This window comes from Cupressus sempervirens, chromosome 5, assembly GCF_028749045.1.
Source record: "Cupressus sempervirens isolate cs-2001-9-10 chromosome 5, ASM2874904v1, whole genome shotgun sequence".
In the NCBI taxonomy this organism is placed as follows: Eukaryota; Viridiplantae; Streptophyta; class Pinopsida; order Cupressales; family Cupressaceae; genus Cupressus; species Cupressus sempervirens.
In genome coordinates this window covers 986,918,283-987,046,849 of record NC_143122.1, presented here as the reverse complement: position 1 = coordinate 987,046,849, position 128,567 = coordinate 986,918,283, and the positions used below count along the sequence as shown (strand labels likewise).

At 35.2% G+C, this 128,567-nt stretch overlaps 1 protein-coding gene across 1 annotated transcript; it reads right to left on the bottom strand.

Moving 5' to 3' along the window:
• Positions 1-13,280: 13,280 nt before the first annotated feature.
• On the bottom strand, positions 13,281-70,656 carry LOC149559236 (UPF0481 protein At3g47200-like). Its single transcript, XM_089831308.1, has 3 exons — positions 70,603-70,656; positions 13,956-14,613; positions 13,281-13,888 (listed from the first exon to the last, which is right to left on the bottom strand). Exons 1-3 carry the CDS (start codon positions 70,654-70,656, stop codon positions 13,281-13,283), a joined length of 1,320 nt encoding a protein of 439 aa, XP_089687434.1.
• Between the last annotated feature and the right edge of the window lie 57,911 nt (positions 70,657-128,567).

The following is a 128,567-nucleotide window of genomic DNA, read 5'->3' as shown; positions in this document are numbered from 1 at the left end:
AAGAATCAGAGCTGGAGTCATGCTTTGGAGGGGAGGGGGGACTTAAATTTTTCTAACTGGAGACACTTACTAGTTCTCCTGGCACTCTACATACCCTTCCTAGTATCCAAATCTGACTCTATGAGGCTAATTTTAACCTCAGAGTCAATTTTGACCTCCGGGCCAAGGGTTTTCTTGAAATATTATGGCTAGGGCCAGGGCTAGGGTTAGAGTCTAAGGAGGCTTGGGGGGTGACAAAGGCTAGAGGGTTAATGAAAAGTAGCAGGTTTGGGCTAGATTCAAGATATACAACTTGTTCATGAGCCCTTGATGGATAAGGTAGAAGGTTTTTCCCTCCTTATGTTACCTCCTAGCCTTATAAATAGAATCTTCCAGTGAATGCAACAATAGAAACATGAAGGAAATCTGGTTCAAATTCCTAAAGTGATTTAAAATAGGGAAATGATAATAATAGAGCACTTAAAACCAGTCCTCCTATGGGATATACTACATAATGGAATAGCAGATGATGTCCCAAGGCTTAGAAAGGGCCTCTTATGAAAACCCACCACACATTTGCATTGGTGCCTCCTTAAATTTGAAAAAAATTTGCAAACTGGATTCGTCATTAACCTTGGCATGCCTCCACCAGTTCTTTCCTTCCATAGTAAATTCTCCAACCCTCACAATGGTTTCCTCCAAGATTTTCAATCCCAATCCATTGACAATCACCTTTCTGTCCTTCCAACTCTAGAAGAACTGCATCGATACTTTCTCATCATGCTCCACCATACCCTCCATGAATGGTAAGAGGATGCCCTTTTTCAAGTAAACCATCATCACCTCGCTACTACAGATACATTCCTCCACACCCACCAGTTCAATGCAATCACTAATGCTCATGCTGTCACCCAGTTCAACAACCAACTCTTTAGATGGCATAGCCTTGTTGCAGGTTTGATAGTTACCAAATATAAAATGAAAAGCCTCAATGATTAAAATGAAAAGGTAGTGCATAACCATCATAATTCTACAAGGTTTCCCTAAAAAAACCACACTCCACGGAATGTGTTGAAAATATTCAATATAAGTAAAGTTACTAAGAGGGGAGGGGTCAATTAGTAACTTTAAATTCTTCCTTTAAAATTTTTTGCAACTAAATCTATGCTACTACATGTATTAATACTGAAAGTTAAAACATTCATCACAAAAAAGAACACAATATTTTGGTGACCCAAAAACCTTCTAAATAGAAAGTAAAATTGGAGTGGGGATGACACCTACAAAACTTCAATACTATAGCATAAAGTTGGCCTGTTAAGGCTTACATTGACCACTTCTGGTGATCTTTCCATTTAGGAGCAGAAAGGACTACTAGGTCCACCTTGTTAGAGGATTTACAAACATACAATGAAGTATGCACTCAGTTAAGAGATTTGTGCAAAGACTGTTAAGTCTACCTTGTTAGAGGATTTAGAAACTGATTCACCTATTAAGATGAAGTAGTGGATCTACTTACAACTAATTCCTGATAAGATCTTTTATGCATTGATCACCTTATGTGATGGATATAACTTATCTGCCTATGTATTGACCTTGCTATATTCCTTGAACTACTGTTGATAATCCTTTGCATGCACTTCACATTACTTTTTTATTTTCTTTATTCATGTATGATATCTTACAATAAACCTTACATATATACCTTTCAAATTTACAAGATTGCAAGGTCAACCAAAACACAAGTGAACTAATACATTACAAAGTCGGCCCAATAGTAAAAAACTTAGGTTCACTGAACTGATTTGGTGACCTTTTGATACACGATACTCACTACATTACTTAGCATCATCATGCACTCGGTAGAAGTGAAGGCTCGATCCATACTAATCACTCAATGTAGTTCTGAACTCGATGACCATTGGTGACTCAGTAGATGTAGTGTCACTCAGTAGATACTACACATTGAGTTTACCTTGCTTCACTTGGTAAACACTACTGCTTCCAATGCTCGGTTTACACTGAATCTTCATGACACAAACTTACTACTTAGTAGACACTATAAATCTCAGTAGATGCTATTGATCTTCACATTGCTTGTATTTTCTCGGTAGCCACTGTCTGCTCGGGGTAAACTGCTGAACTCTTCAAAGCTTTGTTAACACTGGAATGCTGAGTGAGAGTAGAGAATTAAGTGCTGAGCTCGATAGCTATATTGATATGGATAAGTGTTGTCACTAATGGAAATACTAACTTAATGCCAACAATCTCCCCCTTTGACATTAGTGACAAAACACTTATAAGCCAAAACATATGTACATAAATTGACTCACTGATTTTTTTGAATTTTGGTTTTTCAAAATTGATCTTTGTAAAGTTGATGCATATACATTTCTACATATATCTCCTTGATGACACATAATGTATATACAAAGATACTTATGTACATAGCTATACACATATTCATGCTCACTCTATTGAGTGCTATCTCCCCCTTTCACTTATACTGATATTTCTCTTTATATATAGAATTCCCCTTTTTGCTTATACTGATACCTCTCCCCCTTTTTGACAATAATGCCAAAGGACTACATATACTATCTATATAGTTACACCAAAATGAGAGAGAAATTATTGATGTACCTTCAGATTGAGGGTGAATGAGGTATCCCAATTTTCTTGCAAAATTTTGCAGGTCGAGAGAGCAATCTGAACTTCTGCTGATAATTTGATCATGTGATCAACCACTAAGAAGTTCTGATCCTAGACCAATGTCTTGCAATGAGCAATATATTTTTGCATTGTATCCATTATTGGCAAGATCAGGTTCTAAATATCAATCAAGGTTGCTCTTATTCTTTCTTCTTCTCTTGAAAGTTTTGCCTGCACTTTTGCTAGATATTTCACCTTGGTGTGATGAGAGGAGCTGGAAGAGGGATCAGCTTGCAACTTTGATGCACTAGATTTTATGTCAGCATCAATCTCATTTAGCTTCTGCTTTATTTCATTGGTAAAACCAGACACATCACAAAGTTTGGCAAAAAGTGATGCTATATTATTAAAAGAATTTTTCAAAATTTCCCAAAAATGTGGACAACTCCACTTGCTTGATTGCAATCTATTGAGCAATATGCTCTAGCAACTTGGTATCAAACTTCCTTTCAGCTTTTTCAATTAGCTTCTCTTGTCCAGAGGATTCCTCATTAAATTTCTACACAACCTCTTCTAACTGAATCAAAATATGTTGAGTGGAATACACTTCAATACCTATAGCATTTGTAATTATATTCTTGGCATTTTCAATTATTCTATACTCCTTATCCCTTTCAGACCTTAGCTGCTTCTGTGTAGCTTTCTTCTCTATGAGTTAACTGGCTAACCTCATTTCTTCAATAGTGGCAATCTCATAGTCAATCTTAGGTATTATTATTTCTGTGTCTAAGTCAATGTCTTCTTCAATTTCCTTTCTAGTGATCATAAGTTTCAATGGTTGCCTTGGTTTTACTTCAGTGATGACTGGTTTGACCTTTGGAACTAGCACAATAGTAGAGATAGAAGGGCTAGCAGTGAAAAATGGAATTGCACTTAAGGATTGAATTCCAATAGAAGTACTAACCAAACCAAAAACTGAAACACTTCGCAAAAATGGTGCCACACTTGATAGAATACCCATAGAAGTGCCTGAACTTATTGGAATCAAAGTAGATGCAGACAATGCTAATGAAAACAAAACTATAGAGCTTACTGAAATCGATGAAGACAAAATTGTAGAACTTATTGATACACTAACTTAAGATGTAGAAGTATAGGGAGCTAACTCGGTAGCTAAGGAAGTAATAGTCAACTCAGTAGATGAAGAGCTTGACACTTCCATTGCAAACATTTGGAGTTGGGAGGTGGCTAGTGAAGATTGAGAAATTGATGTTGTTGTTGTGCTCACAATTTCACTAGTAGAAGCTATCTCCACAAATGTGACAATATGTGGTGGAGTGTGGGGAAGAGATGCAATTGCTTCTGTTGCAATTCTGACTAGATCATCTTCATCTTTTTCTTCCTCTTTTGCTTTTTCCTCCTTTCCTGCTTCATCCATTTCTTCTACTTCCTCCTCCTCTTCTTCCTTCTCTTCTTCTTCCTTCTCCTCCATTAGCGCATGCAGTTCACCTTTAGTAACTATGATGGAGGGAGTGTTGTCATCATCATCATCATCACTATCATCATCTTTAATTATAACAGTTTCATCTGATGGCTTGTTGAGATGGTATACATCTCTCCAGACATCTAAGGCATGCTTAACCACTAATTCTATGATATTCATTAATATAAAACATGAGTTAAGCTTTAGAATCATTTTGTCTTCATGCTCTTTTATTGCCTTCTTTACTTCTGCATTAGTCAGATTAGGTTCTAACTATCTCAACTATTGTTCAAAGACGTCTTTTACAGTTTGCACTGTGCTCTTCCATCTGACTTGGATTTTGGCAAAAAATTTGCATGGATTTGAGGTTGCATTTGAGTAGGGGAGTATTTCCAAATACCTATCTTCTCCATGACTAAGTCCTCAATTTATTTTTTCTCAGCCGGAGTTTGAGTCTCATATTTGAGAACTTTGAAGTTACATATTCCTGCTCCAACTCTTAGTTATTTCATCCTTTCCTCAAATGTAGGTGGAGAGAAAATGAATACATGTTTAGTTTTACCTTTCCTACCTCTCCTGGAGAATATTGTAGTTCATTTCTTCTGAGGTTTAGTGATAATCACTCTTTCTTCTTTGTTGGTTACTCTTTCTTTGATTCTTCTTCTTCATCATAATCCTCCTCTTCATCCTCACCCTTGCCCTCAGTAAGCATTAGAGGACTTTTAGCTATCTTCAATTTGGCAATTCTCTTCTTGCCTCTACTGAGAGCTTGAGAAATCTTAATGCTAAGCTTTGTACTCTTCTTGGCTTCCTCATAAGTGCCAAATGTAGGAAGATTTAGATTGGATGGCTCATTTACTAAAGCCTCAATAATGTCTCTAGCTTCATCAATGTTAATTTCATAAGGCAATGGTTTTACCCATGCCACTCTCGATATGATTTCTTGAATGTACACTCTGTGATAGTCCACCATGAAGCATATGTCATCCTTGTAGTCTTCCACAAGCTTGGGTGGGATTCACAACCTGTTGTTCATTTTCTTCTTGAATGCCTCAAAGTAATTACCCAACACCCTTTCAAAGTTTTCACCCATTTCTTCAATGAATTCATTTATCCAATAAAGAATAGGGGTGTCTTTCCTCCACACTGCTGTGCCCTTAGATGGAAAGAATTTTTGAATAGAAAAGAATAAACAAGTAAGCAATGAACCGAACTTGAAGGAATTGTTCTTGGGAGTCTTCACACTTTCAATATTTTTGTTCAATTGCTTTAGTAATACATTTGATAGATCAAATTCAACGTTCTTCTTTATAACCTTGTATGCTAGGTCAACTGCCTCACAAGGAATGATGTTCAACCAACTCAAGCTGTAGATCTTATGCACAATGATATGGATGCCAAACCTAAGCTCTATGTTAGTGACATTGTTTAGTTTCAAACCTCTATCATCCCACTTGGCTAGGGTTTTCTTCTGCAGTTCCTTCTGACCTAGAGTTTTGGTTGACTTGTTTTTCCTTAGTATTGTTAGACCCATAACCTTATGTGTCATCTTCTTTGTAATCAGAATGGGTTGCTCCAACCATAATTGACCATTGTGAAACTGACTCAATATATACCTTATCCATTTTACTTGGAAATTTTAAGGCATGTAAGGGATATGAGTTAATCCTTTAACTTCCAAATGTTTATGCTTAGGTTTCAAAACTCTGTCAACACACATTGTAGCTAGGGCAGTATCCATTTCTAATGTCCCTAATTCTTGAATAGAACATTTAAAATTAGTTTGAATGTCGTTAATTATGAGTACCTTAGGAAAGATTTGCAACTAAGCTCCATAAGGATCAAGTGATTCAACAACGGCCGAAATAATTTTAAAATTTGGTGCTTTCCATTGGACACCCTTAATTAGCATTTTGGAACCCTTCTTTGGTTTAGTGCTGCTTCCACTAGTAGACACCATCACTACTCGATAGATGATAAAATTTGTGAAGATCTTACTGCTAAATCACTCGAAAACACTACAATGCTCTTTCAAATTGCTCTACTCTTCGAATGTTGTGGATGCGATGAACAATGAAGTCAAAATTGCCCTTTTGTTGAGAAATTTTCATAAATGCTTGGCACCATTATGACAAAGTGCGTGATAGACTATCATCCATTGATCTAACTCGGAAAGAGTATCAACTCAAAAAATAAACCAAATTTCCTTTACTCCTAACCTTGCTTGGTAGGATCTACAACCAACTTTCCTTGGTGGATTTTGATGCAACTCAGTGAAAGATGACCTTTCTATGACCCTAGTGTATCTGGAATACTTATTGGATCATTTACATTCCTCATATTTCGTGGAGCTACTTATGATTTTCTTGCTGAGTACAGCTTCAATACATTCTTGAGAATTTAGTTTGAAGGGATGGAGTCACCCACTTCTTGAGTGACTTCACTACCATGAATCGAGCTTGTATCCTCAGTAGATTTGGGAATCCATTGCTACCTCATTTGTTTCCTTATATTGTCAGCCCTTGCTTTCTTTTCATCTTCAACTTTGCCTATATTCATGTAATTTTTAGCTATATGACTGAGTTTAGTGCATGTGTAACACCTTATATTAGTATCTTTCTTCCTTAGGCGATGCCTTACACAATTTATGCCAGTGTGTCCATATTCTCCACAATAATGACATCTACACCAGGTATTGTAGTCCCATCCAAATATTGCTTTTACAAATTGTTCAGTTGGATTGAATGATTTGGATCTGCATTGAGATGCCTTGTGACCATGTTTTTTGCATTTGTGACATTTACCTTTAAATTTTGGTTTCTCCTTACATTCATTGGCTTTGTGACCATGTTGATTGAAGTTGTAGCACTTCCCATTGAATTTTGCTTTTCCATTGCTCCAGCATTTGCTTGATGTATGACCAATTTTCCCACAATGATTACATAAGGGGTTTTTATTCCTTTTTGCACCTTGCTTGGAAGATTCACCTTGTTCTTCATTGTATCCTAGTTCTGCTTTACCTTTTTGCCTATGAAGATTCTGCTCATTTTGCTAATTCAATTGATTCATGTCTTCTTGTGATTTCAATATTCTTTCATTGATTTTTTTTTTCAGAATTTAGGTCATTCTTCAATTTTCAACAATTTTCTTTTTGCATCTTAGTTCTCTCATTATTCTTTCATTGATTTCCCTTTCATAATTTAGATCACTTCTTATTTTTTCATTCTGTGCTTTGAGAATTCTAATTTCTTCATTTGCTCCAGTGATTTGATCAATGAGGTCTTCATGCTAATTAGATCGATTATGTTCTTCATTGTTTCTTGCCTCCAAGTCTTCATTTTCCTTATTCCTTTGTTCCAAAATTTCACATAGCCTGATTGATTAGATTTCTTGTTCTCTTTAGAGTTTCCTTACTTCTTCTTGCAGAGAGCCATTCTTTGCTAGGAGTTCCTTGATTGCCTCATTAGCTCCATCTAAGTTGTTTGATGAGAAAAAGTCTTCAATCTTTTATTCAACATACTGATCGTCATCCATTTGTCTTGCAAGTTCCTTCCTTCTTTTTAGGGATTGAGAAAGATGCTCTGTTTCTTCTTTGATTTGAGCCATGGCCATCTCCAAAACTAGCTTTTCATTTTCAATTGCCTTGTCAAGTCTGAATATCTCCATTTGTTCTTAGATCTTTGCTCAAGCTGTCAAAATTTTATCATGAGAACCACAAAGCTCTATTACCAAGTTTTGGAAATATTCAATATATGATAAGTTACTGAGAGGGGAGGGGTGAATCAATAACTTTAAATTCTTCCTTTTAAATTGCCACAAATCAATCTATGCTACTGCATGTATTAATATTGAAAGTTAAAACATTCATCACACAAAAGAACACAATATTTTGGTGACCTAGAAACCTTCCAAATAGAAAGTAAAACTAGAGTGGGGATGATACCCACAAAACATAAATACTGCAACATAAAGTTCGCCTGTTAAGGCTTACATTGACCACTTCTAGTGATCTGCTCTCTTAGGAGCACAAAGGACTGCTAGGTCCACCTTGTTAGAAGATTTACAAACATACAATGAAGTATACACTCAGTTAAGAGATTTGTATAAAGACTATTTAGTCTACCTTGTTAGAGGATTTAGAAACTAATTCACCTATTAAGATGAAGTAGTGGATCTACTTACAATTGATTGCTGATAAGATCCTTTATGCACAGATCACCTTATGTGATGGATATAACTTTTCTGCCTATGTATTGACCTTGTTGTATTCCTTGAACTACTGCTGATAATCCTTTGCATGCACTTCACATTGCTTTTTTATTTTATTTATTCATGTATGATATCTTACAATATACCTTACATATATACCTTTCAAATTTACAAGACTGCAAGGTCAACCAAAACACAAGTGAACTAATAAATTAAAAAGTCAGCCCAATAGAAAACAACTCAGGCTCACTGAACTAACGCGGTGACCTTCTGATACACAGCACTCACTACATTACTCAGCATCATCATGCACTTAGTAGAAGTGAAGGCTCAGTCCATACTAATCACTCGATGTAGTTCTGAACTCGGTGACCACTGGTGACTCAGTAGATGTAGTGTCACTTGGTAGATACTACACACTGAGTTTACCTTGCTTCACTTGGTAAACACTACTGCTTCCAATGCTCAGTTTATACTAAATCTTCATGACCAAGGGGCAGTGGATAAGGATGTGTGGAATAGATTCAAATCTTCTCACTTCTTTTAAAACATCTATGGCCAAGGGGCAGTGGATAAGGATGTGTGGAATAGATTCAACATCTTGGAGACATAAAATGTATTAGTTAGCAAGTTGGAACCCTGTACACTAGAGGTTATCAATAGTGAGGATCAACCCATGAAAATTCATACAGTGAAAGAAGTTTATTCTTGGTAGGATCCAAGGGTGTCAGGCTATTCTTCAATCATCCTAGGCTGCCTCCCCCTAGAAAATACAGATAAGTAGACTTAACTGTGAACTCCTTTGAGGGTGTGAGTTTCCACACTAAGGAGTCCTCAACCAGGGTGAGGGGAATCCTATAGTTCTGGAGAACATCCTATAACTCTCAAGCAAGTGCCAATTCCATCAGCTCCAGGTTATGGAAAGTAATCCATTATCTATTAGGGGTGATAAAGTTTCAATTCTGAGGGCCATACAATCTTTTATGGACAACATATTTTTCAAGTTGATAATTGCCTAATTTAACCCTACATGTCCTTTCCTTTGAAGTAAAGGCCAGGTGATTGGTTTGGAGGGCAGACAATTTTATGAAGTTGGATCTCATTGTCCTTTGTTGATGTGTTCTTAACAGATATTTTGGGGGTAAACTTTGATGTTCTTATTGATGATAAAATGTTAAATAAAACTTTTTCACTATGAGGGATAATGTACATAATAGGTATAAGATCATTTTTTATTAAATTTTCATTTTTCTAATTTGATATTGCTAGTGGTAATGATGTTAGGAATTTTATTTTCAATCTATAATACATGCAAAAAAAAACTCATATGGTTGCTTATTTTCAACTATATATATATATATATATATATATATATATATATATATATATATATGATGATACATATTTCAATAAAATATTTGAACTTTTATATTAAATGATGATATATTTACTTTACTCTTCTTAAAGTTATAAATTTGAAATTAATTAATCTAATTGTATTGATTATTAGAATGGTGGAGAACCTTTAATAATGATTTTTACATTCATCTTTCATTCACTATTTTTGATAAAAACTCTTCAATCATATGTCATAATCTATAAAAATAAATAAAAATGTATTAGTCATTTCTATTTAACTTTAATTTCTTTCATTCACTTTTATTGATGAAAACCATTTGATTATATTTCATAATCTATGCAAAAAAAATTAAAATATCTATTGCTCATTGCTATAGAACTTTAATTACTTATGTAATTTTAAACATCTATTACCATGAATGTTTCCTCTTCAACAATAACCATAAATAGAAGGATAAAAGGAGTATAACATGCAAGGCCCTTTACTAGAAAGAGACTCCTCAAGATAAAAGGTGGGTGTGAAAGAAAGTAAAGAGACACTAGATAAAATAATAAGCCTCACTTTAATGTAGTAATCAACAATAGTAGGAGTCTATGAACCACCAAAAACATCTATAACATCAATCCTACTAAGGTTAAGATATTAATAATAAAAGTAATTGTTATTTAAGAATAATTTTTATACAAATTTATTGAATAATAGTAATAATTAACATTTTTTATAAAAATCTAATGAATAATAATAGCAAAAAAATTTAACTTAGAATGACAGTTAAATTTAAAATAATTTTATAAATATCATATAAAACATTTACTACATATTACATAATATTTATTCAATAATTTTTAATCATATTAAATTTGTATAAATTAATCATACTCTTAAATTTAATTAAAAAAATTTGAAAAAATTTGAAAATAAACTTCAATAGGATTTCAATTTTACTAAAGTAGTGTTATACTTTTATAACTAACGCATTTGACCACTTCAGTACTAGTGTGAGCTTCTTCAGTCCATCTCATTCACTATGTTAAAGTTTGGTAGCTACCAATGAGTCTTCATTTATGAAATGATATTTCATATGAAAAGACACACCTTTTGAAGACCATGAGGAGTCTTCAAGGTTGGCTAATGAAGAGAGTGCATGAATATTGAAGAGTGAAGACGATGAAAGGTAAACACAATGAAGGAGTCTTCACTTTTTAGTTGCAAAATAATGAAAAGTCAAGGCAATTATATATACTCTTCAAGATGAATTTATTTGTGATAAAGATTGATATCTTGCTTTTTCTAAATATAACTTTAGTTTCAACCTCATATTCAAGTATATTGTATTTCAAACTTCATCTTATTCATCAATAAAATAATTTTATTGTGTTGTTCAGTTTTTCTCCATCAAATTGTATGTTTTTCCTTGGATAAATTGGTGCATCTTAGTGTTCATTATTTGTTTCTATTATTTATTCTTCATTCCTAGGATGCAATATTAAGACATTATTTTCACTCACCATGCCATCCATTGACAACACCATTCCAACTTTAGATATTTTTATACAATTTTCTCTCACTTGTACATTTATTGTATCTAGATCACACACCAAACATGTTATCAAAACTAGTTTAACGTGTGAGAATATTTTTGTATGATGACTACTAAACCAATGAAAAATAAACAAATGACCATATACTTCTCCTTTTATATCTCTACTCCCTCCCTCTCACTCATCCCCTCTCCATCTTTCTCTCCCTTTCTCATATCTCCCCATCTTTCCCCTCTCTCTCATCATATCCTTATTCCAAACACAATAGAAGCCAATTGATAGTGGCACATGATTATGTCCTTCATTTAGAGGTTATGTTTCACACGTGTGGATCTATGTAAATTCCATCAAGACCTTTATTGCATAGATAATTAGATTTGATAAATATTTACTATCTCACCATACTACACAAATGTATACAAAGAATAGAAAAAAAATCACCTCTTGAATCTTAACCTTGCATATCTCTTTGGCATACCCTGTTGCACACTAAGGTGAGATTGCTAGTAGTAAATGGCTCCCTATACTTAGCTTTATATGAAGATGGGTTCCGTGTGGGTAGATAAAGTTGTTATATAGTTGACTATGTTACTACCAAATATATCATGCCTAAGTCAAAACTTTATACTGAACTGTGCTTTAGCTTCAGAACTTATGTCATTCCATTAGGTTTTCATTTAATTTCCCCCTTCGTATTAAAACATGAAACTCAAAATTTTGTTATTACAAATTCCAAACATTTTAATGAAAAAAAATCTTAAACCATTTTTGGATTGCAAAATCTCATGAATATAATAGTTAATGTTAATTAACTGTAAATACAATCATAAATGTTATATATAAAGTTGGTATAGAGGGAAGAGACTCAGTAGTTGTCTAGGCTAACTTCATGCACCTATATTTTCTAGACTGTCAAATTATGCCAAAGTTTTCGTACCTTGTATGTCACTCAAGAACTTAAAGCTAAGTCTTCAGCTTTTGGGCATTTACAAATATCTTTGTAGAGGCTTTGAAGTGCCAAGATGTCGAAAAGTTTCATTTTAAAATATTGGCCCAATAAATGTTATGTTCACTCCCAATAGGTTGCTCACCAAAAAATACAAATACCTATGATAAAATATCCCACTAGTTGTTATGAAATGTCCCAATAGTGATATACAAATTATGATATTGCTATCAGCATTTAACTGTGTGATTTTTGAGTCAAACTCATTGACCCATATTTCATGAGTAGTGATCCAACATGAATCCATCTCTCATGAGAATAAATGAAACACTTAGCACTCATTGGATCTAGGTGATGCTCATAGGGGTGAAGCACCAGGACTTCCCAGGAGGTCACCCATCCCAGTACTACTCCACCCTGAGCGCGCTTAACTACGGAGTTTCCTCCATGGTTAAACCCAAAGCTTGCAACCCCATTTGCAAAACTTTCACCAAGTGTTGTGCCTTATGGACCATTCATTGGAAAGCCCCTTAAGCTCATCAATTGATAAGTAAGAGATAATTTCCACAGCAAGTCAAATTGTGATATTGCTATCAGGATTTAACTGTGTGATTTTTGAGTCAAACTTATTGACCCATATTTCATGAGTAGTGATCCAATATGAATCCATCTCTCATGAGAATAAATGGAACACTTAGCACTCATTGGATCTAGGTGATGCTCACAGGGGTGAAGCACTAGGACTTCCTGGGAGGTCACCCATTTGAGTACTACTCCAGCCTGAGCGCACTTAACTACAATATACAAATTATCTCCTACTTATCGATATACAAATTAATCAATCACCAATCCAAAAATTGAAAAATAATCTACTATTAATCCATCTCAGAACTGATTATTAAAAGTATCTATGACATGTACTCTATGACATGTACTCTATACCCCTAACTTCTGTTGGGTCTCTTCCCCCAAATACAATAATATATTACATAAGATAGAAATCTCTAATATAAGATCCCTACAATTTATTATAGATCGGACCAGAGAAAACCACATATTAACAAGGTAAAAGAAAGCACGGAAGCCACTCACTCTTTATCCTCCAATGATTCATGGTGGTCCGCAGTGATGATACAAGCAATGGACCTGGATGGCAGTAAGTGAGAGGACAGTGCCTGTCGCCATGCCTCCAACCACCAGCCATGGCTTCGAACCGCAACTGTTCCAGAATTCATTCCACTTTCCTACCACAATGATCCTACTCTTTTTACTGTAGTAGTCCATCAGTGTATTCCTTGTTACCTCGATAGGATGGCCCCTTGGCAGTATTAAACCTGATTGCTTGCACGAGCTGAAGAATCGGGCGACTTCAGAATGCTGCGAAAGACTGCCACCGATGACGCCGTTGCCTCTCATCACAGCTGCTCCCTTCTCTGTTTGGCACAACTCATTCATGAATTGAACAAATGCAGTCATCCTTCTCAAAGTGCAGTCAGTGCAAGAAATTTCGAAAGCAATTAAATTTCCTAGGAATATTTCAGAGTCCACAATTAAGTTTACTCGCGGGATAGACAGCGTTTCGCCCTTCAAGTCAACATTCTCGACTCTGTTACCGTTTGCCTGGATTTTCACTCCTCCGTTCTTCAAATCAACTGCAGATGGAAACTTCTTAGATCTCTGGATCTCTCCTTCTGCTCCGCCAGAAATTTCGAGCTTATCTAGGACAGAGATCTCATGTCCAACAGAATGATAGTAGTACATGTCCAGAATATGGTTGCCTCTTACATGTCCAGTACATTTCCAGAATATGGTTGCCCCTTTGCCTGGATGGTTCATCATCATTGAAAGGCTTATAATAGAATCTATGGAACACATCCTTGAGCAATCGCTTAAGGCGAGACCTAGCATCTTCAAGAGCACCTCCCGTCTCCATGCTCAGCACTTCTTCTAAGACAAAGAGTGGGATCTGATTCTCTAACTTAATCAAATCCTTCAAGATGTCAGCCCTCAAAACAGGATTGGATTCCGATCCGAAAATAGGATGGAACCTTTGCCGAGAGCAGAAATTCTCAGTATCCGGACAGCAGCATCTGAAGAACTCAAGGATGAAACACGCATCCCGCGCCATCATCAAGCAAAGTTCCTCACTCTCGTAGAGTATTTCCTTGTCGCAACTGCTCCTAATCATATATTCCATACTTCTAATTTTTGCTACCAGTTGGTTAAATGTGTCTTCCATACAAAATTTAGGAGCCCCGAGCTCCAATTTCAAAATTCTGAGAAGCTCTCTGCATAGGGCGTCGTTTTTGTATCTTTCCATTCGTTTCAGCTGCACTTTTATGTAATGGTAGGAACCGATTGAAACAAGTTGGGGAGCATAAGCATCTGCACATTCCTTCATTAAAGCCTTCGATGCGCTGAAACTGCAAGACGGCGTCTGGTACTGTTAGAAATTAATCACAACTTTAAAAAGCTTCGCTTGGCACAAGAAGGTGTCGAGTGATAGTTTTGCTTGGCATCTTTAGGAGCCGAGTGGCAGTTTGCTAGGCACGTGAAGGTGTCAAGTGACAGGCAGTAGGTGTCGAGTTAGCTCGGCACAAGAAGAAGCTGAGTAAGCTCGGCACACAAAGGGCAATGCTCGACAACAATGGATGCCGAGTGAGCTCGACTCAAACTAGAAAAAATATAACTTTAGAGAAATTTCAACGTGAATGTTTCCACCATTAAAACTAGAAAGCCAAAGCTTGAATCTTCTAAACAAACTTCACAAATGCAATGAATAGAAGAAGGACAATTGATTCAAGTATGTCTGCTTGCTTTCTATTCAACTTTGATTATAAATATTACAAAATCTGTGAGCATTCGGCTTCAACCAGAAAACCCTAAAATAACCCTAAAACTTGGACAACTTCAATATGTCAAAAAACTTTAAACTTGCAACTCTAATGGCTGCATACAATGGTGCCTGGAGCAATCACTACTTCAATAGGACAAATCCAACAATAACGAACTTACAGAATGAATAGAGAAAACATGTGCAACTGGAAACATGACACAAACTTCCTTCTATCTCTGCAATGACTGATCTGTTGATCAACTTCTTTCTTCTTTCTCTGCTATGCAACTCTCTGCTAAACTTCGGATCTGTTGAATCACTTGAATGAATCTAAAACATTCCTTTCTATCATATTTTTCTCCCTCTTTCCTGATTTCAAAAACTCACCTATCACAGTTATTGTTTCTATCTATTTTGCAATCCGTCAGGTGGTAGGTTGGCATTTGGCTCCAGGGACAAATGGCCATTGCATTTAATATTTCAACACTCCCCCTTTGTCCCAAGCCAAACAAACAAGGATCACTGCTGATCCAAATCAACTACACCAATACTCTCTCTCAGGTGAACAAAAGTTCCAATGCCTAATGGCTTAGTAAAAATGTCTGCTAGCTGCTACTCAGACCTGTAAAATTCTATCTTGATATCCCCATTCTCTACCATCTCTTTGATGAAGTGATATCTGATCTCAATAGGCTTGCTTCTACCATGGAAGACTTGATTCTTGGGCAATGCAATTGATGAGATGTTATCACAATAAATTGTGGTTCCATCCTCTTACCTTTCATTCAAATCTATCAAGATCCTTCTTAACTAAATAGCTTGACATGCTACTGTATTTGCTGCTATGTATTCAACCTCTGCTATAGATTGAGCAACAATAGGTTGCTTCTTGGATGCCCATGAAATTGCACCCAATCCCATATGAAACATGTATCTGAAAGTGCTCTTCCTATCATCTAAACTTTCAGCCCAATCACTATCAGTATAACCCACCAACTTGAAATTATTTGATGTAGTATACAAAATTTTAAATCCCTTGGTACCATTCACATACCTTAGGATCCTCTTTCTCGCTTGCAAATGGGAATCCTTTGGTGTTTTCATAAATCTGAAAATCAAACTTACTGCATGCATCAAGTCTAGCTGAGTTGCAGCTAGATACATTAGACTTCCAACCATACTCTTGTATAGTGTTGGATCCACTCTCTTGCTAGAGTCTTCCTTGCTCAACTTTAGACCTACTACTATTGGTGTGGGGGCCGCTTTACTGTTCTACATTTTGAATCTCTCCAAGATCTGCCGAATATATTTTTCTTGAGAGATGAAGATGTCATTTTGTATTTGTTTTACTTCTATGCCTAGAAAGTACTTCAAGAGACCTAGGTCTATCATTTCAAACTCATTTTTCATGGCCTCTTTGAACTCACCAATTAGAACCTTGTCATTACCAGTAAAAATTAAATCATCTACATACAAGACAACAATCAACACATTTTCATTTGTTGCCTTGATGTAGAGAGTAGGCTCACCATTGTTTTTGTTAAAGTCATTGCTCATCAAATATGAGTCAATCTTGTTGTACTATGCCCATGGAGCTTGCTTGAGCCCATAAAGAGCTCTCTTCAATCTATATACTTTGTGTTCTTTACTTGTAATTTCATAACCAGGTGGCTACTCCACATAGACTTCTTTCAATATACCATTTAGGGAGGCAAACTTCACATCCATTTGAAATACCTTCCATTCGTACTGAGCTGCAATTGCTATGACAGAATGCACAGTTTTCATTCTTGCAACTGGGGCATATGTCTCATCATAATCTTTGCCATATTGTTGTTTGTAGTGCTTGACTACTAGCCTTGCCTTATGCCTATCAATCTTTCCTTCAGCATTGCATGTGGTCTTGTAGACCCATTTTACTCCAATCACTTACTTGTTGGGAGACAATTCAGTTAGCTCCCATGTCTCATTTCTTTCTATAGCATCTATCTCCTCATCCATGGCCTTACACCATTTCTTCTTCTTAATAGCTTCTTCAAAATATTTTGGATCACTATGAGAAAATAATGCAAAATTAACACTCTCATGATAATCTTCATACCTTTCATCTTGGTATATCTCCCTAAGACTCTTGGTCTTTCTTGGTAATAGGGAGGAGAGTGTGAGATTAGAATCTTCACTACTACTGCTTTGCCGACTAGCTTAGTCTTCACTATTACTCGGCACTAATACTCGGTCATGCCTAAAGGAGCTTGACAATGACTGAGGTTGCTTGCCTCTTCTTCTATCTACTCTTTCTTGCTATTCATTAGCATCCTCTTCACTCATAATTGACACTTTACTTAAGGTGCTCGGTGATTCATCAATCAGTCCATTCCATGACTAATTTTCAAAAAAAATTATATCTCTTGATAGAATCATCTTGTTGTTCAATGGGTCATACAATTTGTATGCCTTTGATTCTGAGTTGTACCCTGTGAAGATGCACTTCACACTTTTGTCATCCAATTTTTGCATTTTCTCTTTGGGCACATGTGCATATGCAACACATCCAAACACCCTTAGGTGTTCAACCGTCCATCTTCCTCGTGACTATGCTTCCATTGGAATTCTATCACAGATTTCCTTTGTAGGACACCTATTAATTAGGTAAACTGTTGTTGCCACAACCTCTCTCCAAAAGTCAGTTCGGAGACATTTCTCTTTCATCACACTTTTTGCCATTTCAACAATGGTCATGTTCTTTCTTTAAGCCACTCTATTCTACTATGGTATATAGTTGGTTGTGAGCTCTTTCTTTATACCATGTTTCTTGCAAAAGTTTACAAAAAAATTGGAGGTATACTCCCCTCCTCTATATGATCTTAGGACCTTGATATAGTGTCCACATTCTCTTTCAGCCTAGGCTTTGAACTCAAAAAACTTATCAAATGCTTCATATTTAGATTTCAAAAAATAAACCCATGTTCTACAACTGAAATCATCAATAAATGTCATGAAATAAGTACTCCCCCCAATGGAAGTAACTTGAATAGGACCGACTAGGTCAGTATGCACTAAGTCTAATAGATATCTAGCCCTCCTAGAATTTCCAAAGTTAAAGGGATGCCTATGTTGCTTACCTAAAATACAAGCCTCACACTTGTCACATAAATTTCCTATACATGACAAACCTTCTACCATTCTTTTATTTGACAACAAATTTAAACTAGCATAGCCAAGATGACCATACCTGAGGTGCCATAGCCATGAGGGGTCTTCAATCACACTCCTTAGAGCTGATTGTGTGGGAGGTGCAGCACCAACTTGAGATGAGAAACATGTCTCTATCTTCAAGGGAAACATTTTGTTCTTTGTCATTTGAATTACTACAAGTAAGTTCTTGCTCCCATCCTTTTCATGAATGACACACTTGTCATTCTCCATTAGCACTTTATATCCATTTTGAATGAGCTGACCAATGCTCATCAAATTGTGCTTCATACCAAGGGCAAAATATACATTTTGTATTTTCTTCTTCTCACCTTGCTTGGTGCAGACCATAATAGATCCTTTGCTCACTATTGATAGGGTTCCATTGTTACGCATTTTAATTTTAGATTTGAAACTCTTGTCAATGAATGAAAACAAGGTTTCATTATCACTCATTTGGTGACTACATCCACTATCCAAGTACCAAACTTCAGGGCTTCCTTCTTCACCAACATTACACATGATGAAGGCAATGGCATTGTTTCCACTTCCCATGTTCACATCAGCCACATTTGCTTGTCCTGAGTAATTATTTTACTTCTTCCAGCATTCACTTGCATAATGCCCATACTTATGACAATAGTAGCATTCTACATTATGCTTATTTGAGTTGTAGTTTTTCTTACCTCCTCTTGAAGTATTTTGTGAGCTACTTGCTCTATCTGCTCTACCTGAGCTTTCTACTACAACATATTTTTGTCCTCCATTACCTCGGCGTCTACCTCTGGAGTTTCTGCCTGAGCCATTTCTTCCTCTCCCCCTTCCTCTTGGATTTGACTAAGCTTTGAATGCTTGCTCTTGAGAAGAAGAAGATGCATATCTGTTGATCCTATGTTCGTGGGTTTGAAGAGTACCCATCAACTGATCCATTGTAAAAACAGTGAGGTCTTTTGCCTCTTCTATGGTCATGACCAAATTGTCATATTTATGAAGTAAACTCCTCAATATCTTTTCCACTATCCTCTACTCTTGATAGTCTTTTCCATTTGATTTCAATTGATTAATCACATTGGAGGTCTTTGAACTAAAATCTACAACTGATTCATTTTCCTTCATCTGAAGGTTCTCAAACTCCCTTCTTATATTCGATAGCTTTACTGTATAGACTTTATCAATCCCCTTGAAGTTTGTTTCAAAGATATCCCATGCTTCCTTTGCATAATTTGATGCTGCAATCTTTGGAAATATTGTCTCTGTCATTGCTGCTTCAATCAAATTTAATGCCTTTGCATCTTTCCTCCTTAACTCTTTCAAATGAGTCTTTTGTGCATTTGTGAGGGTAGCATACGTAGTTGGGTTTGTCACATCATTAAACCCAATAATAAAAAACTCCCATAAATCATTTGCAACCATTATGGTCTTCATCTTCTTTGCCCATGTATCATAATTTTGTCCATTAAATGGTGGTGGCTGCTGCCATATCTTTCTTGCATCTCCTACCATGTCAAATATCCCAGAAAAATTGACCTAACTCACTTTGGATGTGGGGCCTCAAAGCTCTGATAACATGTTAGAAATTAATCACAACTTTAAAAAGCTTCGCTCGGCACAAGAAAGTGTCAAGTGACAGTTTTGCTCGACACCTTAAGGAGTCGAGTGGCAGTTTGTTCAGCACGTGAAGGTGTCGAGTGACAGGTAGTAGGTGCCAAGTTAGCTCGGCACAAGAAGAAGCTGAGTAAGCTCAGCACACAAAGGGCAATGCTTGGCAACAATGGATGCCAAGTGAGCTCAGCTCAAACTGGAAAAAATATAACTTAGATAAATTTCAATGTGAATGTTTCCATCATTAAAACTAGAGAGCCAAAGCTTGAAGCTTCTAAACAAACTTCACAAATGCAATGAATAGAAGAAGGACAATGGATTCAAGATGCCTACTTTCTTTCTATTCAAGTTTGATTATAAATATTACAAAATCTGAGAGCATTCGGCTTCAACCAGAAAACTCTAAAATAACCCTAAAACTTGAACAACTTCAATACATCAAAAAACTTTAAACTTGCAGCTCTAATGGCTACATACAATGGTGCCTAGAGCAATCACTGCTTCAACAGGACAAATCCAACAATAACGAACTTATAGATTGAATAGAGAAAACACATGCGACTGGAAACACGACACAAACTTCCTTCTATCTCTGCAATGACTAATATGTTGATCAACTTCTTTCTTTTGTCTCTGCTCTACAACTCTCTGCTAAACTTTTGATCTACTAAATCATTTGAATGAATCTAAAACATTCCTTTTTGTCATATTTTTCCCCCTCTTTCCTAATTTCAAAAACTCATCCACCACAGTTATCGTTTCTATCTGTTCTAGAGTCCATCAGGTGGTAGGTAGACGTTTGGCTCCAAGGACAAAGGGCCATTGCATTTAATATTCTAATAGGTACAGCTTAATGTCAAGGATGAGATTGTGTACCACTCTACGCACCCATAGCTTCTCATGCTTCTCATTAAGATTAATCTACATATTACACTATTCTTTCTTATAACACCTACTTACTGTTGCCCTTGTTTTATTGATTGTGGGGCATGTTGCTTGCAAAGGTGTGAGCTTGGAGGAGTTCAAGGAATTCCATAATTGAAAGACACAGTCGTGGTGCTAGAGATTACAAATAGTGATGTTCTTTTCTTTCATGACATCAACTCCCTTGGGTGTTTGGAAGAGCTCTTCCATGAACTGAGCGTATGCAGTCATTGCCCTATGACTATAGAGAGGTGAACAATTCTCCAAAGTGATCAAATTTTTGATGAATATCTCTAAGACCACATACAACTGTATTGGCGTGATGGTCAACGCTCCACCCTCAAACTTGATGCTCTTGATATTTCCATCGGCAGTGGCCTCGAAAGTTATTCCTTTATTCTTCTACTAAAGTGCATCAGGAACATTCACTCTTAAATCTGTGTTGAGTTTTGTCTCTTTCAGCTTTGCCACTATGTTCTCCTCCTCCTCCTGCTCCTCCTTGGCTACAACATCTCCTAAACAAAAGTAGTAATAAGTCTCCAAAATATGGTTGGACGGCCTCGGTGCCTTACTCCTATCAGCCAAAAACTCAAAAGGCCGATAATAGATTTTTTTGAAAACAACCTTGAGCAATACTTGAAGTTTAGACTTTTCCTTTTCGAGATCATGATCTCCCATCTCCATGCTATCGTATTTTAAGACAATGATTTTAGAAAAAATTAATATATCATCTGAAATATTTAATTTTTAATTTTTAATATTTTAAAATGAAATTAGAACTTTCTTTAATTGTATCAAACAAAATGTATAGACAAATGAGGAAACTTGCATTTTGGCAAGGACTGATCAAGCTAGTGGGAAGAAAAAAATTTTGCATGCATTTTCGCCAGGATTGAAGTGAGAAGGTAGGTTTTTTCCCTCTCTAGTTTGTAAACTATTAATCTCCCATTTTGTTTGCTTGTTTTGCAGGAGTGTCAACAAAGTTGCGACCTGTGAGCTCTATAGCACGTTTGATCTCTGTATTGACATTGAGGTACAATCTTAAACCCTAAGCATGAGCAATTAAAATTACTAATACCACCTATTTTACCTATTTTGATGTTTCAATGAGTGATCTGAATCCTTCAGTGCGGTGAAGAAATTTTAGGATAGATATAAAAATCTCATTTCTTAGGGGAAAATTTGTAACAGGTCATGTATCATGGCTACTACTGAACCATCCTCTATTGCCTCCTTTTGGTAAGTAAACCCATTTGCTGTTACATAGGGGTCTTGCATAAGCTCTATCAAATAAAACAAGCCCCGAAATAAATGAAAAGCTAGGGTCTTTTTTATTTATTTGTGGGGAGATTTATTCAATTTCTTCCCCTGCATCAAAGCTTGACTAAAAAAAAAAAGTAATTGGGCATTCTCTCTAGTAGGATGAGAAGGAATATTTGTATCTTATGGAAAAACAAAATTTCTTAGTTTATTCTAATGAACACATAGACAAGGTTTGGATTATCCATTTGAAAAAAATTCTCTACAGTGGGTCGACCGATTATCAAACATCATTCTGTTGATTTTGGGATCCACCTTTTGCTCTTGCTGAGGGCCCTTATATCTAGGGCAAGAATGATAACTGGATAAATAGCCAACCTTTACGCCTTGGCCTCGAACGCAGAAGCCAGGTTGGTTCCCATGATTCGTAGCCACTTCCCAAAGGATCTCCAGCCCAATGCATATCACTAGGACCTTGGTGAGGCTGGGAATTAATCAGAACCCATGTCAAAACCCTCAAATTGAAATGACTTAGTCAACAGATGGCTCTAATTGTACAACAACCCATTCTCTTCGACCAATCCATCCAAGAGAACAGATAGCCCTAGTAGGGAAATATAACCAAACATTCTAAGAAGTGTGAAGGCAGTAGCTGTAATATCGATATCAAAAACCAGCGCTTAAGAGTCCTACAAGTGATACATGCAAACCATCATATGCCATCTATTAGGAGTAAATAAACCTTCAGATATCATAGCTTTAACCACATTACACAGACCATAGAATCTTTCTAGTCCTGTTAGGTTTATGATATGCCCATCTAAGATTTAGGGGGAAAAAGGAAGCAACTTAGAGTACTTGTTGTTAACTACACTTTAGATACTATAGATTATTTTAGTGCCTGTTTGGTTTATAATATGCCCATGTAAGATTAAGGTAGAGCAAAACGAAGCATTTATTCTTCTTAATCCTCTATCAATCATGATTAAGTGGAAAGATCATGCTCCCACACAACAAGATACCAGGGCCTGGGTTTTGACCATACTGGAATTAAACTACCATTAGCAAAGATCAAAGCCATGAGGTGTACTTCCTCACTTGACCCCGCATTGCCCCGAAACCCCCATCAAACTCATTTGAATCTTGATATAGAGCAAAAAATTACTTAACATTAATCTACAAAAATTACAACTATAAGTCTGGCCAAGTAATAGACCGATGATTAATCATGATTGCATATAAAATGCATATCCCCTTTTTTATGAATAAAAAAGTTTATCATAGTCAAGGATTACCTTTTTCGTAGTTATGCTTAGTAGATATGGAAGCAAAAGGGCAATAGTTTAATCCATTATACATAAGTGTTCTATATAATAGAATTAGTACAATAGTTTAGGCGTTAGTTGTTTAATATGGGAGGAAGAGTTAACTATTCTTGTACTTCTTGCAGAAGTTTTCCCTAAATCATGGTTTGTAATATAGCAACTAACTATTGTTTTACTATTACAAAAACACCAATGCATTATTTGGAAAAACAACTATAATGTTATTACTAAAATATTGAATTCAGTGCAACACTTTTCACGCCCTACCTTGCTGCCATGGCAATGATAAGTTCTACAATATTTTATCCACAAAATCACTTATACAGTAGCAATAAAGGATTCATACAGGCTATGAATTGAAATGAACATGTAGAGTTGTAGAAAAGAAAATAGTACCAGTGCCTCCAGTGACTTTCCTTTTGTCTCTTCTGTAGATAAATGCCCAACACCATCATTAATGTATGTCATTAATCAGTGAAGTACTCTTTACTCTTTCTACAAACTTAAAAAATAAAGATTGTCAATACTCGAAAATCTTGCTCAGCCTTCCAATATCCAAATTAGCATCCAAGTGTGAAACTCAGTGTTGGAAAATGACAACTCATCATGGTAGCACTTGATGAAACACTTGGTGAATTAAAGAGCCACAAAGTAGCTAAGTCTTTGCCAGAGGTGGTGTAGGTTTCTTACATGGAGGGAAAGATTTGTATCATAAGGAATCGGGTGCACACTTTTGTTGTTGGAGATAAATCAAACTCAAGAGGAGGAAAAAATCTATGTGTTGATTGCAAGTTTTCATAGGAAAATGAAGGTAGTAGGGCATGTGCCTAATATATTTGGCTTGGCCCATGATGTAGAATATAAGTTCTAAAACATATTCCTCTATCACAATCTAGCTCATTTCACACTAGGAGATGTATATTAAAAGGTTTTCTCTATGTAACAATTGACCTATCCTAACCTTGTCCATATTGTGTAAGGCCTATAAAATGTAGGCCTAATTTTCTATAACTTATTCAAATTAATAGACCTGCATTAGAAAGGTAGTAATCAAGAGAAAATAGTCATATTTCTCAATTTGTTGAGCTGGGCCTACATGTGATCTTCCAAATTGAAACCTAGATGGTTGAAATTCAACCTGAACTAAGCGGCAATCTCTTGCCAAGACCAACCCCTCTGAATTGAATTCACAACGAAGAGCTTAACAACCCTTGTGGACTATTTAAGTCTAATAGGCTTTCCCTTAGGGTACCCAGACACACATATATATCTATGATTTTGGGATTTTACTATAATCTATTTTTTTACCAATGTTTAAGACCAAAGCTCCATAATCTATGATCTTTTCTAGGACAACATTGAGCATGATACAAAACTTAGATAAAAAAATTAATCACAATGAACCCAGAAATAGTGAACTTTATATATTTTTGTATTAATATAAACATATAATCTGATACAAATGATTTAAAATTTTATTTTATCTGATTTAGATAAACATATAATCTGGTTAAAATATGATATAACAACATAACCAGCAACATGAGGAAAGGATAATGATGATTATAAGTATGAATAAATGAGGTGGGTTAATAGAACAAGCCTATACAAGAGCATAAGTGGGAGAAGCAGAGGTCATGACAAGCCAGTATTATAAACATTGCCAACCCCTACTAAATTATCATCCTAAATTAGAGAAACAAGTTAATGTAGTCTATTCTTTTGGAGGCTTCATCCTCTCAAATTGTATTGATCCCACTCCACCTTCACTTGCTTAATATTTCAATTGCAAAACTGATGTTTGTAACCACTATGGTGGATATCTGAAAAAAACATGAGGTACTATGATACACTAGATCTTGGCCCAAAATCTGTAAAAAATTGAAATATAAGCCCAAAAATGTTCTAGGTAATAATTCATGAACAGTAATTTGGGATGATTCTTCGCACAAACAATGCACCATATCATTGAATCTTGAGTTTTTGAAAGACTTCATTGGTTTGGACTTGAAGATGACTCTAATTAAATTGTATAAACAATATTTAATATTTGAATTTTAAGTACAAATAGTTTTTAAGACCCAAATGTTTTTGTTAAGGTTCCCATCACAAGAATTTGGAAATTGTTGCTCTTAAGAAAGTGCTTGTCAAATACAGTTTAAAATTTTGTTTTTTCCACTAAGAGTCCAATTTCTATTTGTACAAATTCAACATATTAATAGGTATTGTGATTAGTGGATTTTTAAGAAACATTTGACTCAAAATTATTATAAAAAATTGGAAGTTTACTAAATAATTGCATAATTTCACCCTTACCTAGATTAATTAGTCTAAATTTTTGATAAGGAAGAGTGAATATATGGCAATAGAAGGCTGAATTTTAGGTGTTATTTAGAATTTGTTGTGTTCATTCATGGTAAAATGTGTATAACCAAAGTTCATTTTTCCATGGTGAAGTGTTACAGGTCTTTTTCAAAGAACAAAAAGAACAACAATGGCTACCGGCTAAGGTATCACTAATATTCTTCCACAAGAACAATTTTGTGAGGTAAATACTAATAACATATTTGTCATTCATTTGCGCTAACTATCTTCTAATTCACTTGTGAATTTGTACATTTCACTCTGTATACTATCTATTTTTTTGTTTCAATGAGTGTTTTCTTATTCATATCTTATTATTGTTTTATATTCTAGTAGCTACTTAACAATGGAATATTATATCCAAATGTGTGGAAATTCCTGTCTGTGAAGTTTGAATCTATTTCTTCAGGTAAGTTGACTGAAATTTGCTACTAGTAAAGTACACTGTAGAATTTTGATTTTTTCTTTTTTCTTTTTTTTAACAGAATTCTATCCCTATTATTTTTGGCCAGCATATTAAAAACCATTGAGCATCTTTTATTTTATTTGCAATTCCTTCTATTCTTGTTTCCATGGTGAAGGGTTAGAGTTGTTTCTCAAAACAAAAATAAAACAATAGTGGCTACTAGTGCTAACATTCTGTGGCTACTAGCTAAGATATTGCTAATATTCTTGCATGAATTTTTTTTAATTCATCTATGAATTTATGTAGTTCACAATGCATACTATTTATTTTTTGTTTTAGTGAGTGTTTTCTTATTTATCTCTGAATGTTGTTTTATATTTTAGCAGCTGCTTAACAGTAAAATACTACATCCAACTATGGGGAAATTCTTGTCTATGAAGTTTGAATTAGTTTCTCTAAGTAAGTTAACTAAATTTTTCTACCTACTAAAGTACTTTGTAAAATATTGATTTTGTTCATTTTATTTTCCTATTTTTTCCTATTTCATTTCATCACTGCATGACAGACCATTGGGTATTTTTTATTCTATTTGCAATGACTTCTTGCACATTGTGATTATGTGGATATGACCTATGAAATATTCAATTCTATAGACAATTTGCTAACATTCTCAATTTACTGAGCTTTTAAATTTAGTTGAATTTATCATCTATAAATATAAGCTAGTTCTTTGATGCATGATGCAGAGTGAGTTTTTGATCTGGAAATCAGCTTCTCATTTCTAGCTTCTTAAGCTAATAGGTCCATCTAATAGTACCTAAGTTAGTTGGCATTCTCCAAGTGCACAAGCCTCCTAGGATCTCTTTCTAATCTTTCCTCCAAGGTATAGATATGTTCCTCTTGAGTGAGTTACTTTGGATTATCTTTTTCAAATATTACAAGACTCCTAGTTTAGCCCCTGAATTGCCGTACAACTCTACACATCATATTGTGCTAGAGATGTCTATCCTCCAAATGAACCAAAGTGAATTAGACTTTGTCTACAGTTTAGTTGTTATTGATTGGTAAACTCTCCAAATATTCTTGAAAAAACTTTTCCTACTTTGAATTATCTTTTTCAAACATTAGAAGACTCCTAGTTTAGCCCCTGAATTGCCATACATACAACTCCATAGATCATATTGTGCTAGAGATTACTGGTAAACTCTCCAAATATTCTTGAAAAAACTATTCCTACTTTGGATTATCTTTTTCAAACATTAGATGACTCCTAGTTTAGCCCATGAATTGCCATACAACTCCACATATCATATTGTGCTAGAGATTCGTATCCTACCTTTATAAATGTGCTCTAAATCTGCATTAGTCAAGATTTAGATTCCAACTTGCACCTAAATCATAGTAGGTATACCCATGGGATTCCAAAAAAGTCCATCTGATATCTATTCTAATGCAGAGGTAAGCAGGTGGACTTCAAAATGCAGAAGAAGTTTTATAAACTTGAGAGGTTTAGGCACTACTCAAATGCTTCAAAGGTCCAACTTGCCAAAAGCCTTTTGCAGAGCTTGTCAACAACCCACTGCTTATCACTGTCTCGGTCCAACCCCTTTCTTTCACTCCTGTTCCTATTCAATTTACCAAATCAACCAATTTTAAAGGAAAAAATATCAATCCAAAATCAGAAACCATTGTTCAGTAATTCCAACCCTTTTTTTTACTGCTTGACAAAGATTATATTCCTCTAAGTATTAAGAGTGACACAATCTTCAAACAATGATTATAAAGCTATCAATATGATTGTTGAATCAATAATGAACATTCCTTCAAACTCGACATCGTGCATTACATTATTAACACTCAAACACTATCATCGTTTTCAATTTCTAATATTGTGTATTAGCAACAACACATAAAAGAAACCTAAAATCCTGAATAAAAATTGATCACAACAAACTTTTGAAAACCCGATAATCAACAAATGAACTTAGATCATTTAAGAACATCAAATATTCATCCAAACTCGATAACCCGGTAAACTTTTTTCAAGTAAATCCATTGACTTTGTTCTGTGATCACATAAACCGACTTATCTTCGAATTTACATATGCTTGGTCAGAAACATATATTACAAGTTAATAATGACCTTCCATGAACATTAGGTCTATATCTTCATGGAAGGTTCTTCATTGATCAAAAAGAACCCTTCTGTACAAATCAAATAGTTAAAACAAACTTGCCATCTACAAATTGGTGAATCAGAACAAGTTACCGATATCCTTTAAACTTCATACAAATAGCAAATTGAACCATTTTGGGCTCAGTCAACACATGAGGATTTGAATTCGATCCACAAGGAAATTGCAAAACTGAATTGATATTACTTCTTGTTGAAACAAAAAAAAACTACAAAGACCAGTTCAACATTCATTCAAACTGAATGGAAACTCATCAAGTAACAGTCAAATGATTGTAAGAAGACTTATTGATGCATATAGAAATAATGCTGATCAACCCGAGCATTGATAGAATATGAAATTGACAATACTTTTATTATTTGTTGTTTTGGAAACCATGTACGCGAGTTTGTCTGCTACCCCCATAACAGAGACTTCATCTAAATATAAAAGACTCCCTATAGAATCATATACCTTCTAAAACTAATCTAACCATCTTTCATCGGTTGAGTTGATTATTTAAACCCCCCAAAAAAACTAAAACTCTAAGTTCCCTGTAACTTCTAAGTAGCCGTTTGTCTTTAAATATTTGAATTTTAAATAACAAAATGGCTTTATTTTGACACTTAACCCTTAGTACTTATAATATCTAGACCTATCCCATGCCCCCTCTATACTTCTTGAAAACATTATTGAAGCTTGGACACTTTAGTCCATTACAATCAAGTCTTTAGTCCATAAGAGGACATTACACAATAAAAGTAGTCCTTTGAGGACATTACAAAATAGGCCAATGTATGACATTACTTGAAGGTCATGATAGGTGTCAGTTGATCTTCGAAATCCATTCCATTCATCTAATTTTCTTTGGATGTCTTTGTGTTCTTCATAGTCTGCATCTTTGTCTTGGTTGCGTGAGGTGCTCCTGCACCATATTCTAATCCTAATTTTTCTATTCTTACACTTCTTTCACAACACCCTGACTCATTTATTTTCATGATTGTATAAGTTGCACTCCCTGGACAACAACAGAAAGAAGTTTTTATAACATAGCAAAAAAAATTGTGAATTCATATACAAGAAACTAGTTTTTGTATGCAAAAATGTGATTTCTATATCAAGCTTCCCCTTGGGTGTACTTTTAGGATCAGCTTCATCATTTAGTATGTAGCATTCAAAAATAAATAAAATATCTATGTGATTAGAGACATTAGGCTACTGAAATCAATAATGTTGTTAATAAAATAACTCAAGCAAAAATTGCATAAATAGAAGAATATTCATTAATAATCAATAATGAGTATCAACCATTAATGCAAATTTTCATAAAGTTTATGTGTTAAAAATTATATTGCTCCTAAGACAAAAAATGATAGGCCCTTGTGGCCAAATAACTAAGATTATAAAAATTGGAAGGAATAGATCATGTGAAAATGTGGAGAAATTTAGATTTTAGATAAACACAAGATCATGCAATAATATACTAGCTTCCTACATAAAGAGGATATCAACTTAAAGCATGAAAAAGCTTACACACTATTCAAGGTCTGGCAAAGCATCCAAGATAGGTTCATCTAAAAATGCCTCTCTTCTTGTTCAATAAAAATCCCAAAGAATAATTCTTTAGAGGAATGTGTTCGTCAATATAATATAATCTACTTAAGGTAGTCAACAAAAAAAACTATCAAGACACAAGTATATGCTGACCCATACAATGTAAACCTTCCCATAACAACAATAATAGGCTGCCCAACACAAGTATATTTCTTCCTAAGAACTAGGTTTCTTAATTCCCTAATAGAGGGTGCCATTTTAACTTAATCCTCCTTAGTTGCCTAAACTGTGGTATGATTTGAATTCTCCATTTCCACTGTGTTTATTTTGTAGTATACTTTAACGTAAGTGTTTTCTTTTTAGACCTTTCACTAATTGTTTTTGTACCAATTTTTTTCAAAATATATCTCCTGCTTGTTGGTTAGGAGTTTGACTAATAACTCTCTTTCCTTTTGCATGTCCTCTTCTTTTGAGAATTTGTCAAAGTATAATACAAATTGTTGACTAGTGTTTGGTTTTTACAGAATTCTTCTAAAGAGAAACTTGAATAATTTATGTAATGGAAGACCAGGTATTTATGTTTCTTTTTTTACTTGTGTTTACTTGTGATATAATTTCTAATGAAATGAAACACTAGACTGCAGTTTAATATTAGCACATAGAGAATTAGTTCATATCTTTATTATTATGATTAAAATATTAAACTAATTAGTGATTAAAATAACCTATTTTAGAGTAATGTACACATGAATTATGAAACTTCATTATGATATTAATAAAACTCTTCAAATTAGAAAACATCTTCAAGGCTTTCAAATTAAATGCATGCCACCTTAAACGCACATTTTCAAAGTTTTGGATTTCTTAATTTGTAATTGTATGTTCTTCAAGAATGTGATATGCACGTTAAAACTAGTACACTTAGTGTTGATAGTACATGACACATTTAGGAAAATAGAACATCATCATCATCTAAATATTTAGATGAACAAGCACCAAGACCTACCCCATGTACAAATGCATACTTCAATGAAATGATATATTACACTTGCAAAAGGTGCCAAAATAGGAAACTAAAGAAGCGACGACTTGTTGGTATCCATAGAATGAAATATGGACTTTATATTGAAGAGGCAAATTATAATTAACATATTTTATAATAAAAAATTTATATGCATAATATTTAATACATTATTATTGATCCTTTTTGTTGATTTTTTGATGAAAAGCCACTGTCAGTTCCCAATATCGTTGAAGAGCCAATAAACGTTATTGATGACAGTCAATCCCAAGATGAAGAACAAGGCATGTTTGTGGATGAAACTACTTCACATATAAATGAGTCTGGGGTTAATGAATTTATCCAAGACTTCTACACATCTTTCGAAGAAGCTATTGATTCACCTCTAGCTCAGTTGGCTAGGATGCCTATTTTGCCAAATGTGGATACTTCTATATTGGCGACACTTATGCTATTGTTGAACTTGAAGGTTACACATGGATTAACAAACAAATGCTTTACAGATATATTAAGGTAGGATTTGATATTCCTATAAATTAATATTCTTTAATGTCTTAAAATATTCAAGTATTTTGTATACTTATTAAAATGATTTATTTCATCATATAGGCTTTTGGCAAACAAAATAATCCCAAAGGATAATAAGCTACCTCATTCTCATAGAGAAATATCTTCAATAATGGAAGACATTGGGATGGATTACAATACATATGATGCATGTCCAAATGACCACATGATTTACTATGGAAAGAATGCAAACTTGAAGCAATGCCCAGTGTGTCACACAAGTAGGTATTGTCAAGATCAAGTATCCCAGAAGGTTCCTTATAAAGTACTACAACATATTCCATTAAAACCAAGATTTGAGAGGATGTTCAGATGCAAGGATTTGGAAAAATATATGAATTATCATGCACAAGGGAGAAGCCAAGATGGTGTTATGCGTATGGCTAGAGATAGCAAATATTGGAAGGAAATTGAGGGAAAATGGCCACATTTAAGAAATGAGCCAACGAATGCAAGAATTTCTCTAGCAATGGATGGAGTTAATCCATTTGGAGATCTTAGGACAACATATTCTGTTTGGCCAGTTTTAGTTATTAACAACAATTTGCCCCCTTAGATGGCAATGAAAAAGGAGCATGAAATGTTGATTCTTATTATACTAGGTATAAAAATACATGAATACAATGCAATGTCTTCTTGAAGATTATATACAAATATTTCAATTCTTTTGAACCTTAATAATTTTTTTGTTTATTTAGGGAAATATCAGGTAAAAAATATGGATGTGTACATGGAGCCCCTCATTGATGAGCTTCGCAAATTGTGGAATGGTGTACATATGCATGATGTATAAAGACCTATCATCGATAGAAACTTCCTCTTTCATGCAATACTTGTCTGGACAATTCATGATGCACCTGGACTCTCTATTTGTTGTGGTAATATATGATAAATTAAATTTTGTAATTTTTATATTTACTATACCATTTACTAACTGTGGTTCCCACTCTTATTTTAGGGCTACAAACAAAGGGGAAACATTGTTGTCCATCATGTGGGCCAAAAACTCTGTATAGGCAATCAAAATATCTTAATAAAACTATGTATGATGAATATAGACATTTCCTACCACAAAATCATCACTATCAACTACATGAAAAAAATAAGTTTAATGGAAAAGAAGTGGAAATGCGAAAGCCAAAAAGGATGAACCCTGCCAGGTGGAAAGAGATGTATGACAAAAAACAAGGGACAGGCTTTCCACTAGGAATGAAAAAACTCTCAATTTTTTACAAATTAGAATATTATGTTGATCTACCAATAGCCCACCTGTTTAATACTATGCACATTGGAAAAAATGTGGCAGAGTGCTTGTGGAAACACCTAAATGGAACTAACCTTGAAGCACAAATAAAGTTATAGAAAGATTTGCAAATTGCCAATGTCATGCCAAATATGTGGTTGCATGGAGACAACAGTTATGTTCATGCTCCATGGACTCTTACATCAAAGGAAAAAGATAATATCATAGATACAATGAAAATAACAAAATTTCCTTTAGGATTTGGTGCAACATTGAAAAACTTATTCATAAGAGATGGATTAGAGTTGTCAGGACTAAAAACCCATGATTGACACAATTGGATAAAGGTAATTTTGTAGTATGTTATAATTGTTGGTAACATAATTAAAGATTTGTGTATGTGAATGATAATATAAGTTCTTACATATGTTTACATATTTATTTGTCAATTTCATGTAGTACGTGTTGCCTACAACATTACCAAGCACTTTTGATCCTGATACCAGATTAGCTATTTACAAATTATCCAAATATTTGAGCTATTATGAATTGTTGATGCATTTAATTGTAAAGATATCATAAAGGTTTATTTAATACATGTTAATACTTGTAGGTGGGTCTCATCTAAAGAGATACATCAGGATGACCTGAAGTATTGGAAGAAGAATATTTCGCTTTTGATTTGTGACCTCCAAATGTGCTTCCCTCCAATTTTTTTTAATTCTCAAGAGCACTACCTTGTACACCTAGTAGAAAAGATTAATTTTTGTGGCCCTATTCATATTCAAACAATGTGGTTCATTGAAAGATATATGAAGGTGTTCAAACAATTTGTGAGACAAAAGGCTTGACCAGAAGGGTCTATGGTTGAGGGATACATGGTTTTCCAAGCAATGGTTCATTTCAGTGAGTACTTACCTCAATTGCATCTTGAAGCTCCACAATTATGGAATAGTAGCCCACTTCAATCATTTGAAGGAGAAAAATTGGAGGGCCAAGGAACTTCTAAGAGGATAAAAAGTATGCATGAATTTTGGATATAATAATTTTTTTATCTTAATTTTGAAAACACACAACTTCAAATAATTTTTGATTCATTAAAAATTCTAATTTTTTATTGTAGATGCTAAGGAGTGGGAGGCATTACATTTGTACATTGCATACAACTCTGACTTTATGCTAGAATGGATGGAGAAATATGCTGAACAAAAGAAATTAGAGGATGAAAAGGCATGGGCCAACATATATAATAAACAAGGTCAAAACACTTCTCGAGGACTACTAGCCAGCCATAAAAGAAAATGGCCAGACAGATGCTCATGGAATTGGCTAAAGACTAATATTGAACATGAGGCAACAAAACAAAAGAATAGAGTGACACCACAAAAATTGAATTTTGTTGAAGGATCTATAAATGGGGAGGTAATAATTTATTAATGTATTGTATATTTTTAATAAATTATCTTTTAACTTATTTACCATTGAATCTAATTAGATATTTATATGAATTTAGGTAACATATTACAAAGCAATGTGGAATCTTGGTTGTCATTTTCAAATAAGAAAATTTGATGAAAAGAGACAAACTTATGATTGTGGAGTTTCAGCATCATTTGAGGTGGAATGTCCTTCACATGCAAATGATAAACAACCAATCATGGGCACACTTTGATATTATGGAGTGTTGGAGGATATTATAGAGCTTGATTTTACATATTTCAAGAAAGTTCTTTCTTGTGTAGAATGGTATAAGCTTATCAAAGTGGGTGAAGATAAAACTATCTTGTTGGACAACAATGGATTCCATATGATCAATACATCTAGGTTTGAAGCCACTTTTGAACCTTATGTGTTTCCAAATCAATGTGAACAAATATTTCTTATTCCAAATTTAGAACAACCTAGATGGTCATTTGTGATTGATTATGATCCAAGAGGACAAAGAGTAACATTTGTTCAAGATGTGGAGGATCACAATTTGCTAGAAGATCCAAAAGCCTCCCTTGAAGACATAGATGACCAAGATGGAGATGAAGATTCTAGTGTCAATGAGCCATCTAACCAAGATGAGGAGCATGATGATCCTACTAAAGTGTTTGAAGGACATGAACAACCATATGGGCATCAATTCCATGAAGATGATGAATTGCTTGATTTTCATTTACCTATATTTGAAGGTGATGAAGATCATGGAACTAATAGTATTAATCTATTTGTAGATTTGGGTTCTACTAATTATGGGGAGTATATTCCCTCAAACAATGAGATTTCATGTGAAGATGACATTGATTGATCACCATGTTCAATTTAAGAAAGCTATGAGGAGTCAACACAACTTTAATAAACATTTACAGGTGAACTATTATGTTTTTCTTTTGTACACAACATGTGATGCAAATAAAGTAATTTGAATGTTATGATTTTGTTTGTGGATGTCTTTAATCTTAATTAATTGCAATGATTATATCAATACTCTTAATTTCCAATCATCATATCAAGTTTGTGATCATAGTTTTGATGTTCTTATTCAATAAATTTAATAGTGATCAATTCTTCAAATTATATTTAAGTTAAATCTATTAGATCAGAGTAGTGGAAGGTGGAAAGAGAGCCATTAAAATCTTTATTTAACCAATAGTAATTGTAACTTCCATATTGGACACCAAAAAATAAAATTATCCTCCTATTCCACCTCATAGAGAGAAGAGAGGCTACTAATGTTTAACTCTAAAAGGCATGGCAATCCATCTCAACTTACAGGAACATGCCACTAACTATCCCAGGGAATTCCATAACAAGACCAATGATGTTCAAGATAGGTGAGATGAATATAGCAGGCCAAAAAATGCTATATCTAGTTCTTGTTGGAAAATTGAACATAATGCTGATTTTGTTCCCGCATAATAGCTTCTAGTGTGAGTTACAGACACACAAAAATGCTATAGAAAAGTTTATATGGTAAGACGGAAAATGGTGCTAATTTTATTCCTGCAAAATTGATTGCTACCAACAGTTGCAACACTCACCACTACATATACAAAATATGCTACCTTAATATACTGAAACTGAATTGTAAGTGACTTTAACACTGCAAACATGTTACGACACCTATAGATCATCTACCCTACTTTTCTCTGTGGAAAATTAACCTCCCAAAATAATTTGAGAAGCTAATACAAAGATTTGGCTTTCAGCATTTTGGCTGATCAACTCATTGCCTTCTATGCTAACCTTTCATATAACATTGACTTCGTCTTCTTACACTTGTATAGTTGTAACTACAATAAAGTTCTCTGCTCAAGCAATGATGAGCAGACTGCAAATTCCCTTGTTTTGTAATTTTTATCTTCTAAGTTATTATATCACATCCATGACATCTTTATGATGCTCTTTGTGCATAAAAAAGTGTTTCCTCCACATGGACTCTTTATGTTCCCATTCTACTAATTAATTTCATCAGCTGAAGTGTTTCATTTTGGCACAAAATTGAATGTTTTATTGGCATGAAGTGTTCCCCACTCAGAAGATTTCAAGGCCTGCACAATCTATCTTGAGGAAACTATTAGAATAATTTTATTTTTCTTTGAATAGTTTATCAAAGAGGCTCCCATGCAATTAACATGACTAACTTTCTACAACAAATGTGTCATTGTTGCTAACAACATCCCACAGAAGACATTTAATTGCTACAAATGGCTTTTCCACAATAGCTATCTAATTACTGCAAACAACTTATATAGCAATTGGATAAGTGTTATAGATGACTTTACACTTCAATTGCAATGCTTCTACATAAAGACTTTTTTGTGGTGACAATGATTGCTATCAAACAATTTCACTCATTCTTGTTTTTATCAAGCCTGAACATGATTGTGCTTGTAATTTTCTATTTTTTGGTGACTTTACATTTCAATTGCAATGTTGCTACATAAAGAATTTTTGTGGTGACAATGATTGCTATTGAACAATTTCACTCATTGCTATTTTTATCAAGCCTGAACGTGGTTGTGCTTGTAATTTGCTATTTTTTGGTGGGATGTTGAGTTTCTATTTTACCCAAGGACACTTCTATTCGAGATTCCTATCCCTACTATGAATTCCTTTTTGTGAGACAACCAACTATAATGTTTTCATAGCTTCAGCACACTTGCAACATAAAATCACATTAAAAAAGGCTTATTTTTGATGAGTTGATTGTTTAGATTATGATAGTTTTGTTTGCTAATTACTAAATATTGTTGAGAGGATTGCACTTGTATATATTGTTTAATTAGTATTCTGCCATTTTATGTCATTATCTGTTTCTTTAAGAATGTGCATGTGGGTGCTCCTAATTCTACTATGGGGGATTCAACAATCATAAATGGTCTAATTGAAATGATAAGAAATGGTCAAGGTCAAAACATCACTATGATGGTGCAAGAGGTAAGTTTTAGAATGATCTTTTATAGTTTTATAGGTTCAAATACCCTATGTTTTATATTATATCATGTTAAGTTAAGTTTGTGCAATGCAAGCAATTTCTAAAGTTGTTCAAACCCCTATTACGACTTTTGCTACTACTAATACTATGCAAGTAGTAAGATTTTTATCTAAGTTTTTATGCACTGAATTAACTTGTTTCACCTTTACTATTTTATTAATATTTTTGGTTTTAATAAAGGGAATTTCTAAAGTAGCTTCACCAAACACACATCTTATGGGCATGCAAAACCCAATTATGTTATCTGATACATCAAATGATGTGCAAAGGGTAATATTCAGTGACATGTTTGTGTGGGTTTGATTATGTTATTTACCTTTTTACACCACTTTGAGATTTATATTTGTGCATTGCAGAATACTTCAAGATGTGTCATGCCCTCTAAATTTAGAGCGGATAAGCCCATCACAAAAGTGACATCAAGTACAATACCTCAAAGCATGCCATCTACATCAAACATGGATACTCCTAGTATCCATATGGAAATGGATAGTCATGCCCCTACTAGAAGTACACCAAGATTAATAAATAATCCATCATGTGTTGGTTCAACCAGAATTCTTCCACCAACACCTAAACAAGTTTCCTTGAGGAGTGTTATGGAATCACAATCAAGAATGCTGAGGCTCCTACCCGACACTCTTGAAAATTCTGAAATGAGGAAAGAGATACAAAAAAAAATTAAGTTATGTGAGAGCACATTACTAGGGACTGAAGGGATTGCTTCAGTTGGATAGGTACAATTATCTAAGTATTATCTTATTACTCTTTTGTAGATCATCTTTTTCTTCAACATTATCTTATTACTCATTTGTGGAACATCTTGTGATATTGTAGTAAATTTTTTTGTCTTAGGCATTCAAAGAATTCAAATTAAATTCTAAAAACTATATTTGATACAATAATCTAAAGATTTGTGTCTCTTCATAGTCATCTTCACAAATTCCATTTAATGCATTCCATTTAGCCCATACTCTATCTACACTCTCATGAAAACTCTTGCACCTTTGAATGCCCAAAAAATCATACTATATCACCTTCATTATGATTCAACCAAAAGTCTCCTTATCTTGGGTAGTGTCTTGAACATCTCAATTCATAATTATTTTTTGCAATAACAATTTTTCTCATGATAAACCTTAAACTTTAAATGTCCAAAGAATGTCTGGCAATAACCCTTACAGTTATGGATGAATTAGAGTTACATCATCTTAGATCCTACCTTAAATGCCCCATCATCAAATCATGCAATCCCTGGCAACAAAATTAAAGTAGTCTACTCTTTAGACCTTCAAATAACCACTCATGAAAAATATTATGTGTTGGATAAATCCAGTCCATCAAAAACCATGGAATAGGTAGGGAATAATAAATTTTTTAACTCATGTTGCACCTCAATACCCAGATTATTGTACTTTTCTAATTTTAAGATTAGGTAGTTTACTACTGACCTACAAAAGCCTTATACTAATATAACCATTTGAATAGAAATTTTAGGATTAGTACCTAACCTATGTTCCAAATTGCTCAATGAATGACTATCTAAGATAACATAAACGAGATCTAGCAATTATTGACCTGCAATTAATCAATTTAGTTCTTTTTAAATCTAACTCTTGTCTATCTCAATTGTAGTTTTTAAATATGGAAAATCATTAACATTAATATCTAGACTTGACAAGGTATAACTAATTACATGATTGACAAGGTAATAGTGCAACCTTTGTCACTTGATTGACACTTTTCTCTTATTCTTTTACTACTAGTTCTCCATTGCAGTTGCCATTACATACCACTTGTCGTTCCAAGTATGGTTGCAATAGTAATTGTTTTGACATGTTTAACTTGGATCAATATAATTTAGTGTTTTCATCTTATCTTTACATGGTCCATGCATTGTAAAATGTATTTCTTTCTCCATATTTATTTTTCATTGCCATAACCTTCCATTTGTTGCCCACTAATGATGTTCACTATTTGTTCCTCATTAAATTTTTATTTTCATAAAATACTTTATACATGATTATTGATAATATATTACCTTTTTATTGCTTCCATAACCTTACTTGGATCTATCTTGTCTTGGATCAATCTAATTCAATATTCTTGTCGTAGATTTACTTGGTCCATGCATTCTAAATTGCATTTCTTTCTCCAAACTTGATTTTCATTTCCATAACCCACCTTTCTTTGTACATTAATAGTGCTCATTCTGTCTTCCTCATAAAATATCCTATCATTCTTTTGAACTTATTGTCCTCTTAATGGTTGTACTATTTGAAAGTAATAATGTTGTTTTCTTTATTTGCATAAATTGTCTTGTCCTTCATAATTTTTGGTTCATTAAGAGAAATTTTCCTTATTTTTCAAGAATTCCTTTATCTCTTTATGCACTTAACTAAATTTTCAAGTTTGAAAAATAGTTGCATATTATGGTTTTCTTTCTAATAGTTTTACAATCTTATTATAAATACAAGAAACAAATGAAGAAGTGACAAATTTACCTATGGCGGCATCTACCTCAACACCTAAGACATCAACAATATCATCAGTCACCACAAAAGGGACTCAAGAAGTTACAATTTTGCTCTCCTCTAATGGAAATGTTTTGAAAGATGAAATTGGTATGAAATTTTATCACTTTATTTATCATCGAGAAGAGCATTTATTTGGAAATACAATTAAAATTGATTGGAGAAAATAGGTGAGTGCTAACAAAGATCAACTTTTTAAAGATGTAATATTAGCATTTGAAAATCTTGGTTTCAATCAGCAATTTATTTTAGATATTGCAAGAAAATACATTCATTCCAAAAGAGATAATCTAAGATCCAAGTTGACAAAGGATTTGAAATATCCTCGCCCATGTTGGATCATAGACCAAGTGACATGGGATGAACTTATCAAAGATGCCAAATTCAAGAGGAAAGTACGTAATAATCCAAACTATTGGCCATTTGCACGAGAAGGATCTAAAAGACGTCTTCAAGATACATCAAAAGTAGCCCAAGCTAGGGTATCAAGTATTAGATCCCATAAATTAGGATCTAGTGGATATAATAGTATGCATGGTTGCTTAGTACATGAATATTTTTATCTTGAGTATTTTTTATTCTATGAAAAAATCATGATAAAATTGTGTGTTAATTATATCTTTTGAGATAATGTACCTTAAAAATCTGATTATATTTATTTATGTAGATTCACCAATTTCAAAAGGAGGCTTCGGAGGAGGACTTAAAATATGCCTTATTGCATGGTTCCCAAGGCCTTCGAAAACACTTGCTAGACCAAGGGGAGAAATTAGTCACTGGTCTTGAATCTGAGGTAAATTATTGTAAAAATTTGATTAGGATTAATATGTTATTTTATTAAGTTAAATTGTGTTTTGTATATAGGAACCTCAAAAATCATACTCATCAAGCAGTGAGCACGGAGATGAGCTAGAGGAACATGTTGAAATTTTTGCTGAACATAATGATTCAACTAGTATTCCTGAACTTTAGGAGGAAACCATCCTTGAATTTCAACAAGTTGGTAGCAACAATAATAATGAGGGTGCTCAATGTTATGAAAAATCCACACCACAATTACAATAGTACCTCAAAGAAAGAGGACATAAAGTAAGAGGATGGAGTAAAGATAGTGCTGAAATTGAAAACTAGGTATGTAGTAAGTAGTTACTGAAATATATAACTTTTGGATTCTTCAAGATTCCTTGAACTTGAAGACAAACTTTATTTTTGTTTTACAATGTTTTTTTCATGATTTTTTCTTTGAAACTCTATTGAGGCATGCTTTATTATAAGCCCTCTTTTATACTTTTATTTTTTATTGTTCATAAATTGATTGGTTCTCAGTTCAAATAAATTATTGTTCATTAGTAGATGAAAACTACTATATTTGCATTCTTCTTGTCTCTCTCTCTTAAAAAAATATTATTATTCTTGACTAAAAATTATTGTCTCATCTTTATTTTAGGCTACTAGGGAAACATGGAGAATATGAAATATTGTTGGGCTATTGCATCTTCAAGTGGCCACTGATAAGTCGAGCATGAACAAAATGTTCTCTTCTGGCTATTCTCACAAAAAATTATGCTTAAATTAGAATTTTCAATTAACAAGAGACATTGGTTTTTTCTACTTACAATTGGTACCACAAGCTAGTACAAAAGATACACTATGGGCTGAAAATAAAGAGTTTACTGTACAATTTTGAGTTCCAATGTTTTAATCTGAGATTTAATCAAATAATTGACTTTTATTCTAATGTTCCTTTTATATATATATCCAAACTTTGAGGTTAATGACATGTGTGTCTTTTTATTGTTGCACTTGATCACTTTTTAAAAATTCATAGTCTATGTTCCTTCTTTGAAGACGGATTCTTATCATCAGGGTGATTTGTATGGAGGATCACTCATCTACACCAGTTGATACTTGAAGTATCATATATTTATTCTAATTTAGAGAGTTAAATGTTTTATGTTGTTAAAAGTTAATCTCATATGTATTAAGAAAGCAATAGGAAATGTGATATTGAAGTTTTGACATTTAAAAGTTATCCCAGCCAACATGAGATTGACCATGAAAATTTGATCAACTCCATGCATTTTTCAGCAGACATTGTGGAGACTAGTTTTGGGTAGTAATAGAGTTTTCATTGTATGAATATCAATTTTTGTATATTCTTAAGCATGGTGGAAAAAACTTGAGATGGTGGTAAACAAGTTTATTGCTGGAGTTGTTATGTGTCCAACATGAGAATTTGTTATTGGAGGATATGCACGCATCAACACATGCTACAGATTTAAAAAAATGTTTCCCATGCACTGCTGACCATATTTCTATGTAGGTGGATGAGCTGGAATGTTTCTCAAGAAACACAATAGATATAGAAAAAATGTACAAAGCATTAAATTTTTAACGTGATACCAAAGTTTGTTTCTTTAAATGTTTGAGGCTGCACAACAACAAATTTTTGTCAATTATTTTTATTTTTTATATGATTTCACACATTCAGTAAAATATTAAAACTCCATAGAAAGGAATAAAGTGTTGAAAGTATCATTAGATGAGCTTCCAAGTGTTGGGCTTTGATTTGATTTGATTTTGTAAATCAAATTATAGATTGTAGAAATTTAATACTTTTAGTGATATCAATTTGTATTTTATGTCTTATATTTAGATTTTAGTTTCTAATTTTTATCACATTAGTCTTATTTCAACACTTAGTGTTTTCCATGAACTTTAATAAAAATATTCTCGCGGGATATGGTCTACCCTCGATTATCTCATCCCAATAATTTTCTTATGATATTTCAATATTCACAAATGGAGGAAATGATACATATGTTTTTGTTATTGTAGTGTTTTTAAGCCTATACCAGGTTGTTGTAATTGTTTCCTGAGATGCTCATTATCTGAAAGAAAGGAGAGTTTTTGGTATGAACAACACGATAACATGGTATGTACGGATTCACTATAGCTACACATAACTTAGAAGTGCCTTTTTAGGAGTTCTCATAGTTTGGAGTCAACTCATAATTGCATTCTAGCAAAGGCTATAAATTTATCTAATCTTTATACTGGAAATGTTTCTGTAGGATTTTTTTGGCTGTTCTAAACTCAACTAAAACCAGCAATATATTTTCATGGAGCTTTAACAACACATGATGACAACAAAAAAAATGAAGAATATTCACAAAAGCAGAGAATAGTGTTTGTAAGTATTAACTTCCAGCATATTTAGCATTTAAATTAGGGCCCGCTTCTACATAATTGGTAGAATGAGATTTATGTTTATATTATTTTCTCTTTTGAAAAGAATAGTTTCTATATTGGCTTGAGTGACTTTTTGAACTTGTAAATTCAGTTGAAATTTCAGATTTGATGTTCTTGTATTCAAAGGAATGGACATATTCTTTATTGTGATAAAATGTTTTATACATTGATAAGGATTCATCCATATTATTTACATACTTTTGCTACAAATTTTCTCTTTAGCTACCTAGCTTAATAAGAATTATGAAATTGCATTTGTTTACTTTATAATATAGTTGTCCGCAATATGCAGATAGAACATTAGATGCCCCAAATCCTGTTGGTGATTATTGGTGATAATCATTTGAATCTACTGGATTGGAATGAAAGTAATGTTAAATGTTGATAACTCTTTGCAATGTAGTTTATGTATGGGATGTAAACATGAGCATTAACTTTCAGCTATGAAGTATAGATAACAATGTTTCTTTAATAAGCAGTCTTAATTGAGCACTCGATGGGGAAAATATTTCCATTGTATTGACTTCTATATCTAATCAATAGGTAAATATTATGAAGTTTTTGATGTACTTATTTTCTTTTCTTTTCTTCAAGTGCTTCCTTGTTGAAATAGTAGATTTATCACATTTCAATGTAATTGACATCTTTGAAAGGTCATTGCGGCTGTGTAGGCTCTCTTTCCTGGAATGACATTGTTCTTGCAATTGGTGGTGAGGTAAGTAAAGTAATACTCCAGAGTGTTCGTATTGGTAATTTTAATGTTAAGACATATATAGGCCATAAGCGGGAAGTCTGTGAATTAAAGAGTATGTTAGCCTCTAACATTAGAAATTAGTATCTTTATTGGATGGAAAAACATTATGATGTAGTCATAGCCTTAGCATGGTTCCCCTTGCAACATAATCTTTTGGTATTTCATGCAGGTCTTGTAGACCAATCAATTCAGTTTTGGACTTTAGATCTTTCACGAGTTCTCTAAACATAGAAGTGAAGGGAATTTCAAGTGAGGAGTAAAGCAACATTCTTCTTGTCAAACAACTAGTTGGACATTCAACTAGTGCATATGTTTTTGTAAAGTGAGAATTTATCTTCTATTACTAAGTTTGGATTTCATATACTCTGGACATGCTCAATGCAAGTTTTAACTATTTGGTTATATTTATGTATCTTTTTTTTCTTAAAATTTTGTACATTATAGAACCAATGGGAGTGCATATGTAGTTTTAATGTTGGGTGTTTATAAACACCACCTATGTTGAGGAAGTGCATTACTCTCGATGCTTTTTGTTCTTAAACTATTTATATTTTGATTTTCCCTTCTCCAATATTAAGTTAAAGTTCTCACTGCATTCATATTGATTGCTAGACTATTTTCAAAAATTCAGTACTACAAGGAGGGTTGTTTGAGAGACAATTTTTTAGATGAGTTTATAATGAATTGCCTTCATTTGAGATGAAATCAAATTTTGCGAATCATCTCCAATACGTCTATAAATGAGTGTCTTAATATATTGTCTTACATAATTGTCTCTGTAAGACAAAAATATTTCTCTTCCATATTGTCTTATAGAGACAATATGTAAAGACAAGATATTAAGACACTCACTTAAAGACATGTTTGAGGCGATATGCAACTTTTTTTTCGTCTTGGATAAAGACAATTTATTAAAAATTTGTCTCTAAATTTGTCTTTAATGCCCCCCCTTTGTAGTAGTGTGATTCTCCAACTTAATCAAATCCTTCATGATGTCGGCCCTCACAACAGGATTGGATTTGGATCTAAAAATGGGATGAAACCTTTGAAGAATTTGAGAGGCTCCATCTTCATTGAATTGCTCATAATCACCCACGGATTCCCATAATAAGCATCTCAGAAATTTGAGGATGAAAGAAGCATCCCGAGCCATCATCCAACTGAGAACCTCGCTGTTGTAAGGTAATTCCTTATCATAGCAACATCTTATCTCACCTTCCATACTTATAATTCTTTCCACCACTTGGTTGAAGCTGCACGCCTTGACTATTGAGAACATGTGTCTCAACTTTGCAATCTTCTTTTGGAAAATTCCAGAATTTGTTTGTGGAAGTTTTCCACTTGTTTATACATTGGAAATTGGTTAATGAGCTGTCAAAAATGAGTCTTGTCCATAATAGAATATAGCTAGGTCATTTTTAGAGCCTTGATGACTCATTTTGTGACTTTTATGGGGATCTAGACTAAGAGACAAAATTGTGGACGGGATTACTATTTTAACTTGGTTGTTTTTCCATATTTGAAATGTAAAGGTCAAAAATGGGTAACATGTGTCACGATAGTTTTGCCCATGGTTTTTTAAAACCATAAGTCGTTTCCAAGTAAAATCACTATAAAAGGAGGGCTTGGGAAGGTGTTTGTGTAATTGAGTTCAGTTTGCAAGAGTAGTGCTAGAAGGAGTCTCTCCAAGTTCGAGTTGTGGTGATGCACTCTTGTAAGAACTTGCATTGCAAGTGTATTGCAATCATCTTGGTTTGATAATACATTGTGCGAGTTTTGGAGGGTGGGGTTTTTCTCTTGGAAGGGTTTCCCCATGGTAATCGTTGTGTTACATGTTCTTTGTTATTTTGATTGTGTTATTATGCATTTCTTGAGATCTCTGCAATAGATAGTCGAATTTGCATAATCGTCCTCTCAAAGATTAATGTAGGAAGTGATTCCATGCACCTTTTCTTCCTTACAAGTGGTATCAGAGCCTAGCCAATTTTGGTTCTATTTGTTGGGTATAGGGTTTTTTGAGCTAATCAAGGTTTGAGTGGGAGCTTGTGCAAAGTATTTCATTTCTATGTTGTAGAATTGAAAAGATTTCAAACATGTCAAGGAGAATTGATGTTGAAAATTTTTCTGGCACAAACTTTGAGATGTGGAAGCTAAAGATGGAAGATCTATTGATTGATCAGGATCTATGGGATGCGATTGATGAGAATAAGTTGAGGCCCACAGATCTGACATTAGCCGAACAATATGATGTGATCGACAAAAAAGCTAAAGGTCTCATCAGATTGTGTCTTGTAGACTCAATTCTGATTAATGTGACCCATGAAGAACCTACTACGAAGAAGCTTTGGAAAACACTAAGTGAGATCTATCAAGCGAAATCACTTGTGAATAAGATTTTCTTGAGGAAGAAGTTGTATTCCTTGAGAATCGAAGAAGGTGGACAAATTTATGAGCATCTAGAAAGGTTTAATATGTTGGTGACCCAGTTGACCTCAGTAGGGGTGTCAATAGATGAAGAAGAAAGGTGTCAAATCTTGCTATGTTCATTGCAAGAGTCATGGGATAGTCTTGTAATGGCTATAGGGAGCACTTCAGTTGTCTTGGAGATGGAGGACATTATTGGTTCTCTACTTTTTGAAGAGATGAAAAGGAAGGTTTCTCGAAATGACAAAGAGGCTTTGAGTATTCACAGAAGACCAAAAGAAAGAGGCAATTAGAAAAAGAAACATTGCCATTCTAAGTCCAAAAATAAAGGGAGATCAAAATCTTCTAGTAAGTCCAAGGAAATCTATTGGAATTGTGGCAAACCTGGACACTTTTGAAAGGATTGCAAAGAGGAGAAGAAAAAGAAGAAGAAGAAGAAGCAAGATTCTGATTCTGAGTCTAAGAAGGAAGATGGAGATGCTTTCATCATAGCCTTGGCCACTCATGCAGGTGAAAATGCATAGTTAATAGACTCAGGTGTATCTTTCCACATGACTCCTAATAGAAACTGGTTTAGTAAGTATGAAAATTTTGATGGTGGTAAGGTGTATTTGGGTGATAATTTAGTACTTGATATTGTTGGTCATGGAAATATTCGTGTAAGATTTTCTGATGGTAAAATTAGAAGATTTGATGGTGTCTTGCATATCCCTAGACTAGCAAGGAATTTGTTATCTGTTAGTAAGCTAATAGATGTGAGTGTGCATGTACAATTTTCTGAAGCAGGTGTAAAAATGGCGAGAGGTCCTATGGTAATAGCAAGAGGAAGTAGATTGGGTACATTGTACCAGCTTGATGCATGCACAATTGAGTGCAATAGTACTTCTGATAAGATTGTAAGAAGGACTACTTAGTTGGAGAAGATGAAGATTTCTCTTCCAATAGATGGTCATGGTTTTTGGGTACCCAAGGGTGCTCTGTCTATCGAATCAAAGTTTCCTGTAGAGAGGACCATGTTATGGCACTAGAGACTTGGCCACATAGGTGAGAAGGGCCTACGGATCTTGAAAAATAAGAACCTTGTTGATGGGTTAAATGACTGCAATCTTGAATTTGATTTTTGTGAGCATTGTATATATGATAAACAAAACCACATTCAGTTTTACTCGAGTTCTCATAAGTCTTCATTTATTTTGGATCTAATCCATTCAAATGTATTTGGTCCAGTTGATGTTCCTTCTATTGGTAGATTAGTTTATTATGTTTCTTTCATTGATGATTTCAGTAAAGAACGTGGATTTATTTCCTTAGGAGTAAAGCTGAAGTTCTCAGTTGTTTCAAAGAATTTAAAGCAACGATTGAATTGTAGACTGGAAAGAAAATAAATTTTTTTAGAACTGATAATGGTGGTGAATTATGCTCCAATTATTTTGACACATTTTGTAAAGATTGTGGTATTAAAAGAGAGAAGACAACTTCGTATTCTCCACAATAGAATGGAGTTGCAGAAAGAATGAATGGGACCTTGATGGAGAAGGCTAGGAGTATGCTAAGTGGTGCTGGACTAGAACAAAATTTTTGGGCTAAAGCTGTAGCCACTGCCTACTACCTAATAAACAGGTCTCCTACATAAGCTCTTGTTGATAAGATGCCAATGGAAGCGTGGTCAGACCATAGGCCTTCACTTAGACATCTAAGAGTATTTGGTTGTGAGGCATATGCTCATGTGCGAAAGGAGAAGCGAGCAAAATTGAACAACAAAGTTGTCAAATGTATCTTTATCAGATATAGTTATGGTGTGAAAGGATACAAACTTTGGGATCCTATTGCACAAAAGGTATTTTATTCCAAAAGTGTTATTTTTAGAGAAACGAAGCCTTCTTTTGTTACAGTGCAACCAAAATAGATTGAAGAAAAGAAAGATGTGATTCAACTTCTTGCTACACTTGAGAAATTTGAATCAAGGCCCTTAGAAAGATGAGGTGTTGAAGAGAGCTCTACAAGTTCTGAATCATCAGAGGAAGAGGGAGAAACTAATCATGAACTTGAACCAGATCTTGTTCGAAGATCTACTAGACAAAGGAAACCACTTTAAAGGTATGGGTATTCTCTTGATGATTAGAGGTGCATATTTGCATTGAATGCTAACATTGATGAACCAAGATTTTTACAAGAGGCTCTTGGTATGAATGATTCAGAGCTCTGTAAAATAGCCATGGATGAAGAAATGGCAGCTCTTAAGAGGAATCAAACATGGGACCTTGTACCATTACCTGAAGGATGAAAGCCTATTGGTTGTAAATGGGTGTTCAAAAGGAAGGTGGGTTCAGATGGAACCATTGAGAAGTATAAAGCGTGTTTGGTTGCAAAAGGTTACTCTCAAGTTGAGGGGGTAGGTTATGCTGAGATTTTTTTTCTAGTAGCCAAAATGACATCCATTAGATTTTTTCTTTTAGTTGTAGTAGCTTATGATCTAAAGATCGAGCAAATGAATGTGAAAATTGCTTTCCTTCATGGAGATTTGGAGGAAGAAATTTACATGTCATAGCCAGAGCACTATGTGGTGAAAGCTAAAAGTCATTTGGTCTGTAAATTGAAGAAATCCTTGTATGGTTTAAAATAGAGTCCTAGGATGTGGTACCAGAAGTTTGATACATATGTGTTGAGTTTGGGATTTGTGTGATCTAAATCCGATCATTGTATATATTTCAAATATGATGGTGATGGTTTCCTAGTTATTGCCTTGTATGTTAATGACATGTTGTTTATTGGCAAAGGAAAAAGTTTGATTGCAGAGTTAAAATCTCAACTCTCGATAAAGTTTGAAATGAAAGATCTTGGTGCAACTAGGCACATTCTGGGAATGGAGATTATAAGAGATAGACAGAACAAAAAGCTTTGGCTAGGCTAGAGTAAGTATGTTGGTACTATTTTGAAAAGGTTTAATATGTAGGATTCATGACCATTGAGTGTTCCTGTTACTATTGGAACAAAGCTTTCTAGCTCACAGTGTCCTACATCCCCATTGGAGATGGAAGAGATGAGTCATGTACCATATTAGAGTGCTATTGGAAGTTTGATGTATCCTATGGTGTGTGTAATACCCCAAAATTGGCTCATTTCCATGATACTAATTCTAGTCTATTTCTAATCAATCTTAAGTCCTATGTCACTAGGCAAATTCTTATTCTACTACTCGCTATTTGACTTAATTATCAGATGCAGAAAACCCTAATCTGCATTCATCATGCTTCTTATTTAATTCCTATAGTATTTACTCATATTAGTCGCATTAAACCTATTGATTAATATTTAATTTAATTATTAAGTATTTATACTTTAATTAAATTAAATTATATCCTAAGACTAATGTACTATGGAATTAAATTTATTTAATTTAATAATATGCCTATTTTAATTAATTAAAATAAATTATTTAATTAAATAGAGAACTTACTTCTAATTAATTAAACAAAGTTATTTAATTAAATGGGAAATCATTCCTAATTAATTAAATGAAGTTATTTAATTAAATCAGAAAAGTGCCTCTAATTATTTAAATAGAATTATTTAATTAAATGAAAAAGTTAATTATGAGAGCATATCTCATTTTATTAAATTAAATATCTCTCCAAAAGCTCTCTTCAGTTCAAAAAGAAAATTCTTAGTTCACTGCTGATCAAATTAGAAGTGACCTAGATCACTTACTCTCGCACTAAAGTTTATCTGAGTTGACTAACTCTTACACTCAGATTTGAGCCAGTTAACTCCCTTTGATTTGGGAATCTTCCTTTATGACTGAACTTCATCTTCAATCCTGACCATTGATCTGAATTGATCTCAACCGTTGATGGATTCCAGGAGAGTCTATTTAAGAGACCCTCATTTCGTCATTACAGAGGTTGAATTTTTAGGCTATCGAATCGTTGCTGCATTTTATACTTATTTTAGCTCACATATTCTCATTTTATTTACATTCTTAGCTTAATTTCATTTAGCTCTTAATATGCATACATTTAATATAGTTTCTTTCACAAGTTCTTAAATTAGTTGCATAATAATTATAGCTTACTTTGCACATTCATTTAGATTAACTGCATTCAAATCCTTTGTTCTTAGAGGGTCTAGTTGCCTATGCCTTGAATCTGAGGACACTCAATAGGAAAAATCCCTTTAGATAGAAGGCAACAAGTTGCCTTGCTAGCTGATTTTCAAATGAACAATCCAATGTTCATTCCGAGATGAATCTACAAACAAAGATCATGTTGAAGTGTGTGTGGTAGCATAGCTCGCATTTTCACGTATACATTTATGGCGCGCCCACCGTGGGGCCCGAGAAAGTCAATTTCTCAGGGCTTCTCTGCATCTTTTTAGTCAAATTTTAACTTTAAGTTCTTTATCTGTATGATTCTATACAGAATCGAGAATCTTTGCGCAAGACTGTACATTTTTGTGCAAGGATTCTGAATCTTCGAGCGAAGATTCTCTGCACTCAGGCGAGAAAGTGCCTGAGTGCGTAAAATTTTGCGCTGCACTTGTTTCTTCATGCGGGCCATAGACAATTTTGCACGAGACAAAAATAACTTCATGCGGACTATCATGAATTTCACACGAGACTCTGTTAACAGAGGCTATTTTTTGCATTGATTTTCATTTTTTCTAGTTTTTCTGCTAACTGCTCACTATTTCTGGTTTTTTTGTGTTTTCTAATTTTTTGGAACAACATAATAGTAGTTTGTAGGACAATTGGAAAAGCATGATAAAGTTGCTAAAAATAGGTAAAACATCTACTAAGCCCGTTGCGAGGATTACCAGGTAATTCTCTTTGACTGATAACACTTCATTTGGACCTAAAATGAACATCTCTCATGTCAAGCTTGTGTGTGTTTCCTTTCATGTTCTCATTTTACAACACATGCATAATTTGATATTAGGCTATGATCTCCATTAGTTGTCATCTAGCAAGCTTAGTTACTAGTGATAGATCTAATTAGCTATCTTAGGTTATTGGACTCGCTAATTCGCCGGCCCCTCGTTCCACCATGTGGTTGCAAGATCAGCACCATGTTACAGGGGAGGGGTCTATAGGAAAGAAGTGTTAAATGCTCCACTAGGCAACCCTTTTGTGCTTTCTATAACTCACTAGTTTCTGAGTTGTGGAATCGTGTTGGCTTGTGTGAGGGGTTAAATGTTCCACATCTTTAGATTCACCTTGCATTAGTTAAAGCGTTAAGTGTACCACCTTGTTCTCTTTGATTTCTTTTGGATAGATTTGCTTTCAAGAATTAACATCTATACACACATAGTAATTAGGCCCCATGAAAACTATTCATGGATCTTAAGAGTGTGGATTCCTAGTGAAACTCCTCTCTACAATAGATTCCTTTTAGGTGGGGAGGATACTTTGACCATCTTGTAGATAGATGAATCTTCAACTTGTTGATTGAGGCATCCTTTCTCTGGAGAGGTTGATAGATCACTGGGAGTTGATATCATAGATCTTTAAGAGATACTCTTAGTTTAATGTGTCGGATTAATCTATCTACTTTGATTGGGCTAAAAGTGAAAAAGTGTCAAAACCTTGAATCTAGAAGCTAAGTCCCCTTGTGGTACACTATTGTGAGTCGGTCACCTTTAGAGAGGGTTAACCGTAGTAGACAATCCCTCTACAAGGAAAATTGCATTGATGGAACCTTGAGCAGTAATAGAGATTTTTGACGTGGTAGTGACAACCGTTATATAAATGTCCTTGTGGAAGAAATCTCCATGGGTGTGGTTCATTGTGGGTTGTTAGATCTCCCCAGCAGCTCTTGAAGATTAAGTTCTCGAACTGTGTTGAAACCTCGGTGCGCTAGGATTAGAGGTCACCCCTATGAGTCATAAAAGTTGCAGAGTCAAACCATTACTAAAAACCTTAGAGAGGCCAACTTTTATTTTCTAGGGATGTATGCATGATTGCAAAACTCTTTGAAAACATACACAAATAGCTCTCCTAGGGATTAGCACAAACTAAGTCACTTGATTGTTCATGTACAAGATTGTTTTTGTCCTTGCTCATTATTTTCAGACATGCCTAATATCACCTTCTTACTGTTCTACGTGCCTATTTATCTGCTTGCTTACTAAAATGATCAAATTTAAAGTCCAAAAACTTTGTCAAAATTAGTTGTTGTGAAACTATTTTTCCTTCTCACGCGAAATCATTTGGGTCTCGTGCGAAATCATCTGATACTCGCATGAAGTCATTTTATCCTCGCGCGAAATTAAACTATTGTTGTGCATCTTCATGCGAAGTCATTTTTTCCTTGTGCAAAATTAAAAATTGTCATTGACCTTCGCGCGAGCCACAAACTTCTTCGTGCAGCCTATAAAATTTCTTCGCATGGCCTATAAACTTTCTCACGTGAGACTTTGTGTCAACATTACCAATTCGGGTCTGTTTTACCTATCTGCAGCCTACACACCATCTTTTTTTGCATCCTTTTATCGTTCTCTATCTACAAATAGTCCTGAAATAGTGACACTTTGCTTAGCTGAAGACTTGTGTCTTGTACTTTGACTGGTCTCATCTCTTAAGTTACCTTTTGTCTTTGTTTCTTAATGCTTGTCACACTTTGTGTCACATTCGTCATAATATTTGGCTATTCTAGCCTTTAAATCAGATTGCTTATGCCTTAGTGTACAGTATTCTTTCTATTATCTTGTCCTTTTTGAGACTCAGTCTTAGTGTAGTCCTTGTCCAGGTTCTAGGTTCTTGTCCTTGTCTATGACTTTCGCAACTAGAAGCAGCAACGTGTTTTATCCTCTTAGACTTAGACGTAGTCGTGCCAGGGGTTGTAATCATGGTAGGGGTTTCTTACCTTTTGTTACATAGTCTGTATCTAGTTCGGCTAGTGAGGCATCTTCAGGATCTCCCTCACCTGCTAGGTCATCTCGAGTTCAGCGAACATTTTCCATAAACTTGCAACAAGTTAGGAATCCTTTGTACCAAGAGGATAATGAGATAGGTAGAGGTCCTACATTACCAAACATGGTGTCTAATTCCTTTTCCAGAGGACCTTTTGACACACAACACACTAAAACTAAACACATTCCTATAATGACTAATCGTGAACATGAACATGGTAGTCATAGTCAACATCAAGAACCACCTAGGAATGACGAAGAGAAAGAAAAAGACCATGACACCGATGAGGAATAGGAAGAGGTGGAAATACTCCCTGAACACATAGAAAAATGTCCAAGAGACAAAAAATTTCAAAAGGTCATGGAAATCCTACTCAACGAAGAGAAACAAAGGTACTTTCTCAAACTTGCCCAACAAGGAGCTAAACTGCCTTCTCATTTCAATGTGGAAACCATTATCATGCCTGAAGAAGAAACTGAGACTTCCAAACTCCAAAAACAACTGAAAATTATGCAAGTCCAATCGGCTTAGATGATGCATGAGAAAGAGAAACCCACAAAGACATACACATTGGATGCCCTTTGTCCATTTCCATTTGAAAAAAGCATAAACATGTCATCTTTTCGATGAGGTGTAGAATTACCCAAATATGACAAGTACTTTGGTACTACTGATCCCCAAGATCTCTTGTGGGAATTTGGTGCTTTATCTATGGAGTTCATGCATGATCAAACCTACCTCTCACATTTACCTCCTGGTATCAAGACATTTGATGAAATTGCCAATCTCTTTGTTCAACAATATTCTCATAACATACAACACCTTGTCAATATTCGTGATCTATGCAACCTTAAGCAGAAAACTAGAGAGGCTTTTCTTACATTCCTCCAATAGTGGAGACAACTGTACTCTAAGTATTCTCGCAAAATTCAGAAACGGAGGAGCTTGACATTTTCACTGATAACCTCCTACCTGATTTCGGGTATAGAGTCCAACTACAAGGTCCACGTACCTTTGAAGACATGATTACACAGGCTATCTGTATCGAAGAATTTATGGTCAAGAAAGGTGAACTCACTCTTCAGAGAGACATAAAACAAGGTTTCACTTCCAACAGGGATAAAACCAAACATGTCAACAAGAACCAAGAAATTGTACATGATGGAGTTGTTGGCATATCTTATTGGAAAGAATGCTTCTAAGATGGGGCGTTGAATCAAAAGTATTAGCTTTTGACCTATTTTTATTTCCTTAGTAACATATCCTTGAAATGAACATGCATACATATAAACATTAAGCAATCATGAGAAACAAATATGCATCACCACATAACACTTGAGATTTTGGTAACCCAGAAACCCTTCAAGAATAAGAAGGTAAAATTGGGGTGGGGATGATACCCACAAAATCACTGCAGTAATATTGTTCAACCACTTCTGATGGTCTGCCCTGTTATAGGTTTTACACTATTTCAATAGTGACCTGGTTAAAGGATTTCAAACACTTTACATGAAGCGTTACCCTGTTAAAGGATTTAATCACCTATTTAAAGGATCTACAAAATAGTTGCTAAGCTAACCTATCACCATAGGGTTTTCATTCTAATACAATTGCTAGAGAGTATTGGGTACAATAAACTTGATAGCTTACAATCCTTTGATTGCTGAATACAGGCACTTGATTTGCTTTCTCTGATCTTGATCCGCTAAAATCTGATACTCTTCACTCTGAAATAGTTTTTCTTACACACCCTCATCCATCCACCTCATAAATTCAATGTGATTTCGTCTTCCTTATAAAGTCATTCAAAGACTTAGGGTTAGGTATGGATCTACGATCTATATTGAATCTCTGTTTTCTACTCATTACTTGCACTTTTTCTATTGGTTTCATGTAGATTTCATAGGAAACACAAAAGATTTGATCTTATCAATTAATCCTTTAAGATTCATCATATGTCGGCCATAAAAATGGTTTACATCTGAGTTTGTGAAGTTACAAACTCATATGTTGATTCTGAATTACTCAGCACTTGCTGATTTCTGATGCTTGACACTTATAACAATCTGGCTTACTCGGCTCCTATATATGCTCAACATCATTTATGACTCGACACCTAAATATTGCTCGATACCTGTAGTCACTCAACACTTGATCTTCACTTGGCACCTGAAGGCTACTTGGCACCTAAAGATCACATGGCACCTAATGGATTTCCTGACTTGGCACACACAGTGGCTCGGCATACACAGTGTACTCTGCTCCAATGTAGAAAGTAATTAAGTGTGTTGGCACTCAAGTATCAAAAACCATTCTAAGACTAACAATCTCCCCCTTTGACATGAGTGACAAAAACACTTAACTGACCTTATGAGTACATTCATTAATCTGCTTAGAATATACAAAGTGTAACTTACAATATATATACCTCAAAAAATTTGTAACTCCCCCTGAGTTGATTGTGCCATTTTCTGCGCTATCTTGGTAACCAAAATTTTGTGCTCTGTCTATCATGCTCTCCCTTATTCTCTTATCTCCCCCATACATCTTATAATATCTCCCCCTTTTTGAAACTGATGTCAAAGGGTCCTAAATAGTAATGCCATGCTTGGCCAAAAATGTCTTGTTTACCTCAAGAAGTATTTGGAGAGCTGCATCCCAGTTATTTAAGGCAATATCTAATGACCTTTTTTGGATTGCAAGCTCTGCTACTAGATCAACAAGTCCTTCATGTGTAGAAATATGGGGATCCTTCTTCAGGACTATTTCTGCATACACTTGCTCATTGTGCAATACTTCTAAGTGATGAGTGATGGAGGCTTGAATTTACATCAACTTTTCTTTGATAGTGGCCTCTTCTACTAATAATGCAACTAATTCCCTCTGAGTGTGTAGTGTTTGAGAAAATTGCTTTTCACTATGTGTAGGATCTGAGGGTAGTTGGATGCTGGAGAGTTTTAATTTACTCTCAAAGTTCAAAATTTTCTGATTTGTTTCTTGTGTGAACTTGGAAAAATCACACAATTTGCTATAAAGGGAAAATATGTTCCCTAGTACACTCTTTACATTTTCCAATTTCTTAGCTAGGCCAACTTATCCCAAAATTATTTTATTAGCTATTTTCTAGTTGACTTTGCATTGAAACTTCTTTTCTAACCATTTTATTAGTTTTACATTAGTATCATGGTCTTCATTATTCACTTGGTCAACTATATCAGATAGTTGCTCAAGTATTGGCTTGTTTGCATCTGGAGGTTGAAGATTGAAAGCATCTATGAATATATCTTTTATCTCATTCATTGCCTGCATGTATTTGTAGTCTTTTCTCATTGCCTCTTGCCTCCTTCTCTTATCCAATGTACTCTTTATTTCATTCATCTTCTCCTCATTTAGAGTGCTTGAATCATAATAGGTTATTTTGATTTCTTCATCAAGCTCAGGAATACGATAATGAATGGTCCTAGCTACCCTAGTAGAACTTGAACTTGGTGTACTAACATGTGAGGTCATTGTTTCAGTACTCAACTTATGTTTGGGTTTGGTGGGAGTTCCTATTTTTAGTAATTCAACCAAAGTTTGTATTCTAGACTCCTCTTTATCTTGAGTTTCTTCTTTATCCTTTTCTTCTTGCTTGGCTTCTTCTTCTTGTATCACTACTACTGCAGGTATACTCGCTATCTGAACTATTATCCCTGTGACTACGTCTGTTGTGGCACTTGGCTCCTGATGAGCTTCTATGCCTATTCTTGGTGGAGATGGAGGTGAAAGAAATGTAAGCCCAGTAGTTTGAATGATTTGAGATGGTTCTTGTGGTGACACCTTGGTTTCTTTGAGTTTATCTACTAACTTTTGGAGATCATCCACACTAACCAATATGGGACTTCTACACAATTGTGCTTCTAGAGTTGTTTGGTCAACGATCTTAGTGAGATCCTCTACAGTTAATGGATTGATGTTTTGACATGAGGTGTCAACAACATCCTTAATCTTTATGATTTCTACAGGTGTGGTAGGTGAGTGAGGAGGGCTAGGAGGTGAAAGTTGTGTGTCTTGCACACCTTCCTGTTCATCAGTACCTTTGTCTTCATCTTTTCCTTCCTCCTCTCTTTCTTTCTTATTTTCCTCATCTTCAACCTTTTTCTCTTCTTCTGTCTTCTCTTCTCTCCTCTTCCTTCTTTCCTCAAGTTTAGTAGCAGTTTCTTCTTTATATTGCTCTTTAAGGACATCTTCAGTTGTTTTGTACAAGTTTTTCCAAATTCTTGTAGTCCTTTGTACAACTTCTTCAATTTTGTTTTGTAAGATGGAGAATGCCCTATATTTAGGTGTAAACCTTTTACTATGCCTTTTGACTGCTTAAGTTACTTGTTCCTTTATTAGATCAGGCAGTAGATTTGCTAGGGTTGATTCCCTCATCTCTTTCTCCATCATTAAACAGAAATGCCATCTGTCTTCTATAGTTTTAGACAATTCTTTTGGTAATTGTCCATCTAGTTCAAGAGGTGTATACTTGAACTATTCCATTAATGCATAGACTATTTCTTCTATTCTATTTTGTTCCTCTTTACTGAATTTATTGAAATTAATCTTTTCCATTTCACTTAAATCTCCATTTCTAATTTTCTCACATAATATATCAACTGAAGATTTAGGAGGATGACTTACCCTTTCAGTCTAATATTCTTCATCAGTATCAAGTTGGGCCACATATCTTTTCCTTTTCTTTGGCTCTTCTTGTGCCTTTATGTTCTTCTTCTTTGTGGCTTCCTCTTTAGCCTTTTGGGTAGAGGCCCTTGTTGTAGCTCTGGTTGTTGGCTTCTTATGTGTTTGCACGACAACTTTCTTTGGTGAGGGCTGAGAAGCAGGAGGTGTCTTTGTTTTCCTTTTGATGACTCTGCCTCTGATGGGTGCTTCCTTGGTTTCTACTTCCTCGACACTCTCATCTTTGTCTTCAAGTGGCTCTTGTTCTGGCTCACCTTCTTCTTCTCCTACAATAATCTCTTCTGCTTTTCCTGCTACACTTGATTCTTCAACACCAAATTTCTTCTTTATTTTCTTTACCAGCTTGTCCTTCTTTTTTACTGCTATTTCTATCTTGAGTTCTGTAACAACTCTTGATTTGACAGTTTCATATGTTCCAAATGCCTTGGCAGATTTGTCCATTTCTTCTGCAAGTAATGATGTGATGGCTGTAGAAGCTTGGTCAACATCAAGCTCATATCCCAATGGTCTAATCCATCTTGTTCTTGGAAGGACTACTTGAATGTAAGTATAATCAATATCAACAAGAAAACATATGTCATTTATATGCTTTTCTACCAATGAGACTGGTATTCTCATTCTTTTCTTCATTGCATTTTTGAAATCCTCAAAATAGATAGACATTTGATCATCAATGCTATCTCCCATTTGTGCGATAAAATAATTAATTTGATCAACAATGGTTTTATTCTGACTCCAGTTGACTTTTCCAAATGAAGGGAATTCTTTCATTACATAGAAGAACATACAAACTAGTACTGAACCAAATTTACACTGTGCTCCCTTGAATTTTCTAATTGCTCCAAGATTTTCATTGATCTGTTGCAACAGGAGCTCTAGAAGATCATAGGTGTGATCTCTCTTTACAAGCTTAAATGCCACATTCACTGCTATGCAGGGTACATTGTTTAACCTGCTAGATTGATAAAACTTATGTGATATGATCCTCACAGCAAAGTTTAGAAGTGGATCAGTTATGGTGTCTATAGTCATGCCTCTATTGTTCCATTTTGCACCTATGTTCTTCTCAATTGTTTCCTTCTTTTCACTTCTCAATTTCTTTGGCTGATCTAGGGTTGGAAAACTTCTAACCCTATGAACCATCTTCTTGGTAAACTTGACCGGTCCTTGTTCTAACCATAATACTCCATCATGGATTCTGCTAAATATTATGCGTATCCACTTGATTTTGAATACGACTAGAAAAGCTAGAGCTTTGGTTAAACCCTTCTTCTTTATGACAAAAAACTCATTTTTTAGAATACCATTTTCACAGAGTTTGTCATAGGCCTTAAAGATTTCCAAATCTCCTATGGCTCCTATTTTACAATTATAGAACTTTCGTACATCCTGAACCATAACAACTTTTTCAGGGATGGAAAATAGGGCACCAGCAAAACATTTTTGTATGCAACCTCTGGTATAGGTCTAAACTCAAGTTGCTTAACTTCGTTGCTGACAAGTTGAATCTCATGGCTTATTTTCCCTTGGGTCATTTTTGAACTAGACGCCATTTATATCCAAACTAGGGTTTTAATGATTAAAGTAAACTTCTCAAGCTGTAAAACTTGGCACCTGAAGGAAATACTTGGATAAGTGCTTAGATCGCTTGGGTAGATGTTGAATCGTTGCAAAAAACTAGTTGAAAGCTTGAAAATCGCTCAGTCGTGCTCTTGGTAATCGCTCTGCGTTTGAATGGTTCAAGAATGAATCAATTTTCACCTTTATTTGACTCAAAAACCTTTTTCATTTAATTCATTTTTGTACTTACACCTATCACTCAGCTTCTAAATGTTTTACAACTCGACATCCACTCAGCAGCTACACTTACTCAACATCTACTTACTTTGTTAATAACTCAGCATCCAAAGACAACTCGGCATTAGTGTTCAAGTTTAGTCTTAATATCTTATCTTATGCTTATTTCTTCTTTTCAGTACTTCTTTGTCTTGGGACTGATGTATGATATAACTTTGTATATCAGTCCCATATATCTCTCTTATTCTTAGTTTGTTGAAGTGTGATCACTTGACCCATTAGGTGAAGTGATCCCTTTGCTTGATGTACTACACTCATCTTTCTTCTTCCAAGTCTTATTCATTTGTCCTCTTATTTTCTCGATGTCAATCTTTTCTTTTCCTTTGTTGACTTTAGTATTTGGTGCTTTGGACCTTGTAGGACAGTTTTTGCTGGTATGACCAATTTTCAAGCAACTAAAACATGTGGTTTGGCTCAACCATCTTTTATAGTTCCCCTTGAAATGTGTTCTTATGCAATTCTGGGGTATATGTCCATATTCCTGACAATAGTGACAATTGTACTTGGTATTATAATCCCAATGGTAGTGATTTTCATTCCCTTTTGCTGGTTGATTTGTTGTCCACACAGGCTTTGATCTGCATTCAAATGCCCTATGTCCTTATTTCTTGCAATTATGACAATGTCCATCAAATCTTTGTGTTCTTGGGATTTTGGATCTGCAATCTTGTGTCATATGTCCTTGCATGTTGCACTTGTGACACTAACTCTTGTTTTTCTATATGTTTGGCTAATTGATTCTTCTACTCCTGCAAATATTAGCAGTATGTCCCTTTTTATTACAGTAATGACAAGTGGGTTTAGAATCCTTACCTTTGTCACTTCTTTTCTCAACACTCTTTGATGATTCACCAACTTCAGTGCTATTGTATCCAAGTCCATATGTATCATGGGTTGATCTTGGGGATTTTAGCAATAGTTCAAAGTATTTTATGGCTTCGCCTAACTTGTTGAGATTTTTTGCTATCTCTTTTTCTCTGTTCAATTCATTTTGCAATTGTTCATTCTGCATCCTTAGAGTAGAGATCTCAATATCTTTTATATTAAGTTCATAATGAAGGTTCATCATTTGAGCAAGTGTATCCATCTGCATATTTGAGATCCTTGTAAATTCAGTACATTTTTCTTCCAGTCTGTTTGCAAGATTTCTTTTGTCATCTTCCATCATGATTCTATCCTCAACTACTCTTTTCTTTTGTTCAGTGATTTCACATAACATTATGGCCTGTGATTCATGTTCTATCTTGAGAGATATTATCTCATTTGCTTGAGCTTTGTTTTTCTCCATCAGTTCTGCTATTGTTGCATCAAATTCTTTAGTTTCTCCATTGGCAAATACTTGTGTGGTATCAATCTCCTTCTAGTGTATATCATTTTTAGCTATTGCTATCTCCTTTCTTCGTTTCAAAGATTTTCTTAATTCCACTCTAGCTTCCTTTACTTTTTGTAGAGTGAGATTCACATCTATCACCTGGTTCTCAATGATTTTTCCAAATTTGAAAACTTTCATCTTTAGATCTTTTCCTCTGAGCTGTTAGGCTCCTTCTTGAGAGAACTAAGCTCTGATACCAATTGTTGGAATATCTTATTGGAAAGAATGCTTCTGAGAGGGGGGGGGGGGGGGGGGGGGGGGTGAATCAGAAGTATTAGTTTTTGACCTATTTTTATTTCCTTAGTAACATATCCTTGAAATGAACATGCATACATATAAACATTAAGCAATCATGAGAAACAAATATGCATCACCACATAACACTTGAGATTTTGGTAACCCAGAAACCCTCCAAGAATAAGAAGGTAAAACTGGGGTGGGGATGATTCCCACAAAATCACTGCAATAATATTGTTCAACCACTTCTGATGGTCTACCCTGTTAAAGGCTTTACACTGTTTCAATAGTGACCTGGTTAAAGGATTTCAAACACTTTACATGAAGTGTTACCCTGTTAAAAGATTTAATCACCTATTTAAAGGATCTACAAAATAGCTGCTAAGCTAACCTATCACCATAGGGTTTTCATTCTAATACAATTGCTAGAGAGTATTAGGTACAATAAACCTGATAGCTTACAATCCTTTGATTGCTGAATACAGGCACTTGATTTGCTTTCTCTGATCTTGATCCTCTGAAATCTGATACTCTTCACTTTGAAATAGTTTTTCTTACACACCCTTGTCCATCCACCTCATAAATTCAATGTGATTTTGTCTTCCTTATAAAGACATTCAAAGACTTAGGGTTAGGTATGGATCTATGATCTATATTGAATCTATGTTTCCCGCTCATTGCTTGCACTTTTTCTATTGGTTGCATGTAGATTTCATAGGAAATACAAAAGATTTGATCTTATCAATTAATCCTTTGAGATTGATCATATGTCGGCCATAAAAACGGTTTACATCTAAGTTTGTGAAGTTACAAACTCATATGTTGATTCTGAGTTACTCGACACTTGTTGATTCTTGATGCTCAGCACTAGCTTACTCAGCTTCTGTATATGCTCGGCATAGTTTATGACTCGGCACCTGAATATTGCTCGGTACTTGGATCATGCTCGATTCTTGTAGTCACTCAGCACTTGATCTTCACTTGGCACCTCAAGGCTACTCGGCACCTGAAGATCACTTAGCACTAAATGGATTTCCTAACTCAGCACACACTATGGCTTGGCATACACAGTGTACTCTACTCTAGTGTACCATTCTAAGACTAACAGGAGTTATTGACAATGTCACACCCAAACCAGCTAAGGTTGCATTTAATATCACAGATGGCCTCAAAGTAGCCAAAAATGCTAAGAAACCTCCCCTTGACAATAAGACATCTGGGAACAAATTGAGAAACTCCTGGACAACATGCCCAAAACGAGAATACATGCCTTTGGGAGAACCCCTGGATGTGGTTTACAAAAAATTGCTACAACACAAGCTTATTTCACCAATGGATAACCCTTGTCCCTATGATCCACAACCATGTCCACCATGGTGGAATGAGACCTCATTCTGTGAGTATCACCAAAACAAGGGACACAAAACAAGCAACTGTATAAACTTGTGACATAAAATCCAAGACATGATTGATGCTAGTGATCTTGTGGTAGATGGACATAACAAAAACTCTGATCACAAAGTGTTCAAAGAACCCTTCCTAGCTTATGAAAAAGGAGAGACTTCAAAACCAGAACCCTACAACAAGGTCAACGATACATATTCAAATGATGACAATGTCATTCACATGGTTGAACCTATGGGTTTTGAATACTGCAATGTTATTACCATTAAGCGCAAACAAGATAATGACAAACCCAAGACACCATTCGTCTTGAGGTGCCCTACTTCCAATGCAATGAATAATACGCCCTCGCAACACTATGCTAATGTTGTCACTTGTTCTCACGCCAAGTTGGTGCTCAAAGGCCCTGCACCTCCTATTTCAAATCCTGAACAAGACAAAGACAAAGCCCTTACTGGTTCATCCAGTAAAGGTGCAAAACCCACAACGAACTTGACCACAACTAGTTATAGTGTTCTCGATCAGTTGAAACAAACTAACACTCAGATTTCTATCTTTGAGCTGCCTAAAATCTCGCCTGCTCACAGGCAGATTCTGGACAAAGCCCTCACTGAGGCAAATGTTCCTCAAGATCTTGACCTTGAGCGATTTCAATCCATGGTAGGTCACCTAACCTCACCTTATCTTATGACCTTCTCTGAGGAGGACAATAACTCGTTGAGTCACCCACACAATCAACCTCTACACATCGAGGTTATGATTCATCAGACACGTGTTCGTTAGGTACTTATTGATAATGACGCTGGCCTAAATATTATCTCTGCTGCTCTTCTTAGACAATTGAATTATTTTGAGGACTCTATCGATCCTCAACATAATATCACTATCAAAGCATATGATGAAGTGGAACGAAAGTCTCTAGGTCTTGTGGTTTTACCAATTCGCGTCAGTCCTGTCGAAGGGATGTCACCTGTCAAGTGCTTGACATTCCCTTGGCTTACAACATTTTGTTAGGATAGTCATGGATACATGAGATGCACATTGTACCATCCACATACCACCAATGCATCAAGTTCCCATTTCATGGCTCTGAAGTTACTATTCTTGCTACTACTAGCTATACCTGCAATATGCTCAAAGCTGCTGAAAATTTTGTCCCTGTTAACTGTGAGTCCACTAATTATCATGACAATAAGCTGAAACAAATTGAATGATGATTCAAACTAAAAGAAACTAGCATGGGAGAGTATCACATTGAACCAGTGTTTTCATTGACATCTCTCCCAGAGTCTCCTTGACATTACAGGAGACCCTCAGAGGCAAAGAAGTCATTCATGTTGACACCTCAAACAAAGTATAATGGCACTTTTGTCAAGGCTATGGTTCCCTTAGAAGATGAAAGTGAAAACAGAGCCATTGCTGCATGGCTTTATAGAGAAGAGGCTCCAGTGGACCTATCAGAACAAGCTCGAGAAATTACTACTAAGAAATATGGGCCTGGTCTTAGGCTTATGAAGCATTTTCGCTACAAGGGAACTGGCCCTATTGGGTGCAATAATAATGGCTTAATCGATCCTATCAAAGAAAGAACTCAAAGCAACAGTGATACAACTGGCCTAGGGTTTAAGAAGGTCCATTTCCATTTGGGATCAAATAAATTCGTATCTAAACTTGAGAATTCATCTGAAAATGAGTCACAATCTGAGTCAGATACTCGAGAGGAATAATTTGATGATGAGGATTCCTATCCTCATCCTATCCCTCCTGATCTCACTAAATTCTTTGCTGAGCCCGATGACTTTGTGCCATGTGTTAGCACTATGGATGATACTAGTGATTCTTCTAAGGACAATACTGAGAAACCCAAATGCCATTCAGAAAAGGGAGAATCTAGTCAGTCATGCCGTATTGAGTATTTGTGTAAGAATCCAGAGGATAAAAGCAAGTATGTCCCTATCACTGTTGGGGAGTTCTATAATCTCTCACCATGTAGCATTGATTCTCATGAATATGAATTTGATTCTCTTTCAGAAGAAACTACTGATAAAGACATTGACCAAGTGCATGTCTATGCAAATCAACTCGAAGTGGGTAAAACATCTAGTGTTAGGTCACATGGGTCTGATCCAACTATTGTCCTAGAGTCGTCAATTACTAACGTTCATACTTCGAGGCATTTGAACACACCTATGGATGAAGTCGTCGTAGGTCTCAAATTACTGGTCCACGCATTTAATGACTATACTACGAACATAATTGAACCAGCCACTACTCTCTCTCTCACACATCTTGAGCTTATAGACTAGAACCCTAATGCATCTAACAAAGTCCCCACGTTCCAGAATGACTATGCTCTCGCCTATTACCTTAATACTATCGAACCTATAATGTCTTCCACCAATGAGCAGAGCATCAACATGATTGAGGCTGACCTCAAATATCTCAGTCACACAATTAAAAAGAAAAAATGCAAGAGGTCTGATGGTCAACACCACATTGTGGTAGTGTCAGATCCCAAAAAAGTGAAAACAAAAGACGTATCCAAGGGTGAAAACCTCTCTGAGGCACCCACGGATGAGATATTTGATGTCCTTCCCAATCACTTCCAGGAGAGATCATCAGTGTTAATAGAGCTGATGTAGCCAATTAATCTGGGCACAGAAGAACATCCTCATATGATACATCTGGCATAATCACTGTCACCTGAAGAGAAGGAACAATTCATTACCTTTTTCAAAGAAAAGAAAATAAATCTTGCGTGGACATATTTCAACATGCTAGGATTGGATCTTAATCTTATAATGCATCATTTGTCCATAGCACCAAGCATCAAACCAGTTAAATAGAAGCTTCGAAAAATGCACCCTCATGTTGCATTGCTCGTCAAAGCAGAATTGGAGAAACTTTTAAAAGTTGGTTTCATCCGTGCAATTGATTATGCTGAATGGATATCCAATATTGTTCCTATTTCCAAGCACAATAAATCTATCAGGGTTTGTATAGACTTTCGTGATCTTAACTTGGCATGTCCTAAAGATGACTTTCCATTCCCTAACATTGATATGATCGTGGACACAACAGCTGGCTATGAGATGTACTCACTTATGGATGGTTTTTCTAGATACAATCAGATAAAAATTGCACCAGAAGATCAGGATAAAATAGCTTTCACATGTGCATGGGGAACCTTTTGTTGGAATGTGATACCATTTGGCTTAAAGAATGCTGGTGCTACATATCAGCGGGCTGTTACTATAATTTTCCATGACATGATGCATAGAACCATGGAGGACTACATTGATGATACCTTGGTAAAAAGTGCCAAATGCAATACTCATCTGCAAGATTTAGGTCCCATCCTAGATCATATGGAAAAGTTTAGTCTTCGGCTCAATCCTAAGAAATGTGCATTTGGTGTCACATCAGGAAAGTTGCTAGGATACATCGTCTTTGAAAAAGGAATTGAAGTAGACCCAATGAAAGTACAAGCAATAATGAACATGCCACCACCTTGGAACATCAGTCAGATGAGAGGACTACAGGGAAACCTTCAATCTATTCGTAGGTTTATTTCACAATTGGCGGATAGATCACAAACCTTCACAAAGACCTTACATAAGGGTGTGAAATTCAATTGGAGCCAGGATTGTGAGCAAAGCTTAAAACAAATCAAACAATATCTTGTCAATCCTCCAATCCTTATGCTTCCTATTCATGGGAAACCTTTGCTTTTATATATTTCAGCCATTGAAACATCTTTGGGGATCTTGTTGGCTCAAGAAGATAAAGACAACAAGGAAAGAGGTATTTACTACTTGAGCTGAACACTGGTCTCTTATGAGAAGAACTATAGCATTATTGAGAAAGCTTGCTTGGCAGTTGTCTTTGCTTCCTAGAAGTTGAGACACTACATGCTTGCCCACACTACATGGCTCGTGGCTAAAATAGATCCACTAAAGTACTTAGTCAGTAAGGCAACTCTCACAAGAAGATTGGCTAAATGGGTTATGATACTTTGTGAGTTTGACATTCAATACGTTGAATGCAAGGCTATAAAGAGATAGGCAATTTCAGATCAGCTAGTTGATGCACCCATACAAAGTCTTCTCCCAATAAACATTGATTTCCCAAATGAGTCAATTCTGACACTCACGCACCATACATGGGTTATGTTCTTCGATGGGTCCTTCACACAACAAGGATCAGGTGCTAGATTACTTTTTATTACACCACAGAGATACTCATTGCCCAAAGCATACAAGATTTTGTTTCCTTGTATGAATAACATTGCTGAATATGAGGCTTTGATCAATGGCATGAAAATTGTAGCTAAATGAAGAGTGGATCAGTTAGACATCTTTGGTGATTCTCAACTTGTTATCAACCAAGTTAATGATGTGTATCAAACAAAGGATGAGAAACTAATTCCTTATAAGTGCATGGTTGATGACTTAAAGAAGTATTTTGCACACATCACCTTCCAGCAAGTTCCACGAGTAGATAATAAAGCGGTTGATGCCATGGCCACTCTGGCCTCCCTGCTACAAATGCCTAAAAATGATCTCTGACATGAGTTCTTGGTGGAAGCGTTACACTACCCAGCCTATGACACCCCTAATTCTAGGATGATCTGTTCTATTTTAGGATAAGAATCATCTCGCTACCATCACATTTATTCCTACCTTCGTAATCAAACCATTTCAGAAGGTTTGACCCAGAATGAGAAATGTTACCTAATCTGTAATGCTTCACATTATGTCATTATTGTTGACGATCTGTATAGGAGAGGTCTCGACGGAACACTCCTTAGGTGTTTAGAATCTGAAGAGTCCAAACGCACACTAATTGACGTTCACAAGGGCATTTGCGGATCTCATTCTAATGGCTTGAGGCTAGCTCACAAACTCCTTCATGTTGGTTACTATTGGCCGAAAATGGAGCAAGAAGCTATCAAGTATGCTAGGTCCTGTAAGTAGTGTCAGCTACACGGGAATCTCATCCACTCTCCATCCAGAGAGCTAAGTCCCTCTACTACAACATGGCCATTTCAACAATGGGCCTTTGACTTGGTGAGGTAGATCCACCCAACTTCCTCTAATGGACATAAGTTCATCATCACAGCTACAGATTATTTCATGAAGTGGGTAGAGGTAGTACCTCTCATAGTTGCTGATGGAAAAATTGTAACACTTTTCATCACAAACTATATCATCTGCAGATATGGTGTACTGTCCTCAATCATTACTAACAATGGAGGACAATTCAAGAATAAAGACCTCAAGGAACTATGCAAGAAATTCAAAATCACACAACATTGGTCTTCCATTTATTACCCCTAGGGTAATGGCCAGGCTGAGGCATCCAATAAGGCGATCCTCAAAATTCTTCATCGCATAGTTTGCAAATCAAGGAGAGACTGGCATCTCTAGATCAATCCTGCCCTGTGGGCATATAGGAAAAGCATTAGAACTCCAATAGCCACAACTCCCTTTGCATTGGTGTATGGGTCAGATGTTGTGCTTCCAATCAAGGTTGAGATTCCTACTTTGAGAATCTCTATGAAAGGCCTTATCACTGATGATGACTACAGGATAGCTCGGCTTCAAGAGCTTGTGTTATTCGATGAACGATGACAAGTGGCATGTGATCATCTATGAGCATATCAACAAAGAATGGCACGAAGCTACAATCGGAGGGTCAGGCCACATGACTTCCAGTTGGGTGATCTCGTCCTGAGACAAAACTCCAAGAATCAACAATAGCGAATACAAAAGGAAAGTTTGAACCAAACTAGCTCAGTCCATACATCATTATTGTAGTATATGGATCTAGCACCTATTAGCTTTCCACAACCGAAGGAGAAGTGCTTAAAGAGCCTGTCAAAACTCTCCACCTAAAGCAGTTTTATAGTTGATTTAATCTTAGCAAGCTCTCTGTACATATCTATATGTCCTGGAAAAAAAATCATAAAAATCAGAAAATTTCCTAAAAAAAATTGTTACCCTAGTGAAAACCTAGCAATAGGCGCCTTGGTAACACCAAAAAAATTGAAAAATCTCAAAAATACAAAAAAAATCAAAAAGAGAAAAATACAAAAAAATTGAAAACCAAAAAAAAGGTGCCATTGGTGAAAACCTGGAAACAGGCATCATGGTAGCAAAAAAAGAAAAATCCTATCAAGAAGGTGAAAATCTGGTAAACGGGCACCTCTTGTTCCCAATGCTCCATCTTGCAGCGCATCTTCTGGCTATTTTGTACAGTTTCTTTCATGCTTTCACTATCCTGCTTTCCTGCTTTCTGCTCATGTATCCATGGATTGAGTCTTCTCATAACTCGGGGGCATCCCCCCTTAGTGTAACTCTTTTGAGATTCTCCTCATAGAATCTCCTTTGCGACAATCACCAGTGGTCCTCACTATATTTGCCCATTGTCGCCAGTGTCACTCTTTTCGAGATTCTCCTCATAGAATCTCTATGCAACAGTCACCAGTGGTCCTCACTGTGTCTGCCTACTATCGCCAGTGTCACTCTTTTCGAGATTCTCCTCATAGAATCTCTTCCACAACAGTCACCAGTTGCTTTAGCTCTGTCTGCCTATTGTTGCTTAGGTCATGTCTCTAGATTCCTTTATGGAAGATCTCTCTTGTGTCAGTCACCAGTCATCCTGGCTGTGTCTATCTACTATCGCTCAGTCCTTCTTAGGTTCTTCATCGTGGAGATTCCTCTTTGACCTCAGTCACTAGTCATTTTGACTGTGTCTGCCTACTATTGTCACCCTACTAAAGAGATTTCTTTCAAACATGTTCTTGACACTGACACTTGACATCAATCCTAAAACTTTGAACTCAAAATGATATACTTGTTTGGATATCTTGAGTATTTTCTTTGTTTTCTTTGTTTTGCTTTATCATATCTCCTCGAGCAACTCAATGATGTCATCTTCAACTAGTGAAGCAATGACTGGCAGCATGATCTTTTCTTTTTTTTCTGTCTGCGGTTTAGTTCCAATACGTTGATACATTCTTATAAAAGGGGTGTCCACTATAAGAGCCTCCATCTCGTATTGGATGGTTGTGTGTACCTCGATTCCTTTAATACGAATATGTCAATACCATTGGTTCTTCTCTTTGCTTGTTTGAATGAACTCTTCATGCTATAGTAAATACTAATACTCATCCTACTAAGTGAATGTACGGATCACTGCGAGTATATCTAGCACACTTCTATCTCAGGTTACAAACGCAAGGGTCATTGTAGATAGAATAAATACTAAATACTTAGCATAAGAGGGATCTCCTATGCATTTGGTGTGTCTATCATGCAAGCAACATTCAGGTCATCCTAGCGTTTATGCTCTGATGCTTATATTAACTTGCTACATTAGAAGGGACAAATGTTTTGGTCATTCTGGCTTCTTGTGCCTCGAACGCTTACATTTAATCCTGACAAACCAATAACGTATGTTATATTCATATTTCCATGATTGCAATGTCAGTGGGAATTGTATGAGCTACGCGCTTTGTTCTATATCCAGTGATGATAAATTGTCAAGGCTCGGTAACCAGACCTAGGGTTGCATTTAACATAGTCTTGCATTACACCCTTGACTTGCATAACCACACAATTCGATGGTCATTCTGTTCCTACCCTTTGTGATAAAGGATTGGGGGTATCTCCATATGTCAGGTTTCTTCATAGCTGCACAAGCGTTTGGTTGGTCAATTTGCGGTCCTCAATGGGATACCTGTCACTGTCAAGCAAAAACATGCAACACTATGCAAGATGTTAGTATATACATATGCATTCTATCCAAGTACAACATACATCTCATGTACATCAAAGTAAAACCAAAATAGACAATGACATGTACATAGGAATACTAGGCTCAAGATCTCTAGACAATGATACGGGTGCTACTTGAGCACAATCAATCAAAACTGATACATGTGGTGCTAGCACACCAATCAATACATAGCTAGAGATCAAAATTAGAGATCACACATAGAGCATCTAACTCTATACCGCACCCTCGCCTTTAGGAGGAGTAGGAGCAGCAGGTGGCGGCAGTGGTGGCATATCTGGTCTGACAAGAGGTCATGCACCTCCAAACTCTCATACATACTAAGAAAAGTGTTGCACCTGGAGTGTCTCATCTGGCACTACACTGGTATATGCAGCATAGTAGTAGGCGGCCTAAGCGGACTTGAAGCGGATCTCATACTATGCCAACTCCAATCTCTGCTCTGCAGTCTCGACGCGCTCCCTCTGTCAATCTGTCTCCTGCTGTCTCTCCACCAGTTGAGAGTCACGGACGGCTACCTATATCTGTAACTCTCCCAACTATTGGGAGGCCTACCAAATCTGCTCCTGGTACCGTCGTACTATGTTCTACACCCCACCTACTAGCTGATCCAGCATGTCCTCATCTAGCATCTCCGGTGCCTGTCGTTGTGGAGGTGTCTGCAGCTATGGTGGCACCTCTTGCTGTGAAACCTCCTACTGAGGGGCTTGCTCCTCTGTCTTCTGCCTCCTTCACCAACTATGTCCTGTCCCACTACCCCCGGCACTTGGGTTTGATCCCATCTGACATGGGAGAATCGACATCTACTATACTCGGTGTCAGACCTATGGCAGAATTTGTGGTTGCACCTGCAGCTGTGGCTATGCCTGCTATTGTTGGGGCACCTATCTCTCTATCTGCCCTCCCATCCCCTCTAGATCTATAAAACATGAGAATGGATGGCTGATCAAAAATGCCTGATATGCAGGTGTCATCCCTGCATCTACTAGCTCTGGTAGGTAGTCCCACTGAATTGCAGCTAGGCTGCGAATATCTATCATGGACTGCCTTGGGTCCATCCATGCTAGCCATCCCTGATCCACATCCTTCTACACCCTGGCATAGGTGCAGTACTTAGCAGAAATGTCCTATGGTCAGCCATACTGTCCCCACACTCATGAGATAGAAAACTGCTCGATAACTGATGTAGTCCTGCCTGCTAGATGCCGAGAACAAAACATCCATGGCAACTCTCTGGGAGCATCATCCCAGTCCTCTGTCTCTCTCCAAGGTCGCCATACAACAGACACCAGGTCATCAAGATGTGTCTTCCAGTGCTCAGTCTTACCTAGGTGAACCTAGGTAATATGCCCTCGATATCTGCATATGTATGGCTCCATGGGTTTTGTGGCATCCTCAAAAATTGGCCTGCATACAGGAAGATGCTCCCAGGCCCAAATCTGCAAAACATATACTCCGGCTGCCATGGTCTTCTTCTCATGGAGGACGACCTCGTGCATCTCATGGAAAAGGTGAGCCAACATACACTGACCCCACCCAAAGATCTCAGGTGCCTCTAGCATCCTGCGGAGCATGGCACCCCATCCACTCTCCAACCCATGCTATCCTCTATCAAGACATAAGAGACAGCTCAAGAATATGGCTAGCACTGATGCTAGCCTATGTGTGGGTCCGTAAGTGTGCATAAGCTCATCCCAGCTGATGGCCCTAACCCTCGATAGCTCTCGCCCAAACACAATAGATAGTGCCTCTGTCCTTGCTCGGGGCACTATATCATAGATGAATCGGGCGCCATGGAAGGGAATCTGTAAAATCCTCCATATATCCTCTGGTGTGATGGTCATCTCACCCATCGGCAAGTGGAATGTGTTCGTCTCCGAATGGAAACACTCAACCAATGCAGTGAGAAGGCTGTGATTCACCATCATGGCTTGAATCTGGCACAAAGAAGACAAACCCAAACGCTCAATATGTGCCAGGTCGGCAGCATCGAGGCTCCGCAATAACTCTCTATAGGGCAGATAAGGAGACCTGAATGAAATGTCACCAAAAACCTCCTGCACGCACAACAACAAACAACAAACGAAACGATCAGTATCAAATCAAAACGATGCAACAAAACCAATTAAAATGTAATTTTTGAGTATGAAAATCAAACTTTTTAACACTATTATCATGAGATTTTGCACAAAGTTCGTGAAATCTAGTGCAAAGTTCTCATAATTTCGCGCGAAATCATTCTTTCTTCGCGCAAAGAATCACATCATCGCGAGAGAAAAGATCTGTTCGTGTGACAAAAGAGCCTCTCGCATGAGAAACAAATTGTCTCAGGTGAAGAATCTCAATCTTTGTGCGAAACCTAATGCTTCTCGCGTGAAGATCCTCCCGTCGTGCGCGAAGAAACAACGCAACATGTTTCTTCGCGCGAGAAGGGATAGGTCTCACACGAAGATCGATTAAACAATCCTAAAAAAAGCTAAAATGTGCAATAAATGACCTTGAAATGCGTGAAAACAAAAGTATGAAATTGAGGAATCGATGACTCACCGGTGGTCCTAGTCTGGTAGGTGGCCGTGACGTCTAGAGTGCTCAAATCGATGATGTCTCATGCTGACTACCATATCTCTCTCAGAGATCAAATCAATAGAAGACAAAAAGCACAAATGAATTAAAAATGACCCCTTAGGCCCTTATATAGTCATTGACCAAATTTTTCAAAGTGCTTGGATTTACGCAAAAATCACCCCCTGGCTAATTGGACTGTTCTGAATCTATTTTTAGGATCAAATTCAAAATCTGACACACCTAAGAGCCTCAAAAATGCATTATAAAATTTTGGGGACCAATGCGATCGAACGCTTGTGCAGTCCAAATCTCAACTCTACATTCTTCATATTTTCAAAATCTATTTTTGAAATAGTCAACTCAAGTCAACTGTGGCTAAATTTGGTCAACTTTTGGTCAAACTTAGTCTTTCAGACCTCACAATCAACACATAACAACTCTGAATCTTCTTCAGATCATTCTGATCTCTTCTATTTTCTTCAGATTATTTTGATCTCTTCTATATTTTGTTAATTCTCAGATTTCTTCTATATCTCATGAAATACTGATTTACATTATATTTCTGGTGTGTCATCTTTTGATTTCACTCCCAAGGGGGCAGGATGATTACATCATTGAACTTGAATTTTGAATCAATCTGAATCTTCATCGCTTGGGGCATCTTGTGCCTATCTTATGTCCTCGTCACTTGGGGCATCTCCTCACTCAGTGCATCTTTGCCACCGATCCTATCTTTTCATCAATTGATCAACCTTATAATAGCTCTTCTCAGAGTTTGATGGACAGGTATTGGGACAGTCTAAACCTCGACTCCTGAGGATCAAGCCTCGTTCTGGGGATGATTCTATGACTCATGATTGGACCTTGTTATCTTTCTTTCAATTCAGGTATCTAGGTGTTCAATCTAGATCCTTGAAGGTTAGGCTCCATTTTGGAGATAATTTTCTAAATGCTTTCAATTTCAGGTATCTAGGTGTTCTATCTGGATCCTTGAAGGTTATGCTCCATTCTAGAGATAATCTTCTAAATGCTTTCAATCTCAGGTATCTAGGTGTTCTATCTGGATCCTTGAAGGTTAAGCTCCATTCAGGAGATAATCTTCTAAATGCTTTCAATGTCGGGTATCTAGGTGTTCTATTTGGATCCTTGAAGGTTAAGCTTCGTTCTGAAGATAATCTTCTAAATGCTTTCACTCTCAAGTATCTAGATGTTCTGTCTGGATCTTTAAAGATTACGCTCCATTCTAGAGATAGTCTTTTAAATGCTATCAATTTTAGGTATCTAGGTATTCTGCTTGGATCCCTTAGGATTAAGCTCTGTTTTAGAGATAGTCCTTAAAAGCTTACCGATTGGTCTCCGTGTCATCGACTTCGGAACCAATCTCATCTTCGCATCATGCTTTATGATTTTTCTTTGAATTGAACGTGCTGCTCAAACATTCATTCAAAGAGGGGCAAAATGTAATACCCCAAAATTGGCTCATTGCCATGATACTAATTCTGGTCTATTTTTTATCAATCTTAAGTCCTATGTCACTAGGCAAATTCTTATTCTGCTACTCGCTATTTGACTTAATTGTCAGATGCAAAAAACCCTAATCTGCATTCATCATGCTTATTATTTAATTCCTATAGTATTTACTCATATTAGTCGTATTAAACCTATTGATTAATATTTAATTTAATTATTAAGTATTTATACTTTAATTAAATTAAATTATATCCTAAGGCTAATGTACTATGGAATTAAATTTATTTAATTTAATAATATGCCTATTTTAATTAATTAAACTAAATTATTTAATTAAATAGAGAACTTACTTCTAATTAATTAAACAAAGTTATTTAATTAAATGGGAAATCATTCCTAATTAATTAAATGAAGTTATTTAATTAAATAAGAAAAGTGCCTCTAATTAATTAAATAGAATTATTTAATTAAATGAAAAAGGTAATTATGAGAGCATATCTCATTTTATTAAATTAAATCTCTTTTCAGTTCAAAAAAGAAATTCTCAATTCACTGCTGATCAAATTAGAAGTGACCCAGATCACTTACTCTACCACTGAAGTCTATCTGAGTTGACTAACTCTTACACTCAGATCTGAGTCAATTAACTCCCTTTGATTTGAGAATCTTCCTTTATGACTAAACTTCATCTTCAATCCTGACCGTTGGTCTGAATCGATCTCAACCGTTAATGGATTCCAGGAGAGTCTATTTAAGAGACCCTCATTTCCTCATTATAGACGTTGAATTTTTAGGCTATTGAATCACTGCTACATTTTATACTTATTTTAGCTCACATATTCTCATTTTATTTACATTCTTAGCTTAATTTCATTTAGCTCTTAATATGCATACATTTAATATAGTTTCTTTCACAAGTTCTTAAATTAGTTGCATAATCATTATAGCTTACTTTGCACATTCATTTAGATTAACTGCATTCAAATCCTTCGTTCTTAGAGGGTCTGGTTGCCTATGCCTTGAATCTGGGACACTCAATAGGCAAAATCCCTTTAGATAGAAGGCAACAGGTCGCCTTGTTGGCTGATTTTCAAATGAACAATCCAATGTTCATTTTGGGATGAATCCACAAACAAAGACCATGTTGAAGTGTGTGTGTGTGTTAGCATAGCTCGCATTTTCACGCATACAGTGTGTACAAGACCAGACATTGCCCAAGCAGTGGGAGCACTTTCCCGTTATATGTCTAATCCAAGAAGAGCACATTGGGATGCAGTAAAAAGAGTTTTTAGATACTTGCAAGGTACCTCAGAGTACTCAATATGTTTTCATGGAACATGAAATGAGAATTCTTTGGATATTTGAGGCTATGTGGATTCAGACTGGGCAGGTGATGTTGATAGAAGAAGATCCACCAGTGCATATGTGTTTATATTATTTGGTTGGATGAGTAAGCAACAAGTTGTGGCTGCTTTGTCCACTACTGAGGCAGAGTATATGGAAGCTACTCATGCCTGCAAAGAAGCCATCTGACTAAAAAGACTGTGTTCAAATATAGAGTTCAAATAGGGTGCATTGACAATTTATAGTGACAGCCAAAGTGCAATCTACCTAGCGAAGAATTTGACTTTTCATGCGAGGACCAAGCACATTGATGTACAATATCATTTTGTGAGAGATATGATCGAGGACAACAAGGTGAAGCTAAAAAAAGTATAGACTTTGGTGAATGTTTTTGATGCAATAACTAAGCTCATGAGCATAGAGAAATTTAGATGGTGTTTAGAGTCTATGGGCCTCTCGGCCCCTAGCAATTAAGTCCATGATATTTTTGGACTTTGGTGAATGTTGCTAATGCATTAACTAAACCCATGAGCACAGAGAAATTCAGATGGTGTTCAGAGTCTATGGGCCTCTCGGTCCATAGCAATTAATTCCATGATATTTTTGGATCCCCTAACTCTTGCAAGGTGTTTGACAAGTGGGAGAAAGTTGAGAACATGTGTTTCAACCTCGCAATCTTCTTTTGGAAAATTCTAGAATTTGTTTGTGAAAGTTTTCCACTTGTTTATACATTGGAAATTGGTTAATGAGTTGTCAAAAATGATTCTTGTCCATAGTAGAATATAGGTAGGTCATTTTTAGAGCCTTGATGACTCATTTTGTGACTTTTATGTGAGTCTAGACTAAGAGACAAAATTGTGGACGGGATTACTATTTTAACTTGGTTATTTTTTCATATTGAAAATGTAAATGTCAAAAATGGGTAACATGTGTCATGATAGTTTTGCCCATGGTTTCATAAAACCACAAGTGGTTTCCAAGTTGTAAAATCACTATAAAAGGAGGGCTTGGGGAGGTGTTTGTGTAATTGAGTTTAGTTTGCAAGACTAGTGCTAGAAGGAGTCTCTCAAAGTTCGAGTTGTGGTGATGAGCTCCTGTAAGAACTTGCATTGCAAGTGTATTGTAATCATCTTGGTTTGATAATACATTGTGCAAGTTTTGGAGGGTGGGGTTTTTTTCGTAGAAGGGTTTCCCTATGGTAATCACCGTGTTATGTGTTCTTTTTTATTTTGATTATTTTATTATGCATTTCTTGAAATCTCTGCAATAGTTAGTTGAATTTGCATAATCGTCTTCTCAAAAAATAATGTAGCAAGAAATTTCGTGCACCTTTGCTTCCTTAGATTGACACTGTCACGAGCTTTGATCTGGCTTCTGAGAAGCTTCCTACCCATGGCATCGTCTTTGAATGTTTCCATTCCTCTAAGGTGCTCTTTTCCAAAATGGTAAGGCCTGATTGAAACCATTTGAGGCACATACGCATGTTCATATTCACTTAACAAGGTCGTTGATGCACTGAAAATACAAGGTGACTTCCCATAGGACTTCATGTTAACAACAATTTCGCATTTCACTTCTTTCATCCATTTCTCCACATCAAAATTTGACATACTTAACAAGCCCAACTTATCTCCTTCGACACAGGTAAAATCACGCTGCAACTATTTTCAATTTCAGGAAAAAGAATAACTTTATTACATGACCAAATTTGTTTTCTCTTCATTTGTTCAAGAGTCGACCAACATCTCTAAAAGTTGTACCATTTCTCTCAGTCAAGTTCACATCTGAGCATATGTCGTAAGGACTAGATTCAATAGAAACATGAGAGAGAAGGTTAAGCAATTTTAATACAGCTCGTACGTCAGCATTAATTAACATCTCTAAAAGCTGTAACATTTGTCTAAGTACACATCTGGGCATATGTCGTAAGGACTGTAATTTTAATACAACTCGTATGACAGCTTTTATTAAAAATAGTTGCAATGACTTACCTCTCTTACTTCTCTGTGTACGAATGACCCTCCCCTGGTCTTCGCATGCACCGCTAGTAATGTCTAGAAATTCATTTTGAGTGACATGACTGACGGTTATGTTAGGGGAAGCTAATTTAGTTAAACTAATGTAGAAGACAATTTCTAATTTCTAATTTCTAATTTTGCCTTCTAGTGTTTAGGAATATTTGTCTCTTAACAAAATTTAACAATTACTTGCATAATTATTATCACCATCATTAATGTTTGTCCCATTCAAATCAATTATAATTTTTTAAGTTAACATGTTTTACATGTAAGCTCATTATCACTAACTAGTCGTTGGGGTAATCATTAATGTTTGTCCCATTCAAACCAATTATAATTTTTTAAGTTAACATGTTTTACATGTAAGACAATATCTCATTATCACTACTAGTCGTTGGGGTATTTTAATCTTAATTTTTAATGAAATGCAAGCTTTTTTTTTTTTCAATTCTTATTATTGTGTATGTAAATGCTAGTGAAATAAAAAGTCAAATTAATTTAGTCGATAGGCTATTTGTGAGAACTTTGTTCTTAGAAATTAAATTTTTTGACAGAAAATTTGCAAGAGGTTGGCCAGAAAATTGAAAATCCTTTGCGTTAATTATTTATGATAGTTTTTATATCCCTCCACTATTAACTCTTGTTTTAATATTTATTAGTTGTTATCTCAACTTTTGACTATTGTTTTTCTTGTGATATTGCTATTAGAATTTAATTGTGTGATTTTGAGTCAAACTCAATGACCCATGTTTCATGAGTAGTGATTCAACATGAATCCATCTCTCATGAGAATAAATGGAACACTTAGCACTCATTGGATCTATGTGATGCTCACAGGGGTGAAGCACTGAGACTTTTGGGGAGGTCACCCATCCTAGTACTACTCTAGTACTACTACAGAATATTGTTTTTCTTTTTCTATTTATTAGTTGTGATCTCCACATTAGTTCATGTTGTAATCTATTCATTTAATTTAATTTTTTTAAAATTGATTTAAATTTTAGTTTTTAAATTATTTTAATTTTTTCTTTAAATATTATTTTTTAGTTTCTATAATTTATTTAGTTAATAAAATATTTGTTAGACTTTTTTTCTTTTTCTTTTTGTATTTCTCTTATTAATTTTTCATAATAGAATTTTTGATGGGTTTTTAAATGATTATTTTTTCATATTTGATAAATTTAATTTAAATAAATAATATTTATTAATCTATTTAAAAGATTTTAGAAAATATTATTTTATTTAAATTAAAAATTATTAATAATCCAATTTGTTCACATAAGATTATATTTTAAATATCCACTTTTAACTATTATTTTTCTTTTCCTATTTATTTAAAAAATAATTACTTGTGATTTTCACATTAGATTATGTTATAATCTCTATCTATTAACCTTTTAATTTTTTAAATTGATTTAGGTTTTAGTTTTTAAATTACTTTAAATATTTATTTTCTATTAGTCTAGTTTTTCTTTAAATATATTTTTTTAATTTCTATAATTAATTTAGTCAATAGAATATTTGTTAGAGATGTCACTATTTTTTTTTTTTTTTTTTTTGGTATTTCTCTTATTAAATTTTTGTAAATTGAATTTAATTGTAAAAATCTTGAAATTATTGAACAAGTTTCTTAAGTAATATTCAAATTTCCTAAATATTGTAAATTTTATATCTATGTTTTAATCTTCAACTTTTTTATTTTTGTATTTTCATTTTTAAAAATTTACATTTACATTATTTCATGTTCATTGTACATTTTTCTTGTTGGAGTAAATATGTACTTTACTATTTACACTTACTTAAGTTTACTTACGTTAATGCATTATTTTATTATTTTATTTTGTGAGACACTTAGGAGTTTGTACACCTTTTTGAGTTTTCATGTTGACAACACGAGTATGCAACTCTATTTTAGCACATGGTGTCTACAACACTGATTTGCATGTCACATCCTTGTAGGCTTATCCTCTCATCACTGCACTTACTTCCGTACTTAATGGAGGATAACCTATATCTGGTGGACATGTGTTTCATTGTATTACTTATCATGTAGCTAATTATGAGGCATTCTAGATGTATCTTAGAGGCCTTTATATGTAGACACTCCTAGTGTACTCTGAATAAGGCATATTGAATAAATATATCGTCATTCTAAGCATACTCTTTGTTTCTGGTCTATAGTTGTCCTTGTGTTTGAGTTCTTAGTTCTTGGGTGAATTTTTTCCTTAGAAAAATTCTTACATGGTATCAGAGCTTGGAGATTTTGTTATCACATAGCCGTTCGAGACCACTATTGCTTCAGCACCTCAGCTCGAATCTAAAGTACTACAAACATTGGGAGCATCTAGAGCTAGAGTTGACCTCGCTATTACATTTGAAATGCTGATTCAGTGAAAATTGACTATAAACTTGGCTACCTTGGCCCCAAGTCGACCGTGAGGCAAATTTTTTTAGCAAACTGTACCCTAGAGGCCCCGATTTGCAGTTCGAAGATGGTCATTATTTTCAGATCTGCGATTTAATTTTAAGATCTGTATTTATTTCTCTACTTTTTTTTCATGAAAATATTTGCAAAAATTTAGATAAATCTTTTTTAGCAGAACTGGGCAATGACACATCAGCTTTGCCATTTGGAGGAATTTATTTTATTTGTCGTAGGGAATTTCATACCATGGTCATATCAGTTAATTTTTTCATATCACAATGAGCATATTGCACATATATCCAACATCGACACCACACAACATAATCCGACCAACTCACACTTCTCACCGACAGCCCCCTCAACTCCCACACTAGTGGCCTTTTATTTTGAGACCCATGTGGTTGTGTTCAAAAATAGTGCATACGCTATTCACCCACTACATGTGGGATAAAGATTACAAAATCTGGCCATTGCTGTTGGAAAATTTGGCCATCATGAATCTCCTTCCTGGTGTCATTTAAAATCTTGGTGCTACATCAAAAACTTGGCCTGTCCACATGATTCTCTGGCCCACGAAGTGGGTTTTTGGTATCTCTCAATATACCAGTTGCTGTAATGATTTTCCAACAACTCCAACATTTTCCTGACCCATGGTTAATCCTTCCACAACCACTATGGTTTTTAATTTCTCTGGTGCTACTCTTCAAAAATCTAGTAGGTGTTGTAAATTATTTTCGGGCACACTTGGCATTGACTTTATATTTTCAACATGGTTTGGAAGTTCACGGAAGTTTTTAACTCTTCTGCCCATGGTTTTAACTTTCCTGGCCCTAGCAGTGATCATCAACTAAGAATTCCAGCCACCCCACCACTATTGCAATTTTTGGTAACCATTTTTGATTCGACGACAATTTAAAAAAAAATTTGCCCGCAAATAGTCTACAGACATGGAATGCGCCTAGCCTCCCACGCAGTGCTATCCATGTGACATGCGTCACTCCCTAATAAAGACATGTGTGTGTCACCCTTTGATGCCACATAGAATGTTGTACCTATTGTCACGTCACCACCTGTGATTTTAGCAGCATACTTAGCAGCCGTAGGACACATCATCAAGACATGTGTGCATCCATACCATACCATGCCACCTCAGTCACCACGTCATCTATACAGATGCCAAATCAACCTGACATGTCAGCAAGGAGGCTATTTTTTTGCTGATGTCAGCCAGTCACTAGGTTAAATTTGACGGTTGTTTGACTGTCAAACCTAGTCATTTTATAACTGCAATTACAATTGTTTGATTGTCAAATTTAGACTTGCAATTTTTTCTCTAGACCCCTCTGCATATTGATTTTCAGTTTGGCAGCCTGACTTTGTGAGCCCATATCTCAAACATCCAGACTTTGATTGAGGTGCAAATTTTTTTTTGAAATTGGGTAGAATTTCTGAAATTTTCTAGTGGTGGTGTTGTTTTCTAGTTTTGGTGCATAGATTTTGTAGAAATTGCATTTTTTGGCAACTATACCAAGATAATCCTACGTTTTGCAACTTCAAACGCTCCATACATGCGCATCTGGTCACTTTTTAAGGTTCTATTTTTTATGAAAGTGCGTATTTTTTTATCTACTTTCCATTTCTAAAGTCAAATTCTAGGGTTGTGTAGACCAAAATCTTACTTTTAGAATTAGGCCTTTTTCAGCATTGTAAAGCTTTGATTCTTTTTCAAAATTGTTGTAAATCTGAGCTACAGTGCTTAGTGATAGATTTGGGCCTCATAAGGTAGTTGTAAAAGAAAAATAAAAAATTCCACTTTGTTCATTTTGACAAGTGGCCTATTGTACATGCACTACTTATAAAGTGCCAAAAGCATCTTTTTGTGGGGGTCTTTTGATTAAGTGAAAAAGGGGGGTGTGTACTATGTTTTTGTATCTCTCTATTTTGCTCTATTTTTGCATCATGGGTTTTAAAAGTCCTCCTCTAACTTCACGTAACTATTCTATATGGAAAGATATTGGATGGAGTAGATTAATGGAAAAAGGATATAGTCTTTATGTTGATGGTAAAATTCCTAAACCTATTGATGCTAAAGAACTCATTGAATGGCAAAGACAAGACCAACAAGCTTTAGGAGCTATTAGGAGTTGTGTACATAACGATCTCCTCTTTCACATTACCAAATTTTCAGAATCCAAAGAAGCTTGGGACAAACTTAAACAATTGTATGGTAAGGTGGATGAAGAAAAGGGATTTTAGATTGAGGACGATCTACTTCTCTTGGATCCAACGAATTTTGACATAATTTAGGATTACATCAAGAAAGCCAATAAGTATAGGGCACTTCTAAAAGATTGTGGAAATCCCATGAAGGATGATAAGTTGATTCATCATATCCTTAAGAGGCTATAGACTGAGGATGATCTACTTCTCTTAGATCAAAAGAATTTTGACACAATTCAGAAATACATCAACGAAGCCAATGAGTATAGGGCACTTCTAAAAGATTGTGGAAATCCCATGAAGGATGATAAGTTGATTCATCACATCATTAAGAGGCTACCTTTAGAGTACACTTCCTTTGTTTTGAAATTTAATACTCATAGGTTTACCATGGGATCTGCTTACTAGAAGCCTTCATTTGATGCATTCATAGAAATGTTGATTGTTGAACAATCTCACTTGATGGATTTAGGACTTCTCAAGTCATCAAAGACCAAAGCCTTGGTGGCTAGTGATGAGCACCAATCAAGTCAAGGAGGGAAAAACAACAACAAGAAGTAGTGGAAGCAGAAATCACAATCTGAGACACAACAATCCTCCTCTCAACAAGGCGGTTCTTCTTCCAGCAAGAAGGGAAATAATGACAAGAAGGACAAACTATTTTGTGCATACTACAAAAAGCCAAATCATGACGAGCATCATTGCAAGACAAAAAGAATCGATGAGTTAGAAAATCTACTTAGGAAGAACAAGATTCAAGTGCCAGGTACTTCGAAGGATTCAACTCCCACCTCTTTAAAAGGTAAAGTGCAAGCACTTATGACACAAAAGTTCTTCTTTAGAATGGATACTTGACTCAAGTGCCTCTTACCACATGGGTTCTTCAAAGGGAGACTTTTCTTCATTGAAGTAGTCAAAGGTACCAAACATCTTCATGGGAGGTGATACAAAAATTAAAGTTGAAGGGAAAGGACATGTAGAAATGGAAAATGGGGAATTTAAAGATGTTCTCTACATTCCAAACCTCAGCTCCAATCTCCTATCAGTTTACCAAATCACTCACCTTAGAGATGGTCATAAAGCTGAGTTCCTTCCAAATTCAGTGATGGTGTGAAGTCTCAAAGATGATTCATTGGTTGCAGTGGGGAAAGTCAATGATGACCAAAGGCTTTATTCCTTCTCCCACTTTGTGCCTAAGTCTCCTTCTCAAGCCTTCTTGACTTACTCTACTTCACAGATCAACTTATGGCATGAGTAGTTTGGTCATCTTGACTTCTGCTCTCTTCAACAACTTTTCTTAAAACATATGGTCAAAGGTCTACCTAATATCAACTTTTCTAAGGGAGAATGTTCATCATGTTCAATGGATATGAATCTCAAGGAGAAGTATGATAAAGGGAAGTCTTCTATAGCTCCACTTGATCTTCAGCTAGTTCACATGGTTTTAGCAGGACCCTTTGTAGTGACTTTAGTTAGCCAAGGCCACTACATCCTCACATTTGTTGATGACTTTTCAAGATTCAGTTGGGTCTACTTCCTTCATCACAAGAGTGAAGTGGTTCATAAGCTTCAAGACTTCGAGACTCATGTTGAAGACAAGTCAAGGAAAGCCATCAAGGTACTATGGGTGGATAATGAGAATAGATATGTAAACAAAAGACTTAAGGACTTTTGCGGACTTGAGGGGATTGATCTTCCAAATTCACTAGCATTTAGTCCGCACAAGACATATGTTGTAGCTGTGAGGATTAGGACTCTCAAGACCATGGCATGTTGCATGATAAAAGCCAAGTGTCTCGATCCTACACTTGAAGTTGAAGCCACTAGCAGTGCTACTCACATAATACATTTCCTCATAATGCCTTAGATAGGAAGACTCCTTTTGAGGCATGGTGCGACAGAAAACCAGTTGTGAGTCACCTTAGAGTCTTTGGTTGTCCAGCATGGGAAAACCTATGTTCCAGGGATCACAATGCATCGACACCTAGGCCTTGTACTTTCATTGGTTATGAAGACAATGCAAAAACTTACAGACTTATGGATCCAAAGACTCATGAGATTTTTATGAAGAAGGATGTTCACTTTGAGGAAATTTCACCTAGCTTATCCTCTAATCCTCTCTACACATCATACACAGTGGAAAATGATAGTGACACTAGTGATAGTGCTTCAATAGGTTCAAACACGTGGGGTTCTATCGACAGTTGCAATGAGTGGTCACATCATCAATTTAGTCCACATGCTTACATTACCACAGTGAAAGGTCCAACACAACATGGTACATCTTTTCTTCCAAGTCCAGCTTCAGTTGACTTGGGAGATAGACTTGAGGACTTACATCTTCTCATTGATAACGATGATCCTTCTATAGTTGTTGCGAGGGCTCACTCTAACCCTCATGTCCATTCTCTACATGATCAATCTTCATAGGTTGGCATGATTGTGGATCCTTATGAATAGAAATTGGAGGTCTCTTTGTCAATTGAGGAGACAAATGGTTCATTGGAATAGGTTCAATAGACATCCTTATCAGATTTGCATTCATTCTTTTCAGCACAATTGGAAGAGGTGAGCATTAACATCACCACAGGGGTACTTGAGCAGGTTTCAGGGCCACCATACATCTTCAGAATTGTACCTTTGCCTTTGTCTCTTCCAAAAGGAAGGAACACCATTCTACATTCTTGGACGAGCTTCTTCATCGGAGCATCTTTCATTGATAAGCATTCTTCATTTGAGGGGGGAGCCTATTTTGTCTCTCTTCCTCCTCTCATCATTCTCTATTGTATATAATGGATGTATGTCGTAATGGGGGGGTCTTGATTACTCTGTCCATCCATGCATCTTTATTTATCTCTCTTTTTGGGGGATGGTTTTTCCCATGAGATTTTTCCTCTTTCTCTACTTTATGAGGGACTGAATTTCATTATGTACATGGGTACCTAATATGGCCTAGTAGCCGGGACCCATCATACATCTTCATCATAGTTTTCATAAGCTTAAGGGCATTCCCCTAAGTTGCACTTAAGGGGGGGTGTTGGTTTAAATATGTACTTTACTATTTACACCTACTTAAGTTTACTTAGGTTAATGCATTATTTTATTTTGTGAGACACTTAGGAGTTTGTGCACCTTTTTGAGTTGTCATGTTGACAACACAGAAGTACGCAACTCTATTTTAGCACATGGTGTCTACAACACTAATTTGTGTGTCACACCCTTGTAGGCTTATCCTCGCATCACAACACTTACTTTTCTGCGTAATGGAGGATAACCCATATCTATTGGACATGTGCTTGGTTGTATGACTTATCATGTCGTTGATTACAAGACATTCTAGATGTATCTTAGAGGCCTTTATATACAAGCAGTCCTAGTGTACTCTGAATAAGGCATATTGAATGAATATATCATCATTCTAATCATACTCTCTCTTTTTGGTCCACAATTGTGCTTGTGTTTTAGTTCTTAGTTCTTGGGTGAATTTTACCCTTAGACATGTTCTTACATTTCTCTTAAATGTCATCTCCTATCGGTGCACTCGTTGCATGTACAAAAGCATGCGACTGATAGTTAGAATTTTTTTGTAGTTAGCTCATGCTACCTACATACAATTTTTTTCTAAATATCACAAGAATATTTGCAACTAATATTTAAATAATATATAGTTTAATATTTTATTATTTTATATGTGAATTCCATTGAAATGAAAAGTCAAACTAATTATAAATTCTTTGTAGTTAATTATGTTACCTATAGGATGCAAAAGACAATTTATAAATGTGACTTCTAATTCTTAGGATTGTTTATTTAATAAAATACATATATTAGATTCCTAAGTATTATTGTTATTAGTACATATGAAATACAAGTTATATAGAAATTGTTAAATAATTATAAATTATTTGTAACTAACTTGTTTTAGATAGTCTAAAATATAATTTTTAAATATCACTAGCAATTCCAAGCTTTTGTGCTTGCAACGACAGCCCAATAAGTGTTTACTAATATCTTCTAAAACTATAATTTAATGTGAATAAATAAAATTAAAATTAATTTTTAATTTAACTAAAAAAATTAATTCTTTTAATAAACTAAATAAATATTATTTATTTAATTTAATTTACCATATATTAGTAAATTATCATCTAAGAAATAGCACGTATAAAGTGAATAGTAAAAAAAAAACTAAAATAATTATAAAAACTAAAAAAAAAACTAATTTAACATATGTTGGATTAAATATTAAATTAATAATCATTTAAAATAAATCGCCATTAAAAATTTTATTATGAAAAATTAATATGAGAAATATAAAAAGATATTAAAAAAATATCAATTCCTCCCACAAATATGCTATTAGTTAAATGAGTTTAAAAAATAAATTAAATTAATTTTAAAACTAAAACTTCAATCAATTTTAAAAATCATAAGTTAAATAAAAGGAAGAAAAATGTGAGTTAAAAGTGAAGATAATAAGTAAATAAGTTTCTAAGTAAATAGGAAAACAAGAGAGTTAAAATTAGAGATAAATTAAAAATCAAAAATTAAATAAAATCTCATCTTGATAAATTAAGTTATAAATAAGTTCTAATTAACATAAAATAAAATTTATTTTTAAAAAATAAACAACCAATAATAACTAATTAAGTTAACTAATAAATTAAAAAAAAAGTTAATAATAGAGATAATAGCTAATTAAGCTAAATAAATAATAATACTTAAATAATGCATGAAATATCTTAATTTTTTATAGTTATAATTTTTAATTTAAATAAATAATTTAAAAAAATAGTTAATAGTGTAGATGATATATAATTAAATTAAATAATTAGAAAAAAAAATGAGTTAAAAGTGGAGTGAAACATGAAAATCAGTCTAAAAATTATTAACAGCACGGGCTAACAATTTACCGATGAAATTTTTTTATATGGGAACAAATTTCCCACATATAGCCTATCGGCTAAAATATTACTAGCAGTTGCACATTTTTGTGAATGCAACAATAAGCTGATAGGAGTGATATATTTTGTACTTTGACAAAAAATGTTTTAGATGGGGAAGACAAGTGCACATAATAATAATGAGGTTTTGATCAAAGGAATATATTTTCATTTTTTTGTAATGGAGGTCCTCCACAACATCTTTTTAGCTACCTAATACGGGAGCATAAGCCAACATCTAAAAATATTTGACTAAGAGCCAATGAGTAAGGGGTATTCATTAGCCCATGGCTAAATAGCCAAAAAATTGCACCAGATGTGACCATTTTGGAAATTAATTAATTAATTTAGAAATCACAGAACCACTGTTATGTGAATTTAAAATTAATTAATAAATTTCTAAATTGGTCACATTTGGTGTAGATGTCACCCCCGACTTGCATGTCCTATAGTGTCCTTTCCTATCTCTTGTCTGAATTATCTATCTTGCATTCTGACGGTAGTCCTTCCTCACAGTGTTAAGTTTGAACTTTTGAAAACAATAAATTGATCTTTTATAAAATAATTCCATCTAAGTGGAAATTAAGGGTTACTATTTTTTTATTTTAATATTTATAGTAGAAATATATTTTGTGGAAGTTTAATAATTTATTTGTAAATATTAAAAAAATTATAATATATTTTAATAAGAAATTAGTTTTTTTTACAAATGCTTGAATTCATATAGTGAAATTTTTAATTTATTTTTTATTTTTGACAAAGTAAAATTTAGATAAAAAATAAATTATTACAAAATATAAAAATGATCTCATAATTTTTAACTATACTAAAGTAATAAAATACAAATATAGATATAAAAATATATTATTAAAAATGATTTACATTCATAATTGTTATTAAGTTTAAAGTCATTTTAAATAGAGAAATAAGATGATGCAATTTTTTGTTTGAAATAAAAACTATAAATGAATTACATTGTTCAAACAAAAAAATGAATAAATATATTTTATTTAAATAAGAAAAAGTAAAAATATTTTGATTGAATTATAAAAGGATATAATATAAATATAAATATTATAAAATATTAAAAGGACTATATATATAAATGTAAAAAGACAATGTCTTTATATTGATTCTTTTTTTCTTTTCGATAAAGTGTTTAGCCCTAATCTCTTATGATGTTGAGCCTTGCACTCAACGTGGACTCTTTGTTAGCCATTCAACTTCACTGTAGACCAAGGACCCATTGACTTCTTTTTAAAAAACAATATTTTCCTTTATAAAAAAAGTTGTGCAGAAAAGGACACTGTACAATCAAGATGGATAAGTCTAACAGAGCAGAGGTTGGCACAGTTTTCTACAAAGTTGCACTGCAGCTGGTGCTCTTAAGAGTGGTTTCATCAATCTGTTTCATCTGTGAAGTGAGTCCGCTCTTCTTTTCTTGGACTTTTAAATGCCTACACCAAAAATTAAATGCCCATGGAATCCTCACGCAACAAAAAAATTAAATAGGGAGGTGATTATTGACAGCTATATTTCATTAATGAATTTTGGAATACAATGAGCACTTCCTCAGGTCAGCTTTCTGCTTTGTTTTTCTTAATGTTACAGTGACAGCAACCCTCCCATGTGAGATTATATAGAAGATAAAGGGAGCGAAGACTGCTAGCGTCAAACGTCCACATTAGTCATCAGAGCCAAATTTTCTTACTCAATTAGCTGCATATAATTGTATTATGTGCTGCATATAGATGCAGTTGCTGCTTGGTTCTTTGTTACTCAAGCAATTTAAATTGTAAAAATTTTGTTGTTAGAATTGTTGCACCTTTATTTAAATCTGTATTTTAGCTTCTTTCCGTCAAAAAAAGGAATGCCTTAACAATCAGGTTGAAACGTCGACATTAATTATTAGAGTTGATTTTAGTTGCCACCGAGAAATACAAATTCTGTTCATAAGTGCATGTGGATTCCGTGTGGATTGACTGTTCTACACACGTCACAAGTTATTAATGTTTTACTGAAACCTAGTCAATGATTGAACTTTTAATCAATTGTAAATTTGAAAACCAAGGTTTGTCGGTTTTTATTTGGCTGTGAATTTCAGTTTTTTTTGCGTATGGCCTTTCCCTTGCACTCCCCTTCCGTTGGCACTTTTCATACCGCATTTACTGCGGGAGCTTTAGGTTAGGATATAATGGCTCCAACCAGCGATGAACCAGTTATTTCTGGTGTTCACGCTGCTGCTTTGGACTGCCATGGCGTCGCCACCAAACAAACGCCCACACAAGTTTGTCCCGAAGGTTTTCCATGAGGTAATCCTGATATTGTCCTTCATTTGCAAGAATTTGATGCTGCATGTGACTGGTTAGAACAACATACCTTGATAGGGTATTTTGTTGGTAGGACTCCCCCTAAAGCTATGCTCAGAGAATGGGTCAACAAAAGTTGGACTCCTCATGGCATCCACCTTGATGCTATATAAAACTTTACCAATTTTTTTTTTAAATTTCGCTTTGCTAACCCATCGCAAGCTGACGCGATTTTTACCAACGGCCCTTAGTATGTGCGTTCCTCTCTGCTTGTTTTTCAGAAATGGTCCCGAGACTTCTCTGTCTCGGATGATAAAAGGCTTAGGGTTCTTGTTTGGGTCGAATTCCCAGGTCTACCCTTGCCCTGCTGGCCTTTTATTGAGTCTATTGCCCAAGCCCTTGGCAAAGTTGTTACCAAGGAGCCAAAGAAATTTTTTAATGCTCATCCTCAATGGCGTGTTTGCATTGAAGTTGATCTTTCTAAAGATCTCAAGGATTCTGTGGAAATCCAGATTGGCGCTCAAACCTTCGCACAGAAGGTGCTTTACTTGAACCTACCTAACACCTGTTATAGGTGCCAGTCTGTGGAACACAAGATCAGAGATTGCCCTTTGGCCACGCCTAGGGTCAAACCCTTGCCTAAAGCGACGCCTGTCAAGCAGGTCGAAGGAGAAAAAGAAGAATGGGTTACTGTTGGGCGCAAAGGCAAGCCTGCCTTGAATCCTTTGGCTCCCAAGCCATCCTATTCGGCAGTTACTACGATTCCTCCTACTTTCACTGAAGTGTCAGCGCCTGCTAGTGTGAAGATGCCAACGGCTTCTATTGCACTTGTTTCAGTTTCGCAAATTTCAAACCCTGCTGGCTCCCAGGGGATTAAGGCAGCCGCCAGGACCTCGTCCTTGGTTGGGGCTTGTTCTCCTCTTGCAGTATCTTCCATAGTACCACCAGCAACAAGGTGTTCTCACAGTCCTCCTGGACGTGCAGAGATATCAGGGGACAAACGGCAGGCTGTAAGTCTAGAAGATTTCCCATCTGACTTTCACCCAGTTTCTACCTTTTTGCAGAATAGTTACTCCTCTCTCAAGGATGAGGATGATATGGAAGAGTTTTCATGAACTTCCTCTCTTGGAATGTTCGAGGTCTTACAAACCTCCCCAAAAAATTCTATGTCTGGGATACCTGTCATAGACTTGGGAATTTATATTTTCTTTTCCTGTAAGAAGTTAAGATTTCTGGTTTCATGCTTTCTGCTGTATGCTGTGTCATTTGGCAGGATAGCATCATGTTTTCTTCTCAGCATGAAGTTGGCCGAGGTGGTGTAGTTACTCTCTTGTCACCTCGCCTTCATTCTGCTATTATTTCGCACGGTTTTGACCCCACACACCATATTATTTGACTTTTTCTTTCCATTAACAATCATTCTTTTGGAGTCATTAATGTTTATGCCTCCAATGATGCTGTGGAAAGGGTGCAAATGTGGGTTTGGCTTGTTGACAACCTGCCGCCAGCTACTTGGGTCCTGTGTGGGGACTTCAATATGGTTGAAGTGGCCTTTGACAAAGATGGCATTCTTCCTTTCCGTTGGAGAGCTGGGGAAAGAGAAGCTTGGTTTTACATGTGTCATAAATTGGGCCTCTTTGATCCCAATACTAGCCGCCGTCATGATAATGGGGCTTGGCACACTTGGTCCAATTTTCGAGCCGGTCCTGACCACATATTGAAACGTCTTGATCGTGCTATGATCTCAGTGCAATCTTTTTTTTAATTTTTCTGAAGATCGTGATCTACCTGTCATTCCCCTGACAGATGTGACGTTGTTAGACCACTATCCCATTTATTTTGGCATTTCTTGGCAAACAGCTGTCCCCAAAGTGGTTAAGTCTCAATTCTTCCTCAACACGTCTGTGCTATTGCATGCCTCCACCATCTCCCACATACAACATGTCTGGAATTCGAAACCACGTCCACATTCCCATCGAGGTTGGATTCAATGGTGGAATGATGCCATTACCAGAATGGCTCATTTTTTGCGCATCTACGGGCGTCAGCTAGCAATTTTCAGAAAATGATCTTATGAAGCCAACACCCTTGCCCAAAGAAAAGCCTCTCAAGCGCTCACCTTCAACCCCTTTGATGTGGATCTTCAACTTCAGCTTGCCAAGCTTCACCATGAAAAGTAAATTGATGATAACTATGCTGCCCGAAGAGCTCAAATCAAAGCCTGTCTCCACTGGTTGGAAGTTGGCGACAAAGCCTCGAAGGAGTTCTTCTAGGCTCTCTGAGCCTGTCATACCAATATTGGGATTAAAAAGATAAAACAGGGAACTAATGTTCTTTCTAGTCTGCTAGACATCCTGCAAGCTTTTACTCTTCACTATGAGAACATTTTTACTTTGTAGGGCCATTCCGTTGCTCAGGAGGAGGCTCTCAAAAAGTGTATTACTATTACTCCAGACCGCCTTGCGGTTGAGCAATGCGCTTTCTGTGAGCAACTTCTTTCCCTCCGAGACCTTAAAGAGGCAGTTTACTCCATGGCGGATGACAAATCCCCTGGGTGTGATGGATTTCCCTGTGAATTTTACAAACATCTTTGGGAGCAAATTGGTTCTGATATGCACAAAGTCTATCTTGAAGCATACCATTCTAAAAACTTAGGAGCGATCATAAATAAAGGCAATATTAAATTCATACCTAAAGCTGGTGATCCTGAGGACATCTGCAACTGGAGGCCCATCACCCTCCTGAATGTGTCTTATAAGATCATTGCTAAGGCGCTCTCTCTCAAAATCCGCCATATGCTTCTTTTAATTGTGCGACCTGAACAAACTGGCTTCATCAAATCCAAGTATATTCTTAACAACATCATTGCTGTCTAGGAAGGTATGGAATGGGCCCGTAAGTCTAAGCAGTAGGCTATCTTTTTAAAGATAGATTTTGCTAAAGCCTATGATTGCATTGAATGGCCTTTCATTTTGGCTATGCTTCAGGCTCTGAGTTTTGGTCCTAATTTCTTTCAGTCCGTGGAGATGCTCTTTGGTGACGCTAATACTTACATCACCATCAATAATTCACAATCTGAAGCTTTTGGACTTTTTCGTTCCATCAGACAAGGTTGTCCGTTAGCTCCAGTGCTTTATGTCCTTGCTGCTGAAGGTTTTGGTTATTTACTTGCTCACTTTGTGTCTTCAGGGCTGGTCCGTGGCATTTCCTTGCCTGATTCTTCCTCCCAGTTAGTCAATGGTCATTTTGCTGATGATTCTTTTCTTACTCTTATTGAAGATGAAGAAAACATCAAAAATGCTTTAAATTGTCTTAACACTTTTTGTCAAGCCTCTGGCTCTGCCATTCAATGGCATAAAATGCTCTGTTACTGATAGTCTTTTTTTCTAGCTCCACCTTGGCTCAGCCAATTCCAATGAAAATGGGTTACTCATGGAGAAATTTTCCACTTTCTTGGCATTCCCTTTGCTTTCCAGGCTTCCGCTGTGAAACTTTGGAATGCTGTGCTTACAAAGATTACCAAAAAGCTTGATTATTGGATCACTAAGCCGCTTTTTCTTGCTGGTAAATTCCAGATTTGTTCTAAGATTTTGGCTGCCACCCATGTGTTTTATTCTTCTTGTTGGGCTCCCTCCAAAGCTTCCTATCTCAAATTAGAACGCTTGCTCAGAGATTTTCTTTAGGCCTCTAGTTCTGACCATCATGGTTTTCACAGAGTTGCTTGGGATTTTTATTGTCTCCCAAGGGAATCTGGGGCTCTCGGCCTGCTTTCCACTCGAAAGCAAGGCTTTACCCTCTGTGCTAAATGGATTATTAGAGCTATTTCTGAAGATGAAGCCTAAAAAATTATTGTCAGACATTGCATCTCTTCCGGCTTCCCTGCTAACAGACCGACGTGGAAGGGAATTGGTTTTCAAACCCTTCTCACTATGCGTGAACCAGTGGTCATATAGGGCTCTTTCCTTATAAAGAGCATCTGGAAAGCCTGGGAAGCTGTTAAACCTTGGCTTCGTTGGGCTGGTGATGAGTTTCACAATGGGCTGTCCTTAAATCAACAGAACATTTGGTGGTCTCCCTTGTTTGCCTTCCAGGGTATTTCTCTTGCCAAGACTCAAGGTGCTAATGCTCTACGTTTCTATAAACGTGGCATTCGCACTACCAAGGACATTTTTTCAAGAGTCACTGTGAATTTCAGGTCTTGGGAGGATATGCAAGTTCAATATCGCCTTGTACGTGCCGATTGCCAGACTTATGAGCTTCTGTTGTCTTCCATCCCTGTGCACTTACTTCATAAAGTGGGGATTCAGTCTGTTCGACCTTGATGGTATGATTGGAAGTGGTTTCCTACCACTTCATTTACCAATTATAAGCCCAATATGGGATACAGATGGCTTTCGCCCCACCTTCCGATGGTGGACATGCTTAATCAATGGTGGCATTTGCATTCTTCGCTTTCTCAATGGAGAAAACGGTTCGACACTATTTGGAGTGCCATTACAGAACCTAATATTGCTCACTTTGCTTGGTGCCTTGCTTTCCAAGGTCTTCCCCTGGGGCCTCAGCTCAAGCACATTGGGGTTCCTGATCCCAGATGCCCCTTCTGTAGCCAACCTAAGTCCTTTTTGCATATTTTTTGGTTTTGCAAGCATGCTCAGAATTATTGGCACTGGATCCATGATTTTTTCAAGCCTTTCAGGCTCGAACCTTTTTCATGGCACATGATCCTGCTGGGTGATTCCCCCAGATTTCCTCGAAATTTTTTTAAGATTTGGCATACCTTTAGGATGGAAATTTTGTTTTCTCTATGGAAAGATAGGAATGCAGTTTTATTCACTTACAGTTTTTTGGATGTTAACATTGCAATGTACATTAAGGCATGCATTTGTAACAATGTCATTATGCAGATACAAGTGCAAGCTAATAAAGTTGCTCTGGAGGTTGCCCACTTACAAGAATTGTTAAACCACTGGGGCAATGCTCCTTGTACCATTGCCAGAGTGCCTCCGAATGCCTCGGCTGATGCCTCCTCGTCTCATGGTTGTCGTTCCAGACGCTAGTCCTCTGGTCGCCATTCACACACGCCGTGCTCCCAGGGTCCCCACCACCGCTCTCCCAGCGGTGGTCATGGCGGTTGGAGGCGCCGCTCTGCTTCCCCACCACGTGGTGGTTTTGGCTAGTCCTCGGCTCCCCCCCCAGGTGGGCTTCTGACCGGTCTCCGGCTCCTCCCCCTGGACGGGCGCACTCTGGCAAGTTTCCCCGGCTAGCCTTGGCTATTTCTCCTCCACGGTCAGACAAGAAGGATGCGAAGACTGCAACTACCCCAGATCCTGCAGATGCTGCTGACGGCTGGACTATTCCTAGTCCGCCTCAGAATCCCACTAATGTGTGGAGATTTCCTGATAAAGATGATCCTCCTCCCTCTGCTGGTATTGCCTTGGCAGCATGAGGTTGTTTTAAATATTTTTTTGATGAATAGTTTATACTTGCTGGCTGCGGCCATGTTGTTTACTTCGGCTTTGGCCGATTGAACTCATTCACGGGGTGATCCTGTATCCCCCGACCCTTTTTTGTGAATTGTAATCTTAGCAAATTTTATTAATTGAAAAGGACTATTCATTGAAAAAAAAAAAACTAGGGTTTGGACTTTCTGGATTTGTAATTGCCTTTCCAAGTTAGGAGTCTTCTGCTCAGGTAATGCGCTTTAGCATAGCAAATCAGAGGCATGTTTATAATCTTATCAACTTGGGGGAATTTTTCAATGGTTAGCTGCCAATTTGCAGTGATGCTTCAGTGTTCTATTAGTGTGTGTTGTTTGTGGGACCAATGTAATTATTGAAATGAATGTTGTGAAATTTGAAATTTATGTATCAGTAGCTGCTTTATTTGTTTTAACCGTAGATATGTGTTTTGTATTGTGAAATCTGTTCACACCATTACATAATTAATTTTGTACAATTTGCAATAGGTTACCGAAAAATCATATTTAGAATACCCATTAACCCTCCCAATGCTAATAGTGATTATCTGAGGAAATTCCAGTTCCCTGAAATTGATTAAATGCTAATGTATAGTAGTAGTATCTAAGAATATTTTTAATTCTTTTGTTCGTATATATGTATAGAGGCAAAATTTTTGGATTCAATATTATTGCTTCCATTTGGAACAAAACATGTTTGTAAGAAATTGAGAGAACTGGAATGATTGATTCAGAATTTTTTGGTTTTTTTCCTAAAATTTAGTACTAAGTTGTAACTGAATTAGTTTTCCTGACAACTAAGAACTAAGACAAATATAAATGTTGAGCTTCAATATACTAGAAAATTTTTGGCTTCAATATGGCTGCTACATTTTCATGGGAAACAAGTTTGGCAGGAATTTAGAGAATTGCATATGATATTAGATTTCAGTTATAATTTTTAAATCTCAGAGCATACAACAAGAGTTGCAGTATAGCCACTTTTATAGGCAGAGTTTTTACATAGGCTCTGCAAAAAAAGAGTCGAATGTTGTCATGGCGAGGTATAATACACTCCTGGCCCATACTACATGCCCAATTCAATTTGTAAATCAAGATCCTCACTGATTTTCTACTTAAATATTTTCTTTGGTGTCTTCCAAATCATCCTTATTTTTGTTGAGAAAAATGATGCACGAGCCTCATGGTATGAAACTCCCAGTTCACCGTTGAAGTTGAAATTGAGTGTATAATGCATATAATAGAAAATCATGATGCACTATTTATGTTAGTTAAGACTTTAGTCAAATAAATATTCTTTAATATTTATCTACTTTAGAGAAGACTTTAGTTAAATAAATATTTTGTAATATTTATCTGCTCATGCAAGAGAAACTGATAAATTTGTATCAGTTTGTATTATTTATGATAGAGTGAATATCTGCCTAGAGCGAATCTCTAGAACTCTCACCGTAGTCTTTTTAAATGATTGTAATGTAATTTTAATTAGTGTGTGGAATAATAGATTATAGTCTCTACTGTAGAACTTTTTCTGTGTATTTTTTATTGTTTGTGCTATTATATTTTGTATATGTCCGTCTTTTATATTGCTATTGCACATCTTTAGATTCTACATTTGGTATTAAAGCTATATGGAAAGATCCTCGGCAAGATATTATCAAAGTGTATGAAGATCTTGGGATGTGAAGAGTGTTCATGGGATTATATGGGCTCAAAAATTTAAGGGCAAGTTTAAGATTTGTGGAAGAGAAAAAGGACTGGTGGCAAGAAAAGGATATTAGTATTTTGTTTTTGTCAAAGGAAGATTGAAGATTTGTAGAGATGAGAGAAGATCCATTCACTCCAGTCCAGCTATAGTGCCCATCAATCTAGAAAGACGGTTAAAAAAGAAAATTTGAATCTCATTTGTGAGAAAGATGTGCTGAGAGATGAATTGTTGAAATTGAAACAATCAAATTCAAAATTATTAGACATGCTTAAGGAGTTGAGAAAAAATGTTTATGAGAAAGTTTGTAAAAATGACAATCTTCAGAAAGAGTTGGAGAATGTTAAGAAGGTTAACGTTGATCTAGGTAAGAAGGTAAAGATTTTCGACAAAGATATTGAGATCTTGAAATCAAATCTATCAGTTTGTAATGTTGCTTGTAGCATAGGAGATTTCGTTTCTCCTATTCTATCAAGTACAGATGAAGGTAAGAAGACTTTTGTAGCTATAGATAGAAGTTGTTATGATGATAACAATGGATGTTTTAAAAATAATATTGGATTGAAGATTATGCAAAAAATAGGGCTTAAAGGAAGTGGATTAGGATAGCGTGGGCAAGGCATGAAGGAGCTTATTCAACCCATCTGGTGGCCAAAATATGAAGGACTAGGATTTGGTCAAAAAGAGAGATCTAATGTCGCTACTGATAGATCTAATGTTGCTAGTATGAAAAGTTCAAAGAAATTAGTTGAAAGAGTGCATTGTGACCATTGTCATAGCGAAGGACATCTAGCAGATAAATATAGGGATTTTCACACTTGTAAGATTTGTGGGTTGAAAAGTCATAGTGAAAAGACTTGTTGGAATATAGATTATGACGAACAATCTACGAAAAAATTTATATGAAAATTGATTATGTATGGATTGGTCAATCTATTGCCAAAAAGTGACAAGGATGCTGAAAAGGTTGTACAAACCTCTAGTTTGCATGTCAAAAGTGATAGTGTTGGATCAAGGTTCTAAAGCTTAAGTGAAGTAGTTGATGACTACTTGTTCTGATTGGAACGCGGATGTGTCATGAGCCTTCTCTATATTAGAGTAAGGAGGGGATGAATAAACCTTGTGATCTATTATGAAAGAGAGAAATTAATAAATAATTAGTTAACTTCTACTAGAAGTGGTATATGAGTCTATAAGACTCTAGTGATTAAAATTTTCATTGTAAGTTACAAAAATTCAATTTGAGCACCTTGAGATTGAGTTAAGAGTCTCAGCATCAAGTGGGAGCATGAAGATTGATGCTAACCGTGTGGAAGTTTTCATGGATCATTATTCATGGTTCCACCATGAATCTCCTAGTTTCCAAATTAATAGTGGTTGAGTTAGTTTATTGAATCATGCACTATTAATGCACTTTAATTGTTCCTCATAAAGCATGCCTAGTTTACTTAGAGTTTCCCATCATAAGTTGTATATTCTTGCATTTCTTAAAGAGAAGACTATATGGTGAGAAGACCATATGTTGTTCTAACTTCTATAGCAAGCAGTTAACTAGGACAATCATCATAGGATCTCTTTGAGCAAGTAATAAAGGGGTAGTTAAGTTACGCCTTAGACATCAAAGGTCACTCTAATAAAAGGGAGATTTATCATAATATTTCTAACTAATGAAGCCTCACAATAGAAAAATTTGTGAATATGCAGTGTTAATTGAGTTCACTTGGTTATTATAGGAAATTTTTTTGTGTTAGTATCTACTGAGCTAGGTTGGCTAGTGAAGGATTTTCTTGTTTTGGCATATTGAGTTCAATTGATTTAATTATTTGTTCTAGCCGACTGAGGAGATGAATATTAATTATTCTAAGTTGTATTCAAGCCAAATTGACAATGTTTAAGGTATAAATATAAGGTCAAGTTGAGGATTTAATGTGTGGAATATAATTGAAGATTTAATGATGCTTAGAGGAAGTGAATTAGAAGGATAAGAAGAATATCCTTGTTGAGCTGTAAAGATACATTCGATCGGGAAGGATCAAGTATATAAGCTAGAATTGAGATTTGTAATTAGCAATTCAGTTGCATCAAAAATTAGGTAATCTCATTGTTACTCTCTAACCATTGTAGTAATGATCTAAATCTCTTAACTGAGTTGGCTTAACAACTATTTGTAAATCCTCTAATAAGGTGGAATTTCTAGATTGATTGTCTAAAGACCTCTAACAAGGCCACTCGTAATAGGGTGATTAAATCCTCAGTAGGATCACACCTAACAATGTATTTTGTAACCTTTAATAGGATTGGCTCCTAATAGGGCTCACTTCATAAATGTGAAAATCAATAACTAGTTGCAATTGGTGGTTTTTCTCAAATTGGTTTTCCACATTAAATCTTAGTGTCAATTATGTTCATTCTATTTCTTTTCATGTGAATGAAATTAAGTTAAAGTAAGATTAATCACAAATAATATCTTAAGATTTTCATGCAAGTTCATCAAACATTATGAGAGGTGTCATTTTTGTAAACCATTCCATGGTAGCTTGACATCTCAGACTCCTAGGAAACAACAGCATGAGGTAAGTGTATTCATGCACAAAGTCCATGCTAATAGCATAGAAGTGCCTTATATGATTGTGAGGATCACCATTTGCATCATATTTATCATATTTTAGAACCTCTATATCGCTAGGAAATAGAAGAATGTAAAGACTCCCATCAAAAGGAAGATCACATATTGATTCAACAAAGGAGGTTTTAGGTTGTTCCTGAGAAACTTGTAGTTGTGCAAGTTGATTTCTAAGTTCTTGCATTTCCTCTCTCAAAATTTCAGATTCAGTAGGTTCTCATTTTTAGATTATTCTTTGCATGTCAAAGTATTGAGGGAGTTTCCACTTGTTCGTTGTCATGTATTGAAATTATTGATCCCCATTTTGTTCCAAGGCTTTGAGCATTAGCCTTTGGGTGAGTACATCTTGTTGGAATCTCATGAGGTCTTTGCTAGTAATTTCATCATTAGTCTCACTTTCATGGGTGATTGTGAGTGTCTAGGTGGTGATGGACACCTTTGTCATTTATCCTAGGTGTTCTAGGAGGTGTATTGTTCACATCATTTTCACCAAGAGGAATGTTTTCAAAGGGATTACTATGGTAACCACATCTATTTTCAGCATTATTGCCATTAGCATGAGTGTTAGTCTTAGCTGGATGATAGTTCCTTTCTTTATTAGCCATACATATGGTCTCTACAACTGCTTGTTCTTCTAAGAGACATTTTCTTTCCTCTAGATGCGTGGTGAGTGAGACAATGTCTTCACCTATAGGTGTCTGAAAGGGTGAATCAAATGGATTATCAAAGGTATAGAGTGGGTTATTCTACATGTTAGTCTCTTGTATTTTATTAGAAACAAGATCCTCCACACAAGGTTGTCCACAAGGATGCCTAGGTGGGGTTCCCAATTGTTCAAAGGTGAAAGGAGGATGACTACCTTTATCAACTTGGAACTTAGTTGTAAATGACTTGCAAGAGAATATCTTTGTTTAAGAGGATGAGAAAAGCATTTCATATTTGAAGCTCATACAATCAATAAATATCACTTGTCAAAGGTAAAATAAATGGCTTGTCAAGAGTGCTCAAGAATTTATAGCACAAACAACGCGAGCTAAGAGAGTGAGTAAGAAGCTTAGTAGCAAGTAGCTAGCATAGAATGATAACCAAACTTTGACAAGTGACTATTAGTGATGTTTTGAGACTTACATCTAGCAAACTAAGCCCATGTTTTTATCTTAGAACAATACCTAGCATGGATATTTTTTACTAGATTTAGGTAGGCTGAGGTTACAACGCCCCTAAACTAGCTAAGGCATAATATAGACTCTGTTTTGGAAGTGATAGAAACCAGACTATATTTTTGAAAGAGATGGGTGATATTAGGACATAAAAAAGTATCGTACGATAGAGTTGGAATAATTGTACACTAGAAATCTATCCAAGTGATCACATGAGTTGGAATTATTGAATGGAAGCTTAGAGCTCCCTATCCATGGAGTGAAAATGAGTGTTTTTATCAATATGAATGGCTCTTAGCTGAGACTTTGAGACACAATTCTTGCTAGTAAACCATGCAATGAGAGGTTCTTGAGACAAGAGCAAGAATGCAAGTATCCAAAAGAACTCTCAATCATGCAATGGAATAATGGGTTAAGCTAGAATGATATGCACAATGCAACTAGATTAATTAAAATGAGAGTATTACTAAGCCATTCTAGTTAAGCTATGTGATTTAAAATATAGAAAAAGGAAGAGCTACACTATATGAATCAAAGATAATATGAAATTGTAATTAGAGAATTAGACAAGGAAATGAGAAGTTCTCCACAAAGCTCCAAGAAATCAATCAAGAAACCTACAACATAACAATACTCAAGAAGATGAATCCTTTGAGAAGAAGAAAGCTCTTTCATTTAAAGGTGTATAGATGCTAGAGATCAAGATTAAGGGATGTATGATCAAGGGGGGGGGCTGACTTTTGGCATGATCCATGTGAAAGAGAAAGTCGACCAATGAAAAGGAGTTAATGTTTCATGTGAGACAAAAGCCTTTTCTTTTAATTTATAAATAGAAAAAGGGCTTTATGTGTATAGATTGACTGGGTTAGAAGAATGGGGTATTTTATTTAATTAGAAGTGGACATGTTATTTTAATCAAATATCTATAGGTTATAATCAAATAATTTATTTTTGCAACTTGGGTTGGGTAAATGATTAATTAATTTAGCCAAAATATTGAGAAAGGGGGTTAATTTAATCTAGATGACCATTCTTATGTGGTTGCAATAATCAATAAAATAACCTCTATGGTGCGTAGCATAAAATGAAGCCCCAAAATCTAAAACCTAAGAATCATCAACAATTTCTAAAGAAATAAGAAAACCATCCTCTTCAAATTTGTTACTTACCAAATTTTCCTCCTTTCTCCCTTCTGTTTTATCTCCTCCATTGTTCTTTCTCTCAGTTCTCTAGATTGAGACCTCTTCTCCTTTGACTTTCCTCTTGTTTTCCCTTGATTTGCATAATTTTTTCCTCTCTCAGTCATTTTGCCTTTGCTTTGTGCATTCAAAGTACTTCCTAATGTAGATCCACCTGAGGTTTTCCTATGAGTTTCCTCACTTAGAATAACACCAATCACATCATCAAATTTTAGGGTATTAGATCTAGAAATATAATTACTCACAACCATTACCAAGTCATTCCAACTTTTTCAGAAAGAACACAAAATCAAGACAACCCTAATTTCTTAATAAAAAAATGGCATTCACAGAAGATAACTAACTAGTAACAATATTAAACTCATTTAAATGATCTGCAATAGGTCCACCTTCTACCATCTTCATATTAAATAAATGCTTCATGATAAATACTTTATTTGAAGCAGAGGGCTTTTCATCCAATTTCTCTAGGGTTTGCATCAACTCTTTCAATGTCTTTTCTTTTGTATTGTTAAATTTGACCGATGGTCCTTGACATAATCGAATGCTTAAAAGTGGCTTTCTATCTAACATCTCCCAATCTTCTTTTGTCATAGTTTCATGCTTCTTGGTTTCACCTTCCAATGGCTTCAATAAATCCTTCTGATAAAGATAGTCCTCCATTTGCATTTTCCGTCGCTAAAAGTACTTGCTGTGAAACTTATCAACCTTTAGCTTACCCTCATCTTCCATTGCTCCAAATCAACTGTAAGGGTTCCACACAATCGTGACAATTTCCAATAGAGGATAGCTGAAAAAATAATCTTGCTTTCATACCACTTTTTATGATTAACAACTGACATAAATAACAATTATATGAAAATATAATCAGTATCAAAAAATGATAAGTCACATAGAAGAGAACACAAGACACCAAGATTTAATGTGGTTCACCCAATCCTTGGGCTATATTGTCCACCAAACAACGAGTCCAATATTATTATGATCTAATAATTACACCCTAATTACAATCTATAATCCCTTATAGTTCTTGATACTATCGCAAGAAGCAATTATCACATCACACATTATGAAATACATAACCTTAAGCCTTTTTTATATAAGATTTTTGCCACTTTAGGGTTATAATTAATTACAATACATCAACCCAAAATTATCGATAAAATAATGAAATGTGTATAATACATTCCTGATCAGTCACCACATATCAACAATAATAACCTAGACATAATATTAAATCAAACATTGGTATACATACATACATACATACATACATACATACATATATATATATACATACATATATATATATATATATATATATATATATATATACATACATATATATATATATATATACATATATATATATATATATATATATATATATATATATATATGTATGTATATATATATATATGTATATACATATATATATATATATACATACATATATATATATATATATATATGTATATATATATATATATATGTATGTATATATATATATATATATATATATATATATGTATGTATATATATATATATATATATATATGTATGTATGTATGTATGTATGTATGTATGTATGTATGTATGTATATATATACATACATACATACATACATACATACATACATACATACATATCTATATATATATATATATTCTATTATTGTATTTTACTCTTACTTTAGGAATGGTGTATAATAGTTAGTATATATTGTATTATGGTAGAAATTTTATTAAATGAGTGATATGTTATTAAGTAAATTCTAGGTAAAATATTAGATGACAGTACAATGAAATAATTAACAATTCAAAGAAAAAGTTATATTTATTCATAAATTCAAAATAATACTTTTGACTAAAGCTATACATGGGGATGACTACAAATATACATTTAAAAGTAAATATACATAATTTACATAAACAACATAGAAAAGTAGGGAGGGACCCATCATTGCATGGAGCAAAAAAATGTGGTTTAATAGTTATATCATTAGCTTCTTACTCCATAAGTTTCTTTGCTATGCTCAACATTTCCTACAAGTATAGATTTTTTTTTTTGATGTATTAAAAAGAAGCTAAGGTAAAGGGGGGCTAACCCCAAGATACAACAAGTTGGAGATCAACTGGTACTTAATCAACACTGGTAGTTCATCCTATATATTTTCTAATCATCAAAACCAATTTATCTTCACAAAAAAGAACATAGTCCTTCCTATGAACAAAATCATCAAAATTAAGCATAGTATCTAACTGACTAAGCCAAAAAACATAGTAACTATTCCTATTATGAGTGCTACTATACTTCCTATAGTGCTTCAAATTATACATATTAGCCCATCTGGACAAGGAGTTCATAAAAAAACATAACATATCAAAAAATTAAAAATACAAGAATAGGAGCTAAATCCCCCCTTTGTCCTCTTGGTCATTCTTCATGACCCTATCTTCTTCCTTCACAAGTTTATCCAATAGGGTCTTAAACCATTCATCTACTAGGGTGCTATAGAGAGAGCGAGTGGGCTGACTTTTCTTTCCTATATCCTTCTTGTCTTTTTTAACTCGTAGAAAAAAAAAATTGTGGATGCACCTTAGTTGTGTGCTCACTAATGGTCTCAAATTTCCAATACAAGGCATCTCAGTTATGAACAAGCTCGTGAAGGGACTTCTCCAACCTATCCATCCAATTATTACTTTTATCTCTTTCATGGCGGGCTCCCTCCACCTTCTTCCCACCCTTCTCTGCATTCCTCATAGGGGAAGTGATGCCACCATCCAAGCTCTTGTTTGGGGAAAGACTGCCTTTAAAGGTATCAAAAAAATGGGAGGGGCTAGGGTTACCCTTGCTCTTGGAGCCATAGCCAGTGTGAATCATTTTTATTTTCCTCTTTCTTGTAGGTTTAGTCTCCATCTTCATGGATTTAGAACTCACATCCTTTTGGGGTGGGGTTCTAAATTTTTCCATTTTAAACCTTTTTCTTGATTAGTGTTTGAGTAAATAAAACTAATATCATTCTTGGTGCTAGGGGAATTTTTGACATTCCTTTTCAAGTCCGATCTAGGGCTCAAGTTGCTAGAAACCCGAGGGGTAGAAATGGCAAGGGGGTTCATAATGAGGGGTGGGTTGAGGGTTTGGTGGAATTTGTAAAGCTTGAACATTGTTAGCAAACAAATTTTCCCAAGATTTCTAATAATTTTGAACAAGGGAGAAAATTGTAAACTAACAAATTGAATTCCTATTTATTGATAAGAAATTCTCTATTTAAGAGATTTACTCAATATTATTCATGAAACAACTAACCTTCATGAAAAGATAATCATTTTTTCCTCAATCAAGGTAAAATCTTCTCAATAAGTATTTTTACTGAAAATACTTAAAAAGTTCAAAATCATCTCATAAATACAAGATAAATGCTAATGCTAAAAAACCATTTCATCATAACAATCAATATCATACACATGATTGAATGTTAAAACAAAAGATCAATGGTAAAATAACATAGATTCAACCTCCCACAACCTTCAAGATTTGAAAATAGATAATTCCAGAATGCACAGCAAAATAAAACTTCACCTCCACATATAACATACACCCTTAGGAATGCACATTACCATAAAGGAGACGGTAGTATCCACTTCAAGACGTTTTAGTACATAAAACTATAGAATTTTAATTCAATTTATGCTAACTTAGAAATATTCTATTTCAAAATTCAAAGTGCATAGTATAAAAAACAAAAGTATTTTTTCTTTACTATATGGAGAGATTAACCCTATTAGATATTACCTATTACATATATATAGCGCATAGGGCTAGAAAGTTATCCAAAATTACCCCGCTAGGAGTAAATTGTCTCTTAGTTAACACAATCATGTTAACTGAAAGGAATAAATAAATACGCAAGAAAATGAAAAACAGCTGCCCATTGATCATGTGCCACATCAGGAGAAATTGTCTACACCAACCACGATCCTTATGGCCTTCCATGTCTCGTATGCAGTGGAAAATGTGGAGATAACTAACAGGTGAAGTAAGCCAATGTATGCAATCCTTTTCTTCCAGATTTCCTTTCCTCTTTTCAGCTGCATTACCTTGTCTCCGTACATCTCCAAATGTTTGAAATTGATTATCAACATAGCTTTGTTATGGGAAATCTTAGAAAAATCTTGTCTACATGGTATCTTTTTATCACGGACTTCTTGGAACTTTTTTTGGATTTCAATTACTTTCCTTCCCTGTACAATGTTTGTTAAACCACTTCAAATCACCTTGGATAATTTCATCCATGAGCCTGAGACCATCCATGAGTTCTTTGGTTTTAGTGACTACTTGGACTAGCACCTCATTTCTCCATTTGATGCAATCTTTAATCACATGTAAGGTTTTATCATCTAGACTAGCGATAGGGCATTCAGCTTAAAACTTGTACAATCTGAACCCTTGAATTTTCTCAATCTAGAGCACCACTTCTACCCAGTTATTTCTTTCCTTTTTAAAACCCTAATTATTGGACTCCACCTTTTTAACAATGACAATAGTCTCTTTTGAAGCTTTTTCCAAAAGTCTGATCTATTTCTCAGTTTCCTTTAGAACAAATGGCAATCACTCTTCAGACATTTCGGCAATAGCTTTGCACTTTTGTAGATTATCAAGAAATTGTTGGTTAGCTAAAGAGGATACATCTACCATTTCTGACATCTCATTTAGAGGTTTGGGTTTCGAATGCAATATGACATTAATGTATTGTGCTATGCTCTTCATTGCTTCTTTCATGTCCTACTTGTCCTAAGCATCATTACAAACTCTATCTACAATCTTCTTGTTTGAAGCTTCATAAAATTTCATATCAACTGCATGAATTTCCTTTCCAAGATCAAGCTCGTTACCTGATAGTCCCGAGGAGAGAGGTTTTTAGGCGAACTACCTTCTAGTGGCTTGGCTATTTTAGCTATCTATTGTCCTAAGTTTTTATCAAAGTTCAACCTAGACTCGGTTTTAGCCCTTTTAGTTTTTGAAGTCTTTCCCAGGAATTTTCTAACCAGGTCATTGATAGGCATGGATAATGGTACCAAACTCCTTTTCTTCTCGACAGAAGCTTCTTGCCACTTGGGAGTAGTAGGTTCTTTACTTGTCATAGAAGAAACTTTTGCGAAGGCCAAGGCATTAGATTGAGCACCAATTTTTTCTAGAGACTTCTAATATATGGGGTATTATCAATCATGAGAGTAATAGGAGACTATTTTGAACTTGTCTTCCTTTCGGTGGGATCTGGGTCACCTGTGACTATCACCTTTCCCTTTCTCGGTGTTTCCTTTTTAGTGTTGGAGCTAGTTACTCTTCTAAACTTTGGGACCTCTTCAAGAACCTAAAGTTGAAGTGACTTTGAAGTTACTTCAAATTTGAATTTAAACTCAAGTTTAGGAGAACCTATAATAGGATTAACAATGTCAAGGTTAGAAATGGCCTTAGGTTTTGGCTATGCTTTTTTGTGCTTAGCTCTTGAGTAGTTCTCAGGGACTGTAGGAGTGGTTGATTCAATATAATTTGTCTTAAACCATTTTTCAGTCCTCTTTAGCACTTCTGAAGTATGGGAAAATAGGTTATCTTCTTTCCTTCTAGTCTAGTCAAGCTCAACGATGGGTATGCATTCAATTTGATCAACATAGAATGGGTCAATCACATTCCCAATTTCATCTTTTGTTATCTTGTGTTTGCTAAGGTTCACTTTAAACATATTAATCTAGTTGACTATCAACCTAGACCATAATATTTTTTTGACTTTGAATTCATCACGACAATTGCCCCAATAATTATCTAAATAAGGAACATGGACTAATGAAGATGCATGCCTAAAATTATTCCTGGCAATCTCGTATAATCAAGTTCTTCTCTGGAACATATGGTTTGAGATAGAAACATGGCAATGCAGTTTGTGCTAACTTGGCCTACTTGTAGCTTGAACATCGGTAATGACCAATTTCAATGGGGAAGAAGAAAAAGGTTGACTTCTTTGTACTTTTAGAGTACTCAAGCATAGAAATGAACTGCCTACATATCTTAGATAAGGCAATATTGTCTAAATAATAGCGTGGCAACTTAAGAGGTTCACTAGAAAAACCCCCCATTTTGAGATACATAATTTTAGGAAATTGAATTTAGAAATAGCCAAAGATTTTGATAGCTTGCATTGATTCTTTTGATAATTTATGATTCTCATCTCCTTGAAGCTCAAAGACTAATCTCCCAAGAAAGACATTATTAACTCTCCTGAATTCCTTGCAAGATTTGGTTTCCTGAAGCTCTTTGTAGTATTGGTAGATAGTCATTTCTTCAGCTAGGGCATGTGTGGAAGTCCCTCCCATTCCTTGGATGTTGCTAGAATATAGACTAAGAAGGAGTACATAAAGAATGGGCTGAAACTATTTATTGCTATAAGGCCCTTATGTAAATTTTTAGCTATTAAATCTGCCTAATTGATGAATTTTTCCCCTTTAACAATTTTTTGAATCAAAAGGTACATCTAGCTTTCCTAATGGAAATTGTGGTCATTTCCCTTGATCCTGGTCAAAAGTAACACAATGTCTACAATTTCTTTAATGAAATGTTCAATTATCAAAGGCTTAGGCAATCTTGAACCCCCTTCAGCCGGCCTCAAAAGCCAAGTTTGAGCTAGAATGGAGTCATAATTCTTCTTTCTGTCACTATACAGATGCTCACACTCCTCAAAGGTCCAAGGCTCATAGGGTTCCTTATGAGGGATTCTCAGAGTTGAACTGAAACTTCTCTTATTTATCCTAACTAGCACCTCTCCTAAAACTTTCTTTATACACCTGGTGTTGGGTCGTAGTGATCCACACATTCAACAACCAATTCTAGGCATTCTATAGCTGGTGAGAAAGTGACAGCTTCTAATAACCCACTACTGGCTAATTTTTGATATATAGGACTAGACTGGACACTCCTTGCTTGCTCAATTATATCTAGTAGGCTTTTATTTACCAGGAAAGTATCTTGAATTTTGGCTAAGGAATTCAAAAGGAAAGGTTTTTCAAGCTTAGGCATTTTGGGGCAAAAAATAATCATGGTTCAATTTAAAATATATAGATTTAAAAAATTAAACAAATCACCTCAAATGAAAACTAGACATAGAAATGACAGAGTGGAAGATAATGCACTTATAGTTTTCGGTAGAGTTCAGGCTTCCACTTTCCTTGCTTACCAGTCGGTGTCGAGAGATCAAAATGATTAAATGAGCACTCGTGCAGGACAAAGGGTAATTATAGGGAATGATTTCTTGAAAATCCATGGGTAGATTTGAGCAGGCAAAAATTTTTATTACAAACATGACACCTGTACTTTGACAGGACTTTCAAGGCTATTTGCAATTAATATTTGTCACATCCGTGTGAAGCTCAACCTTTTATGATGTCACAAAATTTGTGCACCACCTTTTTCCATAAAGTAACCATACTTTAGCATGATTTCTCATAATTACCTTGTTATTTCTCTTCGCATCTTTGATATCACCCTAAGGTGGGACCTATTTCTTTGCTTTATAAAAATGAGTTTATAATCTCCTAATGCACATCTTATGAGAAAACAAGAAAACATCAGCAAACCTTAAAGTTGAAGCTAATGTTGAAATTTGAACCAAACTCCACTTCAACTTCAAATTCAAGAAAATGAACCTGGGTTGATGGGAGAGAACTTTGTCAGGATGAAGGAAGACAGGTGAAGCCAAACTTGAACTTGAAGTTTTGAATTTCAAGTCCAACTTCAAGTTTCGAAGAGGGGTATTGACAAACAATATTGCACATTGAGGAAAAGGTAGGGTAACAATTGGCTCTGACTGGGGAATGAGACTAGAAGTATCATATGTGAACTTAGAATCTCTGGTTTCATAGATTAGCTCAGAACAAACCTAAATTAAAGACACACAAAACAAGTAAAACAAAACAACACAATTAAAGAGGAAACAAAGTAAGGGAAAATGGGTATTTACAATGAAGACGAACAAAAAGTAGACTTGAAACTTAAAAAGCTTAAGATCCTATCCATTATATGATAGGGGTAAATCATCACCATTAAGGTATTTAAGTTTGAATACATTAGAACCCAACTTAGCTGATATAACAAATGGTCCTTTCTAGAGGCTTTCAAACTTAGCATGAGCTCCTTTTGGCTCTCTTATCTTGTCTCATAGCAACACCTAATCTCCCTTCATGAACTTCTAAGGCCTTGCTTTCTGATAAAAAATCTTCTTTACCCTTGCCTGATGACTAGTGATGTGATTCACTATCTCCCTCCCTTCTTCTTCGATCTTCTGGTGGTACAGTATCCATTTTTCAATAGAAGTAGAGAACACTTCATCTTCAATTGCTTTATGTAGATTTAGAGTAGCAAGTTCTAGAGGTAAAGACAACTGTGCTTCAACTCTATATACTAACTCAAAAGAGGTCATACCAATAGTCCTTTAAGGAGAGGTTCTATCTACCCATATTGCTTCATACATCCATTTATGCCAATCTCTACCTTTTTCATCCACTAGCTTTTTCATGATATTAATGAAATTCTTATTAGTTAATAATCTAACACCATGATCATAACAAAAAAATTGAATTTCTCAGGATGAAATTTTTTGAGCATTATTAGTTATGATCTTTCTTGGAACCCCAAAGTGTGTCAGAATGTTTTCTGTTAAGAATTTACAAACTATCTTAGATGTTGTAGATTTCATAGGAATCACTTCAACCCATTTGGTGAAGTAAGCAGTGGAAGTGAGAATATGTGTATGACTAGCACTAGAGTTGGGATTGATTGGGCCAATAAATTCAAGTCCCCATTGTTGGAAGGGCTCTTCTATGACAACTAGTTTTAGAGGTGGGGCGACTAATTATGGTTTACTTGTAAATAATTTGCATTTTTCACAATTACCTATCCATCTATAGGTAGATTTGAACATACCTAGCCAATAATATCCACTCCTTAGTATCTTAAAGGCAATCACTATGGATGACAAATATCCTCCGCAAGCTTCATTGTAAAATTTTTTGAGTAACTTCTATTGTTGATCAGTATAAACACATCTGAGGAACATGCCATCTAGCCCTCTCTTGTCCAAGATATCATCAACAATCACAAACTTTGTTGCTTTGAGTTGAAGGCTCCTTTGGTCATTTCCTTTCACATGGTCAAGGCAATCCCCATAGGTCAAAAAATATGCTATATCTACAAACCATTAATCTTTGAAGCTTACTAGTAAATAGTTAGGGTAAGCTTCTTCCTCTTTATTTTTTGATATAAGATTGCAAAGACCTTAACTGCAAACCAGTTTAGGTGGTTTGATATCTAGGTCAAATTCTTGTACTTTTGATACTCGGGTAGCTCTATTGTTTACTGCTACATCTTGCTATGGAAGAATACTTTTAACTATTATAGATGGTACAAATACCACAGCATATGAATGTAGAATATAGTATCAAAAAAGTTTCATAGCCTTTACAACAAAAAATACTTTTTTCTCAGCTAGGGAATAATGCAGTTCATGTTTCTTAAGAGGGACACTCATAAAAGAAATAGGTACTTCTTCACCTTTTTCACTTCTTTGAAGCAACATACCTGACATAGTATGGTTAGATGCATATCAATGCATTATGAAGTCCTTCTTAAAATCTGGATGAAATAGTGTTGGTGCCTTTGCAATAGCTTTCTTTACCTCTTCAAATGCCTTGATCACTAGGTTATCCCATTTGAAGTTATGCTTCTCACTTAAAAGCTTTGCCATAGGTTGTATGGTTTCAACAAAGTTAGGAACAAACTTTCTAAGAAAGTTGATTTGGCCGAAGAAAGACCTTACACCATTACAGTTAACAAGCAAGTAGAGCTACTGAATAGCTTTTACTCTTTTTGGGTTGATCTTAGTCCCCTCCTTGGACACTATATGTCCCAATCAGTTTCCTTCAGTTACAACAAAGATTGATTTTTTGGGATTCAATGAGATGCCATGTTCTTTGCACTTCTTAAGAACTTTCCTCAAATCTTTCAAATGTTTCTTTCATCTTCTTGAAAATATAGTCATATCGTCAAGATAAATTGTGATGTACTTGCCTTAAAGGTGTCCAAAAGTTAAGCTCATGGCACATTGGAAAGTTGCACCTGCATTTATCAAACCAAAAGGTGTTCTTTTATAAGCAAAGGTGCCCCAGGGGGTTGTGAATGTAGTTTTATGTTGATCTACATCAGCAACCTCTATTTGATTATAGCCTGAGAAACCATCAAGGAATGACATCATTTTTGAGCTAGCTACTATTTGAATAATCTAATCCATTGTGGGTAGAGAAAAGTTATCTTTTAGGCTTTCCTGATTTAGGTTCATAAAGTCTACACAAATTCTTATTTCTCCATTCCTCTTTCTCATGGGTACTATGTTCACCACCCACGAGGAGTGATGTATGGGGAAGATTATATGAGCCTTGATCATCTTATCAATCTCCTCAAATATTGAATTTGAAACCTTTGGGTTATAGGTCCTGAACTTCTATCTAAAAGGGGAAGCATTGGACTTTAGGGCAATATGATGTTTGAACTGTCCTTTCCTAAATGTCTTCAAATCCTCATATGACCAGGCAAAAACATCAATATACTCTGTCAGTAATTTAACGAATCTTATTTTTTTCTCTATGTCACAGTAGCTTCCTATGTTTATCATCTTAGGGTTATGATTATCACCTAGGTTGACCTTCTCATATTCACCACTCTCAACTTCTTTGGGAATTGATTTTTGAGCTAGGAAAACATCTCGCCTATGAAAAAGTTTCTCAAGTTCAATTAGACCTTTAATGACATTTCCATTCAATTGCATTGTATCATTTGTTTTCCCAACTACCCAATCAGGACAAAACTTCCTACATTCTCAATTTGTGCCTTCAAAATAATTAGTGGTAAATTTTTCCATGCTTTGCAAGAAAACATTAATATGTGCATCATCCTTGAATACTTGCCAAAAATTATTGTTTTCTGGGACACTCAGCCTATGAGTGATCTTTATCGAATACTTATCAATCGCAAAATCAGGGTGAGGGATCAGTAGAGAAGCCGATACTACTAAGGAATCTGATCTAGAATTTTTCTCCCTAGGAATTAATTCTATTGAAAAAGCTTCAAAGTCTTCAATTTCATCCCATACATGATTCCTATAATGCTTTAGTCTTTCATTTTTCATAAAAAAACAAATTTTTAACCTATTTTACTATCAACTCTGCATCACCCTTGGCCTTCAACAACTTAAAATTTTTCTTTTTTGCCTCTTCTAATCCCAAAAGTAAAGCCTCATACTCTTCTATATTATTCTTATTTTTGAAAGCTAACTTGAAAGAAGAGGGAAAAGTTTGACCTATAGGAGATACCAACACAACACCAACTTTGGACCCACTTGAGCAATAGCTTCCATCAAATTCCAACATCCAAGGAAAATCCACTACCTTTGACTAAATACCTATTTCTTCATTTTCAAGCATAATCAAGTAATTAGCAAAATCAATTTCCTGATAAACAATTTGAGACTTTGGATCATCAGATGGGAAAACTGTGTATTTAGACTTGGCTTCAAGGAGCAAGGTAACTTTTTCCTCTCCTATAGGTGTATTAGCTTGGGACCAGTCCATTTTGACTTCTCCTCCCAAATCTTGGTAGAAATTTTGGCTAAGGAGCATGCCATAACTATTAGGGATGTCAACAACTAGGATGGTGAGCTTTATTCTCTTTTCTGGGAAAGCTGCTAAAGAAACTTGGGCATCTTTGATTTGACCTGCTAAAGGTACATGTTTAGAGTCCATAGAATAACACTTGCCAAAGGTTTTAGTTAGGGGGAGATCAAGGGCCTTTGCTACTACAACTGGCATTATGTTATAAGAAGCATTAGAGTCTATTATACAATTGCTTAATTTAAAACCATCAAGGTAAAGGGATACATAAAATGGATCTGGCTTTTCTTGACAGGACAACTTTGGACTGATTTTATCAAGTTAGACCAAGTCTTTGCGATTATCAAGCTTTGGAGCTTTGGTTTCTTCATTGAATGTGGCTTTATTATTTTGTTTAGTAGATATATTAAATGAAGGCTGGTGAACATATTCAATTAGATTATTGAGTTCATTAGGATTCATTCCCAAAAACTCAGAAGGAGATATTTGAATTCTAGATGTTTAACAAAATTCAACTATATCAAATGCAGAGCCAAGATCAGACCTTTTCATAATCTAAGGAAAATGAGGTTGTGACTGTGGTGACTTAGTCTCGCCCTCCTCTCTTGTTTTAGAAGATGAGCTCATAGCATTTTTGGACTGAAAGTTAGCTTTCTCCATCCTTTGCTCCCTCGTGAGTACTGAACATGAAGCTTCTTCCAAAGTTAAAAGAATGTCACCACCTCTATTAGAGTTAGATTCATACTCAAGGTAGCAATTTATAGAGTTTCCAAGTTCTTCAGAAGGTCCTTCCTCTATTACTATGTTCACTACTATTGACCTTTTATTTTCAAGCTTCTGATGTCTTATATTCTCAGGACATATGGTTCCTTCATGATTATTAGTGAGGTGAAAGACACACATGTTTTTGTTGGGAGGAGGCTCAATTTGCAATATTTATTGGTTAGGGGGTAAGGTGAACTATTTCCCTTGAGAAGTGGCATTATGATTTAGATACTTCCTTGGGATATCCTGATAAGAAAAAGAGGCCTTGGGAAGTTGCTTCTTTACTAATATAAGATCATTGGCCAACTTCTAAACAAGTAAATCATTTGAAGATGATGTAGAGGCTTGAGAATTCAGGATTTGAATCTCTTTCTTCCATTTTCTTGATATAATGAGGCCATCCTCTAACTCTATAGCAAGGGTTTGGGAGGCTACGAGCATTTGAGGATTCACTCTTTTCACCATTTGGTATACTGGCCATAGCTATCAGATGCAATGCTTTATTGAATTGGGCCACAAACTCCCACATGGGTACATCTATCTCCTTCTTCATTTGACTTAACTGCATAAGAAAAGAATTTGCATCTTTATCTGCTTTAAATCTAGCTTCAAAAGCATTTTTCATAGTATCCCGAGAAGTAATGGATGCATTGGGTAAATGGTGAAACCAATTTGCTATCGAGTCTGCCAAGATTTGAATAAATAATCTTACATCAACATCTTTCATTGCTACAGCCAAGACTCCACATGCTGTGTTAAAAGCATTCAAATGTTCTTTGGGTGACTTCTTCCCATCCTCACTAGATCTAGGTAGGATTTCTCATGCTCCTTTAGGCAATCTACCTAAATTTCCTGCCAATTGTAGACATCCTATTGCAACACCCCAGGGATGATTGTGAGCCATTACTAGTAATCTATAACTGATAGGAAGGATTGTGATAGCAGAAGGAATTAGAGTTCCAGGGATGATTAGAGATTGCAAAGAAGTAATAGGGTTGCCACCTTTAGGAGGTGATGATGGTCTATTGGTAGTTTTAGCTTTGTTTCTTTTCAAAGAGAGGTCAGGTTTGAAGTCAATTTTACATAAAGCTTCAAAGTCTTCATCTACCAAGCCAAAAAATCTATCGATCTGTGTATACCTTTTTGTAGCCAGGGTGATGTCTTAGCTTGACGTAGTGAGTGATTTGCATAAGTAGTTCTTTCTACCATAGCTTCTTCTTGAATGATTGGAAAACCTCTAATTTTCTCAACTATTTCTTCTTCTCTTTCTAGTACCAATTGTACTTGTAGGTATTTTTGGTTACTAGTTTTGTTAACCTAGGCACAAGTGTTAAGGTTAGAGACAATATCTTCTTGTGTATCTTGAAACCTTGGATTAGGTTGCAGAATAGGAAACTGATTATGATTAGGAAGTACCATTTCACAAAACCATGAGGACTTGTAGGAACTTAAAAAGGAAAAATTTATCATCCGAGTTCCCTAGTAGAGTCTCCAAAAACTATTAATAAATAGTTTTTCCCAAGATTTTTGACAATTTTGAACAAGGGAGAAAATTGTAAACTAACAAATTGAATTCCTATTTATTGATAAGGATTTCTCTGCTTAAGAGATTTACTTGATATTATTCATAATGTAGCTAACCTTCATGAAAATATGATTTTTTTTTACTCAATAGAGGGAAGATATTTCCAATAAGTATTTTTATTCAAAATAATTAAAAAGTTCTAAATCATCTCATAAACACAAGATAACTGCTAATACTAAAAAACCATTTGATCTTAAAAATCAATATCATACACATGATTAAATGTTAAAATAAAAGATTGATGGTAAAATAACACACATTCAACCTCCCACACCTTCAAGATTTGAAAATAGATAATTCCAGAATGCACAACAAAATACAACTTCAACTCCACATATAACATACACCCTTAGGAATGCACATTACCATAAAGTAGACAATAGTATCCACTTCAAGAAGTTTCAGTACTTAAAACTATAGACTTTTACTTCAATTGCTGCTAACTCGAAAATATTCTATTTCAAAATTCAAAGTGCACAGTATCAAAAAAAAAAGCATTTTTGCTTTAGTCTATGGAGAGATTAACCCTATTAGATATTATCTATTACATATATAGGATATAGGGTTGTATAGTTATCAACAATTACCCTGCCAGGAGTAAATTGTCTCGTAGTTAACACAATGATGTTAACTGAAATGTATAAAGAAATAAATAGGAAAATAAAAAATAGCTGCCCATTGATCATGTGCCACATCAGGAGGAACTGTTTGCACTAGCCACAATCCTTGTGGCCTTCCATGTCTCGTGTGTAGTGTAAAATGTAGAGATAATTGGCTGGTGAGGTAAGCCAATGTATGAAATCCTTTGCTTCTAGATTTCCTTTTCTCTTTTCAGCTCCATTACCTTTTCTTCATGCATCTCCAAATGTTTCAAATTGATTATCAACATAGCTTTGTTATGGGAAATGTTAGAAAAATCCTATCTACATGGTATCTTTTTATCGTGGACTTCTTAGAACTTCTTTTGGATTTCACTTATCATTTCTTCTATAGGGGCAACAGAGTCACTTTCCTTCCTTGCACAATGTTTGCTAAACCATTTCAAATCACCTTGGATAATTTCATCCACAAGCTTGAGACCATCCAAGATATCTTTGATTTTAGTGACTTCCTGGACCAGTGCCTCATTTCTCCATTTGATGCAATCTTTAATCACATGTAAGGTTTTATCATCTAGACTAGTGACAGGGCATTCAACTTGAAACTTCTACAATCTGAACCCTTGAATTTCCTCAATCTAGAGCACCACTTTTACCCAATTATTTCTTTCTTTTTCAAAACCCTCATTATTGGACTCCACCTTATTAACAATGATAGTAGTCTCTTTCAAATATTTTTCCAAAAGTATGATCTATTTCTCAATTTCCTTTAGGACAAGTTGCAACCACTATTCAGACATTTTGGCAATAGCCTTGCACTTTTGTAGATTATCAAGAAATTTATAGTTAGCTGAAGTGGATACATCTACCATTGCTAACATGTCATTTAGAGGTTTGGGTTCCAGATATAGGATGGCATTAATTTATTGTGCCATGCTCTTGATTGATTCTTTCATGCCTTGCTTGTCTTGAGCATCTTTCCAAACTCTATCTGCAATCTTCTTGTTTGAAGCTTCAAACATTTTCATATCAACCACACGACTCCCCTTTCCAAGATCAAACCTCATTACCTGATAGTCCTGAGGAGAGAGGTTTTTAAGCAAAATACCTTCTAGTGGCTTGGCTATTTAAGCTATCCAATGTCTTGAGCTTTTATCAAAGTTCAACCTGGACTCAATTTTAGCCCTTTTAGTTTTCAAAGTCTTTCCTAGGTATTTGCTAACCAGTTCATCGATAGGCAGGGATAATGGTACCAAACTCCACTCTATCTTAATATGTTTGAAGGGTACCTTCCCTATTGTGGTTAAAGACTACCTTATATACTATCATCCCATTTTATGATGCTCCAAAAAGTTACAATTATGATCTCTTAGCATTCCCATCCTTCACAACCACTTTCTTCTAATAAAATCCCCACTGTTTATGCTCCCACCACCATCATAAAGTATTCTATTGATCTTTTCATTAAAAAATTAATATTAAGGCCATCTATTTAATTTAATATCATTAAGGCATTCAACCCACAATGTGTCATTCCCACCCGACATGAAGATGAACTACCATGTTTTCTAAGAATTCATATCGCATTGATACATTTCCTCTCATTGTTTACATGAGCTTAGGTGGATAGTGGGATTTGGTCAACATCACCCTAATTTTGTATCTCACTAAAATTATGTCCTATTTTTGCTAGATCATCAACCACATTGTTACCTTCTCAATAGACATGGTCCACCATCACCTCTTGAAATATACTCATCAAGATATGAATGTCTTGTATAATTGACTTAATCTTCCAATTTCTATTTTAGTCACCTTTCATAACTTTAATAATCAACATAGAATCTCCTTCGATAGCTAACCTCTCTATTTTTCTAGCTTCCACAATATTCATACCTCACCAGCTGCAACCTTCCCCTCCTTTGCTAAACCATGAAAGTTTAGCTTCAACCATGAAGTGAGGGGAGGATGACACATTGTGTTGAGTTTGGTTTTGATCTTGGAGTTATCAAATTTAACCATAGTTTGGTCGAGGCCCCATGAGTTAGCCCATTTAGTATCATAATCATTAGGGAGGATCGATGGAGGTTTCCAATGCCAAATATCACTACATTCCTTCAAAAGCTTCATCATTCGAAACACAACCAGAAAGGGGGGGATGAGTTGTCCAAGAAGATATGGTTATTACATTTCTAAAGTTTCCAACTCACAAAAGGAGGCACAACCTTCCAAAATAATCTTAAGAATGGGTGGGGGAATGGGCCTTTCTAATCAACAAACTGATGTAGCTCATTGTTGAACATCCACTGGAGCTCCCATTTGGAGAGGATCTTACTCTAGATGGCCATGACATAGAGACAATTAATGAGAAGGTAGTAGATGGATTCCTCAACATTATTAAAATGAGCAAAACAATTTTCCAAGTGAAAGCCCTTTTCTGGAGATTGTCAATGGTGAGAATGCACCCATGAAAAGCCATCCACTAGAAAAAAAATATCTTAGGAAAGATCCACAGGTGCTAAACATCTTTCCAATCATTCAGAGCACCAACTCCATCAACACAACAAGTGTAGCCAGATTTAACAGTGAATTCCTGAGGTGACTAGATTCGAGACTAACATGTCTTCCATTGGGGTTGTGGGGACAAGACACTCATCAATAGTTGACTAAATTTCTTTGAGCAATATGGTCTCAATAGGATTTTCATTCACATGTAATCTCTCCCATTGATTATCAAGGGTAATATAGTTCCATACTAGACCTCCAAATTGATTGGAAAAATACTCCATAGCAGACTGAAACTTGAAGTAGGTAAGAGGCCCTTCATCAACCTAGTGGTCCTCCCAAAATTTTATAGTAGCTCCATCCCCTAACCCCCATTTTATGCCCATCCTCAAAATTTTCATGGTGTGTAATATGTTATTCCAAATTTTGGACCTTGGGGGGAGACAACTATTATAAAGATGGTTGTAAAAAGAGTCTCCCCTCAAATATTTATCATGAATAATGGTGCACCAATTGCTCAAGGTATTTGTCAGTCTCCACCCCACCTTAGATAGAAGGGCTCTACTAAAATTACCAATCCTCATAATGTTCAAACATCCTAGGGGCTTGGGCTTGCAAACTCTATCCCAACTAACAAGATTTAGTCAAGAGAAAATACTCAACTTATTCATGCATTATACTCAAAGAACAATATGGGAAAGAGAATATACGGTAAGAATGAAATTGCACATTTCTATTGTAAAAAGGCATGACATATTGCAATGAATTTATAAATTCATGCAAATGACATTCTCAAAGGTAAAATTAAAGAAAAAACAAATATAGTTGTTCATGTTTATCATCTGATGTTATTAGTGATGATGACATCATTGAAAATGAAGATTTTGTTTTATTTTGAAGAATTTTATTCTCTGAAAATAGGAAAGGATGTAGTAGAGGCTATATAGGTATTCAATAGTTTGAGGTGCTAATGGGTCAGGGAAACTATACCTTTATGAGGGTTGTGAGGCATTCCATGTGGAGATTGTGTATCCAATAACTCAGGGAGATATGAAAATCTAGAATCTTGGCATCATACCTTTATGAGGGTTATGCGGCATTTCATGTGGAGATGGTGTTTCCAATGGTGTTTCAAATCTAGATGATAGCAACATAATTATGAGTTAAAGAAATTTGTGAATTCTTTTATCAATATTATAAATTATAGCCCTTTTCATGTATCAGTTATTAGTGGTAGATATAAGATTATAAAGGTATCTCTTCTATTTTGTTTCCCTGTCTAAGCTTAGTTTTACTTTACCAAAAGAAAAGTCTGCCCATGATTCAGAGAATCATCTCCACAATTACAACCCACACACTCAAAAAGTTCCCATATTACACAAGATTACTGGGTTTTTTGAGCCCAAATATCCAACACAAATATGTGACAACAAATACTCAAATTTTATTCACTTTCTTTTAAAAAAATTAAAATAAATAATTTAATGTTTCCTCGCTTATGTTACTCTGTTTCCCAATATAGTATGCAACTGGGGGAATGCCAAATATATTTGGATACTCTCGTATAACTAGCTTAATACAAAAACATTGAAATCAAAGTTTTTGATTGATATCAGTATAAGCATTTCAACCATTCATATTTCAATTTTGATGGTTACAGACAAGGCTTGTTGTGATTGTAGGACAAGGTTATTACAGTCTGTGTGAGTATAGGTACAAATGTTCCTTTCAAAACTTTGAAATTCTATAGAGAGATGTAGTTGGGAAGATCTTTTCCTCTACCAGATGGAATGAAGTATGCTTCATTCAAAAACATGTCCCTCATAGACTTCCATAGCTAGCTATTTCAATCAAATCTGTCATGCCATGTCACTTGCTTCTTGTACTCCTCGTTGGGGGCCACAAAACGGTTTCCTTCGGTTCTGATAATGGGGCCTACGCTACCTCCAATTGCATATATTCCCCATGCTTCATAATTGTTATTCACAACATGAACATACCCATGTCTACACTTGCACAATACCAATTACCAAATACCAATGATGTGATTAGGTCAAAGGAAGTCAACATGTAGGCCGTAGAAAACATATTTCTTATAGTAGTAAAGGTTGAATTTAGTTGAAGTTGAAAGGTTCACAAAGAGCCCATAAGAATCAAGTCTTATTGAGTGTAAGGTCCTTGACATCTAAATGGGATGGTGCCTCAAGGTGAATTTGGCAGAATGCATAACCCTTAGTCTTTGGTTGTTAACCAAATAGACTAAGCGAGAAATGTTGAACCATCATTTAAAAAAAAAATTTACCTTGGCATGCGCTGAGTTAAGCTAGGTCCAAAGTGGTTGAATGCAATAGTCACTCTCATGTTTTTGTTAGCTATGTACTCATCGTTGTGTCCCAAAAGCATCACCTATAGCAGTTCATTTCAGAGTCAAGATTCGCCATGCATTTATATATATAGTAAATGAGTTCATATGCCTTGCAATTTAGTTGGCTTACTTTGGACGACTTAAACATCATACAGTAAGACTTGATTGTTATAGTTAAAGTGTTAAATAGTCAAAGTTCAATAATTTATGCAAACTTAATTTCTTCCATAGTGTGCAATCATGGATGTTCAAACTGTGGACGATAATGTTGCTAACGTTGAGGAGGCGTATGCAAGGCCCATTGCTGATGTCAACATTTGAGCCCCTTGCGTCGATAATCTTGTGGCTGGCCATGAGAAGGGGATTCACCGGCTTTATCTTTATATCACTGCCGAAAACTATCCACAAAGGACCATCTTGGGTCACTACCGGAAACTATCCATATCTCAGAGTCCTAGGCTGGGGATTCGCAGTGTTGTCATCTGGACTGGTGACTGTGTAAATCTCTCCTCCTTTGCCTCCCTTGGTTGCACTTCCAAAGCCCACACTACAATCTACGAGTTTCATTTTGTTCTATGCCCAACTTGAATCTCTTCTCCAACAATTATCTATAGGGTTGTAGGACATTGAAGAAGACAAGGAATTCGAAAGAAAAACATAAAGGAAGTGCATCCACCTTGCAGCGATCAGTGGCTCATGCTTTGTGATTCTTTCCATCTCTCTCACTCTCGTCTTACTAATAAAAGTAACCATTAAAATTCAACGTAGACCATATTGTTGCAGGACGATCTAGAGAAGCCTTTTTGCCCATAACATACGCAAAATTGAAATATGATTTCTTTTTGTTTAAAATAAAAGTGATTCATGTGATGAGTGCTCACTATAATCTACAATTATTTGGAGTGCTAAATTTTTCTTTGGCAATAATGTATAGTGAGGATGCTTGTAAACTAATGGTATGGTTTTTTAACAACTGCAACTTTTGTCCTGTTGTCATATATAAAGGTGTTAAGCCGTTTAAGGATCTCCTAAAACAAGTCATTAAAGATTTTTTTGTGATGATCAATATAAAAGATTTCTAATATTACACTATATAAACCTTGGATTGTAAAATGTAGTAAAAGGACTTTGATTGGCAGCCACATGAGCTTTTTCTACAAGAACACTAAGATGCATATTATCATTGGACAAGACTGCCAATTTTGAAGGTGGGCGGAAACAGAGAAAACTTAAACAAAATAAGAAATCTTTATATTAATGCTTCTTTGCCTTATGATTACATCCATTACAACTACCTCTATTTATAGAGGTCCGAGAAAGACCTAGAACCATGCATATTCATAGTAGGAAGGATCTAGAATTCATCAATTAAAAACACATTTAAAAAAATGAAAAGAAAATAGTCAACATGGAAGGGTAGTGGGAAGGTTCCATATTAAATATGGTAGTTGAGATATTATGTTGGAAAGTCTAGATTGTTGGTGGTGGTGGAAATTACCACATGCCAACACTCCCCTCTAATTTCTACCATTAATTACATCAAAGTTTACAATATTCATTTGGTCTCTTAAATATTCAAATTGTTCTTGTGCTAATGCCTTTGTGAGTGTCAAAAGGGGTCATAGGTTAACCTATGACCCCTTTCAACCTATACGATCAATTAGAATATGTCAGTAGGGGTACTAGGTGTTAATTTTGTAGTTACTATCAGATTGATATGATCATGAGGTTCATTATTGATGGTAAATCATTAGTAGATAAATATTCTTATATATATTATTATTATTTATATTATTAATATACTAACTAATGATGATTAGCTATAGAGACATGTCTCCTCATCTCATATTTATGAGTCCTCAAATCTGCATTTGGAAAATATCAATAACAATGGCAATATAACTACATTTGCAAAAATGATCCATGTTACATAACATGGTATTAGAGCAGGACTGCATATGAAATGAAATTTTGTCTAATAGAATATGCACGAGTATACTGTGAATGCAAAGAATATTGGTCATTGAGAGAAAGTTGATCAAGGAGAAATGGTGAAGCCGATAGTTGTGATAGATATATCAAACTAACTAATTGTGGACTATCATTTTCCAACACTAAAAAAAGTCATTATTCTTGTAAAGGGGGCTTGCAATAAGAGCCAAATGGACTTGAAAACACCAATGGACCAAATTAGAAGCATACCATGATTGATTAGCAATGGAAAAAATTCCATGACAAGGAATATTTGAACAAGTCCCTGAAAATACAGATAAATCTTTAGAACCATGTATGGAAACTATTAAGTTCTCAAATAATAAGAAGAACTGATAGATGATTGATGATGGATGGGCAAAGGCACAATAAAATTAAAACACTAAACATAATGTGTTGTGACACAATAAAAATATATTGTATTCCATTCTCTATGTTTTCAAATGAATACATAGTTCCTTTTTATAGGCAAGTGTACAATATTCTAGAGAAATCTAACATTAGCTGAGAAGACAAAATACCAACACTCTTTTGAAAAATACTACAACAACACAACCAAAATACCTAAACCTAATAATCTACAAACATCTAATGATGGAAAATTAATCCTAATTAGAAATTATTATTTCTAACACTCCCCCCTAATTTATACTATCTACATCATTAATATTTATGATTCCCAATGCCTCCCTCAAAATCTCAAAGTCTTCCCATGCTAAAACCGTGGTGAAGATATCTGCATGTTGCTCCTCTAATCTACAATGCTATAAATTAATTTCTCTATTACTAACCAGCTCTCTAATCAAGTTGTTGGTGTTTGAAAATACTTTTGGTTTCAAATTACCCCGATGAGAACAAGACACATCTAGGGGCAGCTAACACTCATCCTTAACATATCTTTTTAGTCACCAGGCCAACTATAAGGCTAGACCCTTCTTCTACTTTAGGCTTTGCAAAACTTAGGTAGGTGGATCTAAGATTCAATTAATATAGTACCAGTGCAAAAACATATTCTTGAATCTATAATCAGCAGATTTAACCCTTATTTCTCCTATTAACTCATGTAATAACATAGATCTGCAGTAGCTAAATGCAAAATTATGCAATTCATAAGCTGAGTGAGGTTTAGACTTTTTAGCTCTTCAACATGAAAGGGGGAAAAACATTTGATTAATAATGTTGAATTCAACAAAACCCCTAATATGCAGCAATAAGAACTAATGATCTCGTAGCTGATTAGTGCCTTATCTATTGGAAAATTCTATGGATCAAACACATGCATATGGATACCTGATACCTATTCATATATTTAGATATCTGATCTATACATTCACCTTGTAAATAGACATGTGTTTTCAATCTAAATCTCATTCTTACCTGATATCCTCCTCAATAAACTTGCAACCCTGTTGATTTCTTTGAAGCATTTACATAACTCCTTGAATTATAAGCAACAATGAAACAACATACAACCTTAAGGGACTATGATTATGACCTAGGATCTTTGTTCAAAAATCATAAAACATTGAAAATTACTGATAAAGGAGACAAGATTTAAAATGAAACTCAACACCTACTATTCTTTGTATTGATTTCCTTGAAATAATACATTCATATGCATGAAATCAAAACATAGAAACACTTAATAGATCTGAACATGTTGTATTATCTTTCCTATTGTTGTTCATACAAGAGAAATTACTAAAGAAAATATGGTGTCATAGTATTGGGAATACATCAAAACTGGAACCAAAACATGGCATCACAACAATGAGTTGCTTTTCTCCAAAAAATTGAAACCCACCCAAAGGATGAAAGAAAGAAAGATATAGGAGGAGAGTGAATTCTTGGATTTGTTGTGAAGATGATATATGTCCACCTAAAATTCCATCTCTTGTAGTGAAAAGAATCTCTCTAATCTCTCTCTCCATCTGATCTAATTTAGTTTTCATTACTTTCCTATAATTGACCTAAAAAATATTTCTATTGAATGATGAGAACTTTCATGTCACCAAAAATCTGAAAGCCTCCTGAAATGCAGGTAAATATTTGATTGTAAATAGATTGAAGGTGTTCAAAATTGACCTGAACTATATTCTTACCATGTTTTACCATGTCTGTAACTGTATTTCCACTTTTCGCCCATTTCACTTAGAAGGCCCCAAATTTTACATTTCTACCTATAACTCGAACCAATGAATTCATGTACAAAAATGAACACCATAATTGGAAAGTCATCTTCTCTCAGTTCCAACGATATATAATATCACTATATTTTCCTCCTAGAACCCCCTTGAATCTTAGTTTGAAAAAATACCCTCCTGCTATAAAACTTTGGTCTACAACTTATTTTACCAAAATTAAAAAATTTCTAAAGTTTAAACTTTAGAAATGAGCCTCTTTGAACTTTTAAAACTATGTGAATGGCCCCTTTCTTGGAAATATTTTAAAAGAATATTTCTTTTTTTTAACACTCACAATTTGGTCTTACCCATGAATTTTTTGGGCCAACCATGCTCTGATTGGGTGTCATGTGGCAGCCTCTAATTAGATGCTTGATTGCGTCATCACCTGCCACAACACCTAACACTTCACTACCAGTGTGGTCCCACTACAATGTGGCACTTAGGCACTTGCCCACATTCCTTAACCATCAAGCAACTTCTTATTACGAGAATGTGCCAACCATTGGATGCGCCATGTGGTGCAATCTTGTGCCTCCTGCATTTGATCTTGCCACATCATCGCATGAGCATATTTGTTCAAAATTATGCATTTATTGCCTCCAGCTAGCCATCAATAGGCCCCATCACATGCTTGTCGCTTCCAAAAGCCCACTATCTTAAGACATGAGGCTAATTGTGTTGAATCATTTTTAAATAGCAAAAACTGCCACTATACAAGCAATGCGGGACTAATGTGTTCAGTTTGTTGTTCACTTTTCTCCCATGGTGCTTTCAAATTCAATGTACACTTCCTATTTGATTTGCAAGATCAATCACTGATTGGGATAGAAAGATTTTTGAAGGTTAAGTGAAATGGGTGGAACTGGAATAGAAAGTTGAGCTTATCTGATTATTCTACAAGTACTCTAGTCATGTGATCTGATGCCTATTTGTGTTCACTGATGGCTATAATTTTAAAAATTGGATGAACCTCCACTACGAGAAGCTAGAGAATGCATCAGCCATGCCCATTGGATTGGCTTACAATCACTAAGATTGATGACATGGGTGAAGCTTTTTCTATATGCCGAAGGTCCCTCTAATCCATCTCCTATTCAATCATCAAAAGCTCTCTCATTACTACCTCTTTATTAATTGTCTAATCATTTGGTATGGCAATGTAAGTGCTATTTATAGGACTTCGATCATATATTGGAGGACCAGAGGAAGGTACTGTAGATGATAAGATCTCATTGGGCAATTGTAGCATAAGGCTATTAGGAAGAAACACCTTTGATGAGGACATGATGGGAGAACAAGTAGTATTAGCTATAGTGATAGTGCTTTTTGAGTTAACAACTAAAATTGAAACTTGTTGAATAAGCCCTCCAAGTTGCCTTTGCATCTCATGATCTATCATTACATTTTGAGGTTTAAAATCATGATGCATAATCTCCACTCACAATCTCTTAGCAATCTGATGCAAATTAGTTCGACCCCCTCAAGTGGGTCCAAGTAAAAAAAAAATCGTTTCTAAATGACTGAGTTCTCAAATTGACCTACTAAACATCTGAAATTGACTGGATTCAAATTCAATCAATGCTCGTCCATTAAAAACTCATTTTATCATTAATCTACAAACTTGTGATTTTCAACAAATAGGGCCTGTCGGCTAGCTTTAAAAGCTCACCAAAACATCTGACTGGGCTTTGGGAATTGACATACTGATTCTCTATTATGAAATCTCTTCCCCTATCAAATCTCATCTCATGACGACATCCGTGTCAAAAGATATTGACTGTGAAAGTTGCCCTTTCAGAACTGGCTCCAAGAAAACAAGTCAGAAAACCATAAAATGCTTTCAAATTTGGCTTTGAAAGCTAGGTAAACAGACACTTGGGGGCATGAAAATTGGGGCGTTAGTTCATTGTCATAAGGACAATATGAATCTATGATTTAGGTTCATGATGAATAATAGGACGCATTTGGTGAATGGTCAAAGTAGGCTACTCAGAATTTGTAGATTGAAACACTGACAAAAAAGCAATTTTTGCAAATGGAATTGACCTAGGAAAGTGTGCAAATGGATTTGATAAGACTTGAAAATTGGTACACTTGAAGTATTTTTAGAGTACAATGTACTGGTACAATCCATTTGATCTCAGCTATCATGATTTTGAGATATGATATAATGAAAAGGGGTACTGATCAATCTACATTTCTTGACACAAGTTAAAAGTTACAAGTTGCATTTGGAATCACATTTGAAAACTAATCAAACAAATTCATCATAAGCTGAAAATTGAAACATAACAAGTCTCTGACCTCTAAAATGCAATGCAAAAGGAATTTTCTCAATTTAACCAACTGGGTCAAAATTATAACAAGTCAAATAGGGCTTCCTAGAATTCAGAACAATTACTAGGTGTGAGATATTCAATTGCAAACACATCCTCCTGTAATTGTTTGACACTTAAGCACAAAATGCAGATATGACAATTACTCAAAATGGGACTTCACAAAATGACTTGGAATGTCAATTTAGTAATACAAGACATATAGGTGCATTAAATGCAAGGTGTTAGAAACATTAAACACCTCTTATGCTTTCAAATGGATAGCTAGGCACACTCGCATAAAAAAGCATTTATAGGGCTTAATTTCTCAATGGTACTCAAAATTAGGCCTTCAATTTTGAGTCTCAACAGTGGCTCTATTTGGGGATGCATGTCCCTTATAAGCATGGCATAGATTTAGATCTCTAGGAGAAGCAGACCATTTCTAAAACAACAAAACTTCTCACTTGAACAACTTTATTGAAAAGAAAAATAACTACCTCTACTATGTACAAATGATGGCCTTGGGCCACCGAACATCAACAAATTTTTTTACATCTATCATAAATTTGATTCTCATTCATTTCATAATGAGGTAAGATGAAATTATCAATCATGTCAGTTTCACCAATTTCTTCGATTGACAAAACAAAATCATCACCATCATTTTCATAGTGCATGTAAAAACTTGGCATAACTTGAACC

Excerpts from the sequence above, each read along its gene's own strand:
- LOC149559236 (XM_089831308.1), bottom strand. The coding sequence starts at position 70,656 with ATGCCACCACTGCCGCCACCTGCTGCTCCTACTCCTCCTAAAGGCGAG. Across the intron at positions 14,614-70,602 it reads CTCCTAAAGGCGAGGGTGCG|TACCAGACGCCGTCTTGCAG; the intron begins GTATAGAGTTAG and ends AATTTCTAACAG. Across the intron at positions 13,889-13,955 it reads TCTGGAAATGTACTGGACAT|ATAAGCTCGAAATTTCTGGC; the intron begins GTAAGAGGCAAC and ends TCTCTGTCCTAG.